Source organism: Coregonus lavaretus, assembly GCF_964263955.1.
Source record: "Coregonus lavaretus genome assembly, chromosome: 4".
NCBI lineage: Eukaryota > Metazoa > Chordata > Actinopteri > Salmoniformes > Salmonidae > Coregonus > Coregonus lavaretus.
In genome coordinates this window covers 41,623,783-41,753,920 of record NC_139991.1, presented here as the reverse complement: position 1 = coordinate 41,753,920, position 130,138 = coordinate 41,623,783, and the positions used below count along the sequence as shown (strand labels likewise).

Below are 130,138 nucleotides of genomic sequence, written 5' to 3'. Positions count from 1 at the left end.
AAAGGGAGAAGTTTGCGTTAAGTGCTGCTCAAGTCTCACCACAAGATGGCAGCAAACGTCCACGAACGATTCAGCCTGCTCTCCCCAGAACAGCTTCATAATGAGAATAAAGAGGGGGCTATCTCCTTTCTCTTTCAAACTCAACTTTATTTAGCCAGGAAAGTCACATTGATATAAATAATCTACTTTTTTTCTTACATCCATCAAAAATCTTCTTTGATCTTTTTACATACCTATGCTACTGTAGATTATTCAGTGTATGATCCTCATTACATTACTAGTACATTACTATTACATAACAATATATTACATTTGCCTTTTAAAGCCACAGTCTGTACATCTCCAGTCATTTCAACTAATTAAATATAGCCCTTGATTTAGAAGAATATGACTCGTAGCTTGTACCATAATGAGATTAGTAGTACCACTGTCTTTATTACCTCATCATAACCAATTAAAATCAAGACCTAGGCCTGTACTCCATTATTATGGTTGTGTTGTCATATGAGACAATAGATTGTGTGCTGTGTAAGATCATATCCACAGTATTATAATTGATATAACAAACGTTATGTAACTGTTTATTACTGTATGTGTGTCAAGGATCACTTGCACCTGTACACAGCCCATCTGAAATTAGCCCACCCAACTACCTCATCCCTATATTGTTATTTATTTTGCTCTTTTGCACCCCAGTATCTCTATTTGTACATAATCTCTTGCACATCTAGCATTCCAGTGTTAATACTATTGTAATTATTTTGCACTATAGCCTATTTATTGCCTTACCTCCATAACTTGCTACATTTGCACACACTGTATATATATTTTCTGTTGTATTTTTGACTTTATGTTTTTTACCCCATATGTAACTCTGTGTTGTTTTTATCGCACTGCTTTGCTTTATCTTGGCCAGGTCGCAGTTGTAAATGAGAACTTGTTCTCAACTGGCTTACCTGGTTAAATAAAGGTTAAATTAAAAATAAATTTAAAAAAGGAATACAAATAACCCAAATCAAACCCTGATTCCTTTAAAACATTTATTCAAAATTGTATTCACCAAAGACAAATCTGCCAGTCTATTTATTTCATTTTCACCACAAATGTTGCATTTACAGAAAGTGAACCACAATATCTGAAAACATAAAGGGAAAAAAAAGAAAAGAAAATCACAGTTTCTATTTGAGTTAGTTCACACATGCTGTTATTTATCACAAACGGTGTTCCTTGATTTAACTTTCCAAGGCATTGGAGTGGCATTTCAGCCATGAAAATGAATATCTTTCAACATTTAGATTAAAGAAAACATAGTCAAGTAAACAATTATCAAGTTAACTATATTCTATAGTTAATTTACACATATATTTTCATACAATCTCTCTACAAAGTCAAACAAATCTTATACAACTGCTATGTTAACAGAATTACATACTAAATAGTGAAGGATATTTCAAAGACTAATTTGTCTTAGGGCCGGTTACAAAATAGTGAATATACTGTATGGTGATAACAATGGGATTGTTGGATACATCTCATATACATTTTAACAATATTGTCAGCATCACAAATTGTATCAATCAAAATAAAGTAAAAAGAAAATTGGAGTTGGCATATTGACGGCATTAACAAAGGGGAAAACATTTATATCAATCCTCAAGTGTTGTGTATATTTTATTTAAATTACTCTTAATTTAACCCACAATAGGAAGTTGTTTGATTTTCCACAGAAGCCACTTACACTACATGGCCAAAAGTATGTGGACACTTGCTTGTCGAACACCTCATTCCAAAATCATGGCCATTAATATGGAGTTGGTCCCCCCTTTGCTGCTATGGGAAGGCTTTCCACTAGATGTTGGAACATTGCTGCGGGGACTTGCTTCCATTCAGCCACAAGAGTATTAGTGAGGTCGGGCACTGATGTTGGGCGATTAGGCCTGGCTCGCAGTCAGTGTTCCAATTCATCCCAAAGGTGTTCGATGGGGTTGAGGTCAGGGCTCTGTGCAAGCCAGTCAAGTTCTTCCACACTGATCTCAACAAACCATTTCTGTTTGGACATCGCTTTGTGCACGGGGGCATTTTCATGCTGAAACAGGAAAGGGCCTTCCCCAAACTGTTGCCACAAAGTTGGAAGGACAGAATCGTCTAGAATGTCATTGTATGCTGTACCGTTAAGATTTCCCTTCACTGGAACCATGAAAAACAGCCCCAGACCATTATTCCTCCTCCACCAAACTTTATAGTTGGCACTATGCATTCAGGCAGGTAGCGTTCTCCAGGCAGGTAGCGTTCTCCAAACCCAGATTCGTCTGTCGGACTGCCAGATGGTGACGCGTGATTCATCAATCTGGAGAACACATTTCCACTGCTCCAGAGGCCAATGACGGCGAGCTTTACACCACTCCAGCCGACGCTTGGCATTGCGCATGAAGCTCCCGACGAACAGTTCTTGTGCTGACAAACAGTTATTGTGCTGACGTTGCTTCCAGAGGCAGTTTGGAACTTGGTTTTGAGTGTTGCAACCGAGACGATTTTTACATGCTAAGCGCTTCAGCACTCGCTGGTCCCATTCTGTGAGCTTGTGTGGCCTACCACTTCGCGGCTGAGCCGTTGTTGCTCCTAGACATTTCCACTTCACAATAACAGAACTTACAGTTGACGGGGCAGCTCTAGCAGGACATAAATTTGATGAACTCACTTGTTGGAAAGGTGGCATCCTATGATGGTGCCACACTGAAAGTCACTGAGCTCTTCAGTAAGGCCATTCTACTGCCAAATTTTGTCTATGGAAATTGCATGGGTGTATGCTCGATTTTAAACACCTGTCAGCAACGGGTGTGGCTGAAATAACCGAATCCACTCATTTGAAGGGTTGACCACATACTTTTGGCCATGTAGTGTATATTAGGGCCTAATTTTATTAGAATCAAATGAAATATGTTCTCTGTTGCATTTTGTGAAGGATATCGCTTGCCCAGTCATTCAAACATATGTTGTCCTTCCATCTTTTTACGACATTCCTTTCTGACATCAACACCCTCATCAACTTCCTCCTTACTTATACCATTATACCATGTACTTATTCTAGGCCAAGATGACTTAACTCAACACAAAAATAGCCAGAAAAACCACAAAACAGGAAGCCTATCTATCTTGTAGAGCGGCAGCAGATGTAAGCAATTTGATTGGGCCACCTCAGGGAGAGAAATAAAAATAATAATAAGTAAAAGTGACTTTATGAATGACAAAAGAACAAAGGAAAGGAAATATGGCACAGTGGCAATAACCGGAAAAATATGACAAAGAATAAAAACAAAACTGAACCAAAACGTGTGTGTGTGTGTGAGCATTGAGCTACATCTTGGTTTCAGTGCCCGGACGTTTGGCGTTCTCGTAGTCGTTTTCCTGAGAGATGAGCTGGTATGGTTTCTTCCTCTCCTCTAGCACAGCGTTCCCCATCTCCACATCCTTGGCCTGCAGCTCGTGTCGAGATAGGAACTCCACAATGCCTGCCCCAATGGAGTCGCCCAAGACATTCGTCGTGGTACGCAGCCGGTCACTACAACCCAGGAATAAGGTAAGAAGAAAAAGGTTAACCAGGGGGAGGGAGTCATATACAGTGGAAGGAGAGGAGAGACAGAGGTAGAGTGGGTGACGGGACATTCATTTAGAAAATAAAACACAATTTCCTCTGGGACGTTTGGTAATGTTAAATGAAACAGTCAACAATGGGTGAACAACTCAAAACATTCACCTATTTTCTGCTTTTGATGAAAGATAAAATAAACTCTTTAGAGTTCTCATCAAAATAATGGAGATGGGAAATAGGCCACAGTGCTATCAGCAGGGATATTTCCCATCTACTGTTAAAGAGTAGTCAGAACACTCCCTATAGGCTATCTCATATTCTAATCACTGTGAGAAACATCCATGTTTTCATTAAATGAAGCTTTGACTCTGTCTGCACATTCCGTCCATCCTAGTTTAAGGAGAGTGGGATTTTTTATCACTACCCAATTAGCTGTGTAATTTCTGTGAAGGGGATTCTAATTGAAATGATTAATTTGGGCAACCTAATTACGTTTCTATGTTAAAACTCATTGCAAAAAAATATGTAATTCAAAAAAAAATGTGGATCACGACCCTAGGGATAGTAGTTAAAGGGATAGTTCACCCAAATTACTAAATTACATATTGGTTTCCTTACCCTGTAAGCAGTATACGGACAAGGTATGACAGGATTCCATGCTTTGGTTTAGTTTCCCTGGCACTGTTTCCAAATGCTAACGTTTTAGCATTTGTGGCACAAATCCCATTCAAGTCATTGGACCGATATTAGCATTTTTCACACATCATGTTCAAATAATCTATAAGTGACTTTGTTGAGCTTCACAATCAATTGTAGATACTTTTGGACTTTTGAAATGCTAATATCAGTTCCATGACTTGAATAGGATTTGTGCCACAATGCTAAAATATTAGCATTTGTAAACATTGACAGGGAAGCTAAACCAATGCATGGATTGCTGTCATACCTTGTCCATAAACTGCTTACAGGGTAAGGAAACCAATATGTCATTTTGTAATTTGGGTGAACTAGTGTCACTAGGGTTGTAGTTGATGAAAAGTTGTACCTTTTAAATTGAGAGATAAATGGTTTTTGTTTCAGTTCCAGCCACCAATTTTACTTCACAAAAAGTAGTATGTGGATTTGCACCATAATAGCCTAATCATTAAGAAAATATAGGTAATTTATTCTAATATCTCAATCTGAAAATGGGAAAAATTACTCACAGGAACCAATCAACAGCAATGATGAGGGTGATGTCATCAGTGGGAAGTCCGACAGAGGTCAGCACAATCACCATGGTGACCAGTCCAGCCTGTGGGATCCCAGCAGCTCCAATACTTGCCGCAGTGGCTGTGATGCTGTTTGATAACAGAAAATTATATGTTTTACACTCTTATCTTGATAAATCATGTAATTTAGTTGTAAACATATCAACACCCTTTGATTCTGTAAACATAAACCTTAGCTTATAAACCTTAGATTCTCATTCTCACCTGATTGTGATGATCTGACCTATGTTCATCTCCATGTTGTTAACCTGGGCTATGAAGATGGCTGCCAGAGCCTCGTATAATGCTGTTCCATCCATGTTGATGGTGGCGCCCACCGGTAACACAAACCGTGTGATGCGCTTATCCACCTTGTTGTTCTCCTCCAGACACTTGAAGGTGATGGGCAGGGTTGCTGAGCTGAGATAAAGATGGAGAGAAACAGATAGTGTTTGAGTTTGATTGGTTGTTGTTGTTGTTTTGTACAAGATCTATGAAATCTATTATACGTATTCGCCATATAAACTTTAAGTACAGTCCATTCGGAAAGTATTCAGACCCCTTGACTTTTTCCACATTTTGTTACTTTACAGCCTTATTCTTAAATGGATTAAATAGTTTTTTCCTCTCATCAATCTACACATAATATCCCATAATGACAAAGTAAAAACAGGCTTTTAGAAATTTTTGCTAATGTATAAACATTTTAAAACTTAAATATTACATTTACATAAGTATTCATACCCTTTACTCAGTACTTTGTTGAAGCACCTTTGGCAGCGATTACAGCCTTGACTCTTCTTGGGTATGACGCTACAAGCTTGGCACACCTGTATTCTTCTCTGCAGATCCTCTCAAGCTCTGTCAGGTTGGATGGGAAGCATCTCTGCACAGCTATTTTCAGGTCTCTCCAGAGATGTTCGATTTGGTTCAAGTTCGGGCTCTGGCTGGGCCACTCAAGGACATTCAGAGACTTGTCCCAAAGCCACTCCTGCGTTGTCTTGGCTGTGTGCTTAGGGTCGTTGTCCTGTTGGAACGTGAACCTTTGCCCCAGTCTGAGGTCCTGAGCGCTCTGGAGCAGGTTTTCATCAAGGATCTTTCTGTACTTTGTTCCATTCATCTTTCCCTCGATTCTGACTAGCCTCCCAGCCACTGCCGCTGAAAAACATCCCCACAGCATGAAGCTGCCACCACCATGCTTCACCGTAGGGATGGTGCCAGGTTTCCTCCAGACGTGACGCTTGGCATTCAGGCCAATGAGTTCAATCTTGGTTTCATCAGACCAGAGAATCTTGTTTCTCATGGTCTGAGAGTCCTTTAGGTGCCTTTTGGCAAACTCCAAGTGGGCTGTCATGTGCCTTTTAATGAGGAGTGGTTTCCGTCTGGCCACACTACCATCAAGGCCTGATTGGTGGAGTGCTGCAGAGATTGCTGTCCTTCTGGAAGGTTCTCCCATCTCTATAGAGGAACTCTGGAGCTCTGTCAGAGTGACCATGGGGTTCATAGTCACCTCCCTGACCAAGGCCCTTCTCCCCCGATTGCACAGTTTGGCCGGGCGGCCAGCTCTAGGAAGAGTCTTGGTGGTTCCAAACTTCTTCCATTTAAGAATGATGTAGGCCACTGTGTTCTTGGGGACCTTCAATGCTGCAGAAATGTTTTGGTACCCTTCCCCAGATCTGTGCCTCAACACAATCCTGTTTCGGAACTCTACGGACAATTCCTTCGACCTCATGGCTTGGTTTTTGCTCTGACATGCACTGTCAACTGTGGGACATTATATAGACAGGTGTGTGCCTTTCCAAATCATGTCCAATCAATTGAATTTACCACAGGTGGACTCAAGTTGTAGAAACATCTCAAGGATGATCAATGAAAACAGGATGCACCTGAGCTCAATTTCGAGTCTCATAGTAAAGGGTCTGAATACTTATGTAAATAAGGTATTTCTAAAAATCTGTTTTCGCTTTGTCATTATGGGGTATTGTGTGTAGATTGATGAGGAAAAACATTTATTTAATCAATTTTAGAATAAGGCTGTAATGTAACAAAATGTGGGAAAAGGGAAGGGGTCTGAATACTTTCCGAATGCACTGTAATTCTACTAATGGGGATGGTGATGCCTCATAGGCAGGGCCAGGAGTTTTTCTTAACCACATAATCTGAGCAGGAACCTCTCCTGGCCCTACTACTTTGATTTGATTTGAGTCAGGGCCAAGCGAGGCGAGGCTACAGTGTCGGTAGTCAGAGTAGGCCAGGGAGAATAGCAGCAGTGTTCGGGGAACCTACCTGGAGGAGGTTCCCAGGGCTGTGATGAGGGCCTCCACCAGCCCCATGATGAAGATGAAGGGGTTCAGCCGTGTGATGGCGAAGTACAGGCCTGGGAGGATGATGAAAGCGTGGATGGACAGGCCTATGATCACCGTGATGGTGTACATGGCCAGCTGACCACCCATCTCAGTGATGTCATCCATCTCCACGATCTTCCCCGAGATGAGGAACAGGATACCGATTGGGGCATACCTGTAGAGCAGAAGGAGGAGAAAGCGTTATGCCAGGGAAGGATATGATCACAGTTCAAATGGCCCTACATTCTCAGGATCTTACTTATTTTTCTGTGTAATAGGCCTGAATAGGAAAATGATTAGTGAAACCATCAGTGCCTTCTGAGACTGCAAGCACGGGCTATGAAATTGCCTTTATTCATAAGCAAAACTTGATTTATATCTGTCAAATATCTGACTGGGAATATTTAGATTTAATTGGCACAGTGAACATGTCACTGGTTTTGATTGCAAAGCCTTGTCATTCAGCTGTGGAACCACTTAGCATCAGGAAGTTATGTCCTGAGGCGGTTCTGTGTTGGCCAATTATTAGGTTGTGCTCATGCAATTATCTCAGTAGACCTAAATACCTATATCAGATCTCACCTGTATAGAGTTACCAGATAATTCATAGCAATGCCTCAAGCAAGAGGCTAAATGAAGCCATTTGATTGAATTGAGAAGGAGAGATAAACATAGTACTTCCCCAACTCTGCAGGGAATCCATAGACTTAGCTTTCCAAAGCATAGATGGAAAGAATTTTCTGTAACAGATGCATGGGGTTCACATACATACTCACCTAATGAAGATGGCGATTATTGGACCATCATCATCATCACACACACACAAACACACACATCATCTTTATAAACACCCACACACAAACACACACCAAATACTCACCACATGATAATGGCGACCAGCCTCATGATGGCCTCATTGAGACTGTCGAAGAACTCCCTGAGGGGCTGGCCCTGCTCCTTCATGTTGCCGATGATGAGGCCGAAGCACATGGAGAAGACCACCAGCCCTAGGGCGTTGACCCCGTTCACCATGCCCGGGATGGGGATCACCTCCTCCCTGGTTATCTGCTCGGTCAGGTTGGTCAGGTTGAAGACGGAGTCGTTCACTGTCATCGTCACATGAACGATTCGCTTCCCGTATTTGGTTTTGAACTGGAGGGAAAGAGCCGGTTACGTAAGTGATGGGTTAACATTGTCTTGTTAAAGTGATGATGGCATGACATCTCCTTTAGTGAAAATGGTACTGAAATATTTGTAATGTTTACTTTATAATCATTCAGCCATCTATTCAGTGGAGCTCATAAAAAGCCAAGCTGATAGATAAGGTATCGAGGGATTGTAGTCAGACGTGTGCCATTTCGATAGACTAGAGAACAAAAAGTCTAACGGCGCCTGCTCCACTCATATCAACCTCATGAATTAAACAATAGCCCTCTGTATGGCTGGAGTAGTATTCTGTAAGGTCCAGCTGGCTCACTGACGACCCTGTCTGGACCACAAAGCGTTTAGCCCCCCGTAGACATGGTCTTCCATTACTTATATCGTCCTGCCCCAGCGGCCTCTATATCTCAGTTTCCTGCCCCACCATGCTACTAAGAAGTAAAGAAGGAAGTTGGTCCTTTTTTCTCTTCCGATGGTGATAATGTTTTATTTACACATGGCAGCAGAAGTAATATTTTGTCATTTGTCCCTAGTGGTCAGGATATTTCTTCCAGTGTAAGTCAAAGTCCCACCTCAGTCCTGGGTTTCTACGTCTCTTAGGGTGATGATTTATCACTGCTCAGAAATGCCAAAACCAGCAAGTTTCCTCTGGAAATTTCAATAATTTATCCACGAGCACTACTTATCCTTCAATACCATCATTATTTCAATACAAGCATTTCCTTTGTCAGAATCTATACGTCAGACCATTTTTCCTATCTGCTTATTGAATGTTTAATTTAGTAATAAAGTCATTAGATGCTTTACCTGCTGTGTGCAGGCCTGGATCATGTTTGGTGGAAACATGTTTCTGAAATAAAAGAGCATGATCATCACAATCAATGAACACTCCAATATTGAGGCAGGAGTACAATGGCAGAAAACAATGCATCTTTCCACCACTAAACCCCTGACCCTCCTCCTACAGTAGCATGCAGCTACCTGATAAGATCCAGGAAGGCGTCGGCAGGGCTGATGTCCTCTATCTTCGACTGTTTCATGAACTCATCCCTCGATCCTTTCCCAGGGTGGATGATGAGCACCACGATGATGCCTATGATGACAGCGATAATGGTGGTGCTCATGTAATACACCAAAGCTCGCATACCCATCTTTCCTGAAGCCTTACTGTCCAGCGCTGCCATGCCTGGTTGGGAGAGACAGGGGAGATGTTGTTTAGAAGAACAGTATTATCCCATTGTGCAACATTTCTAACATTTCTTAAAAGAAGTGGCATGAAAACACTTGAAATAGCAATAGCTTGTAGCCATATTAGCCTGCGTTCTGGCTAGCTCCTGAAGCTATGCTGATGTGTTGGATGTTGTTGTAGCCTGAAGGCCAGAAGGGTGAGTCCTTGCTCTGGTCAAGGACAACCCAATGCCTGAAGGCAGAGACAGGAACATTGTGAGAACTGAGGGGCCACAGACGTGTAGAAAAGTGTCTAAGCTGTAACACAGACAAGTGTTGGCCATTATTGGAATAGCAGGGTTCTCAGATATCTCATCATCAGACAATGGGAGAAGATGAGGTTGGACTCAGTGAACTGGGACTATCAGGTGTAAAAGCAAGAGACTAGTAGATGACCTCAGTGTGAACCAGTCTACTGCCCTGGCAGGCAGTCACTCTCCTTCCCAGAGATTATGGAGCCCTATTATGGAGCCCTTTCAAGGAGCGGTACACTAATCCAGATGCTTATAAGAAATCCTGCTATGCCCTCAGACAAACCGTCAAACAGGCAAAGCGTCAATATAGGACTAAGATTGAATCCTACTACACCGGCTCTGACGCTCGTCGGATGTGGCAGGGCTTGCAAACTATTACAGACTACAAAGGGAAACCCAGCCGCGAGCTGCCCAGTAACGCGAGCCTACCAATTGGTAGAGTATGGCGCTTGTAACGCCAGGGTAGTGGGTTCGATCCCCGGGACCACCCATACGTAAAAATGTATGCACACATGACTGTAAGTCGCTTTGGATAAAAGCGTCTGCTAAATGGCATATTATTATTATATTATTATTATAAATGCCTTTTACGCTCGCTTTGAGGCAAGCAACACTGAAGCATGCATGAGAGCACCAGCTGTTCCGGACGACTGTGTGATCACGCTCGCCGTAGCCGATGTGAGCAAGACCTTTAAACAGGTCAACATTCACAAGGCCGCAGGGCCAGACGGATTACCAGCAAGTATCTTCACTGACATTTTCAACCTCTCCCTGACCGAGTCTGTAATACCTACATGTTTCAAGCAGACAACCATAGTTCCTGTGCCCAAGAAAGCGAAGGTAACCTGCCTAAATAACTACCATCCTGTAGCACTCACGTCGGTAGCCATGAAGTGCTTTGAAAGGCTGGTCATGGCTCACATTAACACCATCATCCCGGAAATCCTAGACCCACTCCAATTCGCATACCGCCCGACAGATCCACAGATGACGCTATCTCAATCGCACTCCACACTGCCCTTTCCCACCTGGACAAAAGGAACACCTATGTGAGAATGCTGTTCATTGACTACAGCTCAGCATTCAACATCATAGTGCCCACAAAGCTCATCACTAAGCTAAGGACCCTGGGACTAAACACCTCCCTCTGCAACTGGATCCTGGACTTTCTGACTGGCCGCCCCCAGGTGGTAAGGATAGGCAACAACACATCTGCCACGCTGATCCTCAACACGGGGGCCCCTCCTGTACTCCCTGTTCACCCACGACTGTGTGGCCAAGCACGACTCCAACACCATCATTAAGTTTGCTGACGACATAACAGTGGTAGGCCTGATCACCGACAACGATGAGACAGCATATAGGGAGGAGGTCAGAGACCTGGCAGTGTGGTGCCAGGACAACAACCTCCCTCAATGTGAACAAGACAAAGGAGCTGATTGTGGACTACAGGAAAAGGAGGGCCGAACACACCCCCATTCACATTGACGGGGCTGTAGTGGAGCGGGTCAAGTGTTTCAAGTTCCTTGGTGTCCACATCACCAACAAACTATCATGGTCCAAACACACCAAGAAAGTCATGAAGAGGGCATGACAACGCCTTTTGCCGCCTCAGGAGCATGAAAAGTGGTCCTCTGTAGCTCAGCTGGTAGAGCACGGCGCTTGTAACGCCAAGGTAGTGGGTTCGATCCCCGGGACCACCCATACACAAAAATGTATGCACGCATGACTGTAAGTCGCTTTGGATAAAAGCGTCTGCTAAATGGCATATTATATTATTATTATTATAAAAGATTTGGCATGGGTCCCCAGATCCTCAAAAAGTTATACAGTTGCACCATCGAGAGCATCCTGACCGGTTGCATCACCACCTGGTATGGCAACTGCTCGGCATCCGACCGTAAGGCGCTACAGAGGGTAGTGCGTACAGCCCAGTACATCACTGGGGCCAAACTTCCTGCCATCCTGGACCTATATACTAGGCAGTGTCAGAGAAAGGCCCAAAAAATTGTCAAAGACTCCAGTCACCCAAGTCATAGACTGTTTTCTCTGGAGCATCAAGTCTAGGTCCAAAAGGCTACTTAACAGCTTCTACCCCCAAGCCATAAGACTGCTGAACAATTAATCAAATGGCCACCTGGACTATTTGCATTGACACCCCACCCATCCCCCTCCATTTGTTTTTACACTGCTGCTACTCGCTGTTTATTATCTATGCATAGTCACTTTACCCATACCTAGATGTACAAATTACCTCGACTAACCTGTACCCCCGCACATTGACTCGGTACTGGTACCCCCTGTATATAGCCTCATTATTGTTATTTTATTGTGTTACATTTATTTTATTTTATTAAATGTTTTACTTTAGTTTATTTAGTAAATATTTTCTTTACTCTATTTTCTTAAAACTGCATTGTTGGTTAAGGGCTTGTAAGTAAGCATTTCACGGTAAGGTTGCATTTCACCTGTTGTATTCGGCGCATGTGAATTTTTTTGTTGTTGATTTGATTTCATATTTATAATCTCTCATGATTGTAGACCAGATATTAGCTGACCTGCTGGAGGATGCAGCCTAATACAAAGAGTCAACGGGTATGCAGATTAATGGGCTGCCTGACAGTCATCTGACAGAAGTCCTAGTGCGATTGCAAACCAGGCTAGTAGCAAAACATACAGGTGGGTGAAATATTGATGTTCTCCATCTGAAATTAGATAATGATTATGGTTAGCTTCTGCTAACTGACATCTCTCTCAATCTTACAAAAAGGTCAAGGGGAAGACAGACGGACAACGAGCCATTATAGAGAAAGACCTCAACCTAACAAAGTGTTGCAATAAAGTTACATTTGGATTTTCCAAGGTGTCAGGGGCCGTTCTGGTTTGATATCCCCATTCAGTGGGCTGATGGAGTAAGCATTTTGTTTGCGTAAGCGAGATGTATGTGCTCTTTTAATCCTGTTGGGGGCACTGCCATTAGACAAAACCCTTTCACCCTCTTTCAGCTTCCACCCTCCTTCATCACGCCTCCCTCTCCCACAATCACCCCTGCTCCACTGTGCCTCTGCCGCTCTCTCTGTCTGTCTCTCTCTCTCTCTCTCTCTCTCGCTCTCTCACTCACTCTCTCTTCCCTCCATCCTCTCTCTCAGAGTCTGGGAAACTTGTCCACTTGCCATGCGCCCATAACAACATTGCATCTCCACATCGCCATGGAAACTGCAAACAAGCCTGTGTGACCACTTTCACAGGACTAAAGAAATGACTCACGTGGGTTATTTTCAAGGGTTACTACAAAGAGGGAGTATTAAACAAAACTGTATCCCACACATACTTCTCATTTTCTGCCTTTCTCTCCATAGTTCTACTTCTCCAAGGCAAAAAAAAAAAAATGTGTTTTTAGGGTGTTTCAAGTGAGATCAAATAAAATTATGCTTAATAAACATTCACAAATTAGGTTAGTGTAACCTCTACGGGATCGGTGTCCCGTATACGGGACGGTTGAGCAAACGTGATTAGCATGACTGTTGTAACTAACAGCAAACCTTCCAGGACATAGACATGTCTTATATGGGCAGAAAGCTTAAATTATTGTTAATCTAACTGCACTGTCCAATTTACAGTAGCTATTACAGTGAAAAAATACCATGCTATTGTTTGAGGAGAGTGCACAACAACAAAAAACGTATTACGGAAACTGGTTTGATACATTCACCTCTGAAGGTAAATAATGTACTTACATTCAGTAATCTTGCTCTGATTTGTCATCCTAAGGGTCCCAGAGATAAAATGTGGCATAGTTTTGTTTGATTCAATCCATTTTTATATTCAAATGTAGGAACTGGGTTCTACAGTTTGAAGCCCTGCTGTCTCTGGCTCCACACCCACCTCACCCGGCCATCTAGATGTGTATAAGCTAATGATCCATCATGTATGACATTCCTGGGAGTGTGTGAACTTATATTTTGTATTACCATATCATTTTTGTATGTTCTCTATAGTTATGTACTTGAAAATGTATCAATTGACCAATTCGGCACATTTGGGCAGACTTGATACAAAATAGTCCAGTATTGCAACGCTTCACTGGATCAATCTGAAACTTTGCACACACACTGCTGCAATCTATTGGCCAAAATCTAAATTGCGCCTAAACTGCAATATTATATTGTGGCCTTTCTCTTGCATTTCAAAGATGATGGAACAAAAAACAAATAGAAAACGCATGTTTACCAGATCTAATGTGTTATATTCTCCTACATTAATTTCACATTTCCACAAACTTCAAAGTGTTTCCTTTCAAATGGTATCAAGAATATGCATATCCTTGCTTCAGATCCTGAGCTACAGGCAGTTAGATTTGGGTATGTCATTTTAGGCGAAAATTGAAAAAAAAAGGGTCAGATCCTTAAGAGTTTAAAAAGAGGTTAGTTTAAAAAGAAAATGAGATACAGTACAGATCAGCTCAGTCTTTGAGAAATGTCTAGAGCTTGCTGCTCCCGGTCTAGTTTCAAGATCAGAGTAAATCCCTCAGTGTGAGCATAGTGATGTCATGCATACTGCACATCATACCAAGCTGGGTGGGTCATATGGATCCTAACCTTGCAGAGGACTCAGGGAGATAATAGATGAAATAGTTACATGTCCGCTTGTGTACCTGGGCAGTGGGCCTCTTTTCTGGGCCATAACCCCTTACCCCACCACCCTCCAAACCACTTACGGTATTGTGGTGCTGGGTGGTCATGGAATTCCACGAAACAATACAGCTATAAAGGAAGAGGCAGAGGGGCACTTTGTGTGCTTTTATCCGTGTGAAGCGAAGCAGGAGGAAGAGGTGCAAGGGGGTACCATCCCAAAGCTACCCTCTCAGACCCACAGGGAGTGGGCTTTCTTCTGAAAGCTACCCCATCCCTCCGTCTCTCCTCCCTCATTTTAATAGCAAAGAAGCACAATGAAGTGACTGTCCCCATGCCAGAAACTAGAGACCAAAGGGAATCTGGAGAAAAATGGTGGCAAGAAAAAAGTATGAAAAAAAGACAAGAAAAACAAATGTATGCACTCACTAACTGTAAGTCACTCTGGATAAGAGCGTCTGCTAAATGACTAAAATGTAAAATGTAAATGTAAGACATTTCACATGGATCAAGCACAAGTTACAGTACCTGTAAAGTTGTGCCTCAAGCTCCTTTGGCATTCCCCCTTTGTCATTGGGTATTCACACCTGTCTTTCAAACACCACTAAATCTAACCTTCCTCTTTATCATATGTCTTTATTATATCTCAATTTGCTTCTGGCGGTGGGCATCAGTAAAGTGACTTGGTGTACCTGTGATGAGACTGGACACCAGCAGGGGAAGCACCAGCATCTGCAGCATCCTCATCAGCAGCTCTCCAGGGAAAGAGAAGTACTTCACCTCTCGGTAGGTCATTTTATAGGGACGCAGTGCAAAGCCAAGGATTATACCTGAAGAATAAGAAGGGATGATTAGTGTACTTGAAACATGAACATGCAACTGCATATAAAGCAAATGACAATGAGAGGGTCTGTGTCTCGCAGTCACATCTAGAATGAGGTTTGTAGGTGAGTCCTTCCTGTGGGATTGGGATTACAATAAGAGAGCATGGATTTCAAAGTGTGTGTGTGTTTGCGTGAGTATGTTGGCCCATTTCTGTGTACTGTGTATGTAGACCTATGTACACTCCCCTACGTATTTATTTGGACAGTGAAGCTAAAACTTTTAATTTGGCTCTATACTCCAGCATTTCTACATTAATGTTGATGCTACCGTGATTACGGATAATCATGAATGAACCGTGAATAATGATGAGTGAGAAAGTTATAGATGCACAAAGATCATGCGCCCAAAACATGGGGCATTTCTGGGGGGTATGAGCTTTGTTCCTTTGTAACTTTCTCACTCATCATAATTCACTATTCATTCATGATTATCCATAATCGTGGTAGTATCCACATTGATGTAGAAGTGTTTAGAAACATCTTCTATTCTTATTTAAAATAAAAAATGACTCCAAAATGACACAATACATTATTCATCATTCAGTTCCTATTGGGCAAACATATATAATCCGAAACACAAACAAAACAAACTGCAAATGCATCCAACAAGTGTGTAGAGCCACAAGCTTGTTGTAGTAATTACGTGCTACTTTAATACACTATAAGTGCATTTATCCAAATACTTATGGAAAAAAAACGAACAAAAGCTGACATTCAGTACGGTCGCCTCATATGAAACATTTGATCTCAAATCCAAAATGGTGGAGTATAGAGCCAAATGTAAAAATGTTAGCTTCACTGTCTAAATAAATAGGGAGGGGAGTGTGTGTGAGTGTACTGGGGTGAGGCATTGATGGGGTGTGTGTTCACTCACCTACAACGACGGCCGCTACAGTAAAGAGCACAAAGGCGTTCTTCTTGAGGAAGGCCTGGACATCTTCCTTAGAGATGTCCTCCACTTTCCTCTTGGCCTTCATGGTCCTTATGTGGATGCCCTCCCGGAGCCGCTGCATCCTAGTGTGGGAATCCGAAGCCGGGGGGGTGTCCCCATTACTTTTGGTCATGACTGCAGACAGGACTTGGGGTGATTCACACACCTTTTAGACACCCAGAGAACCTGAACCAATGGGTCTGACCAGCCCTTGCTCCAGTGATAGCTACTGGAGAAGAGATTAAATGACACAGGACAAGACACATGCAGTTGAAATGACACATGCAGATGTTCACATTGACATTGCAATGCAATTGATAAGATAAGAGAAAGAAGAATAGCTTATTTTTCTTATAGCAAATCCTTACCATATGGTGTTTAGTCAAAATAACAAACAATGTACATTAATGGATCTTTTCATGATAAAATAGTCACACAGTCTTGAGAAGAGAGCATACTATTTTAGTCTAAGACAAAAGCCAGCATTTTTCACCCATGATGAATCCATCCATGACAAGCATCAAAGCCCCTGAACACAGGAAGCATGGAACCCTGCAGGTGCAGATCTGCATCCCTAATACACCCTGGCAACTCATCAGTCTATCCTGGAGAATATTTATTCATAAAAACACTTGATTAGAAAAAACGTATAATGGAATAACAAAAACAATCAACTGCGCTTTCTTTAAAAAAACACATTACCCTTAGAGGTGATTTGTTCCAGCCCTCATGCATTAAAGAGATGCACTGCATACTCAACCAAAAGCACCTTACACAATACAACTATGTACCTGTCATTGGAAAGGCATACTTTTTCAATCAATTGTTTGGTTGAAAATGCCAGTTGGCAACACTCTGAACAAACTGCACATTTTGCTACAAAGATTTTGTTTGCATTTTAATGAATGTAAAAGATGTGGACATGAAAATCTGAACAAACGGATGAGACCTTTCATGCATGGCCACATCAACAGTATGGACCCCTGGCATACAGCTAAAACATCACAAGAGCCACACAGACCTGCTAATTCCCTTGGACAACAACACCAACAACTCTCTCCTCCTGATTCCTCAAAAGTAGCAAAGCAAAACACTGACCTTTCACCAGTGTAGATATTCCCTTATTAGACAAACTCCTCTTCCTGATGGGTTATCCTCAGCCTGATGACAGGTCAGGCAGGCAGAGAGCAACAGTGGTAGAGGGAGAGGAGAGATAGAGACTGGGAGATGGAGTAAGATAGACATGCACATAGAGAATGGGAGGTGTACATATGTTCTCTGAAGACAACTGTGGCAATCCCTCATACTCCCATTCTCTGAAGAGGGAGGAGACTTTCAAACTCAGAAAGAGAGAGAGATGGGAAGATAGAGGGAGGTAGAGGCAGTGGGAGGAGATTTTCTTTTTAAAATTACTTTTACACTGATTCAGTTGACACACAATATCTCTTTACAATTTGGGGGATGTTATTTCCCTCATTCATTCCAATGGAAGAGTGCCCTGGGTGATGCAGAAATGAGTACGAGTAGACAGTAGGATATGCTGTATGCAACATGAAACCCAATAGGGTTCTACCTGGAACCAAAAATAGTTATCCTATGGGGACAGCCAAATTACCCTTTTGGAACCCTTTTTTTCTCCTCTCCTCCCAGCTCTCTTCCTTTCTTCCCCCCTCCCCATCCTCTCCTCTATCCTCTTCCCCTCTCTGTCGGGCTATTCATCCCTCACTGGAAGGCTTCAGAAACAGATAAAGCCTGTGGACCCGTAGACAAGATCTGCTCGAGGTGTTAGGGCTCTCTTCCTCTGCTTCAGTGTAACCTCTCCCACAGTCCTGACAAATAGGAGCATTCATCACCAGCAGCAGTGGTTGCTGGCCAGGGAAGCCCTGGACTGGACTGTCAGTGCCTAGTGCCATAGGATCAGCATTCATTTCAAGATACTGTACTTTGAAGTATTGAAGTATCATTCGGAGTGTTTCCCAAAAAGAAGAGTGATGTGCGACAGCAGTGCACCATTTCAAATGTGCAGTAAATCTCTATGTGAAATATTGAGATCAATAGTAAAATCGCCTCTACAACACTCACCTGTGCAACTAGAGGCAGAAAAACTCTAGATCACCTTTACTCCACACACAGAGACGCATACAAAGCTCTCCCTCGCCCTCTATTTGGAAAATCTGACCATAACTCTATCCTCCTGATTCTGGGTTACAAGCAAAAACTCAAACAGGAAGTACCAGTGACACGCTCAGTACGGAGCTGGTCCGATGAAGAGGATGCTAAGCTACAGGACGGTTTTGCTAGCACAGACTGGAATATGTTCCGGGATTCATCCGATGGCGTTGCAGAGTTTACCACATCAGTCACTGGCTTCATTAATTTACTGCAGGAGGCTAAATCAGGGTCACAGAGTGTTTCTTGGTAGTCTTAAGCAAATTTACTTTGAAACAAAAGTATACACCTCACACACATGGTTATGGGCTTACAAAAAGAAGACACCTGTACCATGTCAGATATAGAGTTGAAATGTAACACTTTATATACATCACAGAAGACTGAAATATAACCAAACTTTTTCACATAAATACACCGGATTTTCTGCGTTTTTTAAATTTAAATTATGTTTATTAATTAAGAAATTATGAAAAATATTAATAACATTCCACCCATGAGGCCACTAGAGGGCCAGATGGATTACCAGGACGTGTACTCAGAGCATGTGCTGACCAGCTGGCAAGTGTCTTCACTGACATTTTCAACCTCTCCCTGACCCAGTCTGTAATACCTACATGTTTTAAGCAGACCACCATAGTCCCTGTGCCCAAAAACGCCAAGGTAACCTATCTAAATTACTATCGCCCCGTAGCACTCACATCTGTAACCATGAAATGCTTTGAAAGGCTGGTCAGGCTCACATCAACACCATCATCCCAGACACCCTGGAACCACAATTCACATACCGCCCCAACAGATCCACAGATGACACAATCTCTATTGCACTCCACACTGCCCTTTCCCACTTGGACAAAAGGAACACCTACATGAGAATGCTATTCATTGACTACAGCTCAGCATTCAACACCATAGTGCCATCGAAGCTCATCACTAAGCTAAGGTCCCTGGGACTAAACACCTCCCTCTGCTACTGGATCCTGGACTTCCTGACGGCCGCCCCCAGGTGGTGAGGGTAGGCAACAACACATCCGACACGCTGATTCTCAAAACGGGGGCCCCTCAGGGGTGCGTGATTAGTCCCTTCCTGTACTCCCTGTTCACCCACGACTGCATGGCCGTCAGAGTATGTGAACGGGGCGGAGCTGGAGTGGAGCGAGGAGTGGAGCGTGCCCAAAGTTTCCCAAAGGCCTTCTCCCCTGTGTCACACCCTGGCTCTGGGACTCTATATGTTGAGCCAGGGTGTGTTCATTCTATGTGTTCTATTTCTATGTTGGGGGTTCTCGGTTGTGTATTTCTATGTTGGCCTGAGTGACTCCCAATCAGAGGCAACGAGTGTCAGCTGTTGGCTGGTTGTCTCTGATTGGGAGCCATATTTATACTGTCTGTTTTCCTTTTGTGTTTGTGGGTTCTTGTTCCGTGTTCGGTCATTGTCACCGTGGACTTCACGAGTCGTTTATTGTTTTTGTTCGTGCTTTAATATAATAAAGTAACATGTTCATTCATCACGCTGCGCATTGGTCTACTTCTCTCCCTGACGATCGTGACAGAAGAACCCACCATAAAAGGACCAAGCAGCGTGTCCAGGAGCAGGCAGACTGGACATGGGAGGAAGCGCCGGGTAAGGAGATGGAGAGGTTGGCGATGGCCCAGGTGGGCAAATCGTGGTCCTGGGAGGACATGCTCGGGGGCAAGGGACCTTGGGCTAGGATTAAGGCCCTGGCGAGAGAGGAGCAGCGGCGTCAGCAGTGCCATCGTCGGACGGACGAGAGGCAACCCAAAAAAATTTTTAGGGGGGGGGCACACGGCATGGGCGGCTGGGCAGCAGGAGGCTAACCCGGTGGCCAGAAGGCAGGTTGGCGGAGCCTGGATGGAGAGCGGAACCAACTTCCCGTACTCAGGCATGGCAGCATGGGACGGGGCAGGTTCCGCGGTATGCGGAGCGGCGTACTGTGCCACGAGTGGTCCGGCATAGTCCTGTACGTCCTGTGCGAGCACCCCGCACGTGTCGTGCGAAGGGGGGTATGCAGCCAGGACGGAGTGTGCCGGCTCAACGCTCGTGGTCTCCAATGCCTCTCCGCGGTCCCGGATATCCTGCTCCAGTGTCACGTGCTGTTATGCCAGTACGGTTACACAGCCCTGTACGTCCTGTGCGGATGTCTCACACAGAGTGTGTGAGGGTAGGCATTCAGCCGGGACGGGTTGTGGCCGCTCTTCACTCCAGGTCTCCTATCCGTCTCCACAGCCCGGTTCGGCCTGTCCCTGCTCCACGCACCAAGCCTACGGTGTGCGTCGCCAGCCCAGTCCGGCCTTTCCCTGCTCCACGCACCAAGCCTACGGTGTGCGTCGCCAGCCCAGCCCGGCCTTTCCCTGCTCCACGCACCAAGCCTACGGGGTGCGTCGCTAGCCCAGCCCGGCCTGTCCCTGCTCCACGCACCAAGCCTACGGTGTGCGTCGCCAGCCCAGTCCGGCCTTTCCCTGCTCCACGCACCAAGCCTACGGTGTGCGTCGCCAGCCCAGCCCGGCCTTTCCCTGCTCCACGCACCAAGCCTACGGGGTGCGTCGCTAGCCCAGCCCGGCCTGTCCCTGCTCCACGCACCAAGTCTACGGTGCGCGTCACCAGCCCGGCCCGGCCTGTTCCTGCCACTCGCACCAAGCCAGGGGTGCGAGTCGTCAGCCTGGTCCAGCCCGTTCCTGCTCCACGCACCAAGCCAGGGGTGCGAGTCGTCAGTCCGGTGAGGCCCGTTCCGGCTCCACGCACCAAGCCAGGGGTGCGTATCGTCAGCCCGGTCCGGCCCGTTGCTGCTCCACGCACCAAGCCAGGGGTGCGCATCGTCAGCCAGGTCCGGTCCTTTCCTGCCTCACGCACCAAGCCAGGGGTGCGCGTCGTCGGTCCGGCACAACCCGTGCCTGGGTCACCGGTGCCTAACCAGGTACCGGTCAATGGCTCCACTACGGAGTTGAAGCTAACCGCTCCTGCTACGTCCAGTCCAGCTCCAGCCAGCGGGGCCAGACCGGACCAGGGGCGCTATGGGGGGTTTGTTGGAGGGTGGTGGGCAAGCCCGGAGCCAGAACCGCCGCCGAGGAGGTATGCCCACCCAGCCCTCCCCTGTTTTGCTCTTTTTGAGGCGCGGTCGCAGTCCGCGCCTTTAGGGGGGGGTACTGTCACACCCTGGCTATGGGACTCTAGTTGTTGAGCCAGGGTGTGTTTGTTCTATGTGGTGTATTTCTATGTTGGGGGTTCTAGTTCGTCTATTTCTATGTTTTGCCTGAGTGACTCCCAATCAGAGGCAACGAGTGTCAGCTGTTGGCTGGTTGTCTCTGATTGGGAGCCATATTTAAACTGTATGTTTTCCCTTTGTGTTTGTGGGTTTTTGTTCCGTGTTCGGTCATTGTCACCGTGGACTTCACGAGTCGTTTATTGTTTTTGTTCGTGCTTTAATATAATAAAGTAACATGTTCATTCATCACGCTGCGCATTGGTCTACTTCTCTCCCTGACGTTCGTGACACCCTGCTTCAATTTTGCTCCAGTACCACTCCAGTAGCGCTCACTTCATGAGCTCAGGGCATGCCCGGCCCAGCATGCATTTGTAGGCTACTTGTGTGCTGCTATAGCCCCTTGCTTTAGCTACTGTAATGGAGTTCGCAAAATATTTTCATAAAGAAACTGATAAAACACACAGGTGCAAAATCAAGGTGACTTACAAAGATGAGGAGGACCAAGATCAAGAGAGGGAGTGTGGTGATGTAGTGTCCACAACTAAAGAATCATTGTGGAATCTGAAAATACACATATCCCGAATTCATTATTGTGTACTTACTACGTGCACATGCTAACAGAAAGGAAGGAGGTAGGTAGCTAGCTAAGTGTGTCATCGTAGCAAAGTATTTCTAAACAAAACTGCGCTCAAATAGCAAACAACGAAACAGGCACAGGGGAAACTCTCATCCCTGGCAAATACACAGTAAAGGTAGAATCCAAAAATACATATGCACAGGGGAAAATCTACCCTGGCAACAATATGTACGAGTAGCTCCACCGAGCTACACTACTCTCACAAATAACAATCACCCACAAGGACAAGGGGGCAGAGGGAACACTTATACACGGACTAATGAGGGGATTAGAACCAGGTGTGTGTAATTGACAAGACAAGACAAATGTGATGCTGATTGGGGCGGCAGTGGTTAGTAAGCCGGTGACGACGAACGCCAAAGCCTGCCTGAACAAGGAGGGGAGGCAGCCTCGGCCGAAGTCGTGACAGTGCCAGGACAACAACCTCTCCCTTAACATCAGTAAGACCAAGGAGCTGATCATGGACTACAGGAAACGGAGGGCCGAGTACGCCCCCATTCACATCGAAGGGGCTGTAGTGGAGCGGGTAGAGAGCTTTAAGTTCCTCGGTGTACACATCACTAAGGATATAGCATGGTCCAAACACACCAACACAGTCGTGAAGAAGGCACAACAATGAAAATATTTGGCATGGGCCCTCAGATCCTCAAAAAGTTCTACAGCTGCACCATCGAGAGCATCTTGACTGGCTGCATCAACACTTGGTATGGCAACTGCTTGGCATCCGACCGCAAGGTGCTACAGAGGATAGTGCGTACTGCCCAGTACATCACTGGGGCCGAGCTCCCTGCCTTCCAGGACCTCTATACCAGGCAGTGTCAGAGGAAGACCCCAAAACTTGTCAAAGACTCCCGCCACCCAAGCCACAGACTGTTCTCTCTGCTACCGCACGGCAAGCGGTACCAATTAACCAAGTCTGGAACCAAAAGGACCCTGAACAGCTTCTAACCCCAAGCCATAAGACTTCTAAACAAAACTGCTAAATAGCTCATCAAATGGCTACCCGGACTACCTCCATTGACCCTTTTTTGCACATACGCTGCTGCTACTGTTTATTATCTATCCTGTTTATTGCCTAGTCACTTTATCCCTATCTATATTTTATGTACAGTACATAGCTACCTCAATTACCTTGTACCCCTGCACATCGACTCGGTACTGGTACTCACTGTATATAGCCATGTTATTTTCTAATCCCTATACATAGCCATGTTATTTTTACTTGTTATTTCTATTAATTATTCAGTGTGTTTTTAATCCTCGTGCCACTATTTCAAATGTTATCTTTAACTCTGCATTGTTGGAAAAGAACCCGAAGTAAGCATTTCACTGTTAGTCTACACCCGTTATTATTATAGTTCAAAGTCAATCCACAGTGTAACTGACACACAAGAAAGTCAATTATAGTTAGTTGAAAAAAGTGTAACTTGTGCAGTAGTGGGTGACCTCACTGTATGGAAAATGAATTCCCCAGTGAAGTGGAGTATAATTAGTGAAGAATACCCCTGAAATCAGGCCACATATCTACATACAAATAAAACAGGCAGATTAATGAATGAATAGGAATATACTCCAATGGGGAGTTATGTTTTTTAGGGATGCAAAAATTCACACATCATTCTGATGTCGGAATCTGCCTTAAACTGACACTGATTCTAATTCTAATTTACGTTTCATGACTTTGAGCCCTGCATGGTGAAAGTATGAGATTCAATGCCTGTAGCCAGTCCTGTAAACTTGGCTAAACTAGCAAAGTTTTTGAGGGGCAAATTTCAGGGGGCCCAACCCACATTCTGTGCATATTAATAGCCCAGCCCCATATCACCACCACCACCAATTACTAGTGAATTTGCAAGGGAACCTTGTTTTCATCCTTTATTCTTTAAAGTTCCAGTCCAGACAAACTCAAGTCCAGGTCTAAATGGCTTTGCGTTGCTCAAATTCAAAGTGGGGCTGCCAATAGCGGAAGAGTGGCAGTGCCTCCATTAGTATGCCAGTCGATGCCTTGGCAGAAGAATCCAGACTGGGCAGACCAGCACTGTACAGGAGAGCAAGACAGTCACTACGGCTTATCCTCTTTGTGACGCTCAATGTCCATGTTAGAAGATCTAACAGCCTTAAAAGCTATACCTCTGCAAACCAAAAAAAGCCAACTCCTGCTGGTATCTTAAGTGAGGGCCCAATATGTGACTGCAAGGCCATGAACACCACACAGCTGACCAATTTTCTTTGTAGTAATAAACAGGTTGTTATCTAAAAATCCATATTGGCCTCTAGCCATTTGTCATGTCTTGAAGTCGGGTCCTCTGTGTGTTTTTTTTTCCACCACGCTCAATACATCTCCCCATCCACTGCTGACAGACTTACATAATGGCACCGGCTAATGAAGTCAGAAATTACTCACACAGAGCTAATACGCAGGAGGCGGGAAGAAAGGTTTCAATACCATCACCCCCACACCCCCAGAATGAATGGCCAAGGTCCAGAGCTGGGACGGTGCTGTGCTGTAATTCACTCTCACATGCATAGAGCTCGCCTGTACAAGCCCTTCCGGAGCAGCGAGCACATCAATAACATGTCCTGTTGTTGACCTGTCAAAAGTCAAGACAGTCAAGCAGGGAGTTTTGCCACCACCTGTGCAAGTTCAGGTCCTTCTTAAATGGTTATTTTCTGTGAATTTGAGTATTTTCAAATAATGTGGCCAGAATCAACTACTTCTATTGCAAGTATTTCAAAGTATTTTCAAATAATTTCCTTGAAATAGCCTACTATTTGAAAATATTTTCAAATTCTTATTTAAAATACTATTTTGAAATACCTGGGTTAAATGAGTGTATCTCAGTCAGTGTATTTCAGTATTTTCAAATACATGCCAATACTTTCCAAGTGTATTTCCAAATACATTCCAATATTCAACTTCTTGTCTTAAAATATATATATATATATATATATATGAATACTTACTTTGAAATGTATGTGAAAGTAATTTAGATATTTGGAATCGTATTTGAACCAAGGTTTGCTGTGTTAACCACCTCCAATTTGAACACGAAGTCCATTGAAAGATACATGCAGAATCCCATAGACTGAGAGTTGTCTATGACCTGGTTTACTTTCGGTGATGTGAATGAGTCTGGCCTTATTCTCAGCACGTAACAAGTCATCTGTTGGCCCCACCTGTGGTCCAGGGGTGTGGCCTCTCACTGGGGTCTCACGCAGTCAAATTAAGAGGACATTGTGTAGATATCTGCGCCTCAATACCAACAGTGAAGTAATGACTATTATAGCTCTAAGGACTTCTGGCACTCTCTTGGGTGTGAGCGATTTGGAATGCACAAACAACAGATCTGTTAATTATATCCCTATGACTGTGTAATAAGAATTGTCTTTAGATGTACCAAGGCTTAACTTTTCTGTTCTTTAACTGTTTTCTGTTGTTGGGAGTGCCTGCTAAAAGAATAGTGAGCATGTATGGCCTTGATTATGCAGCAAGACATCGGTGTCACCAGGTGGTGAGAAGGGGGACTTGCACAACTACATAAAAGGTATGCAAAACTGGGTAAAGTTAGAAGTTTGAGTCACTCCATAGGATGTTGATATTTGAGTGTATTTCAGTTCATTGTCCTGCTAGAGAGACTATGTGAAACAAGTCAAGTTAGTCTTTAGCGTCCCAATTAATTGTAGACTACTTTAAGCTCCCTACTTCTCTCTGGCCAAAACTACTCTCTCTCTTTAGTTTCTCTACTCCTTATTCCAGGCTTCATTTTAGTCTTTCTCTTCAGTTTTGGCGATGGAAAGGTTGACTATGAGCTTTAAATGCCTCTGTGGGTTGTCAAGGTAACCTCTGTGTTCCTTGACAAAGTGTTCCACTTTTCTTTACAATGGTACATAAGCAGTCAACTGTAGGAATTCAATTAATATATGGTTGTTAGAGCATTGGAATATAATAATAATATAATAAGAGCAGTGAATCACTAAGGAATGGATAACTGTGTTACTGAACCACATACATTGATATATAAGCAATATAAAAGTAGCACAAGGTACACAACATAGTAAAAAGAACTGAGAACCTTTCACCAATAGATGGCAGTGTAGTAAACCAGATGTTTTCCTAGCAGCAGTATCAGTATGGTCTTAAAATATCCCATGGGAAAAATAGTCATAAGCACTCCCTTCCAATCCCAGGTGCACTAAATTATGAGGAACTCATCTTTTCTGCAAATGTAGTGTTTTCACTTATTTCTACCTCATTGCATACAGGTAAATGAACATAATTTATATAATGTATCAGACCTCAGGATAAGACCCAGATGCAGACAGTTCGAAGTAACAAAAGTGTATTACAACAACAGGGGCATGCAAGCAACAGGTCAAGGGCAGGCAGAGGTCAGTAATCCAGAGCAGTCTGAAAGGTACAGAACGGCAGGCAGTCTCAGTGTCAGGGTCAGGCAGAGGTCAGTAATCCAGGGCAGTGTCACAAGGTACAGAACGGCAGGCAGGCTCAGGGTCAGGGCAGGCAGAATGGTCAAAACCGGGAAAACTAGAAAACAGGGAGTAGAGAGAAAACAGGTGTATGGGTAAAACGCTGGTAGGCTTGATGAGACAAGACGAACTGGCAACAGACAAACAGAAAACACAGGTATACACTACCAGTCCAAAGTTTGGACACACTTACTCATTCAAGGGTATTTCTTTATTTTTACTATTTTTTTACATTGTAGAATAATAGTGAAGACATCAAAACTATGAAATAACACATATGGAATCATGTAGTAACCAAAAAAGGGTTAAACAAATCAAAATATATTTTATATTTGAGATTCTTCAAATAGCCACCCTTTGCATTGATGATAGCTTTGCACACTCTTGGCTTAGTGGCTATAGCTGGGCCACTCAATGACATTCAGAGACTTGTCCCGAAGCCACTCCTGTGTTGTCTTGGCTGTGTGCTTAGGGTCGTTGTCCTGTTGGTAGGTGAACCTTCGCCCCAGTCTGAGGTCCTGAGCGCTCTGGAGCAGGTTTTCATCAAGGATTTCTCTGTACTTTGCTCCGTTCATCTTTCCCTCGATTCTGACTAGTCTCCCAGTCCCTGCCGCTAAAAAACATCCCCACAGCATGATGCTGCCACCACCATGCTTCACCGTAGGGATGGTGCCAGGTTTCTTCCAGACGTGATGCTTGGCATTCAGGCTAAAGAGTTCAATCTTGGTTTCATCAGACCAGAGAATCTTGTTTCTCATGGTCTGAGAGTCCTTTAGCAGGCTGTCATGTGCCTTTTACTGAGGAGTGGCTTCCGTCTGGCCACTCTACCATAAAGGCCTGATTGGTGGAGTGCTGCAGAGATGGTTGTCCTTCTGGATGGTTCTCCCATCTCCACAGAGGAACTCTGGAGCTCTGTCAGAGTGACCATCGGGTTCTTGGTCACCTCCCTGACCAAGGCCCTTCTCCCCCAATTGTTCAGTTTGGCCAGGCGGCCAGCTCTAAGAAGAGTCTTGGTGATTCCAAACTTCTTCCATTTAAGAATGATGGAGGCCACTGTGTTCTTGGGGACCTTAAAAGCTGCAGAAATGTTTTGGTACCCTTCCCCAGATCTGTGCCTCAACACAATCCTGTCTCGGAGCTCTACGGACAATTCCTTCGACCTCATGGCTTGGTTTTTGCTCTGACATGCACTGTCAAATGTGGGACCTTATATAGACAAGTGTGTGCCTTTCCAAATCATGTCCAATCAATTGAATTTACCACAGGTGGACTCCAATGAAGTTGTAAAAACATCTCAAGGATGATCAATGAAAACAGGACGCACCTGAGCTCAATTTCGAGTCTCATAGCAAACGGTCTGAATACTTATGTAAACAAGGTATTTCTGAAAAAATTTCTAAAAACCTGTTTTTGCTTTGTCATTATGGGGTATTGTTAAGGAAAAACATGTATTTAATCAATTTTAGAATAAGGCTGTAACGTAACAAAATGTGGAAAAAGTCAAGGGGTCTGAATACTTTTCGAATGCACTGTATATAGAGAGAGACCTGCTGGTTGTTATCAGGTGAGATAGATGAAGGGCAGAGAGGGTTGTGTAATGTGTAATAGACCTAAAGAGGAGAGTGGAGGTGGAGCCTGGCACTGAGTGTTAAAAACAAACCATGATTGTGAAACGCTCACAGTCCGAGCAAACACATTCAGACCACACATAGACAAACACACAGACATGCAGTTGAAGTTGGAAGTTTATATACACTTAGGTTGGAGTCATTAAAACTAGTTTTTCAACCACTCCACAAATGTGTTAACTTGTTAACAAACTATAGTTTTGGCAAGTCGGTTAGGACATCTACTTTGTGCATGACACAAGTAATTTTTACAACAATTGCTTACAGACAGATTATTTCACTTATAATTCACAGTATCACAATTCCAGTGGGTCAGAAGTGTCCATTCACTAACTTGACTGTGCCTTTAAACAGCTTGGAAAATTCCAGACAATAATGTCATGGCTTTAGAAGCTTCTGATAGGCTAATTGACATCATTTTAGTCAATTGGAGGTGTACCTGTGGATGTATTTCAAGGCCTACCTTCAAACTCAGTGCCTCTTTGCTTGACATCATGGGAAAATCAAAAGAAATCAGGCAAGACCTCAGAAAAAAAAGTGTAGACCTCCACAAGTCTGGTTCATTCTTGGGAGCAATTTCCAAACGCCTGAAGGTACCACGTTCATCTGTACAAACAATAGTACGCAAGTATAAACACCATGGGACCACGCAGCCGTCATACCACTCAGGAAGGAGACGCGTTCTGTCTCCTAGAGATGAACGTACTTTGGTGCGAAAAGTGCAAATAAATCCCAGAACAACAGCAAAGGACCTTGTGAAGATGCTGGAGGAAACAGGGACAAAAGTATCTATATCCACAGTAAAACAAGTCCTATATCGACATAACCTGAAAGGACGCTCAGCAAGGAAGAAGCAACTGCTCCAAAACCGCCATAAAAAAGCCAGACTACGGTTTGCAACTGCACATAGCGACAAAGATAGTACTTTTTGGAGAAATGTCTTCTGGTCTGATGAAACAAAAATATAACTGTTTGGAGGAAAAAGGGGGTCCTTGCAAGCTGAAGAACACCATCCCAACCGTGAAGCACGGGGGTGGCAGCATCATGCTGTGGGGGTGCTTTGCTGCAGGAGGGACTGGTGCACTTCACAAAATAGATGGCATCATGAGGAAGGAAAATTATGTGGATATATTGAAGCAACATCTCAAGACATCAGTCAGGAAGTTAAAGCTTGGTCACAAATGGGTCTTCCAAATGGACAATGACCCCAAGCATACTTCCAAAATTGTGGCAAAATGGCTTAAGGACAACAAAGTCAAGATATTGGAGTGGCCATCACAAAGCCCTGACCTCAACCCTATAGAAGATTTGTGGGCAGAACAGAAAAAAGCGTGTGCGAGCAAGGAAGCCTACAAACCTGACTAAGTTACACCAGCTCTGTCAGGAGGAATGGTCCAAAATTCACCCAACTTATTGTGAGAAGCTTGTGGAAGGCTACCCGAAACGTTTGACCCAAGTTAAACAATTGAAAGCCAATGCTACCAAATACTAATTTAGTGTATGTAAACTTCTGGCCCACTGGGAATGTGATGAAAGAAATAAAAGCTGAAATAAATCATTCTCTCTACTATTATTCTGACATTTCACATTCTTAAAATAAAGTGGTGATCCTAAATGACCTAAGACAGGGAATTTTCACTAGGATTAAATGTCAGGAATTTTGAAAACTGAGTTTAAATATATTTGGCTAAGGTGTATGTAAACTTCCGACTTCATCTGTATATGCCCTCCAAGAAAGGTCGGTGGACCAAGATTCAAAGGTCAGATTAGGAAGGAAGAGTACATCCCCCAATTATATAAAAAACACCATGCAAAAAACAACAACATGAAAGAACAGAAGAGTGCATACATACACACATAAACACATACACACAGCCACAGTAGCTTTACCACTACACACATGAAGTCAACATGAATGCAGTCACACACAATAGCACACCACAACATAACTCATGCACACAGACAGCCCCTCTGAGCAGAAAGCCTTGGCCCCCTCCAAGGCTGCTGCCTGGTCACACACAGTGGAAAATTCCTCCCACTCCAACTGAGCATGCTTAGAAAACCAGTCTGTTCCAGTCCTGCACCCTTCACTCAGATTCTGTACTATCCCTCCTGTACACGCTTAGAAAGAAATGTTCCAAAAGGGTTCTTTGGCTGTCCCCATAGGAGAACCCTTTTTGGTTCCAGTTAGAACCCTTTTTGTTTCCAGGTAGAATAACTATTTTGGGTTCCATGTAGAACCATCTGTGGAACGGGTTTTACATGGAACCCAAAAGGGTTCTACCTGGAACCAAAAAGGGTTCTTCAAAGGGATACTCCTATGGGGACAGCCGAATAACCGTTTTAGGTTCTAGATAGCACCTTTTTCTCTAAGAGTGTATTGTCATGCATCACAATCACCAGCTGGGGGATCTCACGTGACTACCAGGCAGGCACCAGCATGGGACTGTGTGTTGTAATGCTGCTTGGCATTTTGAAACATCTCATGATATCACAGTAATCCATGCCTGGCCTGTGACACCTTGTTACAGAAGCCTAATAAACAAACTTTGTTGATGTATTTAGCAATTCATAAAACTATTCTGAAAGAGGTCATATTTTCAAAAACAAAGTACACTCAGGTATGTTGTCTCCGTGTTGGACAGGTGCCCATGCAGATGCATAGTTCATATTGTTTAATGAAATAGAGAGTAGTAGCCTATAGCCAGCAGGCATCCACTGCAGGTTATTAATAGCTATAGGCACTGGGCAGTGCTTGACATGGGCAGGAGCTCACTGGAGCTGAGTACCAGCACCTAAAATGTTCTACTGCTTGAGCTCCTGCAGCACTTATAGAATATTAGCTCAAAAGTATTGTGGAGCTCCTGCACCTAAATTTAAACAGTACCAGCACCCAAAATTAGTTCCGGCACCTATTTCAGTCCAAGTCAAGCACTGGGCCACATTTACGATTCCTATCACGGGGTAAACTACACACTGAACAGACAAGACCGAGTTAGGATCAAGGGGAAGAGAGAATGCTTTATTAAATGATGGGGAAAATTGTGTTAATAAGTGTTATGCATCTACTAATATGAATCAACGCTCTGTGTCACCATATATGCGGTAGTGTCAATAATAAATAACTAGTACAGCTACACAATTTTTGTGGGCCTCCTGTAGCTCAGTTGGTAGAGCATGGTGCTTGCAACGCCAGGGTTGTGGGTTCGATTCCCAAGGGGGGCCAGTATGAAAAATGTATGCACTCACTAACTGTAAGTCGCTCTGGATAAGAGCGTCTGCTAAATGACTCAAATGTAAATGTACTATGGGAACTTGGGAAGAGTGGGAATAAAATTGCAGCATGTGGTGAAATTGCCAGCAGCACTCTTTGCTCTCATAAAGCAAAGGCTACACAGAGCACATATTCATATCCCGTTTCTCCCTCATGATTTGGGGAAAGAATACAACAACAATTGAAAGCAAGCTCACTCTGGACATTTCCCAAAGTTCAGGCTAAGCATATTGCCCAAGCCAAAATAAGGCATTATATGAAAACATTTAGAGGTAGCTCAACTGTTTAGGGAGCTGCATATAACTCAATTACAGTAGGCATGGCTACTCAGTCCCTACAGTCTTTTTTTTATACCTATTTGGTCACTGAAAATATATATTCTGTGTGACCTACTTGGATTCAGGTGATCTTGGGCAAAGTTTCATATGAGTGGTGTGATAAGGCAATAACACAGAGCATCATGCCCATGTTCATCAATGTTTGTTATGGCACAAAACCAGGGATGTAGCACTGTTGGTAGAGCATGGCATTTGCAACGCCAGGGTGGTGGGTTCGATTCCCACGGGTGGCCAGTATGAAAAATCTAAAAATAATCTATGCACTCACTAACTGTAAATCGCTCTGGATAAGAGCGTCTGCTAAATTACTAAAATGTAAATGAATTTCCGCAATGACAAATTTACATTTCTTTGATCAAAGGGTAGTTTAGGTCTACTTCTAGAGCAATGGTAGATACATGCTATTTTCTGTATCTGGGCAGGTTACTTTCATATAGGACCCATCATGGCAGAATTTATGTTTCTTTATACCTACTTAATAATGTGACTTTATTTAATTACAATTATTTTGCCATTGGTTTTGACTATAGATCCTTTGCATATATGCTCTAGTTAGCCTGTTATAGTATTACTTGCCATGTGCTCTTTTGGAGTAACCGCCTATAGATATAATGTAATATGCCATTTAGCAGACGCTTTTATCCAAAGCGATTTACAGTCATGCGTGCATACATTTTTGTGTATGGGTGGTCCCGGGAATCGAACCCACTACCTTGGCATTACAAGCGCCATGCTCTACCAGCTGAGCTACAGAGGACCACCAGCTAGAGGATATATGGATTCCTTTCACTAGATGCTTTCCGTTTACCTTAGCTGGTTAATCTGTAGGATAGCTAAGAATTGCATTTCTGTTTTTTAATGCCATTTAGAGTGCATTCAGTGAAGTACGGGTACTACAGCACTATAAACTGATTGAGGGCGGTGCCCTGGCTAATGTCACTCACCACGCCCACATTTCCCAAGCAGCCAGGAGCCACAATGTGGCGCAAGCTCCGTAGTAAACACGGGATACGACTGTTCATTCATACACAGCGAATGCTAACTGACAGACAGCAGACTCGAGAGTGAGAAAATCAACAAATCCGGAGAATCAAGCTTTTGACACCAAGAGAGCAAACCCCCACTTTTATCTGGATTTTTTTTTCCCTTTTCTTGAGGTTGTGTTTATTTTACTAGTTTATCACAGCTTCAGATCCGAAGAATGAGAGGGAATCTTTCCCTGAAGGAAGAGATTTCAGGGTATTATTCAATGATGCCTGTCTCGGACTTCCATGAAAAGGTTCCCTGTACGGTTGAGCCCGCGGAGAGTGTGTGTGGAGCGGGAGGACCTGTCACCTTCAGACCGCCGATGGGGAATAACTCTCTGGCGCAGGATGGAGGATGTGCGCAGGATATAGCTGAAGAGTTAAAGGGTAAAGTTGTCAGTTCATCTCACTTTTTCAAAAGTGACTTTAACAGATCTTGACTGTTAGATAATAATCTAAATATAATTGTATACTTAAAACAAAAATAAATGTATTGCCATAATGCTACACATTATTGTTATTACATTTACATTTACATTTTAGTCATTTAGCAGACGCTCTTATCCAGAGCGACTTACAGGTAAGTGAGTGCATACATGAGTGCATACATTATGCAATATCTCAAGGGTTCTTGTTTAACTTCATAGAGCACACAAGCATGGACACAGTCTCTGTGGGCTCTGGTCAGGTTCTTATCTCAGGCCTGTAAAACATGGGAGGTGATCAGTAGATACACTATATATACAAAAGTATGTGGACACCCCTTCAAATTAGTGGATTTGGCTATTTCAGCCACTCCCGTTGCTGACAGGTGTATAAAATCAAGCACACAGCCGTGTAATCGCCATAGACAAACATTGGCAGTAGAACGGCCTTACTGAAGAGCTCAGTGACTTTCAACGTGGCACCGTCATAGGATGCCACATTTACAACAAGTCAGTTCGTCAAATTTCTGCCCTGCTAGAGTTGCACCGGTCAACTGTAAGTGCTGTTATTGTGAAGTGGAAACGTCTAGGAGCAACAATGGCTCAGCCGCGAAGTGGTAGGCCACAGAAGCTCACAGAACGGGACCACCGAGTGTTGAACCGCGTAGCGCGTATAAATAGTTCCAAACTGCCTCTGGAAGCAACATCAGCACAAGAACTGTTAGTTGGGAGCTTCACTAAATGGGTTTCCATGGCTGAGCAGATGAACACAAGCCTAAGATCACCATGCGCAATGCCAAGCGTCGGCTGGAGTGGTGTAAAGCTCACCGCCATTGGACTCTGGTACAGTGGAAACGCATTCTCTGGAGTGATGAATCACGCTGGCAGTCCAATGGACGAATCTGGGTTTGGCAGATGCCAGGAGAACACTACCTGCCTGAATGCATAGTGCCAACTGTAAAGTTTGGTGGAGGAGGAATAATGGTCTGGGACTGTTTTTCATGGTTCGGGCTAGGCCCTTTACTTCCAGTGAAGGGAAATCTTAACACTACAGCATACAATGACATTCTAGACGATTCTGTGATTCCAACTTTGTGGCAACAGTTTAGGGAAGGCCCGTTCCTGTTTCAGCATGACAATGCCCCTGTGCACAAAGTGAAGTCCATACAGAAATGGTTTGTCGAGATCGGTGTGGATGAACTTGACTGGTCTGCACCGAGCCCTGACCTCAACCCCATCGAACACCTTTGGGATTAATTGGAATGCAGACTGCAAGCCAGGCGTAATCGCCCAACATCAGTGCCCAACCTCACTAATGCTCTTGTGGCTGAATGGAAGCAAGTCCCCGTAGAAATGTTTCAACATCTAGTGAAAAGCCTTCCCAGAAGAGTGGAGGCTGTTATAGCAGCAAAGGGGGGACCAACTCCATATTAATGCCTATGATTTTGGAATGAGATGTTCGACGAGCAGGTGTCCACATACTTTTGGTCATGTAGTGTAGCTGATCAATCAGCATTGATGATCTCGCTGATGAGAGCTTCCACACAACTATGGAGCATGGAAGCTTTTTTAGAGCCGCCCAGTTACCTCTCCCTCTCTAGCTGTACCTCTCCCTCTCTGGTTGTAAAGAGAAACAATTGGCATGCTGATTTTCTGGAAAAAGATGCAGCAGGATGAATGTATGGTTCAGTAAATGAACTGATTTATAATACAGCTTGGATCTTAGTCAATCTTGTGTCTTGTTGAAGCTCTTGAACCAAGCCAGTAACCTTTGTCTAACCTATAGGGATGAGTTGACATTCTATGGCTGCAGGATATTCATCTTCAGCTCAGTGTCACTATGGTGTAGCACAGTGAGATGTGTCAGGATTCAGGAATGAAGTGAGTTCATTGGAGAGAAGAACTGTATGTGCAAGACGTGATCAGATCTCATCTCAGGAGGAGGGGTTTCACTTACCCCCCACTTACCCCCAACCAATCCACTTATTAAAACGAGAACCAGATCAGGCTAGCTAATTCTACACCAAGCTACCAAACTACCAGTCATGCCCAATGCCTAGCCACTTTCTCAAATTCGAGCGTGAACCCTGACATAGGTTGGGTACCCCCCCCCTCCCTTCTCCATAACCAAACTCCAGCCCTCTTTTAGATCTCCCATCAGACATCTGTTCATGTTTCAGACTGTAGAGATTAAACATACATACTAGATTATTCTATTGCAACAAGGAAGTGTTTTGCTAGGTGAAAAAAACATCTACAAGAGAAGCAGAGGAGTTAACCTGATTTTAAAGGTTTCACAGGGTTCTTAACAAGAGATATTTGGCTGTATAGCTCTCAATATGTTCAATAATGCTGGGTAATTTACGGTACTTTCAATGATAACCATTTCCCAGCTCTTTGCTGTTTGCTGTAGAGGAGACAATAAGCAGGCTGAGATAAGTGTTGAGGCTGAGGACAAGGCCATCAAGGTAACCAAATTATTAAAGATTAGCTCAATAAACCATCGTAAAATTATGATTCCTGATATTCCCAGGAAAATCACATGCTCAGATCTTGTTTTCCCCTACTTTCCCAGTAAAAGTCTGTTTTCATCTAGAGCTGCAGCTCTAACAGAGATATTACAAGTGATTCATGAGGCTGTGACTGAGATCTCAGTGAGTTAGATATGCCCGTGCCCATAGTTGGAGGTTGTAAGTAGCCTCACATTCCTATGGGGTGAAGCGCCCCGTAAAAGAGCCTGTTAGAGGCCCAGTCTGGCTTATCTCCCAGCAGTCAGAGACCATCCAGGGGGATCTCCAGGGGTGTGTGCGTGTGCGTGTGTGTGTGTGTGCTTAGATTTGTAGACCCTTTGCAGAGGGTCCTTGGCTGGAATCTGGGGCACCAGCAGAGTCACGGTTTTTCTTGCAGTATTTCCTGTTCTACATTAGAATGATACCTCAAACCTTTTCCTAAAACAGTATCTATGTCCCTATGCACATTAGGAAAGCCACCTGTCTTTTATCAGGAAGAGTAACAGAGAACATTTTACAAAAACACATTTACTTGAAGAACAGTGCAGATGCAAAGTTTGGTAACAGAATGACGGTTTGTGCTGTTTTGTGCCATCATTCTGTTACCAAACATTGCATCTGCACTGTTCTTCAAGTAAATGTGTTTTTGTAAAAATTCCTGTGGAAATTGTTAAAAGTAGTCCTTTTGCATAGAGTTGTGTGGTTTGTTTAACTTTGCAATCATTGGTTTTTGTATGACATACATTTTAAAATCTCAGCATCACTCTGTTAACGTGGACTTGCCCATAGTTCTTTATGAGTTCATGGTCATTCTGTAGAACAGAGCTGAATTTAACTGACATGCGTGGAGTGTTTGTGTGCAAAGCAATTAACGTGTATTGGAGGGTGACACTTATTAGTTGTGGCCAGTGGCTGAAATTCACACTGTAAACAAACAAGAAACAAGAAAATGCTCATCCAGAAGCGGCACTCCTAGTGGCCGGGGACTTTAGTGCAGGCAAACTTAAATCTGTTTTACCTCATTTCTACCAGCATGTCACATGTGCAACCAGAGGAGAAAAAACTCTAGACCACCTTTACTCCACACACAGAGACGCATACAAAGCTCTCCCTCGCCCTCCATTTGGCAAATCTGACCATAATTCCATCCTCCTGATTCCTGCTTACAAGCAAAACTAAAGCAGGAAGTACCAGTGACTCGCTCAATATGGAAGTGGTCAGATGACGCGGATGCTACGCTACAGGACTGTTTTGCTAGCACAGACTGGAATATGTTCCGTGATTCATCCAATGGCATTGAGGAGTATACCACCTCAGTCACCGGCTTCATAAATAAGTGCATTGACGACATCGTCCCCACAGTGACCATACGTACATATCCCAACCAGAAGCCATGGATTACAGGCAACATCCACACTGAGCTAAAGGCTAGAGCTGCCGCTTTCAAGGAGCGGGACGCTAATCCGGACGCTAATAAGAAATCCTGCTATGCCCTCAGACAAACCATCAAACGGGCAAAGCGTCAATACAGGACAAAGATTGAATCCTACTACACCGGCTCTGACGTTCGTCGGATGTGGCAGGGCTTGCAAACTATTACGGACTACAAAGGGAAACCCAGCAGCGAGCTGCCCAGTGACATAAACCTACCAGACGAGCTAAATGCCTTTTATGCTCGCTTCGAGGCAAGCAACACTGAAGCATGCATGAGAGCACCAGCTGTTCCGGACGACTGTGTGATTACGCTTTCCGTAGCCGATCTGAGTAAGGCCTTTAAACAGGTCAAGATTCACAAGGCCGCGGGGCCAGATGGATTACAAGGGCGTGTACTCAGAGCATGCGCGGACCAACTGGCAAGTGTCTTCACTGACATTTCCAACCTCTCCCTGACCGAGTCTGTAATACCTACATGTTTCAAGCAGACCACCATAGTCCCTGTGCCCAAGAATGCGAAGGTAACCTGCCTAAATGACTACCACCCCGTAGCACTCACATCGGGAGCCATGAAGTGCTTTGAAAGGCTAGTCATGTCTCACATCAACACCATCATCCCGGAAACCCAAGATCCACTCCAATTCACATACCGCCCCATCAGATCCACAGATGATGCAATCTCAATCGCACTCCACACTGCCCTTTCCTACCTGGACAAAAGGAACACCTACAGTTGAAGTCGGAAGTTTACATACACCTTAGCCAAATATATTTAAACTCAGTTTTCACAATTCCTGACATTTAATCCTAGTAAAAATTCCCTGTCTTAGGTCAGTTAGGATCACCACTTTATTTTAAGAATGTGAAATGTCAGAATAATAGTAGAGAGAATGATTTATTTAAGCTTTTATTACTTTCATCACATTCCCAGTGGGTCAGAAGTTTACATACACTCAATTAGTATTTGGTAACATTGCCTTTCAATTGTTTAACTTGGGTCAAATGTTTCAGGTAGCCTTCCACAAGCTTCCCACAATAAGTTGGGTGAATTTTGGCCCATTCTTCCTGACAGAGCTGGGGCCTCCTTGCTCGCACACACTTTTTCAGTTCTGCCCACAAATGTTCTATAGGATTGAGGTCAGGGCTTTGTGATGGCCACTCCAATACCTTGATTTTGTTGTCCTTAAGCCATTTGCCACAACTTTGGAAGTATGCTTGGGGTCATTGTCCATTTGGAAGACCGGTTTGCGACCAAGCTTTAACTTCCTGACTGATGTCTTGAGATGTTGCTTCAATATATCCACATAATTTTCCTTCCTCATGATGCCATCTATTTTGTGAAGTGCACCAGTCCCTCCTGCAGAAAAGCACCTCCACAGCATGATGCTGCCACCCCCGTGCTTCACGGTTGGGATGGTGTTCTTCGGCTTGCAAGCCTTACCCTTTTTCCTCCAAACATAACGATGGTCATTATGGCCAAACAGTTCTATTTTTGTTTAATCAGACCAGAGGACATTTCTCCAAAAAGTATGATCTTTGTCCCCATGTGCAGTTGCAAACCGTAGTCTGGCTTTTTTATGGCGGTTTTGGAGCAGTGGCTTCTTCCTTTCAGGTTATGTCGATATAGGACTCGTTTTACTGTGGATATAGATACTTTTGTACCTGTTTCCTCCAGCATCTTCACAAGGTCTTTGCTGTTGTTCTGGGATTGATTTGCACTTTACACACCAAAGTACGTTCATCTCTAGGAGACAGAACGGGTCTCCTTTCTGAGCGGTATGACGGCTGCGTGGTCCCATGGTGTTTATACTTGCGTACTATTGTTTGTACAGATGAACGTGGTACCTTCAGGTGTTTGGAAATTGCTCCCAAGGATGAACCAGACTTGTGGAGGTCTACAATTGTTTTTCTGAGGTCTTGTCTGATTTCTTTTGATTTTCCCATGATGTCAAGCAAAGAGGCACTGAGTTTGAAGGTAGGCCTTGAAATATATCCACAGGTACACGTCCAATTGACTCAAATGATGACAATTAGCCTTTCAGAAGCTTCTAAAGCCATGACATAATTTTCTGGAATTTTCCAAGCTGTTTAAAGTTACAGTCAACTTAGTGTATGTAAACTTCTGACCCACTGGAATTGTGATACAATGAATTATAAGTGAAATAATCTGTCTGTAAACAATTGTTGGAAAAATTACTTGTGTCATGCACAAAGTAGATGTCCTAACCGACTTGCCAAAACTATAGTTCGTTAACAATAAATTTGTGGAGTGGTTGAAAAACCTCCAACCTAAGTGTATGTAAACTTCAACTCTTTGTGAGAATGCTGTTCATTGACTACAGCTCAGTGTTCAACACCATAGTGCCCACAAAGCTCATCACTAAGCTAAGGACCCAGGGACTAAACAACTCCCTCTACAACTGGATCCTGGACTTCCTGACGGGCCACCCCCAGTTGGTAAGGGTAGGCAACAACACATCTGCCACGCTGATCCTCAACACCGGGGCCCCTCAGGCGTGCATGCTTAGTCCCCTCCTGCACTCCCTGTTCACCCACGACTGCGTGGCCAAGCACGACTCCAACACCATCATAAATTTGCTGACGACACAACAGTGGTAGGCCTGATCACCGACAACGATGAGACAGCCTAGAAAGTTGTGAAGAGGGCACAACAACGCCTTTTCCCCCTCAGGAGACTGAAAAGATTTGGCATGGGTCCCCAGATCCTCAAAACGTTATACAGCTGCACCATCGAGAGCATCCTGACCGGTTGCATCACCACCTGGTATGGCAACTGCTCGGGGCATCCGACCGTAAGGCGCTACAGAGGGTAGTGCGTACGGCCCAATATATCACTGGGGCCAAGATTCCTGCCATTTAGGACCTATATACTAGGCGGTGTCAGAGGAAAGCCCAAAAAATTGTCAAAGACTCCAGTCACCCAAGTCATAGACTGTTCTCTCTGCTACCGCATGGCAAGCGGTACCGGAGCGCCAAGTCTATGTCCAAAAGGCTCCTTAACAGCTTCTACCCCCAAGCCATAAGACTGCTGAACAATTAATAAAATGGCCACCCGGACTATTTACATTGACTCCCCAACCCTCCCACTGCTTCTACTCGCTGTTTATTATCTATGCATAGTCACTTTACCCCTACCTACATGTACAAATTACCTCGACTAACCTGTACCCCCGCACATTGACTCGGTTATGTAATCTTATTGTGTTACTTTTTATTTTATTATTTACTTTAGTTTATTTAGCAAATATTTTCTTAACTATTTCTTGAACTGCATTGTTGGTTAAGGGCTTGTAAATAAGCATTTCACGGTAAGGTCTACACCTGTTGTATTCGGCGCATGTGACAAATAAAAATTGAATTGATTTGATTTGAAATATGATTATGTTGAGTTCACGAATCCAGAACTCACATTCTTGTATTATTCTTGTATTGCTGTTTTTGTCTGACTAGTTTATATCCATGTCTGTAACCATCTGCCTGGTCATTAGGCTGTGATGCAGCTGAATGCTGGCCATGTGTTCTGTTTGTGGTCTTTCAAGTTGGTTTTTCTAAGCTCCCTAAATGAAGTCCAGATGTACTGCTAGACTGAGCTATTCTTGTGTTGTTCTTGTTTTGGCGATCTGAGAACAGTTACTGTAACCACTAACCACTGAAACCCCACTTGGGCCGGCAGCCAGCAAGTGTGTGAATAGAGGCTTTCTTTACATGGAACATGTGACAGTGTGTACGCTCTATCAGGGGAAGACAGGGGGAGGCAAGGCAGTTATGAGAGAGCTGGTGGCTTGGTGGTGGGGTGGGGGGCTTGGAGTAAAGCATTGGTCCCCAGTGTGAGTGATGTGTAGGCAGCTGCTGCTTGTGACACTGTGCGGAGTGATAGTTTTTTCTGGCCCTCTGCCCCTTTAAAGTAACTGTCCAGTGTTTCCAGATTTCTATGAAATATGACCTAAAATTACTTAGAATATGAGTGAAATCGTTTTCCTTCCAATTTAAAAAAAATAACTGTTAATAAGCAGCTTTTCTGTGTTGGAATGGTGTGGGCATAACCCAAGAAAAGAACGGTGTGGGCGTATACCGGCCAAAAAAATTATTCATGCGAGTAGACCGCTGATTGGCCAGCTCATCCTCCTCAGGAGTATGACATCATACTATATGAGGAAATAGCAAGCATTCTTTAAACAGTCTGTTTGAGATACAAGTTTGAGGTGGGATTTTCTCCAATGTATGCTTTGGCCACAAATATGAGTATAGGAAGAATCAACAACATTATTTGGATAGGAGTTAACAGAATATGAACTTTTAAAAGTTTTATTTTCACTGGACAGTTACTTTAACCCAGCCCCTGAGTGGCATTCTGGAGTCCAGAGTAGCCTAGTCTGAGGCAGCTTAGGGTGCGTGCCCCCTCCTCTCCTCATTCCTGCTCCTAACAGAGACAAGGACATTTCTGAAACTGTGCATGTGTACGTGTGTTCGTGTGTGTGTAATGGGCTCTCCTCCGGGTCGCTTTCTCAGGGCAGAGGTTTGTGGAGCCCTGCCAATGCTGGCAGTGATGTTTATGGCATGTTCTGCTACTGCTAGACGAGAAGCACACTGCCTCTCTATAGTCCCATTAAGTTAACCCTAGCAGAGGACAGAGAGAACAAAACATACTTTGACAAACAGTTCAATCTCTCACCTGTGTCTTCCAAAACCTGAAACTAGGGAACATCAAACAATAATATTTTATACATAATCTGGACGAAAAACTCTAACCAAATGAATGTATTGCCATGGAAAAACTACATGGACCACTTTTAGAGTAGGCTTACTGTTGTTTTTGCTCCTGCTCTGATAAAGCAGTGTGTTTCTGCCTGTGCTAATCTCCTAGCCCGGATTCCTGGTCATCACAGGGTTGGATGACCGGCCGACCCCAGGTGGTAAGGGTAGGCAACAACACGTCTGCCACGCTGATCCTCAACACATGGGGCCCCTCAGGGGTACGTGCTTAGTCCCCTCCTGTACTCCCTGTTCACCTACGACTGCATGGCCAAACACGATTCCAACACCATCATTTGCTGACGACATAACAGTGGTAGGCCTGATCACCGACAACGATGAGGCAGCCTATAGGGAGGAGGTCAGAGACCTGGCAGTGTGGTGCCAGGACAACAACCTCTCTCTCAATGTGAGCAAGACAAAGGAGCTGATCGTGGACTACAGGAAAAGGCAGGCCGAACAGGCCCCCATTAATATCGACGGGGCTGTAGTGGAGTGGGTCGAGAGTTTCAAGTTCCTTGGTGTCCACATCACCAACAAACTATCATGGTCCAAACACACCAAGACAGTCGTGAAAAGTGCACGACAACGCCTTTTCCCCCTCAGGAGACTGAAAATATTTGGCATGAGTCCCCAGATCCTCAATTCTATAGCTGCACCATCGAGAGCCTCCTGACCGGTTGTATCACCGCCTGGTATGGCAACTGCTCGGCATCTGACCGTGAGGCGCTACAGAGGGTAGTGCGTACGGCCCAGTACATCACTGGGGCCAAGCTTCCTGCCATCCAGGACCTATATACTAGGCGGTGTCAGAGGAAATCCCAAAAAATTGTCAAAGACTCCAGTCACCCAAGTCATAGACCGTTCTCTCTGCTACCGCACGGCAAGCGGTACCGGAGCGCCAAGTCTAGGACCAAAAGGCTCCTTAACAGCGTCTACCCCAAGCCATAAGACTGCTGAACATTTAATGAAATGGCAACCCGGACTATTTACATTGCTGTTTATTATCTATGCATAGTCACTTTACCCCTACCTACACTTTACCCCTACCTAAATTGCCTCAACTAACTTGTACCCCCGCACATTGTCTCGGTACCAGTACCCCCTGTATATAGCCTCATTATTGTTATTTTATTGTGTTACATTTAATTTATTTTATTTTATTTTTTACTTTAGTTTATTTGGTAAATATTTTCTTAACTCTTTCTTGAACTGCATTGTCAGTTAAGGGCTTGTAAGTAAGGATTTCACAGTAAGGTCTACACCTGTTGTATTCGGCGCATGTGACAAATAAAGTTTGATTTGACACACACACAGACACAAACACACACACACACAAACACACACATACGTCAGGCAGACATTACTGAAGGAGATCAAAACACAACGACACACACATACAGCTTGTCCTGTAGCAGGGCTGAAAACATCTACAGTAACAGCCATCTCTGTTATGAAGCTTAACGGCTTTATCAAAGGGCAGTTTTGTCTTGGTTGGATATCATCATGATGCGTTCATTCACTGTGAGAGGTCTCAGGAATGATTCACTTCTGCAATGAGCATGGACAGGGCATGTGCATCTCTATTGATGTCCCTCTTCATAGATCACCATTGTATGGTCCTCTTCCCTGAGTGATTGGAGCTTGCCATTGCCAGATTGCAGTGCTCCTCAGCTTTTTCTACCAGAGTCAAGCAAGTAAGGGGTTTTCTCTGAGGAACACTAAGTAAAAACTTGAACTTGAAAACAGATTAACTTATGTCAGCAATATTCAATAACAGACCTTGTCAGCAATATTCCAGGGAATTTTCAGAGTGCATGCTCTTTTAAACTCAAAGGAAGCTAGCTTCCTTTCTTTTTCATTTCCTAATTGGCAAGCATGTCTGTTCATGAAACGCTGACAGTTTTAATAGTGTTTATTTAATACTCTCCTCTCTCACTTATGTAATGAACCTTGTAATCTGTGATGTGGAAAATAATCGGCTGTCATAAAGAGTTGGCATGCCTGCTGCTCTATGGCGTCAGCCTGACAGTGCTTATTGGAATTTCTCATGACGTGCGATACGTATGGCCCTCGGCCGAGGTCAGGTGCTACAGTAACAGCAACATTATAGAGTGTTATGTGAACTGAGAGAGTGTCTGCCCATACAGAGGATAGGAGAAGGGGAGGAGGAGGGGTGTAGGTAGTGCGTACGGCCCAGTACATCACTGGGGCCAAGCTTCCTGCTATCCAGGACCTCTATACCAGGCGGTGTCAGGCCCTAAAAATTGTAAAAGACTCCAGCCACCCTAGTCATAGACTGTTCTCTCTGCTACCACACGGCAAGCGGTACCGGAGCGCCAAGTCTAGGTCCAAAAGGCTTCTTAACAGCTTCTACCCCCAAGCCATAAGAGTCCTGAACAGCTAATCATGGCTACCCAGACTATTTCCATTGCCCCCCCAACCCGCCCCCATTCCCTCTTTTACGCTGCTGCTACTCTGTTTATTATCTATGCATACTCACTTTAACTCTACCCACATGTATATATTACCTCAATTACCTCGACTAACCGGTGCCCCCGCACATTGACACTGTACCGGTACCCCCTGTATATAGCCTCCCTACTGTTATTTTATTTAACTGCTGCTCTTTAATTATTTGCTATTTTTATTTTTTACTTATCTATTTTTTACTTTTATTTTCTTAAAACTGCATTGTTGGTTAAGGGCTTGTAAGTAAGCATTTCACTGTAAGGTCTACACCTGTTGTATTCGCCGCATCTGGCAAATAACATTTTATTTGAACTCCAAGTGATCATCTGTCACTGACTGTGAAGTGTGAACGCCATCTCTCTCCATGCCCAGAGTGAGCAAGTCACTGACACAGCACTGGCAAAAATATCCCATCAAAATCTGTCTGTTAAAGGTAGAGATATCTGTTTTTTTGCATGGGATGGGTCTCAATCGACCGCATCCGCTTATATCACCCTTTTGCATCTGTAGTGAAAGGTTGCAGAGCTAGAGCAGTGTTTATCAAACCATGAGACACCCCGAAAATCGGTCTTCTCACCAAAACGTCTGTAGGTTCCTAACAGTTTGGCCTACAAAGTACTATGACCACTCGATTGAAAGCTGAGACTCTCGCGAACACTATGGTGTTTTGCTCTAGGACATCGACAAGCCTCACAAGTCCCCAGTACCAATAAAAAAGATTAATGGAAGTATATATGGAGATAAAGAATTGTTTCCTGATCTTTCTTATACAGTAAGTATCTCTCAGATATAAGACAGACACTTCAGAACAAACTATCTGTTGTTCCATGTAGTGAATCTGTTGTTCAATGCGTTTCTATTGGCTAAAAGCAGTAGTGCCAAATTCAATGTTTCATCCAATAAAAATAAATAAATAAAGATCGATGCCTTAAGGGGTCTTAAAATTCCAAATCACATAGCTAAATTATCCTTGGTATGAACATCTTTAAACAATTCCATATGTTAGCTTAGACATGGGCAGTCAGAGAGGAAGAGGCGAAGCGAGAGGGATAACTGGGCCCAGAAATCTGTCTTCTCCAGCAGGTAGCGTTTTTGATGTATTTTTTTTGCTCACCAAGCGAGGAGTTTTTCTATGGCGGTCAATGAGACAGTGTCAAGATTGGTCAACAAAAAATTTAATGGCTTATTTGGTCAAATAGAAGTTCTGTAATGCTTAGGTTATTACAAGTAGGACATGTGACATCCCAGCAAATTTGAAAAAAAACACTTTATATCAGAGTTGTGCCTGTTGTTTACACGTGTAGCTGCCCTCTCATTGGCTAGAATGGTCCACCTGATCTTGCCTCCTCCCTACTGCCTTCCATCTATGAAGATTTTTTTTTCATTGTAAGAGCGGACACTATCTGGTCAATATAATGGATAATCTGTGGCGCAGTTTGAGCTACTCCAGGAAGTGACGTTGCAGGTTAGCTCAGTGCTGCCCCCTCTCATTGAGTAACTCAAATTGAAGGCCGACCTGGGTACTGCAGGCTGCCATTAGCAACTAAATTATCCTTATACAGTTGGGAGAACAAGTATTTGATACACTGCTGATTTTGCAGGTTTTCCTACTTACAAAGCATGTAGAGGTCTGTCATTTTTTATCATAGGTACACTTCAACTGTGAGAGACGGAATCTAAAACAAAAATCCAGAAAATCACATTGTATGATTTTTAAGTAATTAATTTGCATTTTATTGCATGACATAAGTATTTGATACATCAGAAAAGCAGAACTTAATATTTGGTACAGAAACCTTTGTTTGCAATTACAGAGATCATACGTTTCCTGTAGGTCTTGACCAGGTTTGCACACACTGCAGCAGGGATTTTGGCCCACTCCTGCATACAAACCTTCTCCAGATCCTTCAGGTTTCGGGGCTGTCGCTGGGCAATACGGACTTTCAGCTCCCTCCAAAGATTGTCTATTGGGTTCAGGTCTGGAGACTGGCTAGGCCACTCCAGGACCTTGAGATGCTTCTTACGGAGCCACTCCTTAGTTGCTCTGGCTGTGTGTTTTGGGTCGTTGTCATGCTGGAAGACCCAGCCACGACCCATCTTCAATGCTCTTACTGAGGGAAGGAGGTTGTTGGCCAAGATCTCGCGATACATGGCCCCATCCATCCTCCCCTCAATACGGTGCAGTCGTCCTGTCCCCTTTGCAGAAAAGCTTCCCCAAAGAATGATGTTTCCACCTCCATGCTTCACGGTTGGGATGGTGTTCTTGGGGTTGTACTCATCCTTCTTCTTACTCCAAACACGGCGAGTGGAGTTTAGACCAAAAAGCTCTGTTTTTGTCTCATCAGACAACATGACCTTCTCTCATTCCTCCTCTGGATCATCCAGAGGGTCATTGGCAAACTTCAGACGGGCCTGAACATGCGCTGGCTTGAGCAGAGGGACCTTGCGTGTGCTGCAGGATTTTAATCCATGACGGCGTAGTGCGTTACTAATGGTTTTCTTTGAGACTGTGGTCCCAGCTCTCTTCAGGTCATTGACCAGGTCCTGCCGTGTAGTTCTGGGCTGATCCCTCACCTTCCTCATGATCATTGATACCCCACGAGGTGAGATCTTGCATGGAGCCCCAGACCGAGGGTGATTGACCGTCATCTTGAACTTCTTCCATTTTCTAATAATTGCGCCAACAGTTGTTGCCTTCTCACCAAGCGGCTTGCCTATTGTCCTGTAGCCCATCCCAGCCTTGTGCAGGTCTACAATTTTATCCCTGATGTCCTTACACAGCTCTCTGGTCTTGGCCATTGTGGAGAGGTTGGAGTCTGTTTGATTGAGTGTGTGGACAGGTATCTTTTATACAGGTAACAAGTTCAAACAGGTGCAGTTAATACAGGTAATGAGTGGAGAACAGGAGGGCTTCTTAAAGAAAAACTAACAGGTCTGTGAGAGCCGGAATTCTTACTGGTTCGTAGGTGATCAAATACTTATGTCATGCAATAAAATGCTAATTACTTACTTAAAAATCATACAATGTGATTTTCTGGAATTTTGTTTTAGATTCCGTCTCTCACAGTTGAAGTGTACCTATGATAAAAAATTACAGACCTCTACATGCTTTGTAAGTAGGAAAAGCTGCAAAATCGGCAGTGTATCAAATACTTGTTCTGCCCACTGTAACTTCTTCTGGGTGCAATTTTAAAATAATTGGTTTAGAATCAATTAATGGTACCATGGTTGTCTTCAGGAAAAAATAAATCTTTACACGAAGATTGCAATTTTTCTATTCACAATCATGGGGGATCCTGTTTTCTGCTAACAATGCCTGCCTTACCATGGTCGGCCTTGAACTTCCGTGGCTTCAATGAGAGGGGGGAGTCGTTTCCCCCTGGAATTAACACACCAAAAGACATTACTCACTGACTCCAAGTAGAGTTCATAGTACGAGGTCAGATCAGTGACCGAGTCCCTGTGTATTTATACAGTTGAAGTCGGAAGTTTACATACACTTAGGTTGGCGTCATTAAAACTCATTTTTTCAACCACTCCACAAATTTCTTGTTAACTAACTATAGTTTTGGCAAGTCGGTTAGGACATCTACTTTGTGCATGACACAAGTAATTTTTCCAACAATTGTTTACAGACAGATTCTTTCACTTATAATTCACTGTATCACAATTCCAGTGGGTCAGAAGTTTACATACACTTAGTTGACTGTGCATTTAAACAGCTTGGAAAATTCCAGAAAATGATGTCATGGCTTTAGAAGCTTCTGATAGGCTAATTGACATCATTTGAGTCAATTGGAGGTGTACCTGTGGATGTATATCAAGGCCTACCTTCAAACTCAGTGCCTCTTTGCTTGACATCATGGGAAAATCAAAAGAAATCAGCCAAGACCCCAGGAAAAAAATGAAGGTACCACGTTCATTTTGTACAAACAATAGCATGCAAGTATAAACACCATGGGAGCACGCAGCCGTCATACCGCTCAGGAAGGAGACGCGTTCTGTCTCCTAGAGATGAACGTACTTTGGTGCGAAAAGTGCAAATCAATCCCAGAACAACAGCAAAGGACCTTGTGAAGATGCTGGAGGAAACAGGTACAAAAGTATCTATATCCACAGTAAAACGAGTCCTATATCGACATAACCTGAAAGGAAGAAGCCACTGCTCCAAAACCGCCATAAAAAAGCCAGACTACGGTTTGCAACTGCACATGGGGACAAAGATCGTACTTTTTGGAGAAATGTCCTCTGGTCTGATGAAACAAAAATAGAACTGTTTGGCCATAATGACCATCGTTATGTTTGGAGGAAAAAGGAGGTGGCTTGCAAGCCGAAGAACACCATCCCAACCGTGAAGCACGGGGGTGGCAGCATCATGCTGTGGGGGTGCTTTTCTGCAGGAGGGACTGGTGCACTTCACAAAATAGATGGCATCATGAGGAAGGAAAATTATGTGGATATATTGAAGCAACATCTCAAGACATCAGTCAGGACGTTAAAACTTGGTCGCAAATGGTTCTTCCAAATGGACAATGACCCCAAGCATACTTCCAAAGTTGTGGCAAAATGGCTTAAGGACAACAAAGTCAAGGTATTGGAGTGGCCATCACAAAGCCCTGACCTCAATCCTATAGAAAATGTGTGGGCAGAACTGAAAAAGCGTGTGTGAGCAAGGAGGCCTACAAACCTGACTCAGTTACACCAGCTCTGTCAGGAGGAATGGACCAAAATTCACCCAATTTATTGTGGGAAGATTGTGGAAGGCTACCCGAAACATTTGACCCAAGTTAAACAATTTAAAGGCAATGCTACAAAATACTAATTGAGTGTATGTAAACTTCTGGCCCACTGGGAATGTGATGAAATAAATAAAAGCTGAAATAAATCATTCTCTCTACTATTATTCTGACATTTCACATTCTTAAAATAAAGTGGGGATCCTAACTGACCTCAGACAGGGAATTTTTACTAGGATTAAATGTCAGGAATTGTGAAAAACAGAGTTTAATTGTATTTGGCTAAGGTGTATGTAATCTTCTGACTTCAACTGTAGCCTCCAGACAGGTCAGTTTGACTAGCTGGCTCACTCCTCCACTGCTATCCCATCACTCACCCCTGCCATGGTGGGCCTGTCCCCAGCTCCCAGAGCCCCTTGTTAGGCTGTGTGGTTACATAAGAGGCCTTGGATGTCAAAGCCTCCATTCTTTAGGATAACACATTTGGGTGGGATGACGATTGACATCTCCAGAACTGTGGGCGAGCCTAGCGATCTCACTGCTCTTTGGGCCGTTGTGCAGATTTTCCAGCCATTGTGACATTTCAGCTTCCTGGCTGCACAATATGTCATCCTCTGCATTTTGAGTGGATCTTTGGTAATAGTTGTTTTGCTGGCTGTGTGTTTTGAGGGTTTATTGAGGAATAAAAGTGTGGTGTGTAAATTACTCTTAAATTCATAACAGTGCTACTGTTGATTTTCCTAGCATTGCATTTTAGGTTCTTGGCAGAACAGTGTGTACTGACAGCTCACAGCCTCAAACCCATTTCCATAGTTACATCTTTGTGGTTTCAGTGACAAAATAAAGAAAAGTGTTTTCCTATTTGAATTTGAGTAAATGCTTTTAAGCTCAGGTAGGGTAGCTAAGATTAACGCATTAATAATGTTAGAAGAAAAAAATCAACTTCATATTCATAATCTCCACCACTACCCCAACAACATCAACAAATGTGAAAATGGCACTTTTCAATGTTTTCTAGTCAAAAAGAAAGCGTAAGATACGGTTTTCCAATGGCATCACCTGGTGTACATCATGTGATTTTAACCAATTAGTAGGCAATGCTGACTCATTTGGTTGAAATCACATGATGCACACCAGATGATGCCATTGGAAAAACATATCTTACTCTATCTTTTTGACAAAAAAACATTAAAAAGTCCCTTTAAGTAATGATTCAGTCGTTGTATCCAACTGCAACAAGGATAATCCTCTCTAACTGTGCTATTATTCGTCTTTTTACAGAAAAAACTGTGCTTGCCCCAGCAATGTTCATCTTTCAAAAGAAAACCCCATCCATGAAGGTAACCTTTATATCCTAATAATGGGTAGGCCTACAATGTTGACATGATGCTAATGCATGGTGTGGGACAAATTATGTAATGAAAGAGTATGTATCATTTCGTTACATACAAAAATAATAATTTTGTTTACAGAGAAGCGCAGAGAGATGGGAGGATGGCTCAGGTAAGCATCAGAACTTGTCGCTGCTGCATGTCATAACAATCAAACATTTTGATAGATGATTACTTTGTTACTTTCTATGGACAGTCGTGTTTATGCATCTTTTTCTTGTTCTCCAAATAGTTGTGGGAATCAGTCCAAGAAAACGAGTCAGTTCACTCACCTACCCTAACCCTAACAACAGAACCAGGAAAGGTGAGTTTCCACTGTCCGGTACACATAAGTACCGGTGCATAACACCAGACTGTCAAGGTCGAGGTAAGGAGTAGACCAAGGCGCAGCGTGATGAACAAACATGACTTTAATTAGTTAAAGCGTCAAAATACAAAACAAAACACGACTCGTGACGTCCACGGTATCAATGACCGAACACGGAACAAAAACCCACAACCACAAAGGGAAAACATACAGTTTAAATATGGCTCCCAATCAGAGACAACCAGCCAACAGCTGACACTCGTTGCCTCTGATTGGGAGTCACTCAGGCAAACATAGAATACAACAAACTAGAATGAACACCAACATAGAAATACAACCATAGAAATGAACACACCCTGGCTCAACATAATGAGTCCCAGAGCCAGGGTGTGACACAGACATAAACATTTGAGGATAATCATGAATCATAATGCCTTTTCCTCCGTTTTTCTTTTGCTCCTTTGGTAAAGGAGATGTATCTGTAAGATCTCTATTAAAATTGCACCTTTAAACTGTGTACAAATATTATGAATCATACAGTGGGGAAAAAAAGTATTTAGTCAGCCACCAATTGTGCAAGTTCTCCCACTTAAAAAGATGAGAGAGGCCTGTAATTTTCATCATAGGTACACGTCAACTATGACAGACAAAATGAGGAAAAACAATCCAGAAAATCACATTGTAGGATTTTTAATGAATTTATTTGCAAATTATGGTGGAAAATAAGTATTTGGTCAATAACAAAAGTTTCTCAATACTTTGTTATATACCCTTTGTTGGCAATGACACAGGTCAAACGTTTTCTGTAAGTCTTCACAAGGTTTTCACACACTGTTGCTGGTATTTTGGCCCATTCCTCCATGCAGATCTCCTCTAGAGCAGTGATGTTTTGGGGCTGTCGCTGGGCAACACGGACTTTCAACTCCCTCCAAAGATTTTCTATGGGGTTGAGATCTGGAGACTGGCTAGGCCACTCCAGGACCTTGAAATGCTTCTTACGAAGCCACTCCTTCGTTGCCCGGGCGGTGTGTTTGGGATCATTGTCATGCTGAAAGACCCAGCCACGTTTCATCTTCACTGCCCTTGCTGATGGAAGGAGGTTTTCACTCAAAATCTCACGATACATGGCCCCATTCATTCTTTCCTTTACATGGATCAGTCGTCCTGGTCCCTTTGTAGAAAAACAGCCCCAAAGCATGATGTTTCCACCCCCATGCTTCACAGTAGGTATGGTGTTCTTTGGATGCAACTCAGCATTCTTTGTCCTCCAAACACGACGAGTTGAGTTTTTAGTCAGCCACCAATTGTGCAAGTTCTCCCACTTAAAAAGACGAGAGAGGCCTGTAATTTTCATCATAGGTACACATCAACTATGACAGATAAATTGAGAATTTTTTTTCCAGAAAATCACATTGTAGGATTTTTTATGAATTTATTTGCAAATTATGGTAGAAAATAAGTATTTGGTCACCTACAAACAAGCAAGATTTCTGGCTCTCACAGACCTGTAACTTCTTCTTTAAGAGGCTCCTCTGTCATCCACTCGTTACCTGTATTAATGGCACCTGTTTGAACTTGTTATCAGTATAAAAGACACCTGTCCACAACCTCAAACAGTCACACTCCAAACTCCACTATGGCCAAGACCAAAGAGCTGTCAAAGGACACCAGAAACAAAATTGTAGACCTGCACCAGGCTGGGAAGACTGAATCTGCAATAGGTAAGCAGCTTGGTTTGAAGAAATCAACTGTGGGAGCAATTATTAGGAAATGGAAGACATACAAGACCACTGATAATCTCCCTCAATCTGGGGCTCCACGCAAGATCTCACCCTGTGGGGTCAAAATGATCACAAGAACGGTGAGCAAAAATCCCAGAACCACACGGGGGGACCTAGTGAATGACCTGCAGAGAGCTGGGACCAAAGTAACAAAGCCTACCATCAGTAACACACTACGCCGCCAGGGACTCAAATCCTGCAGTGCAAGACGTGTCCCCCTGCTTAAGCCAGTACATGTCCAGGCCCGTCTGAAGTTTGCTAGAGTGCATTTGGATGATCCAGAAGAGGATTGGGAGAATGTCATATGGTCAGATGAAACCAAAATAGAACTTTTTGGTAAAAACTCAACTCGTCGTGTTTGGAGGACAAAGAATGCTGAGTTGCATCCAAAGAACACCATACCTACTGTGAAGCATGGGGGTGGAAACATCATGCTTTGGGGCTGTTTTTCTGCAAAGGGACCAGGACGACTGATCCATGTAAAGGAAAGAATGAATGGGGCCATGTATCGTGAGATTTTGAGTGAAAACCTCCTTCCATCAGCAAGGGCATTGAAGATGAAACGTGGCTGGGTCTTTCAGCATGACAATGATCCCAAACACACCGCCCGGGCAACGAAGGAGTGGCTTCGTAAGAAGAATTCAAGGTCCTGGTGTGGCCTAGCCAGTCTCCAGATCTCAACCCCATAGAAAATCTTTGGAGGGAGTTGAAAGTCCGTGTTGCCCAGCGACAGCCCCAAAACATCACTGCTCTAGAGGAGATCTGCATGGAGGAATGGGCCAAAATACCAGCAACAGTGTGTGAAAACCTTGTGAAGACCTTCAGAAAACGTTTGACCTGTGTCATTGCCAACAAAGGGTATATAACAAAGTATTGAGAAACTTTTGTTATTGACCAAATACTTATTTTCCACCATAATTTGCTAATAAATTCATAAAAAATCCTACAATGTGATTTTCTGGATTTTTTTTCCTCATTTTGTCTGTCATAGTTGACGTGTACCTATGATGAAAATTACAGGCCTCTCTCATCTTTTTAAGTGGGAGAACATGCACAATTGGTGGCTGACTAAATACTTTTTTTCCCCACTGTACATGCATTATTTCATACATTGTTTCTCTCTGTGTCTCGGACAGGATCCTGTGACGGCAGTAGACGAGTGCGATCAAGTTCCCTCTCTTTTCCCCCGCCTCCTCCAGGTAAACAAAACTCCCCCCCTACACAAGATTTGTGATCTCTCTTCTCTATCCTTTTGTTTATCGTCTCTCTAAAGGGCCCTACACACTTCACGCAAACTATGAAAGTGCAGCGACAGAGCTTTGTGTGGCTTACATTTGTGGCTTACACCGTGTACAACGCTCTGTTTGCGTGATGTGTGAAGTGGCTGTCCCCTAGGGCAGGGTTCCCAAACATTTTCACACAGGGTCCCACTTCCAGCATTGGGGAACACCCCCCCCCCCCCCCTCTATGGGCACAAGCACTGTTCATGACACGAACTGAATTTAGCAGGTTTAAAGCTTATTTCCTGCAAATATATACATTTTGCCATGTCTAATATGTTTACAAGTGATATTTGAGTGACTAAAAATTACAATAATATCTATAGGCAAAAAAAACGAAATACAAAAACGTTAGCTGACATGGGCTAGTTGATCTGGACATTTCTGACAAGTTATAAATAGCTCTCTAAGGTATGCAGTGACTAACATGACAAGAGGAACTGAGGCACTACCCAATTTCAGTTTGGGAACCACTGCCATAGGGCATACATTTCCCACGCAAATAAGTGGCAACTGAGTCACGTTGCATAATTCCTTGACTCACCTGCAGATGATTGTAGCCTTAATAAAATTGGGATCTTACTGGGATAAAACATCTTCCCATCTATTAAACGAACCGAAGCAGTGCATCATGGTCAAACTCTCTTAAAGGGTTTTCTATCTATGTTCAGTGCCAGTATTCCCTGTAGGTCCATACATTCCAGTCACACCATCCCTGTCAGGGCCTCAGATTCCCAGCAGCCACTTCACAGAAGTCCCTAGTATCTCTTTCCCTTGATCCGTTTCAGTTTCACTCTGTCACTGCAGCCCTCACCTGCTCATCACAAATCACCACCATGACCCCTTATTGCCCATGTGGAAACCTCACTGCTCAGTGTTGGCTATGCATGTTGTATGTTATGTGCCAAGTCTGGCAGTCACATTGACATAAATGTGGCTCACGTTTTAACTTTAACCATATATGATATACTGTATGTCTGTGTGTGTGTGTGTGTAAACACTTCTGATGGATCTCCTCTCCTAGTCTCAAGGTCAAATGTCTTCATGCCCTCAAATCTCTGCAACCGGACCAACATTTCCCCAAACACAGGTTAATTTGTATTCTCTGGTCTTCTGTTTATCTTTTGGTGTGCTGAACTAAAGGACCAATCATATCTGATCGTAAGACTGACTTTAAATGACATCTTTCCCTCTCACACACTCCATCTCTTTCTCTTCCTTTGTGTAGTGTCACCTCTGAACAGTGTCAGAAGGTCATTACTTCAGCCTGCACATCTCCTCACCCCTCAGCCCTGTAACATCTCCTCACAGCCACACCTATCTGAGGTATTCCACAACTCTTTTCGCCCCCCTCACACACCCTCACGTGTCAGTAACGTCCCGTGCTTCTCTCTCTTGACACGAGTCTCACACCCTGGTGTTAGGCTCATGGCTCTGTCCTCCTGAGCTGGTACCTCTGAACACTGGCATACTGGACACCCACGCAGCCCTGCAATCTGCAATGTTTGAATTTAATAATAAAATAATATGCCATTTAGCAGACGCTTTTATCCAAAGCGACTTACAGTCATGCGTGCATACATTTTTGTGTATGGGTGGTCCCGGGGATCGAACCCACTACCTTGGCGTTACAAGCGCCGTGCTCTACCAGCTGAGCTACAGAGGACCACCCAATTTCCAACTTTAATTACTGAACAAGTAATTACTTTATTGCCAGCAGTCTAAAAATGGGAGCATTGCAACACCATGTATAGTTTCGTGAAATGTTAGGCTTAACATGAGTGGTAGGATGCCAGTTTATAAACCCAAACCCCAAAACCGGTTAGAATCTGTCTCAGAATGCTGTAAGACTGAATAGCTTTCTCTCTACTCCCTAACTTGCCACATTAACACAATTATATAATACGTTTTGGCTGCAATTTATTTTATTTTCTATTTACACAAGGGTTGTGTTGAGTTCTTTGACTCAAGCGGCCATTACTGTAATTTATCAGAAATTCAATAGGACTGTAAAATAATAAAGGTTTGCATTGTATTTTGTCCCACAGGTCAGCCATGACCTTTCAGATGATTGCTGCAGCGTCCCAACTGACCGCTCCTCCACTGCGAGTGTATTACATCCGAAGACATCCCCTCAAGTTCAGAGGTATGCAGGGCACCTGGTTTAATATATAATACAGTGGGGGAAAAAAGTATTTAGTCAGCCACCAATTGTGCAAGTTCTCTCACTTAAAAAGATGAGAGAGGCCTGTAATTTTAATCATAGGTACACGTCAACTATGACAGACAAAATTAGAAAAAAAAATCCAGAAAATCACATTGTAGGATTTTTAATGAATTTATTTGCAAATTATGGTGGAAAATAAGTATTTGGTCAATAACAAAAGTTTCTCAATACTTTGTTATATACCCTTTCTTGGCAATGGCACAGGTCAAACGTTTTCTGTAAGTCTTCACAAGGTTTTCACACACTGTTGCTGGTATTTTGGCCCATTTCTCCATGCAGATCTCCTCTAGAGCAGTGATGTTTTGGGGCTGTCGCTGGGCAACACGGACTTTCAACTCCCTCCAAAGATTTTCTATGGGGTTGAGATCTGGAGACTGGCTAGGCCACTCCAGGACCTTGAAATGCTTCTTACGAAGCCACTCCTTCGTTGCCCGGGCGGTGTGTTTGGGATCATTGTCATGCTGAAAGACCCAGCCACGTTTCATCTTCAATGCCCTTGCTGATGGACGGAGGTTTTCACTCAAAATCTCACGATACATGGCCCCATTCATTCTTTCCTTTACACGGATCAGTCGTCCTGGTCCCTTTGCAGAGAAACAGCCCCAAAGCATGATGTGTCCACCCCCATGCTTCACAGTAGGTATGGTGTTCTTTGGATGCAACTCAGCATTCTTTGTCCTCCAAACACGACGAGTTGAGTTTTTACCAAAAAGTCATATTTTGGTTTCATCTGACCATATGACATTCTCCCAATCCTCTTCTGGATCATCCAAATGCACTCTAGCAAACTTCAGACGGGCCTGGACATGTACTGGCTTAAGCAGGGGGCACTGCAGGATTTGAGTCCCTGGCGGCGTAGTGTGTTACTGATGGTAGGCTTTGTTACTTTGGTCCCAGCTCTCTGCAGGTCATTCACTAGGTCCCCCCGGTGTGGTTCTGGGATTTTTGCTCACCATTCTTGTGATCATTTTGACCCCACGGTGTGAGATCTTGCGTGGAGCACCAGATCGAGGGAGATTATCAGTGGTCTTGTATGTCTTCCATTTCCTAACAATTGCTCCCACAGTTGATTTCTTCAAACCAAGCTGCTTACCTATTGCAGATTCAGTCTTCCCAGCCTGGTGCAGGTCTACAATTTTGTTTCTGGTGTCCTTTGAAAGCTCTTTCGTCTTGGCCATAGTGGAGTTCGGAGTGTGACTGTTTGAGGTTGTGGACAGGTGTATTTTATACTGATAACAAGTTTAAACAGGTGCCATTAATACAGGTAACGAGTGGAGGACAGAGGATCCTCTTAAAGAAGAAGTTACAGGTCTGTGAGAGCCAGAAATCTTGCTTGTTTGTAGGTGACCAAATACTTATTTTCCACCATAATTTGCAAATAAATTCATAAAAAATCCTACAATGTGATTTTCTGGATATTTTTTCCTCAATTTGTCTGTCATAGTTGACGTGTACCTATGATGAAAATTACAGGCCTCTCTCATCTTTTTAAGTGGGAGAACTTGCACAATTGGTGGCTGACTAAATACTTTTTTTCCCCACTGTATTAGGGATGTTTCACTGAAGTGATTTTATAGATGTATTTATGGCAGGGTTTAGTTAGTTAAATCAGGGTGGTTAGGGTTACAAGTTTAGTTAGTTAAATCAGGGTGGTTAGGGTTACGAGTTAACTTCCAGTCCAGACCCAGGACTGGACAGCCTTGCTTTAATCTAGAGACCCTGACAGGGTGGTGTTGGGTTTTGTTTCCTCTGCCAGAGCTATGTGGGGTCAGAGACATGGTTTAGTTCCCAGCAGTGATTCTGCTGACCTCTCTGTTGACCTCTGGTTCCCCCTCCACAGATCGAAGGCAGACAGTATTACCTCAGACCGGCTCCAGTTTGTATTTGGGGAAAACATGAGCGCAAGAGTTTTGGTGAGTTCAGGAAACTTTTACTTAAGAACCAATGACATACTTATAAAGTAGCAAGTTTGCATATGATGACTATAACAAATATATTATGTATCACACATGAGTTTAACTGTGTTACAAAATACATAGCATTTACAGAAATACTCGAATTTTCTCGCCCTCATATAGAGACCCCATAAATTGCCCAGCAGTGAACATTCTGATTGCAGCTCTTCTAATTCTGAGTCCTCCACCTTTGAGTCAAGTCATAAAGGTAAATCATTAGGGGCCTCATTGTGTATTTGCATGGGTACACATCTCCAATCCTCAAGGGCTACGGTGTCTACTGGTTTATTGGTCCACCAGACTACGGCCCTAGAGGACTAGAGTTGTGCACCTCGGTTTTAATAGCAATTGACTGCCTCTTAGTGTATGCCTTTCAGAACTGCAGCTGAAGTGCTGTCTGTGTTTGCTGACAGGTGCTGTGTGGAGCAGTCTGAGGGAGTCTGCTGCAGCTTACACAGCGTCCTGTGGGAGGCAGCGTGTGCTCAGGCGGGTTCAGGTGTTCACTGGGGAGGAGAAGGAGAGCAATGTGGTCCAGGTGAGGACATGTTATGTTGAAATAGGAAATGTTCAATATGCCTTCTCATATTGCTAGAGCGGTGATAGTGATGTACCTTTTTAAATACCTTTTTTCTTTTAGCTGACCTGCAGACTGTTTGTCCTGGAAAAGGGAACTCAGGCATGGACTGAGCGAGGGAGAGGAGTCCTGCGACTCAATGATCTAACATCAGGGACCAAAGGAGGGCTGCAGTCCAGGATAGGTTAGTTTACCATGAAGGAGACTACTATTCCCCTCACTCTGACCAACATCCACACGTCTTTCTGTGATTCTTTCTCATCCTCAGTATATCTCATATTTCTGTCACACCTGCCTCCCTCTGATCAAAACAGTGATGAGGCACCAGGGCAGTCTCAAGGTCATTCTCAACACTAAGCTCTGGCCACACACACACCTGCGTCGCCCCGCCCGTCGGAACCTCCAGGTGACGGCCACCGACGTGGAGACTCAGGCAGTCCGGGTGTTCCTCGTCCAGGCCAGCGCCAGGGACGTGGCTCGCCTCTACGTAGCCATACACCATCGGCTGGTAGCACTACGGGCCAGTGTTGCTGAGAGGGAGGCAGGGGCTGCAGTGGGCAGGACCAGGGAGGGACACCGCAACAGTGAGAATGAGGAAGAGGAGGAGCAGGAAGAGCAGAGACAACGGCAAGAAAGAGAAGGGCTGCTAGTGACACGATTGCGACCTGGTAAGAGTGAGTAGAAACAGGGATAAAGATGTACTCTAACATACAGTTATCTGAGATTATCCCTTGCTCTTTCATCCACTCACTTGTATAGCTATGACTAAATCCAATGTTTAGCTCATTGTGTTAAAAAAACATGGGTTTGGAAATTGTTTGCATAGTTTGAGTAAGGAAAAACTCGTCCTCCAGTGCATGTCACTAATCCCCAGTCCATGTTCCAGAGGGAGGGAGCTGTTAGCAGGTGGTAGTCTCTCACAGACCCCACATAAAACAGAGTAACAGATGGATCCCCCATCATGGTGGATTACATTCCTTAAAGTCCCAGGCCTACAAAATATTAGCTATTTTTTTTAAACCATTATGAAAAAGAGAAGAGAACACTAGAGAAGAGAACTACGTCTTGCTGTTTATTCAAAACAATAGTCCACTTGTTATTCCTTGCAACAACTTCTCCTTCAGCCTCTTTGAACTTGCATGTCAACAAGACGCCTAAAGATTAAGCTAAAATTAGCCCCATATAACCTACCCCTGCATTCCAGTGGTGGGCAATTTATGTCCTCTGGAGCAACAACATATGTGCTGTCCCTGTAAAAACTCAGTAGAGACCTACATGACATGAAAATGCATCCTGAACCCCTAACATTTCCTCATTGTGCATTTACCTGAGAAAACATAGAGCTACTGTGTTAAAATTACAGTTTATTTCACTTACACACCTGTTATAATCTGTCTGTCTCTCTCCTTTGCAGTGGTTTGTGATTGGATACACAGTAAACCCAGTTCGGATTCTTGGTGACATTACATTATATCCTGACCTGGACCATGCAACAGTTTGTGGAGTCATCACATCTGAACAGAACTTTTAGCCATCATGGAACAGTGGGACAAAACATCAAGAGACAGCTTTCAAAAATGCCTTTTGCCAAAGGAAGATACAGTACATGACCAAAGGTATGTGGACACCTGCTCGTCGAACATCTCATTCCAAAATCATGGGCATTGATATGGAGTTGGTCCCCCTTTGCTGCTATAACAGCCTCCACACTTCTGGGAAGACTTTCCACTAGATGTTGGAACATTGCTGCGGGGACTTGCTTCCATTCAGCCACAAGAGCATTAGTGAGGTCGGGCACTAATGTTGGGCGATTACGCCTGGCTCGCAATCAGTGTTCCAATTCTTCCCAAAGGTGATGGGTGGGGTTGAGGTCAGGGCTTTTTGCAGGCCAGTCAAGTTTTTCCACACCGAACTCGGCGAACCATTCTGTATGGACCTTGCTTTGTGCACGGGGGCATTATCATGCTGAAACAGGAAAGGACCTTCCCCAAACTGTTGCCACTAAGTTGGAAGCACAGAATGGTCTAGAATGTCATTGTATGCTGTAGCGTTAAGATTTTCCTTCACTGGAACTAAGGGGCCTAGCCCGTATCATGAAAAACAGCCCCAGAACAATATTCCTCCTCCACCAAACTTTACAGTTGGCACTATGCATTCCGGCAAGTAGCGTTCTCCTGGCATCCGCCAAAGCCAGATTCGTCCGTCGGACTGCCAGATGGTGAAGCGTGATTCATCACTCCAGAGAATGCGTTTCCACTGCTCCAGAATCCAATGGCAGCGAGCTTTACACCACTCCAACCAACGCTTGGCATTGCGCATGGTGATCTTAGGCTTGTGTGTGGCAGCTCGGCCATGGAAACCCATTTCATGAAGCTCCCGATGAACAGTTCTTGTGCTGACGTTGCTTCCAGAGGCAGTTTGGAACTCGGTAGTGAGTGTTGCAACCGAGGACGATGCCGTTCAGCGGTCCCGTTCTGTGAGCTTGTGTGGCCTACCACTTCACGGCTGAGCCGTTGTTACTCCTAGACCAGGGTTCCCCAACTGGCGGGTGGTTTTATTTGGCCCTCCAAGTTTTCTGAGCCCAAAGAAAAAACATTTAAAAAATATACAGACATTTTAAAATTAATTTAAAATTCATTGTTGGAAATAAAAGACTGTAAAAACACCAGGAAATCAGCTCCAATTGATTTCAATTTTGGAAATCTGTTCCCAAGTATTCCTACGCGTAATATAGAGACAAATGTAAGCAAGGCTTGAAATTATTGTTTTAGTCAAATATTATATATGTTTGGGATTCTTGCGATCAATTTGCAGTCTACAATTGATCTGTAATCATGACCTGGCCCCCCGACCATCTGCTCCAGAAAACATTGGCCCGCGGCTGAATCTAGTTGATGTTCCCTGTCCTATACGTTTCCACTTCACAATAACAGCACTTACAGTTGACAGGGCAGCTCTAGAAGGGAAGAAATGTGATGAACTGACTTGCTGGAAAGGTGGCATCCTATGACGGTGCCATGTTGAAAGTCTCTGAAATCTTCAGTAAGGCCATTCTACTGCCAATGTTTGTCTATGGAGATTGCATGGCTGTGTGCTTGATTGTATACACCTGTCAGCAATGGGTGTGGCTGAAATAACCGAATCCACATATGTGAAGGGGTGTCCTCATACTTTTGTATATATAGTGTACCTTTGTGTTTTCATGTGTTGACAGATAATTATATTGCTGTACTTAGTTTTATACTTTATCTAATTGTGGCAGTGTGCAAGGGGAGGGTATATTGCCACATTATGACAGAGGGAACCTAGATGTAATGACTGATTTAAAAACGTTTTTTTATGTGGTTATTTTATTATGCATTTACAATGAATCCACATGTTCATGCAAGTGCTATTTGTGGCTGAGGCACCCACATTAAACTTACTGGAAACCTATTTGGAATATTTCAAAAATATTTTGTCCTTCTATATCTATTTTTGAAAAACTGTTAAACTATTTTTAGGTCTTTCACTACAAATAAAATAGAATATGTCTCTACTTATTTCAGCTGTGAAACAAACAAAATAGCTGTTTTGTTAGCTATTTCATTTATACAGTACCTTATTGGCATAAACAACAATCACAAGGCTGTGTGATACACTTACCTTTCTGCACAGTACTAAATGCATTTTTCTGCGTACCTCTATTTGCTGCAAATTTGAGTTAACATTTCAATGTTTTTAATGGATTTTAAGTTCTGATACCCAGTGTATTGTCATCAGAAATTTACTTAAGGGTCATGTGAATAAAAGCAAACATGACAAGCATCTAGTTCATATATTTTGATTTGTATACAGTGCATTTGGAAAGTATTCAGACCCTTTCGCGTTTTCCACAATATGTTATGTTACCGCCTTATTCTAAAATGGATTAAATTGTTTTTTCCCCCTCATTAATCTACACACAATACCCCATTATGAAAAAGCAAAAACAGATTTTAGAATTTTTTGCACATTTATTAAGAATAAAAAACAGATATCATATTTACATAAGTATTCAGACCAATTACTCAGTACTTTGTTGAAGCACCTTTGGCAGCTATTACAGCCTCGAGTCTTCTTGGGTATGACGCTACAAGCTTGGCACACATGTATTTGGGGAGTTTCTCCCATTCTTCTCTGCAGATCCTCTCAAGCTCGGTCAGGTTGGATGGGGAGCGTCGCTGCACAGCTATTTTCAGGTCTCTACAGAGATGTTCGATCGGGTTCAAGTCCGGGCTCTGGCTGGGCCACTCAAGGATATTCAGAGACCCGAAGCCACTCCTGCGTTGTCTTGGCTGTGTGCTTAGGGTCATTGTCCTGTTGGAAGGTGAACCTTCGCCCCAGTCTGAGGTCCTGACCACTGGAGGAGGTTTTCATCAAGGATCTCTCTTTACTTTGCTCCGTTCATCTTTCCCTTGATCCTGGATGGTCTCCCAGTCCCTGCCACTGATGATGCTGCCACCAACATGCTTCACCGTAGGGATGGTGCCAGGTTTCCTCCAGACGTGATGCTTGGCATTCAGGCCAAAGAGTACAATCTTGGTTTCATCAGACCAGAGAATCTTGTTTCTCATGGTCTGAGAGTCCTTTAGGTGCCTTTTGGCAAACTCCAAGCGGGAGGTCATGTGCCTTTTACTGAGGAGTAGCTTCCGTCTGGCCACTCTACCATAAAGGCCTTATTGGTGGAGTGCTGCAGAGATGGTTGTCTTTCTGGAAGGTTCTCCCATCTCCACAGAGGAACTCTGTCAGAGTGACCATCAGGTTCTTTGTCACCTCCCTGACCAAGGCCTTTCTCCCCGGATTGCTCAGTTTGGCCGGGCAGCCAGCTCTAGGAAGAGTCTTGGTGGTTCCAAACTTCTTCCATTTAATAATGATGGAGGCCACTGTGTTCTTGGGGACCTTCAGTGCCGCATAAATGTTTTGGGGACCTTCAGTGCTGCAGAAATGTTTTGGTACCCTTCCCCAGATCTGTGCCTCGACACAATCCTGTATCGGAGCTCTACGGACAATTCCTTCGACCTCATGGCTTGGTGTTTGCTCTGACATGCACTGTCTTATATAGACAGGTGTGTGCCTTTCCAAATCATAATAATAATATGCCATTTAGCAGACGCTTTTATCCAAAGCGACTTACAGTCATGTGTGCATAAATTTTTTTTAACGTATGGGTGGTCCCAGGGATCGAACCCACTACCCTGGCATTACAAGCGCCATGCTCTACCAATTGAGCTACAGAGGACCACAATCATGTCCAATCAATTGAATTTACCACAAGTGGACTCCAATCAAGTTGTAGAAACATCTCAAGGATGATCAATGGAAACAGGATGCACCTGAGCTCAATTTTGAGTCTCATAGCAAAGGGTATGAATACTTATGTAAATAAGGTATTTCTGTTTTAGATTTTTTATAAATTAGCAAACATTTCTAAAAGCCTGTTTTCACTTTGTCATTATGGGGTATTGTGTGTAGATAGACGAAAAACATTGATTTAATACATTTTAGAATAAGGCTGTAACGTAACAAAATGTGGAAAATGGGAAGGGGTCTGAATACTTTCCAAATGCGCTGTACATATAGTCATTGAACACTGGTCACTTTAATAATGTTTATAACACCAACAACAGCTTGGAAAATTCCAGAAAATGATGTCATGGCTTTAGAAGCTTCTGATAGGCTAATTGACATCATTTGAGTCAATTGGAGGTGTACCTGTGGATGTATTTCAAGGCCTACCTTCAAATTCAGTGCCTCTTTGCTTGACATCATGGGAAAATCAAAAGAAATCAGCCAAGACCTCAGAAAAAACATTGTAGACCTCCACAAGTCTGGTTCATTCTTGGGAGCAATTTCCAAACACCTGAAGGTACCACGTTCATCTGTACAAACAATAGTACGCAAGTATAAACACCATAGGACCACGCAGCCATCGTACCGCTCAGGAAGGAGACTCATTCTGTCTCCTAGAGATGAACGTACTTTGGTGCTAAAAGTGCAAATCAATCCCAGAACAACAGTAAAGGACCTTGTGAAGATGCTGGAGGAAACAGGTACAAAAGTATCTATATTCACAGTAAAACGAGTCCTATATCGACATAACCTGAAAGGCCGCTCAGCAAGGAAGAAGCCACTGCTCCAAAACCGCCATAGAAAAGCCCGACTACGCTTTGCAACTGCACATGGGGACAAATATTGTACTTTTTGGAGAAATGTCCTCTGGTCTGATTAATCAAAAATAGAACTGTTTGGCCATAATGACCATCGTTATGTTTGGAGGAAAAAGGGTAATGCTTGCAAGCTGAAGAACACCATCCCAACCGTGAAGCACGGGGGTGGCAGCATCATGCTGTGAGGGTGCTTTAGTGCAGGAGGGACTGGTGCACTTCACAAAATAGATGGCATCATGAGGAAGGAAAATTATGTGGATATATTGAAGCAACATCTCAAGACATCAGTCAGGAAGTTAAAGCTTGGTCGCAAATGGTTCTTCCAAATGGACAATGACCCCAAGCATACTTCCAAAGTTGTGGCAAAATGGCTTAAGGACAACAAAGTTAAGGTATTGGAGTGGCCATCATAAAGCCCTGACCTCAATCCTATAGAACATTTGTGGGCAGAACTGAAAAAGCGTGTGCGAGCAAGGAAGCCTACAAACCTGACTCAGTTACACCAGCTCTGTCAGGAGGAATGGGCCAAAATGTACCCAACTTATTGTGGGAAGCTTGTGGAACAATTTAAAGTCAATGCTACCAAATACTAATTGAGTGTATGTAAACTTCTGACCCACTGGGAATGTGATGAACGAAATAAAAGCTGAAATAAATCATTCTCTACTATTATTCTATTATTCTGACATTTCACATTCTTAAAATAAAGTGGTGATCCTAACTGACCTAAGACAGGGAATTTTTACTAGGGTTAAATGTCAGGAATTGTGAAAAACTGAGTTTAAATGTATTTGGCTAAGGTGTATGTAAACTTCCGACTTCAACTTTATATATTCATATTCCGGACTTTATATTTGTTCTGATATTTCTTAATTTCTTAATTTTTTGGGTGTATTTTTACGTATGGGTGGTCCCGGGGATCGAACCCACTACCCTGGCATTACAAGCGCCATGCTCTACCAATTGAGCTACAGAGGATATTACTGCACTGCTGGGTATTACTGCACTTTTGAATCTAGAGAAACAAGCATTTCACTGCACCTGCGATAACATATGCAAATGTGTGTACGCAACCAATCAACTTTGATTTGATTTAGCCAGCTAGTTTAGGCAGGATAAATTGGTACAACGAGCTCGGGCCTAGTCCTAGTCTCTTTCGGACACTAGTAGACTCCTCTTCAAAACAACTAAGGTATAATCTTCTTCTATGGTATTATGGCGGTCCGCAAACCTATGTTCGAGGTGCATGCCACCACCTACTGTGTGGGCTGTGTCAGCTTACTGTTCTGGAGTGTGAAGTAATTACACTTTGTGACACAAAAAGGAAAGGGAAAAAAGGACGAAAACAAATAAAATAATAATATTGCCCTACCAACTAACCCGACACCCATTAAAATCTCACCACTATTCCACTAATTTGGCCCTATCTGATCCTACACCAGGCCGGCAGCCTGGGAGGACTGGACACTATCGTTCAACTTACCATGTAACTGCAGTAAAATCTCGTACACCCAAGTATTTCTCTACAGCTGCCACCACAACATCTATTTTCTGTGATTTACGTTCCATTTCTGCGGTACAGTTGATAACAATTGCTATGAACGCTAAGAAACCAACCTTGCTGAAGCACGTTATTCCTACCACTCTCTATTGGCCTTGGCCTACTCACAGGGATCCTCTAGGATCCCTCGCCCTGGACCCATCTTCCTCTACTACACAGTGGTTTAATTCTTCTTCGTGAGGTTTAATGGCGGTTGGCATCGAATATGTTGCATTACCACCCACAACTGAACTATAGTATGAATCCATTACACTTTATGATGCAAAATGGGGAACTGGGAAGAAGAAAAAAAAAAAAGAAAAAAAAAAGTATATATATAATAATAATATATTTTTTATTACCCTACCAACTAACCCTATACTCATTAAAACCCATCACCTTATTCCACTACTTTAACCCTATCTGATCCTACCCCAGGCCAACGGCCTGAGAGGATGGGACACTACCACTCAACAAACGCTGTAACTCTTCTGAAGTCAAATCTCGTACCACCAAGTACTTCTCTGCAGCTGCAACCACAACATCTATTTTCTGTGATTTACATTCCATTTCTGCAGTATGGTTGATAACCACTTCTATGATCGCTAAGAAGCAACCTTACTGAAACAGATATCACTCATTGGCCTATCCCTCTGTTCTGGCACAGATCTACTATTCACAGGAGTCCTCTCAGAATCGCTCACCCTTGATCCACCCTCTTCTACTTTCTTCACTGCCTCAGCATACGACACATGCACTACTCTGACCCTGGCAAATGAGGTATAAATCTTCTTCTTCTTCTATGATATAATGGCGGTCCGCAAACAAACGTTAAAGGTGCATGCCGCCACCTACTGTGCTGGAGTGTGTGGTCAACCATGGTTTACAAAATTTCTAAATCCTCCTACCTCACTCAGTACTTCTGAGAAAATTAAAAAGAGCCCTACTAACTTCTAATAGACCCTCCCCCATCCCCAAAATCCCCTCCAACCCCCCCCCCCCCCCCCAACCCCGTCCAACCTCAACGACCCTACACTTCAATCTTTCTCTCTCTTCAACATACAGTGGGGGAAAAAAGTATTTAGTCAGCCACCAATTGTGCAAGTTCTCCCACTTGAAAAGATGAGAGAGGCCTGTAATTTTCATCATAGGTACACGTCAACTATGACAGACAAATGAGGGAAAAAAAATCCAGAAAATCACATTGTAGTATTTTTTATGAATTTATTTGCAAATTATGGTGGAAAATAAGTATTTGGTCAATAACAAAAGTTTCTCAATACTTTGTTATATACCCTTTGTTGGCAATGACACAGGTCAAATGTTTTCTGTAAGTCTTCACAAGGTTTTGACACACTGTTGCTGGTATTTTGGCCCATTCCTCCATGCAGATCTCCTCTAGAGCAGTGATGTTTTGGGGCTGTCGCTAGGCAACACAGACTTTCAACTCCCTCCAAAGATTTTCTATGGGGTTGAGATCTGGAGACTGGCTAGGCCACTCCAGGACCTTGAAATGCTTCTTACGAAGCCACTCCTTCGTTGCCCGGGCGGTGTGTTATGGGATCATTGTCATGCTGAAAGACCCAGCCACGTTTCATCTTCAATGCCCTTGCTGATGGAAGGAGGTTTTCACTCAAAATCCCACGATACATGGCCCCATTCATTCTTTCCTTTACACGGATCAGTCGTCCTGGTCCCTTTGCAGAGAACAAGCCCCAAAGCATGATGTTTCCACCCCCATGCTTCACAGTAGGTATGGTGTTCTTTGGATGCAACTCAGCATTCTTTGTCCTCCAAACATGACGAGTTGAGTTTTTACCAAAAAGTTATATTTTGGTTTCATCTGACCATATGACATTCTCCCAATCCTCTTCTGGATCATCCAAATGCACTCTAGCAAACTTCAGACGGGCCTGGACATGTACTGGCTTAAGCAGGGGGACACGTCTGGCACTGCAGGATTTGAGTCCCTGGCGGCGTAGTGTGTTACTGATGGTAGGCTTTGTTACTTTGGTCCCAGCTCTCTGCAGGTCATTCACTAGGTCCCCCCGTGTGGTTCTGGGATTTTTGCTCACCGTTCTTGTGATCATTTTGACCCCACGGGGTGAGATCTTGCGTGGAGCCCCAGATCGAGGGAGATTATCAGTGGTCTTGTATGTCTTCCATTTCCTAATAATTGCTCCCACAGTTGATTTCTTCAAACCAAGCTGCTTACCTATTGCAGATTCAGTCTTCCCAGCCTGGTGCGGGTCTCCAATTTTGTTTCTGGTGTTCTTTGACAGCTCTTTGGTCTTGGCCATAGTGGAGTTTGGAGTGTGACTGTTTGAGGTTGTGGACAGGTGTCTTTTATACTGATAACAAGTTCAAACAGGTGCCATTAATACAGGTAACGAGTGGAGGACAGAGGAGCCTCTTAAAGAAGAAGTTACAGGTCTGTGAGAGCCAGAAATCTTGCTTGTTTGTAGATGACCAAATACTTATTTTCCACCATAATTTGCAAAAAAATTCATTAAAAATCCTACAATGTGATTTTCTGGATTTTTTTCCCTCAATTTGTCTGTCATAGTTGACGTGTACCTATGATGAAAATTACAGGCCTCTTTCATCTTTTTAAGTGGGAGAACTTGCAAAATTGGTGGCTGACTAAATACTTTTTTCCCCCACTGTACTTACAACACTATATTAACACATGCTCCACCGTTTCATCAACCATACAATCCAGACACAAACCATTCACATGCTTGCCAACCAGATGTAATGATGAGTTCAATGTACAATGTCCTAAGTGCAATCGAGCAAACACCACCTCTTCCTTCCTAATCTGACCTTTGAATCTTGGTCCACCGACCTTTCTTGGAGGGCATATACAGATGAAGTCGGAAGTTTACATACACCTTAGCCAAATATATTTAAACTCAGTTTTCAAAATTCCTGACATTTAATCCTAGTGAAAATTCCCTGTCTTAGGTCATTTAGGATCACCACTTTATTTTAAGAATGTGAAATGTCAGAATAATAGTAGAGAGAATGATTTATTTCAGCTTTTATTTCTTTCATCACATTCCCAGCGGGTCAGAAGTTTACATACACTCAATTAGTATTTGGTAGTATTGCCTTTAAATTGTTTAACTTGGGTCAAACGTTTCAGGTAGCCTTCCACAAGCTTCCCACAATAAGTTGGGTGAATTTTGGCCCGCTCGTCCTGACAGAGCTGGTGTAACTGAGTCAGGTTTGTAGGCCTCCTTGCTCGCACACGCTTTTTCAGTTCTGTCCACACATTTTCTATTGGATTGAGATCAGGGCTTTGTGATGGCCACTCCAGTACCTTGACTGTTGTCCTTAAGCAATTTTGCTACAACTTTGGAAGTATGCATGGGGTCATTGTCCATTTGGAAGACCCATTTGCGACCAAGCTTTAACTTCTTGACTCATGTCTTGATATGTTGCTTCAATATATCCACATAATTTTCCTTCCTCATGAAGCCATCTATTTTGTGAAGTGCACCAGTCCCTCCTGCAGCAAAGCACCCCCACAGCATGATACTGCCACCCCCGTGTTTCACGGTTGGGATGGTGTCCTTCGGCTTGCAAGCAACCCCCTTTTTCCTTCAAACATAATGATGGTCATTATGGCCAAACAGTTGTATTTTTGATTAATCAGACCAGAGGACATTTCTCCAAAAAGTATGATCTTTGTCCCCATGTGCAGATGCAAACCGTAGTCTGCATTTTTTATGGCGGTTTTGGAGAAGTGGCTTCTTCCTTGCTGAGCGGCCTTTCAGGTTATGTCGATATAGGACTCGTTTTACTGTGGATATAGATACTTTTGTACCGGTTTCCTCCAGCATCTTCACAAGGTCCTTTGCTGTTGTTCTGGGATTGATTTGCACTTTTCGCACCAAATTACATTCATCTCTAGGAGACAACGCGTCTCCTTCCTGAGCGGTATGACGGCTGCGTGGTCCCATGGTGTTTATACTTGCGTACTATTGTTTATACAGATGAATGTGGTACCTTCAGGCGTTTGGAAATTGCTCCCAATGACGAACCAGAGTTGTGGAGGTCTACAATTATTTTTCTGAGGTCTTGGCTGATTTCTTTTGATTTTCCCATGATGTCAAGCAAAGAGGCACTGAGTTTGAAGGTAGGCCTTGAAATACATCCACAGGTACACCTCCAATTGACTCAAATGATGTCAATTAGCCTATCAGAAGCTTCTAAAGCCATGACATCATTTTTTGGAATTTTCCTTTGCTGTTTAAAGGCACAGTCAACTTAGTGTATGTAAACTTCTGACCCACTGGAATTGTGATACAGTGAATTATAAGTGAAATAATCTGTCTGTAAACAATTGTTGGAAAAATTACTTGTGTCATGCGCAAAGTAGATCTCCTAACCGACTTGCCAAAACCATAGTTTGTTAACAAGAAATTTGTGGAGTGGTTGAAAAACGAGTTTAAATGACTCCAACCTAAGTGTATGTAAACTTCCTACTGCCACACATCTATCAAAATGGCTCTGATCTTACATTTGGCCTCACCTCTACCCAGTGGAATATTAAATTCAATTATATATCGTTTCAAAGCCCTTTTGGCTAACTGGTCTACAATTGTATTCCCTTCCACACCCGAATGTGCTGAGACCCAGCAGAATCTCACTACTACACCCAGTCTCTCAATTCTCCATAATAACATTAGTACCTCCAATAGTAAGTCACTCCTATTAGATTTACCAGATGATAAGCTATTCAATATAGACAAAGATTCTGAGCATACCATAAATTGAGAGTGGCCCAGGAAGAGACACACACTCAGGAGAGGAGAAACACTGAGCAAAACAACACCCTGTCTGAACTCAGACACAAGGTGGAACAACAGGGATGTTGGGTGGAGACTTTTCAAGAGAAGAATTTGCTTCTGGTGGAGGAGCACAAAAATCTGCAGCAGAAGATGGAGAGTATAGAGAGGAAACTGGAGGAGGCAAACTTGCAGAACAGAGATATGGTCCATGTAATTGGCAAGCGTAAGAGACTATCCACAGCACCCAGAAACAGCTGGAGGAGCGGGCCCGGGAGTGCAGCATCCTCTCCAAGCAGCTGGAGCAGGCCTTCGAAGATGGACAGAGACAGGCGGATCAGAGCCTGGAGCGGGCTTTATTCAAAGAGAGGTCCATCCAGGCCAAGGCTCTGGACCTGGAGAGCCAACTGGGCCTCAGAAGGACAGAGCTCAGTCAGTTACGCAGAAGCAAAGAGGATATGGAGCGACGATTCCAGAATCAGTTGAAGAACATGAAGGAGAGACTGGAACAATCTGACTCTACCAACCGCAGCCTGCAGAATTATGTTCAGTTTCTCAAAGCTTCATATAGTAATGTGTTTGGTGACTCTGTGCTATCAAGTGGTCCTCTGTAGCTCAATTGGTAGAGCATGGCGCTTGTAACGCCAGGGTAGTGGGTTCGATCCCCGGGACCACCCATACGTAAAAATGTATGCACATATGACTGTAAGTCGCTTTGGATAAAAGCGTCTGCTAAATGGCATATTATTATTAATTCTAACAGGTTGTACGTCCCCCACCCACTGGAGGGCAACTACTATCGCCAACAGTTCAACTGAGTATACTGACAGTTCATCTGTTAGTCTTCTACATATCTGCACATTAAATTCAGGAACGTAAACGCCTGCTCCTGTGCGCCCACTATCTGGGTCTGTGAAAAGCGGTAAAAAAGCATAAAAACGTATACTAATGTAATTGTCAACCAGTTTCCCTATATCACTGACTTCTGACAAATCTTTCCTTTTCTCTACCAAGGTTAGATCAACAACAGGATCTGGGAGTAACCATAGAGGAACATCCCCTATCACCACAGAAGGGCCAACATCCAACTCCCTCAAAGCACTCTCATCAGCAAGCTTTCCAACTGTCCAATCAAAATCACTGCCTTGTCTACTAGTACAGTGCATTCGGAAAGTACTCAGACCTCTTGACTTTTTCCACATTTTGTTACGTTACAGCCTTATTCTAAAATTGATGAGGACATTTTTTTATTTAATCAGTCTACACACAATACCCCATATTTCAAACCAGTTTTTGCTTTGTCATTATGGGGTATTGTGTGTAGATTGACGCGGGGGGGGACGACGACAATTTAATTCATTTTAAAATAAGGCTGTAACGTAAGAAAATGTGGAAAAAGTGAAGGGGTCTGAATACTTTCTGAACGCACTGTATAGTCCCAACAGTAATCTAGAACAGTAACAGTGGGATACTCAACCTCACAGCCTTTCAACCTAACCCAATAAGCTAATGTCATTTTTTTATACTGCATATCCAAAGGCATCTCACCTGCCTCCACTAGTAAGGCACATTCAGATGTTCATTTAAATGCACCAATACATATCCTTACAGCTATATACTGGATTATGTCCAGCCTCTGAAGCCAAGTCTTCGCTGATGTTCCATAAACTATACACCCGTAATCAATTGTTGTCCTGATCAGAGCTCTATAAATATCCATCAACGATTGTCTGTCAGCACCCCATTCATAACCAGAGACCGAGCGCATAAGATTCACCACCTTCTTACACTTTGTTTCAACCCTCCCCATGTGCTGTCCATACAGAAACAACTGTATATTATCAGCAACTTTTTTCTTCCAGAAGAACATACAAGACTGTGCCACTGACAACTTTTAAAACCCCAGTCAATCGACTGTCTTTCAACAACCACTATAGCTTGTTGAATAGATTTGATCACATGAGAGACATTCCTTCCCCTCTTCCAAATAGTTCCATCATCAGCATATAGGGAAGCCCCAATGCCCCTACCTACATTCGAAAACACATCGTTAATCATAATGTTGAACAAAATAGGACAGATAGCACTGCCAATGAGGTATAATAAGAAACACCACTCTATTTAGAGAACAATGCTCCGGCTCCACCCATGAAATGCACGTTTTTTTACGTCATAAAATAAGCGAGCACTTTCAGCAAACGTGCGTGCGCTACGTGCATCAAAGATGGTGTCGTAGGAGCTGGGTACTGTTGTTCAATAAGTCCTCTGAGTCTCAAATAGCTAACATTCATGCATGTATTTAGTTTCTTGGAGCTGCTTAGAGTAAATAAGTATGATCAAACGAATATTTGCAGGATAAAAAGAAAAGTGAAAGCTACATGTAGAGAGGGTCGCTAGCAAAGAACTTAGTTTGAGGCAAGTTAGCTAGCTAACTATGTGTGTAACGTTATGTTGCTGTATTTTGAACTGACCTGTGTGGTGTGTTGGGCTTGCTAGCGACGGGTTTACATGGAGATTTGGACAGATTTGAAGCTAGCTATCGTCAGCTAGACCGCGCTATCTAGCTGGATCAGAGTGCGCGTGACCTTCTTTTCACCCATTACGTAGTTATCTGGCAAATGTTAGTATAAACAGAAGTTGTTCATAAACTGTATTTGCTAGCTACATTGCTTGCTCGTGAAAGTGAAACAGAGCGCTGGCTAGAGCTAAGGTGAATTGTTTTTAAGCTGCTATAGTAGCTAAACTTGCTAGGTCGTGCTTTGTCAATTCAGAACTACGCTAGGTGAGAGTGGTCTCGGACCATCTGGATTCAACGAGTTTAGTGTGCATGAATGAATGGACCCAAGTCAAACAGCTGGGAGGAAGCTCAAGCTAACATTACCGACATTGGGTTACCACCGAATTGACCAACGACCACATTAAAGGGGACCAACAACGAATAACTTTTGATTGATTGTCTTTTTTTACCATTTACAAGAATGACTTACCGAGCCTTTATAAACGTTCTGTGCCTTGGGAATCGAGCTGTCACTATTTTAAATAGGAGCTCAGGTCGCCTCCTTCACATCCAGATGGGGATACGAAATATTGCATCACAGGCTGAAAGTGGTTTCAACCCCGCAAAGGTTGCTGTGGTGACAAAGATGACAAGATATGAATTCGAGCAGCAAAGATATCGCTTTTCAGAGCTATCAGAAGAGGACCTAAAACAGCTGGTAAGGGAATGGAAAACAATGTGATATTATGGTACTTGCCAGTGGTGTAAAAATACTTTAAAGTACTACTTAAGTAGTTTTGGGGGGTATTTGTACTCTACTATTTAACTTTTACTTCACTACATTCCTAAAGAAAATAATCTACTTTTTAGTTTGCTTAATATAAGGAATTTGGGAACTTAAGGATATTTTAGAAATTACATTTACTTTTGATACTTAAGTATATTTTTTAGAACCAAATACTTTTAGACTTTTACTCAAGTAGTATTTAACTGGGTGACTTTTACTTGAGTAATTTTCTATTAAGGTATCTTTACTTTTACTCAAGTATGACAATTGGGTACTTTTTCCACCACTGGTACTTGCTCTCAAACTCGCTCATCTGTTAAATGTGTTCATCCTTGACAGTAAAACACCCCCTGAACAACTAGGCATCAGCACACACTAGTTTAATTTTCAGTTCAGACATAGAGATTTGGTGATCCCATAGATCGATGCTGGTGATAGACAAATATTTATCTTGAAGGATGTCAGATTCCTTTCTCAATGTTGCGAGTTGTATGATAATCCTCACCAGAGCCTGGTTGAAATGTCGTTGCTGTGATTATAATTGTGATAATCTGAGTTTTGTGCTTGTTACAGCTTGCATTGAAGGGCTCCAGCTACCTTGGGCTTCTGGAGAGACACAACATCCATACCCGCAATGTGGAACACATTGTGGAGAGTCTACAGTAAGATGATGAGATTCTATTCAAGGATATTGTTGTGGTGTACTGTATACAAGCGGTCATTAAGTTGTAAAGTGGCACATAACCCTAACCTTTGTGTGTCTCTCTGTTCCCTCTAGGAAAGAGGGGATGGAAGTGCGTGTGGTGAAGAGAGGGCAATATGATGAAGAAACAGTGCGATGGGCAGACGCTATTATCTCTGCAGGGGGTACGTCTTCTCCCTTTTTAAGAGTTTGAGAATAGTAGCTGATAATTTACATGGTCACTTTCCCACAGAGTGGTACAAGACAATCCGAATTCAAATGTAATCATACTGTTGAAAGTCAGTGCTCAGAGAATACGAAGGGTCAGCTCAACCATGAATAGGCCCATTTCACCCAGAAACCTTGTTGTCATTAGCTCTGACCCCCTCCTGTTCCTTTTGTTAGGGGATGGGACTATGCTACTTGTCGCCAGTAAGGTTTTCAATAAAGACCAACCCGTTCTTGGGGTTAACACAGACCCTGAAAGGTAAGAACTCACAACAAAAGGGGTTAACGAAAATAAAGTGGTGGGTTGGGGAATTCCTTGTGGTGAATTTCAACATTTTGTTATAGAATTAGAGGGGGGAAAATTGTTTTATCTAGTTTGAGGAAAAAAGTGCTCCTATTACAGCTGTCTTTTTTGCTTTGAATGAAGGTCAGAGGGACATCTGTGTCTGCCTGTGCGTTACACACATGCCTTCCCTGAGGCACTACAAAAACTCCGCCGTGGTCAGTTCAGGTGGGTGTTTCCCTTTCACTTCCCTGGCCAGAATACTGCTGTTAAGAAAGCTATGTTTACTCGTAAAGAATACTCTGATCTCTTTGCCACACTTCCCCAGTTCTGTTCAGCATGCCTGGTCTTACTACTATGCACTCTGGTGTTACTGTTGCTGAACTGTAAGACATGAGTTTCTGATTCCAGGAACAGTAATGCCTATTAATATCATGACATGTTTCACCACCCCCTCTTCTTTCTCCAAATGTTCCTTGACCTGCCTACCACACACTCTACTACTTAACTCCTTTGATTCATTTACTTCCCATTCCCTCTCAACCCTTCCCCCCTCTATGTCCTGCAGGTGGCAGTGGCGGCAGAGGATCCGTCTACACCTGGAGGGCACAGGGATCAACCCCACCCCAGTGGACCTACATGAACAGCAGCTCAGTCTGGAGCAACACAACCAGGCCCACCGCATCACCCTCATGGAGGCCCAGCGCAGTACGGCCCCTCGGCCTCCTATGTGTACCTGTCTCAGTCTCTTTGTCTGTCTGTCTGGGCCCTTGGGAACAATCAAATACTTTTTGAATGGAGGGGGCACTGTCTTGAATGATTAACATGTCTTCTGGACTGGTCACATTTTTTTGTTCTGGTATTAATTCACATAATTAATTTCATGTGATTTGTTAAAAAGCCCTTTTCTACCAGTTCCTCTATTCATTGTTGTTTCTTCGATACAGGTGAGTTTGGCAGCTTATCCAAGCCCTATCTACTCCCTGTCAGAGGACTGAATGAGATCTTCATCGGGGAATCTCTCTCCTCCAGGTACCCTTGTCATCAAAACAAGCCATGGCATCATGAACCCCCCCCCCCCCCCCCCCCCCCCAAACATGAATGCCTGTTTTGCTGCTTGTCTCTGCATGTTTCCCCCTTCATTAACATGCCTCCTGCACTACTACTACACCCACCCATTTCTCCAAGCACTCATTGGTGGATCTCTGTCCGTCACTCACAGGGTGAAGTATAAATCCTTCAAACCTCATCTCACCCTCTCGCTCCATAGGGCTTCCTACTATGAGATCTCTGTGGACGACGGACCATGGGAGAAGCAGAAAAGCTCTGGCCTTAGCGTCTGCACTGGGACCGGATCTAAAGCCTGGTACACATAAGCCATTTTCTTTTTATAATTTTTTTTACCTATGTTGGTGTTTGCCAATTAGTGGTACTGGAAGTCCACTGTGAATGCTACTTCTTGTTCATGCTAGTTAAAAAAAATTAAAAATCTAAATTAGGAAAAACGCTGATTTGATTTACAGCACAGCTTTTAGTGGAATGTTTGTTTCATGAGACTCGTTCTGGTGTGTTTTTACAGGTCTTACAATATTAACAAACTGGTTGAACAGGCTGTGGAAGAAGTCCTAATGATAGGTATGTGGACTCCAACCTTTACAATAATCATGTGGATTTGTGTTTTCTTAAATCTCTGTGTAAATGGAATTACATCTGGAAATTGAGACAATCAATCAATGATTTGGAGAACCTGTATACTACACTGATAATGTCATGAGTGATTGAGTTCTCTGTATCTTTCCAGGAAAGGCACAAATGGGTCTTGATATTCCACTGAGTCAGGAATTGATTGAGAAGGGTGAGTTCCAAAATATGTACAGCTGAATGTGTGAATGGATAGATGGATGAATGCTCAAGGAAAATGTGTATAAATTAATCGCACAATGTCTTTCTTTTATCAGTGACTGATGAATACAACAAGTCTCTGGTGTTTGGTCCGGAGGAAGGCAGAATGTTCTTCAGCATCAGAGAGCCAATCGTCAACAGAGTATTCTCCAGCAGTCGCCAAAGAGGCTTTGCCAACAGGTCAGTTCTATCTACAGTGCCTTCAGAAAGTATTCACACCCCTTGACTTTTTCCACATTTTGCTGTGTTACAGCCTACATTTTAAATTGAGATTTTGGGTCACTGGCCTACACACTATGTTTTTATTAATTAAAAATGAAAAGCTGAAACGGTTTGAGTCAATAAGTATTGAACCCCTTTTGTAGTGGCCCGTGTAGCTCAGTTGGTAGAGCATGACGCTTGCAACGGCAGGGTTGTGGGTTCGATTCCCACGGGGGGCCAGGGGGGCCAGTATGAAAATGTACGCACTCACTAACTGTAAGTCGCTCTGGATAAGAGCGTCTGCTAAATGACTAAAATGTAAATGTTATGGCAAAAAGTTTCTTAACAAGTCACATAATTAGTTGCATGGACTCCGTGTTTAACATGATTTTTAAATGACCACCTCATCTCTGTACCCCACACATACAATTATCTATAAGTTATTATTTACACTTTGCTGTATCAATACACCCAGTCACTACAAAGATACAGGCGTTTTTCCTAACTCAGTTGCCGGAGAGGAAGGAAACCGATCAGGGATTTCAACATAAGGCTAATGGTGACTTTAAAACAGTTACAGAGTTTAATGGCTGTGATAGGACAAAACTGAGGATGGATCAACAACATTGTTGTTACTCCACAATATTAACTTAAATGACAGAGTGAAAAGAAGGAAGCTTGTACAGAATAAAAATATTCCAAAACATGCATCCTGTTTGCAACAAGGCACTAAAGTAAAACTGCAAAAAATGTGGCAAAGAAATGAACTTGTGTTGGATTTGGATTAAATGTAATCCATTTTGAATTCAGGCTGTAACACAACAAAATGTGGAGTAAGTCAAGGGGTATGCATATTTTCTGAAGGCACATTGCCCATTCTTCTTGTCTTGAAGAATTCTTCTTGATCCCATTTTGAAATCTTTTGGGTGTTGCTCTTCAGGGTGTGTGTGCGCTCACGGTGCTGGGACGCGTGCATGGTGGTGGACGGCGGGACTTCTTTTGAGTTCAATGACGGTGCCATAGCAACAATCACCATGAACGAGGAGGATCAGCTCCGGACTGTTCTCCTTGAAAACTGACCCGCCAACCATTCTTACTGAGCTCACAGTAGACTCTCAACAGCAGTGATCTATGAAGGAAGTAGGGAGAAGAGGCTAGTCTCATGCATTATTAGGACCTGTGAACTTGATGAGACTATCACATCCTCCCCTTGTAGCTTTTTGGAGTTTGGCAGAATGATATTTAGGCTATATTCACAATTGTGTTCTTTACTTTTGCATTGGTGTTGGCTGTATTAGTTACATTTGGGTTTTATTTAGCTATTTGTCTCAATTTGATTTACCCAATATCGTCACAAGCTTACCGTGCAAGCGGAAATGAGTGCAATTATGCAGTATTTGCTACTTTTTTCACAATTCATTTACTTACAGAAGCCGGACAGTATTCAATGAATCGTCTTGCTCTATTATGGATGGTTAGTTTCACATGTTTTGAGTTTGCTTAAGTATAAAGACTTGCCATTTTTTAAAACATGAGACCGAATAGGCATTCTGTCAGGCAGCTGTGAGTTTCCGACTTTGCCTTGGGCATTTATCGTTGCCAAACACTACCCAAATCAATCCTCTCCACCAATTGCTATATAAGGCAAAACTGAGGGACAGAGCGAGCCCGCATAACAATGGCTCACTTGAAATACAATTTCTTACGGAATGTCATGTTACAATAACGGAATTAAGAGGATTTTAAGCATGTGCTGCAATCATTAGTTTATTTAAATATACATTTATATTTTTGGAGTTTTTCAGACATAGTGCTAATTCCTATTGGAAAAAATGTTGTGAGCACAAAGTTGATATTTTTGGTATTGGTGGACAAATTCTGATGTTTTGGTATTCCATTTGGCTGCATTTAAATATTTTTCTAGCTCTTTTGAGCTGCTTGGCTTCAAACACCAATTGTGTTGGAGAGTGGTAGTACAAGATGAAAAATGTAATGCACTAAGATCAAAACCGAAAGCATTGTATTGCTCAACAGGTCAGGGTCTCGAGGGTCTTCACCTCAACTTTGACAAAACAAAAACAGTATGTGCCTGGGCCTGAAACTGCAAAATACTAAAATATTTGGTTCCAGCGTTCATCAAGGGGTCATTTAGAAAACGCCTGGAAGTTAAGAGGAATGGTTTTAGTTATGAATCACACATTATGTAAGATTAATATGCAGAAGGGAGCCATGTCTAAATAAATCCATATTGTGTTGTGGATTCTGCCATGTGAACTGTATGTGGACTACTTTCTGTGGCTCTAGTTCTACAGCTGAAATTACAAATGACTGTCAATGCTCCTTATGGTGCCAGGTCATGAAACTACACTGAGCAAAAAAATAAACGCAATATGTAAAGTGCTGGTCCCATGTTTCATGAGCTCAAATAAAAGACCGCAGAAATGTTCTATTTTGTGGGGGAAAACTGGCTGGGCCTGGCTCCCAAGTGGGTGGGCCTCTGCCCTTCCATAGCTGCGCCCCTGCCCAGTCATGTGAAATCCATAGATTAGGGCCTAATACATGTATTTAAATTGACTGATTTCCTTATATGAACTGTAACTCAGCAAAATCTTTGAAATTGTTGCGTTTATATTTTTGTTCAGTTAACACTGGAGGCATTTGTCTGATTATTAAATGGTGTGAAATCAAAACATGATCACAGAACTCTTTAAATAAAACATTTAGACATTTGTGACAGTGCATCTTATTTGTCAATGCATTAATTTAAACAAATTCAAGTTTTTCTCAAACATCTCAACCAAATGTGAGCACAAACAGGAACCAGACCAAACATGGCTCAGATACATAGCCTCTGCCACAGGGGGGCACTAGCTAACATGTTCTTCTACATTATAGGCCTGTAGTACTGCACATTCTCATATTTAGTACCTAATTTAGGGACAAGATTACATTTGTATTTCCACAAAATTGCCAACGGATCTAGATTTTTGTATATACGTTATAACCACCTCAGCTTTTATTCCGTCAAATGGATGTAGAGGTTGATTTAAAATGTAACTTCATTGATTTTCCCCTTTTAAAATAAACAGATCAAGTAAACGGCATCATTATTGAAAACGGGGCCTTCAAATGCAGATTAAATTTGTATTTTATAAACACTTTAAAAAGAGAATTCTAACCAATGCATCATGAGGTAGAGATTTCACCAGCTACAATGGTGGTGCACCTATGCAATAATCCAACTTGGACCAAAATCTTCCGTTTCTTTCTGGCAAACACTGCTTACAGTTGATAGACAGTAACTGGAACTAATGTTCCCATATCCAGTTTGTAAAACATTACAGAATGAACAAACATTATCACTCTATAACGTTGAGTTTTGCACGCTTTACTATAGACCTTTTTTCAAACAGATCGGTCTTTGGAATGTTCGGAAGTAAATATAATGGCCAGATCATGGGATACAGTATCAGCATCCTATAATCAAAATGTATGATTATCTCAAGCAAAAAATACAATAAAAAGTTATTTCCCTGAAAGCAACAAGCTCCGTCTTCAACATTATCAGGGTTAAAATATTTCTAAAACAGGTACGCTTTTAAAATCTTATGAATTCAGTTGCATGGTATTCAAGTAGCATTACTGTGGAGAAATTTAATTTACCAGCATTTAAAATGTTCACTACTGTGTATCCGAAGGCTATGTCCTATTACTGAGCTTATTACAATAATAACTTAGAACCAATGCCCACCATTATAAAACCAAAATAAGTGCTGACAAAAGCACAACAAAACAGGCATTTACATCACCAGTCAGAACAATTGGTGTCAGTGTACAACAAATTGCAAAAGGCTCTGTGCAATATGCATACACACAATGGCTGACACAGACACACTAAAAATAGATAATATTCCTCCTATATCATGACCACATCAGACAGAAATGAGTTATGACATGTTAGTGACAGCGTTAGGAAGGTGTTATGGCTAGGGCCTGAACACCAAGCGACAGGTCATGCCCCACATGGTGCGGTCCCTCCGGGTGGCCTCGGTGGGACGGGCCACGCCTGAAAATGGCCGGGTGTTGATTTGGAGACGGGGCAAACCTTTACTCAGGATTGGCAGGTAGGTGTCCTGGACCAGCCCGTACACCTCCAACGTCTGCAGCTCTGGGAACTTCTCAAAGTCACTGAAATAAACAATAGGCTTAAAACAACAAAAAAATGAGAGGAATTGGCAGCTAAGGAAAGCAACAAGACTACTAAAGCATTCATATTATCACTTGAGAGTTTGTCTGTCACTTACGCTAAGGCAGCAGGGTGAATCTGGTAGCAGCGGCTCAATGCTAAGTGTCTAAGAGACTGCAGCTGCTGGAGGATGGGGAAACTGGAGGTCGTCATCAGAACACTGTCACTGTAACACAAATACACAGACAAGTTATCATAATGAGATTATGGTATGAAGAAACAGTAGTTGTACAGTATCCATGTCAAATAATGTCATAGTCAAAGCAATCATGTGGATCCACATTTCAGCCCAGCTCAGGAGATACAGTATGAACTCACCTTAAATCCAGATTTACGAGGTTAGGACATCTCTCCACCAAGTCTTTCACATCTGAAAAGAGGCCATTGGTAAATTTAACTCATCATCAGTATAGAGATATTCAAACAGTCAATACAAATATGGGCTGAGGGAAAATGTTCAATGCCATAGGTTTTCCTCACCTTCCATAGTAAGGTTCTGTCTGTAGCCACTGAGGTTGAGCTGGGTGATATTGGAGGGGATGTTACTTACAACAGCCTTCACATGATCAGTGCTGAAGTCACAACACGACAAGTTCAGCTCTTCAAGCCTTGGTATAGGAATGGAAAAAGGGAAAGCAACAAAGTTCTGCATTAGTTTACCAATGCACAGATCATGGTTTAAACAGCGAGTTAATTACATAGATTATGCTATCATTCAGAAATACTTAGAACTTCAAACACATTCAAAATCATCAAATAAAACAGAATTAGAAATTGAGAGACTAAGCTTACCGTGAGCAGGATTTGAGAATCTCACTAAGCGAGTCAGGGGAGAAGCCAGAGCAGCCACACAGGTTGAGCCGTACCAGCTCAGTATTCTGAGATAGGGACCTGATGGGTAGAGTAAGACTGTTAAGAATCATTCTGAATGCTGTCTAAAATGGCTGGTAACATTTACATGACATCATTGTAAACAGAGCATTTGTCTTCTTTACTCACTGAACGATGTTGTCAGAGAGCTCCAGTCCCTCCAAGCTTAGATTCTCTAGCAGCCTGCAACGTGAGATGATGTCATCTAGAACCGGGGTTGTTACAGTGCAGCTGGACAGATCCATGTGATGGACATGCAGGTGTCTGAAATAACAGACAAAATTACATGATAAGACATACTGCACCACAACAAATAGGATTGTCTATGTTCACCTACAACAGAAACCTCTGTACCCCCATTATATGTATGAGTATGAGGACTCACTGTGTGTGGGTGAAACGTGGTTCTCCAATGCAGGTATGGGGGCAGCGCAGTCCCAGTACTCCAACCGTAAGCATCTGCCCAAGAGCTTGATCTAGCTGGGCTTTCCCTACCAGATCCACACTATGCCACAGAGACTCGTCAAACCTGCCAGGCACAAAAACATGCAGACTTAAATGACAGACTCAGATACGTTTTGCTGATCTATTTGCCAGTGTTAGGAAAAGTGAGTGTGATATCTAAGATTTTCAAGCAGAAATTCTGCAGTGTAGTATGTAAGTTGTTTACAAGTACAGTTGAATGGTCCCAGACTTACGCCAAGCGATGCCAGCGCTTGCAGACCCGGGACATCCTGAGGAGGTCCTGCAGGGGGAGGCAGGACAGGATTCCCAACAGCAACTCATCTGGGAGACTGTCCCAGGCCAAGCCTGTCATTGAAACAACATCAAACAATCAATAATTTGATCAAATAGTGACTTCCCTAAAACAGAATAATTCTTAAGAATTCCAGATAATTAGCTGTGTTTTTCTAAGCTTATTGTATTCCTCCCAACACATGGCTATACACACCTGAAAACTCCCTCCTTTTCCTTGGTCGCCTGGCAAGCACGAACTGGTTATCCTCGTTCTCTTTGCCCTTGCAGACCACCCGCTGCTTGTGAGGTGGTGACCACTGCTGAATGAGCTCGTGAGGGGTGTTCTCCGTGTCCAGACATTCTCCAAAGTATTGTCTCTTTTTCCGTTTGCTCTTCTCAGTGAGGGACAGCATGGATCCCTCCAAATTCTCATTCAGGCAGGGCAACTCCTGCAAAGCCCTGATACAAAAATAATGGGACAATGAGACAAACGGACAATCTTTTTGTGCATGTTGTATTACCCGAGATGTAACACCTGATGTAGCTTGCTAAAACATCGTTACACAATGTAGCTAGTTCACAATTAGCAAAGTTTAGTTAGCCAACGTTAGATAGTTCGCTCGCTAGAATGAATGCCCGCCATGTTTGCGGGCGTTCCATTTTAGTAGTTAATCTCCCCAAAAATTGCGCCATATCACACCAAAAATACACGTTTAAATAGACATGTAGCTATGCAATAAAACATTTCATTAGTGTTCCTAGCTATAAAGTTGTTTTAGCATGTAAATTATCACATTCTGATGTGCTAGCCGCCTCCTTGTGTTGAGAGCGCGCGGTTTCGATTTCTGGGTCTGCCAATGCATTTTTGGTATAATCGGTATTATTTTGCTCGAACTGTACTTGTGCCCTTCTCATGAACAATAATTACTATTTTAATTTGAGCCTTGCATTGCACGACGAATCGACAATATATGCCTAGGATCTGTTGGGCAAGCTGGAACGATTCGCACTGCATTCTAGAATGCGCCCACCCATACCACGCAATCAATATCTCCTAAATGTAGATATGGTTGTGAATTCTAGAACATACCTTTCGTGTGACATCTCCCCGAGTATTTGCTGAAATAGGCAACCCAAAAATCTGTGGTATAAATCAATAGAAAAAGTAAACAGCCAACTTTACTTCTCTGAACCCAAGAAGGGACTGTTTAAACCTCCAGCGTAATAGACCTGAGTGACTGCCCGCCCTCAGCTCTGCAGCGTTCTGTGATTGGCTCAAAACCAAAATTACTACTATTACATTTCCATAGCGCTTTTCATAGAATCTCAAAGCACTTCAACAGCAAAAACAAACATGACAGGTCAAACAATAGAGGCCAAGTCTTTGAAAGCTGCATCCTCTGAACAGAGCATGTGAGCGGAGTGGAGCGGGAGCGAGCGGGCGGATTTTGGACAGAGCGCAGAGCGGCATTTTTAAAAGGACGGAGCGTCGCCCTATGTCCCGCTCCAATTTCTCTCGCTCACACCACGAGTCTGAAGCATGCTCAAGCCTGACCTAGAATCCATCTGTTTAATTTAATTTGTGTCGTCCATGAATTTGTATTTTATAGAGCGAGAGGAGCAGCAGCAGCAGCAACAAGAGAAAATGGTTGAGGAATTCAAACGTTTCTTCACTGCACGCAAAGGCCCAACCATAACAAGGGAGAGAAAAAGAGAGCTGGATGTAGCATTTAAAAAAATGATTTACATGGACTATGAACCGCTGATTAAAGGAGAACGCTAAGGGATGCAACACTTCGCCAGCGCAGCTCAACCGGGCTACACCCCCTCATGCTACAACACCGTACGGGACACGCTCATGTCACATGCCCTGGAAGAGATGGAAGCCAAACTGCAAGACCTACTGCAAAATGGTGATGGGCTCGTTCTGTCAGCGGACATTTGGACCAGTAGAAGAGGGCACAGCTTCCTTGGCATCGTGGCCAGTTTCATTGATGGGACGTTCCGGAGGCACACGGTTTTGTTGGGCTGTGAGCACATACAGGGGCACCATACCGCAGATCGTATTTACCAAAAGTATGAAAGTGTACTGAAATATTGGAACGTGCAACGACGTGTGATTCGGGTTGTCACTGACAGTGCCAGCAACATGATCAAGGCGTTTAACCTCCTCCCTGGCACTGAAGAGGAGGCGGAGGGTGAAGTGACCGCGGATGCCAGCAGCAGCGCAGAACATGAAGAGGAGGATGAGGGACCACCTGCGCCCTCGCAAGTCCATGTGGAAGTGATAACCACTAATGTAGAAACTATGATAAATCAGTACTTTACTGTGTCAAATTTACATCAGATGCCCCATTCACATGCTTCAGCTGGCGATCAAAGACGCCGTTAACGAGCACGACAACATGAATAGGCTGTTAGTGAAAGTCGGGCACATGGTGAAAAGTGTACGCAAGAGCACCGTGAACACAGAGGAAACCGACCATTTAGGTGTCTGCCCCACAAATGCCTGCGCCACTCGATGGAGCAGCCAGCTGGGGATGATTCAATCGTTCATCCGGTTGTTCCAAAAATACCCGTTATGGCAAAACAAACTCAAGTCTAATGTTGCTAACATCACCCTGAATCAAGTACGGCAGCTGACGCACCTTGTCAGTGTGCTGACACCACTGGCAGACCTCACAGACAAAATGCAGAAGGAGCTGGGGAACCTGGGGATGATCCTCCCTGCTGTCACAGAAATCAAATCCCTGCTCACCGATGACACTCACGCAGGACTTCCAATGGGCATCGCTGCTTTTGCAGAAACATTGGCAAACAACATGTCAATTCGCTATGGAATATACTATACTGATGTATCTCTAGGAAGAGTCTTGGTGCTTCCAAACTTCTTTCATTTAAGAATGATGGAGGCCACTGTGGTCTTGGGGACCTTCAATGCTGCAGAAATGTTTTGGTACCCTTCCCCAGATCTCTGCCTCGACACAATCCTGTCTCGGAGCTCTACGGACAGTTCCTTCGACCTCATGGCTTGGTTTTTGCTCTGACATGCACTGTCAACTGTGGGACCTTATATAGACAGGTGTGGCTTTCCAAATCATGTCCAATCAATTGAATTTACCACAGGTGGACTCTAATCCAGTTGTAGAAACATCTCAAGGATGATCAATTGAAACAGGATGCCCTGAGCTCAATTTCGAGTCTCATAGCAAAAGGTCTGAATACTTATGTAAACAAGGTATTTCAGTTTTAAACTGTGTATACATTTGCAAGAATTTCTAAAAACCTGTTTTCGCTTTGTCATTATGGGGTATTGTGTGTAGATTAATAAAAATAATAATATTTAATCAATTTTAGAATAAGGCTGTAACGTAACAACATGTGGAAAAAGTCAAGGGGTCTGAATACTTTCCGAATACACTGTATACCGTGACATTCGGGGGTCTCTATTTTTTTCAAGGAATCTCCTTTGTGTGCACGCGCTTGCAGTAAAACAAATTATGTGCGGGCCTACTAGTAAAGACGTAATTTAACGGTAACAACAAAACATATTACATTTTAATTTGTATGAACACAACCAGTCATGATGTTTTCATCTTATTGTCAAACAAATCACCAAAAAGTAGGCTGGCCGCACATGTTCGTCCACTCCATCCAGTCATTTGATGAATGGAAAGAGACATCTGTTACAACACACCAAAAGGTGTAATGACATTCGGCGATTGTCATTGGGTCTACACTCTTGTAGCCTAAAATAATTGATGCGTCTTGCTGACAAAATTACATTTTTTGTAGAAAGAAAAATTGGGACAACTGAAAAGAGGCTGAGATACAGGACTGTCCCGGGATGACAAGTGCAGCCAAATGGATTAAAAAAAACAACAACCATGGCAAAGAGGTGGGGGTGTTCGTTTAATTTGGAATAAACTTAATTAACGTCTACATTTTTGTGAAAAAAACCGAACAATTACTTCGATCAGAAGAAAACTGAATCATTCTGAACACTCTCCCAAGTCCCAACTTTGGCAGGTTTCAAACTCTCGCGGGAGTTTAACATCTGACATAAAGCTGGATCCCTTCTAGTCGTGACCCCTCACACTGTGGAAGCAGGGATATACTCTTAACATTCTCCAAATGTATACCTGCTTCTTTAGCTTTAGGTGGGAGACACATTTCCAGCTACCAAAATCATACAAGAGATCTGAGAGAATTATGGGCCTGACAGAAACTAAAGCAAATATTGCCGAATGGTGGTTGTCATAAATGGCACTGTCCTCAAATCATGAACATCATTTACAATGATTTGCAAGGTGCAGTACATAGACTGTATATATGAGACAACTGTGGTTGTGGAGATAAGAGGCAGTGAATGCGGAATTTCTCGCGATAATCCCTGTTGATTCCGGCCCGGTCGGTGTTGAATGATTCTGTAAAGATGGCGGTCAGTATCCGAGGCCGTCCGAGCCGAAGCATTCGGATGCGAGGTGAGACAAGAGATATTTCAGTCTGGATCAGAGATTAGCAACCCTCCGAAACACAAAGCGGAACTTTCTTTGTACCTGTTAGTTGCTGTCTCCTTGCTAACCGTTAATACTTGGTGTGTATGGTTTGCTTTGACAGGTCGGAATGACAGTGGGGAGGAAAATGTACCACTCGATCTCTCCAGAGGTGGGTGAATCAGATTGGAGCTTGGAGAGTCACCATCCCCATTGAATCGAAGCTAGCTATCTTATTAGTAGGATGCTGCTAGCTAGCTACTAAATGGTCGAACATGGTAACTCCCTTTATTTACATTTAAGTTAGTTAGCTACAATGCTAACTGTGTTGACAACCTGGCTAAGTAGCATAGCTAGCAGCAATTCATAACATGATCATCACGACATTGTTGTTTTGATGCATGATATTGTTTGGATATTAGCTAGTGTCATTCATTGTTTCTAGCTCACTGCCTATGGCTTGTATGCAATTCAATGCCATTGATTTTCAACTAGAGAAATGTGTCCCAGTCCCTCCCTTGATTTTTGCAGAATAGGCCCATGCCTTATTGAAGCTAAACGCCAACACACTCCTACTTTATCATAATACAAATGTTAAGGCCCTGTATTGCATTGCTTATGTTTTTGCATCATGGGAGAGTTTGTAAACAAATGATTTAGTTATAGTTTGAAATAATGTAGCTACTGCATAAAAAGTAGGCAGACTGACCTCAAGTCTAGGATAGTAGCTCCCCTGTTAAGCTGATGGATGTAACAGTAAGCCCCTGGAGGCATTTTCAAAAGTTGGTTGAATCATATTGCACCTTCAAAATGCCACAACCTTGATCAACTGTATGATGTTATGGTAATAGGGAGTGCTTTTTTGGTCGCTGAAGTGCAATGGGTGTATTTTCACAGCAGAGCAGTACCACCAAACTTAAGCAAAATATACATTTTGGGATCTTAACTGGCCTCGTTACAGGAACACTCTGTCCAAGTGATATCCCAGATTTCCTCAGGGACACTTCACACTATTTTACTTCATGCTCCGAAGCCGAAGTCACTTGACTGAAGCATACAATAGCACATTCTGACCATTGCAGAATAGTAATGTTTTACTGATTTATCGCTTAAGATTTTCTATTGCTCACTCAGGTGAAGAAATCCCAAATGCCCTGATCCCAAATGTATTTCTGTTTCCAGTTTAGTGTTCCAGTCCCACTCATTAATGAGGCCTAGTCATGCTGGTCTCACCTGAACACAGTGTGTTCTGTTACTGGAACGTATTGGAACAGAGTTTTAACCCGGTGAGAGAACTTTTCACTTATTGACCTTGATGTTTCATTTCAGATCCTTCAGACAACCTTCGGGAAATCCTTCAGAATGTTGCCAAGCAACAAGGAGTCTCCAACATGCGCAAACTCGGTCACCTGAACAACTTTATAAAGGTTTGTGGGGCAATATCTCAGCAGATATTAATTGTATGTAACGTTTGATTCTTTGTTTGAATGTGTTCTTACAAGTATATTTGTCTCCATCTGTCACAGCTTCTCTGCAATGCAGGCCACTCAGAGGAGAAGCTTGGGTTTACACATGAAGAGATCATCATTTGGTGAGTCTTTCGAGAAATGAATCTCCAGTAGGGCTACATGTACAGGACTAGCTGTTTTTCTATCGGTTGATTTTGTGATGTTTCCAGTTCCACTATAGAATGATTTTGCCATGATAATGAAGTCTAGTGCAGATTTGTTGTTCCTTACTTTATCGATCTTTCTCTCACTCTCTCTTTCTCTCTCTCTCTATCTCTCACTCACGTCCCGTCCTGCCCCTTTTCTAGTCTCCGGTTAGCGCTGTTAAATGAGGCTAAGGAGGTGCGAGCTGCAGGCCTTAGGGCTCTACGCTACCTGATCAGAGACAGCGCTATTCTCCAGAAGGTCCTCCGTCTTCAGGTGGACTACCTGATCGCCAGGTGAGTGCTACATCTGAACGGTGTGTGTTTGTGACTTATCCCAATGTTGAGCCAACTTAACCTTTCAACCACTGAGTGACTGAGTATCTCCTTCTCCAGGTGCATAGACATCCAGCAAAGCAATGAGGTGGAGAGAACACAGGCTCTCAGGCTGGTGCGAAAGGTGAGACACCCCAACCTCTCTTTAACTAAATTAATTTCATGCATAGTGTACCATTCAGTAAGATGTTGAGGTATGACCAGTTATTTAAGTGATAATGCCCTAGAAGCCAGTGTTTGGAGGATATATTGGCACGAGTGTTGTTAGGCCCGAGACGAAATCGAGTGCCGGCAAATCACTTTTATACAACGGGTTACCAACATATTCAAATAATGATTTACATATTTTCATAAATGTTATTTTGATTAATTTATTCATACTATTTCGTCCTTCCACAAGATATAGTCTCAACACAAATCTAGGGTTTCTACCCAAGCCGGCTGGTCGTTCGTTCTATCGGTTCGGTTGCCAGAGACGCGACCCAGTCATTCAGTCTTTTTGTTCTAAATGTTCTATTGCCATACTGGCTGGCAATGTTCTTATCCCTTGCTTGCTAGCTAGCCAACTATGGCTAACTTACAGTCACGTCAAACAGTGCAGCCAGAATAACAACAAAGTAGCTGCATTTGCAGTTGTTTAAGCTGTTTTCTCGTGACATTTATTTGGATACATCCAAAACAATGAACTAATGATGCATGATTTCACCTGGCATAGAAAATGTGCTCTCGTCAGGACACTGTTTTGTTGTTCAGAGGAGCTAGCCAACAGCACAGCTAACACAATCACTTCAAACTGAAGCTGGAAAGACTGCAAACTAGCTGCACTTCGTTTCATTTTACCTGTTTTCTATTGACATTTCTTTGTATATATCCATAAAAATGATGCAGATTCATGATTTCGACTGGCTGAGAAAAGCTGCCTGCCTGTCTCATCCAGACTCCCGACCCCTACACGTTCATTACTATGGGACAACTGGAGATGGAATTTCAATACTGAAACAATGTTGCAAATGTCAGAGACAGCAAGGTTTATACAAATCTCCGCTGTTGAAAACGAAATGTTAGTCTAAAAGAAATGTGAGATAATGTCTAGATGCTTTTTACAGTGCAGATCAGGTTTATAAATTGTCTGGCTGGGCTGGTGAGACAGTGGATTGCACAGTGAGATGGAACAGAGTAAATAGGCATTTCAACGACATAGCTTTAGCCGGTGGTAACTTGTGGAATAGACACCGGCTGGAATGTGGTAAACATCTTTATACCATAGCATTGTTGAATTTGAATACTAATTTCTGATTGGCTTGAAGGGCATTCTAGAGCATGCATTATTTCCCTATAACACACGGTATATTTGCACGGTAGAATTAAATGCTATAGTTAATTTTTACATGTTTTGTTTGAGCTCCTTTTGAAAGTAAAAGTCTAATTGAAAACAGTATTGGTATTGTTGAATTTGATTTTCATAATAGCAAGCTAGGACTGATAGTTTGGTTAGCTAAACTAGCAAGTCTGTTTGTTTGGTTGCCACGGCAACTACTGTAGCTATCTAGTAAACTTGCTAGCTACTTTAGTGGATGTTGAACACATTTATACCGGCAAATAAACACATTTCTAGTGGCATGTGTTAAATTATAGCCATGGTATTAAAGGGATAATCAACTCGGGGCTCTATGCGTTCTCTCGAAAAGAATGCAACTCCGTGGAAGGTCAATTCCACTCCGCTAGTGCGTAGTGGAACACACCTTCCACGTCGTTCATTATTTTCCATAGAACGCATAGCCCCTCGTTGATTATCCCTTACTTATTTAGTAAACATCTTTCTATCACGTGAGTACTACTATGTGAGACTCTGATCTGTCCCCTCTCTGCTGGCCCCTACAGATGATCACTGTGAATGCACTGCTCTTCCCCTCGTCTGTAACAAACTCCCTCATTGCCGTGGGCAAAGATGGGCTACAGGAGCGAGACCGCATGGTGCGCGCCTGTATCGCCATCATCTGTGAACTTGGTGAGTGAGACACCACACACGCACACACTTATCTATTTGTGATCTTATGGTTAAACCCTGTGTGATTCCTTTATTCTGCAGCTCTGAAGAACCCTGTGGTGGTGGCCCAGAGGGGTGGTCTCAGCACCATTCTGAAGAACGTGATCGACTGTCAGCTGAGCCGCATCAACGAGGCACTCATCACTACCATCCTACACCTCCTCAACCACCCACACACACGACAGTATGTGCGCTCGGATGTGGAGCTCGAGGTACTGACAATACACACTCGCATACAAAGAGCAGCATTCATTAACAGGAATTTGATTAATTTGATTATTTTCCTCATTGAATGTGATTTTGTTTTTCACGTTCTGTTTTTCTTCCAGCAAATCCTGGCCCCTTACACGGACTTCCACTACAGACACAATGCAGACACATCAGAGGGGCAACTCAAGTAAGTGTGGATTATACATACACTACCAGTCAAGTTTGGACACACCTACTCATTCAAGGGTTTTTCTTTATTTTTACAATTTTTTACATTGTAAAATAATAGTGAAGACATCAAAACTATGAAATAACACATGGAATAATGTAGTAACCAAAAAAAGTGTTAAACAAATCAAAATATATGTAATATTTGAGATTCTTCAAATAGCCACCCTTTTCCTTGATGACAGCTTTGCACACTCTTGGCATTCTCTCAACCAGCTTCATGAGGTAGTCACCTGGGATGCATTTCAATTAACAGGTGTGCCTTCTTCAAAGTTAATTTGTGGAATTTCTTTCCTTCTTAATGCATTTGAGCCAATCAGTTGTGTTGTGACAAGGTAGATAGCCCTAGAAATTGCACCCTCAGAAATTGCAGCCCAAATAAATGCTTCACAGAGTTCAAGTCACAGACACATCTCAACATCAACTGTTCAGAGGGGACTGTGTGAATCAGGCCTTCATGGTCGAATTGCTGCAAAGAAACCACTACTAAAGGACACCAATAATAAGAAGAGACCTGCTTGGGCCAAGAAACACGAGCAATGGACATTAGACCGGTGGAAATGTGTCCTTTGGTCTGGAGTCCAAATTTGAGATTTTTGGTTCCAACCGCCGTGTCTTTGTGAGACGCGGTGTGGGTGAACGGATGATCTCCGCATGTGTAGTTCCCACTGTAACGCATGGAGGAGGAGGTGTTATGGTGTGGGTGTGCTTTGCTGGTGACGGTCTGTGATTTATTTAGAATTCAAGGCACACTTAACCAGCATTGCTACCACAGCATTCTGCAGCGATACGCCATCCCATCTGGTTTGGGCTTAGTGGGACTATCATTTGTTTTTCAACAGGACAATGACCCAACACACCTCCAGGCTGTGTAAGGGCTATTTTACCAAGAAGGAGAGTGATGGAGTGCTGAATCAGATGACCTGGCCTCCACAATCCCCCGACCTCAACCCAATTGAGATGGTTTGGGATGAGTCGGACGGCAGAGTGAAGGAAAAGCAGCCAACAAGTTTGTTTAATACTTTTTTGGTTACTACAGGATTCCATGTGTTATTTCATAGTTTGTCTTCACTATTATTCTACAATGTAGAAAATAGTAAAAATAAAGAAAAACGTTGGAATGAGTAGGTGTGTCCAAACTTTTGACTGGTACTATATATATATATTTTTTTTTTTGTGGCAGACCAGGGGGTTTGATCTAAACGTTCACACAGATCAGGCACAATGGGATACCTCAGTTTCAAGGGTGTTTATTTAAAACAATAAAGAAAAACAAAACAAAACAGGTCTCCTCCAGGAGACCTCTTCTGGGCTCCGGGAAATGCTGTCTCCTCTGGGGTAGAACACAGAGCCCCTCGGTTCTAGCAGACCGTGAGGACGTCTATCCGGTAGACGTCTGCCCTCCTGGCAGCTTTATGGGCCCTGTACACCAGCCCTCAATCAGCCCCAATTAGTCCTGGCCAGAGGACCTGTCGAGACCTGGCACGTCCAGCAGAGGGAGCCATCGCCGTGTGATGTAGACTGTCACCAGGCCTCGACGAGTCTCCTCCTGGTGGCTTGTCCGCGGTACGCCACACCCCCCTCTCCCCTTAGCCCTGTCGGGGACGGGGCGGTCGTCAGTGCGATATACGTCTCCCTTCTCGATAGGGCATCCGCGTTCCCATGCTTCGCCCCTGACCTCTGCACAACAGAAAAAGAGAAGCGTTGAAGGGACAAGAACCACCTGGTGACTCAATCGTTCGTGTCCTTTCCCCTGGCCATCCAGACCAGGAGAGCCATGGTCTGTGACCAGGGTGAAGTGGGTGCCCAACATGTAATTCTTAAGTGTCTAGCGCCCACTTCACCGCTAGACACTCTTTGTTGACAATCGAGTACTTCTTTTCTCTGGGTATCAACTTCCGGCTTATGTACATGATGGGGTGTTCCTCCCCATCGTGTACCTGGGACAGGACAGTCCCTAGTCCCGTGTCGCAGGCATCCGTCTGCACCAGCATCGGTACCTGGAAATCGGGCGTCACGAGATTCGGATGGGAGCACAGTGCTTCCTTCAGGCGCCTGAATGCCGCTTCGGCCTCATCCGACCACTTCACTGTTTTCAGGGAGGTAGGCCCTGGTCAGATTGGTAAGGGGGGAGGCTATAGCCGCAAAGTTGGGGAGGACCCGGTATTGGTATAAGCCATCCGGTGTCGAGAATGCCGTCTTCTCCCGGGAGGAGGCTGCCAAGGGTACCTGCCAATATCCCTTGGTCAGGTCCAAGGTGCTCATGTACCGGGCCTTTCCCAACCGGTCAATGAGCTCGTCCACCCTCGGCATGGGGTAGGCATCGAACAAGCCCCCCGGAAGTAATTGCAGAAACGCAGACTACTGTCCGGTTTGGGCACCAACACGATGGGGCTGCACCATGCGCTGTGGGACTCCTTGACGACTCCCATCCTCAGCATAGCCTCAACCTCCTGCTTCACGGCCTTCCTTCGTACCGTTTCTCCGGGCCGGGTGCGGACATGGTCTTCAATGAGGGTCGTTTGGCCTGGTTTCTTGGCAAACACGGCAGTGTTCCGATAGATGAGCTCCCAGAGCGCTTGCTTCTGGGCCGGTCCGAGGTCCTCATTGCTCGGGACCACCACTGGTCCCGTCAACATCCCAGGTTTTGACCACAGCACGGCCAAGGCTGTCCTCACGTGCCACCTCTTCAATAGGTTCACGTGGTAAATCTGTTGTGGTTTCCATCTCCCCGGCTGCCGTACGCGGTAATTTACGGGTCCCAGCTTCTCTGTCACTTCGTACGGCCCGTGCCAAGTGCCGCGAACAGCGGACAATCTCGTCCCACGAGGAGGGGTATCGGCAACTCAGGTACAGCACCCACCACCATCTGGCAGCTCCCTTGTGGCATCACGATGTTGGCCTGCCCGGTCGAATACCGCTTGGTGTCGCCGTGGACACAGGAGTGGGACATCTCCTCCCCACGGTCGGTCGGCTGGGCCAGCAGGTGCGCTTGTACCAGCGTTGCCACACTCCCGGAATCCAACAGAGTGTGGGTGTCGTGACCGTCGATTTTCACTGGGACCATGGGTGCTGGTGGCTTGCTGTGGGCCCAACAGGAGGTGACATAGTTTACTGCGTGGCCCGGCTCGTCTCCGGGGCCCACTGATGTCATTGACTCCTCTCGGCCCGGGCAATTCCATGCGAGGTGTCCCGGGCGCCACACACAAAACACCTCCTTTGGTCTTCATCCACCTGGGGTTGTTGGTGGCGGGTCGACTCTCTGCGGGTCTGCAGTCCTTTAACCCGGCTGACTGTCGGATTGGGGAGTACGATGGTGGGGTTGTCGTTCCGTCCCCTCTGACGGCTCCCGGACTCGGCCCGCGTCCTCTTCAGCAGGGCCTCTGTATTCTGGTGCGTCTTCACGGCTCCCAAGAGGTCCTCCAAGGTCTGAGGAGCGCGTAGGCTCGCCTCCCTCTTCATGTTGTGAGGTAGTGCCCGTAAGAAGAGATCCATGACCACTTTGTCGATAACGGGGAGGGTGGCTACGTCAGGTTAGGAGCCATGCCCTGGTGATGCGCAGTAGGTCGATAATCTGGGCTTGGAGGGGAAGCGTCGGCCACAAACCTCCCAGTCGTGGACCAGCTGGGCCCGACGGGCATGGCTGTACCCGTAGCAAATGAGTACCTCTTGAGACAGTAGTAGTTAGCCGCCTGTTTGGTGTTGAGGTCATAATACGCCTTTTGGGCGTCTCCGGACAGGAACGGGGCCAGCAGAGCCGCCCACTTCGCCTTGGGCCATCCTTCCCGGAGTGCTGTCCATTCGAACATGCAGAGGTAGGTCTCGATGTCGTCGTCCTCCGTTAGCTTGATTAAAAACTGATTGGGATGTGATTCGGTCCATGTTTCTCCTCGCAGCCTCCTGACTTCCTCAAGTAGGCGGACATTCTGTAGAAGCTGTTCTTCCAGCGTTTGTTCCTGAATGTCCTGTTGCGCTTGTTGGGCCCGAACAAACTGAGCTATCAACTCGTCCATGCTGATACTGCGTAAACGTCAACACTGGTCTGACCACGTTGTCAGATTGCCTGCAGTTTCCACCACTTGTGGCAGACCAGGGAGTTTGATCTAAATGTTTACACAGATCAGACACGGACACAAGTGGTGGAGACAGTTTCAAGGATGCTTGTTTAAAACAATAAAGAAAAATATAAAAAACAGGTCTCCTCCAGGAGACCTCTTCTGGGTTACCGTCTTCTGGCCTCCGGGGAATGCTGTCTCCTCTGTGGTAGAACACAGAGCCCCTCGGTTCTAGCAGACCATGAGGACGTCTATCCGGTAGCTACCTCGAACCTCTCCCCTGTGCTGCCCTCCTGGCAGCTTTATGGGTCCCGTACAGCTGGTGAGCAATCAGCCCTTGATTACTCATCAGCCCCAATTAGTTCTGGCGGGGAGGACATGTCAAGACCTGGCACGTCCAGCAGAGGGAGCCACCGCCGTGTGATGTGGACTCCGTCTGTCACCAGGCCTCGACGATATATATACAGCTGCGGAAAAAATTAAGAGACCACTGCAAAATTATCAGTTTCTCTGGTTTTACTATTTATAGGTATGTGTTTGGGTAAAAATAACATTTTTGTTTTATTCTATAATCTACTGACAACATTTCTCCCAAATTCCAAATATTGGAATTTAGAGCATTTATTTGCAGAAAATGACAACTGGTCAAAATAACAGAAAAGATGCAGTGTTGTCAGACCTGCAAAGAAAATAAGTTCATATTCATTTTTAAACAACACAATAGTAATGTTTTAACTTAGAGTTCAGAAATCAATATTTGGTGGAATAACCCAGATTTTCAATCACAGCTTTCATGCGTCTTGGCATGCTCTCCACCAGTCTTTCACATTGATGTTGGGTGACTTTATGCCACTCCTGGTGAAGAAATTCAAGCAGCTCGGCTTTGTTTGATGGCTTGTGACCATCCATCTTCCTCTTAATCACATTCCAGAAGATTTCAATGTGGTTCAGGTCTGGAGATTGGGCTGGCCATTACAGGGTCTTGATCTGGTGGTCCTCCATCCACACCTTGATTGACCTGGCTGTGTGGCATGGCGCATTGTCCTGCTGGAAAAAACAATCATCAGAGTTGGGGAACAATGTCAGAGCAAAAGGAAACAAGTTTTCTTCCAGGACAACCTTGTACGTGGCTTGATTCATGCGTCCTTCACAAAGACACATCTGCCCGATTCCAGCCTTGCTGAAGCACCCCCAGATCATCACTGATCCTCCACCAAATGTCACAGTGGGTGCGAGGTACTGTAGCTTGTAGGCCTCTCCAGGTCTCCGTCGAACCATTAGACGACCAGGTGTTGGGCAAAGCTGAAAATCCGACTCATCAGAGAAGATGACCTTACTCCAGTCCTCTATGGTCCAATCCTTATGGTCTTTTGCAAACCTCAGCCTGGCTTTTCTTTGCTTCTCATTGATGAAGGGCTTTTTTCTAGCTTTGCACGACTTCAGCCCTGCCCCTAGGAGCCTGTTTTGAACCGTCCTCGCCATGCACTTCACTCCAGCTGCCGTTTGCCATTCTTTTTGCAGGTCACTTGATGTTATCCTACGGTTGTTGAGTGACATGCGAATGAGTTGGCGGTCATCCCGGTCAGTAGAGAGTCGTTTTCGCCCTCTGCCGGTCTGTAGCTTTGTTGTCCCCAATGTCTGCTGCTTGACCGTGTTCTTATGAACCGCCGTCTTTGAAATGTTAAGGATGGAAGCAACCTGACGCTCACTGTATCTCTCTGCCAGTAAAGACAGAATTGACCCCTTCTTTTCCTCACTCAAAACGTTCCTTTTCAACTCTTTTGGCATGGTCAATAGTTATTTTTTTATTAATATTACTTTTGAGGTACTATTAGCACTGTTTTTGCCATTCAGCTGGTCCTATTGCAAGAGGATAGTGATCACCACAGCAGTGGTTTTTATACTTTTCCTCGTTAAATAAGATTTGGTTCATGTGATCACCTAATGAGTACCTAATTCAGTAGAATGAGGTGTGCCTGTGTTGAAATTGAACATACACTGGAATGTAATGGCTGTCATACATGTAGAGATGCTGATTTAAGAAAAATTTGCAGTGGTCTCAATTTTTTCCACAGCTGTGTGTGTATATATATATATATATATATATATATATATATATATATATATATATATATATATATATATATATATATATATATATATATATATATATATATATATATATATATATATATATATATATCTCAAATAAAATGGAGTGTTGTATTTACTGTATCAATTATTTTGGGGATGTTAATCGTGCATTTTGATGTCAACCCCAGGGAAGACAGGGAAGCTCGATTCCTGGCCAGTAAGATGTCCATAGTTGCTTCCTTTCGCTCCTGGTCAGGTAAACATTACTCCTTCATATTCAATAATATTTGAGTTTGAGTGTCTATATACCCTGATAGCTTTGATATGCTATTAGTGATGTGGTCTGAACATGTCCTTACCTGACCCTACTCTCTGTATTTCCGTCTCAATCTCACTCCAGGCATCATTAACCTGTGCAAGTCAGGCAACTCTGGAATCCAGTCTCTTATTGGCCTGCTCTGTATACCAAATGTGGAAGTAAGGGTAAGCATAGCATCGAATGGACACTATCAGCACGCGACAACTGAGGTCAAAAGGAATGCAGTGTCCTCAAGTTTACATCGAGATTGCTCTATGGTTGTGCTCAATAACACAGATAACAATGTCACTCAGTTTAATGTAAGAATAATGTAGAGCACACCCCGAAAAATATAATTATTTTCCCACTTCTCATCAAAATGTTATACATTTTTCATTAGGGAATAATGGAGTCTCTATTAGACTGTGTGTGTAAGTAAAACTGGTTACGCTCAATCTCCCACAGAAAGGCTTGTTAGAGGTGATGTATGATATCTTCCGGCTCCCCATGCCTGTTGCGACTGCAGACTTTATTGAAGCACTTATCAGTGTGGGTGGGTACAATGTCACTTTTTGTGTGTCTATTCAAGTTAATAACCTCTAACCACCTTATCATATATCTCATGTACCATATATTATTATGTCACATTGTATACTTGTCTCTATATTCCCCCTATAGACCCCAGTAGGTTCCAAGACAGTTGGAGGTTATCAGATGGCTTTGTGGCTTCTGAAGCTAAATGTATCCTTCCACATCGAGCTCGGTCAAGGTAAGAACAATCACTGAATTTCAACTCTCCTTTACTCATGATTGAGTAAAACATTCTCTGCATAAACTCAGTGTTCTCTGTCTGCCCCCTCAGGCCTGACCTAATGGATAACTACCTGGCTTTGGTACTGTCTGCCTTCATCAAGAGTGGACTTCTTGAGGTATGGTCATCAATATCAGAGGATCAATGCGTTTGTGTATATTCAACCAAATAGTGCTGTTAGATATCTGTCAATGTTACTACCTAAACACACACAAACCACTATTGCCTTTCATGTAAAGCTTGAGTACCTCTCAACAGGGTCTGATTGAGGTTATCACAAGCACTGATGACAACAATTCTGTGCGAGCCACCCTTCTACTGGGAGAACTGCTTCACATGGTAACTCAAGTCAATGCTCTCTCTGCTGTTAACATTATGTGAGGTCAATGAACTGGACCAGAGGATATGCTCTAGGAGTTTTTCACACAAATTATTTGTAATGAGTTGTTTTGGTAAAGTTTGTAATTAGTTTTTCATGGTTGTTGTTGTAACTGTTTATTTTTGTTCCCACCCCAGGCCAACACCATCCTGCCACACTCCCACAGCCACCACCTGCACTGTCTGCCCACACTCATCAACAAGGCAGCCTCCTTCGACATCGCTCAGGAGAAGAGACTGTGAGTGACAACTACTTACCATAGAGCGCTGAGGAAGTTACTTGGGTTCACTATAGACAGGGACCATTGTGAGGAATTTACTCTGTAGCAGACAGGAGAAAAGACTGTATGACTATGACTATAGTTACATGAAACTCTCTACCCTAATCGTCATTAAACAATGTATGTGCTACAAGAGAGTTTGGATTTTGTATTATTAACACTGACACGACAGCTATTGTCATCATTTTTCAGACGGGCGAGTGCAGCGGTCAACTACCTGAAGCGCTTCCACGAGAAGAAGAAAAGAGCGCCCAAACCCAACAGCCTGTACCTGGACCACATCATCCGCAAATCAAAGGCTTCACACTACTGTAGAGACCAGCACTTTAGACCACAGAGAGATATCTTTGTCATTAAGGTACATTTCAAACCATGTCCCTGTGCAACAAAAGCTTCTCGGATTTGTTGTAGTTCTATTTGAAATGCTGTCCTTGTTTGCATTGCAGGACACTGAGGATGCTCTCATGATGAACCTGAGAGACAGCCACATCCTGAACCACAAAGAGAACCTGGACTGGAACTGGGTTCTCATCGCAACAATACTGAAGGTGAGTGGAGCAGGACTGCAGTAAATACAAACTTATTACAGTCAGTCTCTTTTTCAGTACTGTCTCTTGTTCAATTTAAGTTTTTTTTAATGTTTCCTTTTTCCCCATCTGTAGTGGCCCAACGTTAACCTGCGGAGCAATAAAGATGAACAAATTCACAAGTTAGTAACATTACAACCACTTCTATCACCAAACCAAAGGTAACATGAAGCGAATATGCTAGTGGTATTTGATCCTCTTTTGTTGCCTTTCCTCTCTGTCCCTGGGTTCTCTGTCTGTCTGACCCTGGGTTTTCTGTCTGTCTGACCCTGGGTTTTCTGTCTGTCTGGCCCTGGGTTCTCTGTCTGTCTGACCCTGGGTTTTCTGTCTGTCTGACCCTGGGTTCTCTGTCTGTCTGACCCTGGGTTCTCTGTCTGTCTGACCCTGGGTTCTCTGTCTGTCTGACCCTGGGTTTTCTGTCTGTCTGACCCTGGGTTTTCTGTCTGTCTGGCCCTGGGTTTTCTGTCTGTCTGACCCTGGGTTTTCTGTCTGTCTGACCCTGGGTTCTCTGTCTGTCTGACCCTGGGTTCTCTGTCTGTCTGACCCTGGGTTCTCTCTCTCTGTCTGACCCTGGGTTCTCTCTCTCTGTCTGACCCTGGGTTCTCTCTCTCTGTCTGACCCTGGGTTCTCTCTCTCTGTCTGACCCTGGGTTCTCTCTCTCTGTCTGACCCTGGGTTCTCTCTCTCTGTCTGACCCTGGGTTCTCTCTCTCTGTCTGACCCTGGGTTCTCTCTCTCTGTCTGACCCTGGGTTCTCTCTCTCTGTCTGACCCTGGGTTCTCTCTCTCTGTCTGTCTGACCCTGGGTTCTCTCTCTCTGTCTGTCTGACCCTGGGTTCTCTCTCTCTGTCTGTCTGACCCTGGGTTCTCTCTCTCTGTCTGTCTGACCCTGGGTTCTCTCTCTCTGTCTGTCTGACCCTGGGTTCTCTCTCTCTGTCTGTCTGACCCTGGGTTCTCTCTCTCTGTCTGACCCTGGGTTCTCTCTCTCTGTCTGACCCTGGGTTCTCCCTCTCTGTCTGACCCTGGGTTCTCTCTCTCTGTCTGACTCTGGGTTCTCTCTCTCTGTCTGACCCTGGGTTCTCTCTCTCTGTCTGGCCCTGGGTTCTCTCTCTCTGTCTGACCCTGGGTTCTCTCTCTCTGTCTGACCCTGGGTTCTCTCTCTCTGTCTGACCCTGGGTTCTCTCTCTCTGTCTGACCCTGGGTTCTCTCTCTCTGTCTGACCCTGGGTTCTCTCTCTCTGTCTGACCCTGGGTTCTCTCTCTCTGTCTGACCCTGGGTTCTCTCTCTCTGTCTGACCCTGGGTTCTCCCTCTCTGTCTGACCCTGGGTTCTCCCTCTCTGTCTGACCCTGGGTTCTCCCTCTCTGTCTGACCCTGGGTTCTATTTTTGCAGGTTTGTGCGCAGACTGCTGTTCTTTTATAAGCCCAGCAGTAAGCTGTATGCCAGCCTGGAGCTGGACCACAGCAAAGCCAGGCAGCTCACTGTGGTGGGATGCCAGTTCATTGAGTTCCTCCTGGAGTCTGACGAGGTGAGAGGGTTTACGATGAGGCAAAACTCTAATAGACTACTGATATTTACACACAGCAGTAGAGAATTTCACTATGCAGGCCTATTAATGAACAATCCATAACGTTAAACAACTTCTAATTGTAAACTCTTTTGATAATCAAATATTGAATTACATGACCTTACATTGACCTCTCTCACCATGTCCAACATTACCTCAACATTACCTCTCTGTGTGTCAGGATGGGCAGGTGTACCTGGAGGACCTGGTGAAGGACATAGTCCAGTGGCTCTCCTCTTCTTCAGGGCTCAAGCCCGACCGCAGTCTCCAGAGCAACGGGCTGCTCACCACCCTCAGCCAGCACTACTTCCTGTTCCTAGGCACTCTTTCCTCACACCCACACGGCGTCAAGATGCTGGAGAAGTGCAGTGTCTTCCAGTGGTCAGTCTCTCAACGTCCATTAATCTGTTTTTTCAAACAAGTTTCTTCCTTTTTTGTTCTTGGGAGATACCTAATACCTTGAACTGGCCCATTTAGAGGTGCCTAATGCATTTTTAAGCTACTGCAGAGAGAATTTCCTTTTTCCCTTTGTCCTCTGACAAATCATTGTGTTGGAGTGTATATGGTACTTGAGCAGTACATTGACTTTCTTTATCCTGTGCTCTCCTACTAGCCTATTGAACATATGTACGCTGAAGAATCAGGACCACCTGCTGAAGCTCACTGTGTCCACACTGGACTACAGCCGTGACGGGCTGTCCAGGGTCATCCTGTCCAAGATTCTGACCGCTGCCACTGATGTAAGAACACCACCATTTACACTGAAAGAACGTACAGATGTAATTCACACAGGAATTGATCAATCGTGGTTTCATAGAGGCGGAGGAAGAGGAGCTTGCACAAGTGTTTGGAAAGCAACTACCTGTATTTTTATGTTATGTGCAATTTGGTTTGTTGTGCTTTAAATGGAGCATGTGTTAGGGTTTTAGAATGACAGTAACTCTATACCAACATCACAAGACTTTCGGGAACACTTGTGAAACAGACCAAACAGACCAGGCCGGGGTTTATGGGTTTGAGAAGTCAATGAGAGAAGTGAAACATGGTTAAACCTCAATCTAAAGACACAAACTAGATTCGAGCCAATGTCTTAAGTAGTTTAACTTGTTATTACTCCAACCTCGTGAAAGTGACAAACTGACACGTTTTAATTTTCGTCAAAAACTATTTTATATCGAAGGAGTGCCTGCACATGCACAGTTCGGTGCGAGACGACCGTTGGAGCCAAATGACGTGTTTCTACGCATGAGCTTAGCTAGCCAACGTCGCCATGACATCGCCTACAAGTGTGATCCGGGATTTCGATAGAAGCAGTTTTAGCCTATCTTCATACTGTACTGTCTTTTGTCTATAGCCTGTCCTCTTCTGCCCTCTGTTTGTGTACCACAGAACTGCAGGTTGTATGCCACTAAACACCTGCGGGTGCTGCTGCGTGCCAATGTGGAGTTCTTCAGTAATTGGGGCATCGAGCTCCTGGTCACCCAGCTCCACGACCGCAACAAGACTATCTCCATGGAGGCGCTGGACATACTGGATGAGGCCTGCGAGGACAAGGCGAGGAATGAGGGGCCTGAGATTCTGTTGTGGTGTCTTGCTATGTGTTCCCTGGTCACTGCTGTACCTTACCGTCTGTCATTTAGTTTAATCAAGCAGTTTTTGACTCCAGTAGTGTATTAGCTGACTTGTCTCTGTGGTGTTTTTTTCATACAGGCAAATCTCCATGCTCTGATCCAGATGAAGCCAGCTCTCACTCACCTGGGGGACAAGGGGGTCCTGCTGCTGCTACGGTAAGCTGCTGGGAGAAAACTCAGCTATTGTTTGCGGTCTGTATTAGGTCCCTTTGTCTCTAACCTCTGTGATTCTTATCTCCAGGTTCTTGTCCATTCCAAAGGGCTTCTCCTACCTCAATGAGAGGGGCTACGTCACCAAGCAGCTAGAGAAATGGCAGAAGGTACATTCATACTCAACCAAACAATGTCATAAATTATGGTTTGCATCTTTTGGCTGACACATGAGACATCGAAAACTGGTAGCGTTTTTATATCATTGTATGTTTTGTAGGAGTATAACCTGAAGTATGTGGACATGATAGAGGAGCAGCTGAACGAAGCTCTCACCACATACCGTAAACCTGTCGATGGAGACAACTATGTACGTCGAAGCAACCAAAGGTTACAGAGGCCAAATGTTTATCTTCCTGTGCATCTGTATGGCCAGCTTGTCCATGACAAGACAGGCTGCCATCTACTGGAAGTCCAGGTAACTGCAGCTTCTTGAACCACCCACTATTACACTGATCAAGTAGCAATTAGGCCTACAGGCATAATGTGTTTTATACTCTTTTTGTTTCTTATTTTCTCTATCTCTTTAGAATGTGGTTCCTGACCTAAGCTACACTGTTCGCTCCCCAATGCTGGACAAGTGGGATGGCATTAAACAGCTTAAGGCAGCACTTTGGGCCTTGGTCAGTATAATTGAGAATGACTAACTGCCACATCTATTCTAATCAGAAGAGTTCCACAATTATGTGCCGATTATTGACATGATTCACCCATTAAATCATTTTCATAATAACATGAATATTAATGTTTTTTAAACTGTTTGTTTCCAGGGTAACATAGGGTCGTCAAACTGGGGGTTAAACCTCCTACAGGAGGAGGGGGTGATCCCTGACATAGTGGTTCTGGCCCTGCACTGTGAGGTCCTCTCCATCAGGGGGTAAGACACATTCATATTTGAAACGCTCATATTGAAGGTGCTTCTAGTGAAGCAACATGCTTGTGCTGTCCCATAAGAATACTAGATCTCTGTCCAGGACCTCTCTGTAATGTCTGTCTCTGTGTAGGACGTGTCTGTACGTGTTGGGGCTGATCGCGAAGACGCGTCAGGGCTGTGACATGCTGAAGCAGCACGGCTGGGATGCTGTGAGACACAGCCACCGGACGCTGTGGCCCGTTGTCCCTGATGACATGGAGCCCCACCCCAACCCCCCCAGCCTACTGTCCTCTGTCCCCTCCAGCCTCAGCCTGGCCTCTGACTCCACCAGCTCCATGCACAACAGCGAGAGTGACTCCACGCAGCCCAGTAAGTCTCAGCCCAGTTTCAGTCTCTTGTCATCATTGTACAACTGGTTGGAATTGATTTTTACCGGTACAGTATCTCCAAATGTTTACCCCATACTACCAAGTATTAACCGTGAATGGTCACTTCCAGGTATGTACATTATGGACGATGAGAGACTGGAGAACTGTGACCTGTCGGACGATCCTCCCATGTACATGAGACCCAAGTACAAAGACCGCAGCCCCTTCACCCTCCTGGCCTCCAGCCGCTTCCGTAACCGCCTCCTCCATTCCCTGTCGCTCTCCGGGAAGAAGCTCCGCAGCAACAGCGACCCCAAGGGCCGCGGAGGAGGGGTGGAGGAGGAACAGGGGCGCAAACGCACCGTCACCGAGCCCAGCTACACCTTTGGATCTTCAGATGTCTTCCCAATCTATAATGATGTCCATCTGCCCAAAAGTCCCTCTGTCAACCTAGAAACTTCCTTTGTGGGCAGCAAGGCCTCTGAGAACCGGGGCAGCACCCCCAGCATTGGGGAGGGGGAGGGGGAGGGGAGGCTGCCAGGCCGGTCAGTGGGGGTAGGAGGGTCAGGGGTTGGTGAGAACCAGAGAGAGCAGGCTAGCCGGGAGCGCCTGGCCGGGGATGGCCCGTCTGGAGGGGGCGGGGGGGCTCCGTTTAAATCGCGCAGTCAGAGCTTCAACACGGACACGACCACCAGCGGCATCAGCTCTATGAGCTCCAGCCCCTCCAGGGAGACCCTGCCCTCCACCATCGACACAGACGGTGTCAGCCTTAACAGTGTGGTCAGCGCCCAGACCATCCAGACCCTGACCTCCCTCACCCCCCAGCCCCACACCGCCCACCTCTCCTCCCTGTCCAAGTCCAGCTCTGCCTCCCTGGTGCCCCCCGGCACCTCCCACACCCTCCCCCGCCGTGCCCAGTCCCTCAAGTCGCCCTCGTTGACCACCCTGAGCGGCCTGACAGACTGCAGCCTCATGTACTCCAACTCCCGGGACGCGCTGGGCTACGCCACGCTGAAGTACGCAAGTTCTCGTGACACGTACGCCAGTCAGCGTGATGCGCTGGGCTATGCTACGCTGAAGAGGCTGCAGCAGCAGAGGATCCACTCGTCCCTGTCCCACAGCGAGGCGCTGGCCTCCCCAGCCAAAGACGTGCTCTTCACTGATACAATCACCATGAAGACTGGCAGCCTGGACTCCAGACTCACCCCACGGAGGTAACACAGACACGCACATACACATAAATACACACACACATTCTAGCATATGCTTCCATTCACTCAGTCCCCTTCGACTTGTCCACACACACACACACACACACACTCTCTAGAATTTCCCATGACTAATACTACTTCTCGGTGTACTCCCGCCTCCCTCTTGACAAGATAAACAGAGTTTGACCTGCTCTGGCTTGAATTAAAGTTGCAATGAGGGTTTACTTCAGGAATCTGCTGAAATATTATGTGTTAAAAGTACCAGGAACTTTGTTGAAACCAAAAGGAGGAGTCATTCCACTGTAAACATTGCAACACGCCCACGGTCTCAGTAGACTGATCCAATTCCTGGAATCATGTTCTTAAACAACAGTATCTGATGGCAGCTCTTCAGGGAAGTAGTGTCTCTTCAGCCCTCAGCAGCCCTCCCCCTCCCCCAATGGGAGTAATACGCTGTATGTGTGCTGTTTCTGATGGTCCCTTTTTCAGTAGGTGTTCAGTAAAAAGGTTTGGCTGTTTGGGTGACGGTGGGCCAGCTGGGTCCAGTCGCAGGCCTGTTGGAGCCCTCCTCCCACGGTTGGTGGACAGACATCTTAACAGGCCCCCCTCCCCCCCTCCTTTATTGGATGGTCCTGATTTGACACCATAGAGGCGCTAAGTTGCAACACCCTGTCCCCCACGTCCACCCTTGGCACCAACTATATTGTGCCCCTTCTAGGGTAGCAAAATTCCAGTAACTTTCCCAAAATTCACAGGTTTTCCAGTAATCCCGAGAATCCTCCAACCGGGATTTCTGGAAAACCTGTGAATTTTGGGAAAGTTACAGAAATGTTGTAACCCTAGCCCCTTCTGAGCCCTGCTTTGGTCATTTGAGTAGACGTGACTCCACTGTACCTCCATCCTAAATGTTAATCTATGTTGCGGTGTGGGAAGTCTAGCCCTCCTTTTTTCCTGACCCATGTCCCTGACTGAGGCAACCAACTGCTGATTGTGTGTAGAAAGTCAAGTCAAACGTACCTAATGTTTGCATTGTTCTAGAAGTACACTCTTCCTTGTCTCTCTTTTACTCAGTCTTGATCTCTCTTTCTCCCCACCCCATCATACTACCTGTCCTGCCTCGTAACTCACTGCATATCTCTCTCTCTCTCTCTCAATCTCTAGGTTCCTGAAGGCTCTGAGTTTTGCCTCTCTGGATAAGGAGGATCTGCTGAGCCCCATCAGCCAGAGCACTCTGCAGCGGTCCTCCTCAGTGAGATCCATGGTGTCCAGCGCCACCTACGGCAGCTCTGATGACTTCATCGGCCTGGCGCTGCCCGTGGACATCAACAACATGTTCCAGGTAGTGACCATCGTGTGACCCCTCTCTCTGAACCCAGATGCACTGAACCCTCTGTCCCACTCCACTCCCCATCTCATCCCACTCTGCCCCATCATCTATCAATTGAACTTCTATTCTAGATATTTGACCAAAGAAATGGAGGTTGTTTTATCTATTTAAGTCCTAACTCCACCATAATATTTGGATAAAGAGTTACTTACTGTAATGTTATCATTTGTTTCTTAGATAAAAGAAACACCATATTTCCAGAAGAGGACCAGCCCGCCCTCTGAGGACAGATCTGCCAAATTCTTCTCTGGAGACTCAGATGGTAAGAAACAGCCCAGGGTCAACACAATCTATTTTCTTCAGTAAGGAGTTGTATAGCACTGAGTTTAGCACAGAGGGAATCATGGCTCTGCTTGAGATAAAGGAGGCCCACTCAGGACCAACAGGCTTGAATAAAAAGGGAGAAATGTATATCATGTGTGGATATGTGCTCCTTCCCCCAGGCCCCAGCCCTCACTCCCGGCATGCTGTGCTTCGCTCCCAGCTGAGTATAACAGAGCTGATGGGGGTGAGCCGGGCGGAGCAGCAGCAGCTGCTGGTCTCAGAGGAGACTGGTCTACAGGAACACAACGATGATAACTGCCTTTACTGCACTGGGCTGACTGTGCTCGGCTTCAGCGCTTCCAACAGCCACCCAGGTCAGTGGCAGATGCATTATATTTCAAAAAAAGATTTATATTGAACAAAAATATAAACGTGTAAAGTCTTGGTCACATGTTTCATGAGCTGAAATAAAAGATCCCAGAAATTTTCTGTACGCCAAAAAGCTTAATTCTCTCAAATGTGTTTACATCCCTGTTAATGAGCATTTCTCCTTTGCCAAGATAATCCATCCACCTCACAGGTGTGGCATATCAAGAAGCTGATTAAACAGCATGATCATTACACAGGTGCCCTTTGTGCTGAGGACTATACAAGGCCACTCTAAAACGTGCAGTTTTGTCACACAACACAATGCCACAGATGCACTTGGCATGCTTACTGCAGGAATGTCCACCAGAGCTGTTGCCAGAGAATGTAATGTTCATTTCTCTACCATAAGCCGCCTCCAACGTCGTTTTAGAGAATTTGACAGTACGTCCAACCAGGCCTCACAACCGCAGACCACGTGTATGGTGACATGTGGGTGAGCAGTTCGCTGATGTCAACATTGTGAACAGAGTGCCCCATGGTGGCGGTGGGGTTATGGTATGGGCAGGTATAAGCTACTGACAACGAACACAATTGCATTTTATCGATGGCAATTTGAATGCACAGCGATACCGTGACGAGATCCTGAGGCCCATTGTGAGGCTCATTTTTTTGGGGGGTATCTGTGACCAACAGATGTATATCTGTGTTCCCAGTCATGTGAAATCCATAGATGAGGGCCTAATAAACTTATTTCAATTGACTGATTTCCTTATATGAACTGTAACTCAGTAAAATCTTTGAAATTATTGCATGTTGCATTTATATTTTTGTTCAGTGTATATATATATATATATATATATATATATATATATATAAAACATTTACAAAATAGAACATTGTGCTGTTTATCAATTCATGTTCTTGCTTCCTTGTATTCTTTTTCCATATTATATTAGCAGTCTGCGACCAATAAACAACTTAATTTAATTCACCTTTCTCCCTCAGACTTGACGGAGGACCAACCTTTCTCAGAGTGGTGCAGTCCACCTGTGCAGAACCACCTGGAGGTCATGGCCCAAAACAAACTGTCAGGGGTGTCTGGGTGCAGTGATGCTGTGTCCCATGGCTCCCCAGGAAGCACCCGCAGCACTGAACTGGTTTTGGGTAAATGTTTAAAAATATATATTTTCTCTCATACAATGCTTTTCTCCAAGCGAAGGGTTATTTTGTTGTTGAGGCGGAATGGCCTAACCCTCCTGGATACCTGTGGTTTCTCTCCCCCCTCAGGAGTGAAGTCCATCCGAGAGGATGCTCCGGCCGGCAGGGTTCTCCTCAGGAAGGAGGTCCTGCGTCTGGTGGTCAACCTCAGCTCCTCTGTGGGGACCAAAGGCCACGAGACTAACCTGCTAACGTAAGACACACACACACACACATTCCTTTCACTATACACACCCACACACTCAAACCGAGGTTGATATCCCTGTGTGTGTTGTCTTGACAGGATCAAGGAGAAGTTCCCCTATGCATTCGACGACATTTGTCTCTACTCTGAGGTATCTTACCTGCTGGCCCACTGCATGTTCCGTCTGTCCGCACGGCGCTTCATCCAGGAGCTCTTCCAGGACGTGCCATTTATCCCGGTAAACAAACACACACATGCCCACATTCATAACAATAAATGCTGGCTGGCTTCTATTGACCTCTGTGTCTCTTCCTCAGATGTACGAAGAGGCAGAGAGCATCCTCTCTATGCCGCCAAAGAATGGACCGGCCGACCCTCCCACTGAGCCTTGAGTTCTCCTCTGTCTTCCCTTCCCTCTCGTAGCCAGTCAAACCCTGAGTCACCACTACTGATCTTCCAGTCAACCCTTTTCCCGAATCGCAACCCCTGAACATCAGACAACACCTACCCCTGACTTGTGAGTCAACCCTAACCACTGAACCACTGACCCTTGAGTCACCTTCCACCCCCACATCCTCCCTTATTTCTCCATACCAGAGTGCACTGTATGTCCTCCTAGCATTTGGACACAAATTAGAGAAGATATGGCGGAGTGAAGAAATATGTTCTTCCTATTGACTTTAAGATATGACGGATGGATAACACAGGATGAACAGATATACATGTTTAATCTGATAAAATGATAACAGCCAGCTGTGAGCGTTTTTTAACCGAGCTCATATTGGGAAATTCATCACCAACTGAACATGGACCACAATCAAATCCAAATGGCATAATACAATAATGTAAAACGGTCCATCATTTCTGAGGGTTTCCTCATTTTTTCTAAGTATATGACTGCATCCCAACCACTTATATGAAATAACTTAGCATGTTGTTTTTAGCTCAGCTTCTCCCAAAGTGGATCCACTGACTTTGACTAAAACACTGAAGAGGAGGGTTCCTCTGCATAACACTAAAACCTCTCTGTGTCTGGAGAGAGGACCATGACATTGTGAATATCCATATGTCTATTCATTGCACCTGAACAAAGAACAGTGAAGGAGAATAGTGATGAAAAGGCTTTTGGTATTGCTCTATTCAGTAACGGTAGATACAGGTAGACCAGACGATCATCAGTCACTGATGCAGTTTGGTTGTTGCCTGTTTGTTGACATGTGCTAAAGAGGAAATGTTCCTCCTTGCGCCTTGCTGGATTTTGTTTTGTTGTTATGTTTTATTTTGTCTGTGTTTTTAAGCATTTATGCCAAGAACCGAACAACTACATGTAGGAGTGAAATCTACCAAATGATTGCCATTGAACATCGGTCTGTGTGTTTCAGTACAGAGGAGTTATTAACGGTCAGTTATTGAACTGATGTTTGAAACTACGGCTGCATGTATTATTGTTTTGTTTATTACCTAGCTATTTAAACCCTAAAGTAAAAGCACAGGGTTAGAACAATAGATTTGGTGCTCGTCAAGGTGAAAGAATACACATACTGTATGTGACTGTATGGTAGTGTTTATGTATTCATGTTAGGACATGCTTCTCTGCTCCTTTTTCTGCCATGGAATTCCCCAGAACATGGTCCATGAAAACAGTCACTACTTGATGGCCAAGGAGAATTGCTGCTTCAGTATTGGGCAGAAGTCAGTTGCCATTCCTCTGTCAGTTGCCATTCCTTAGACAGCATCCTTTGGATACGCTGTCTGCCTGTCCTCATTCTGGTAAAACTGGCGAATAATTAAACTGGAGCAAACATTTTAAAGTGGAGAGCAGTGGCTGCCTGAACATGTGCAATAAGAACACTCATTTCATTTGAAAACTCTTCCAATGACAGCCACTTCCGGTCGTTATCCAGAAATCTAGCTACATGTTTGTAAAATGATGGCTTAAAAGTCTTAAAACATTTCAATATGGGATTGTACTGATGTTTTTTGCTATGCAAGATGATGAGTAATGGGGTTTAATGTTGTACTTTTTCAGCTTTTGTTAACATTTTGTTTAGGCAGCTGAAATAACATTGCCTTATTTTTTGGTATGCTCTGACATGCAATGAGAAATTATTTTATAACTTCTAATTTATATTAGAAGTAAATAATTCTGGCCCTAATTATAGCTGAATTAATTGATAAATAGGTTGTGAAAATAATAAGCAACCAATGTTAAGGCCACTATCTACCTATGTCTATCTATTGTAGAGAGAAGAGCCTGCCAAAAGCACCTGCCTGGTTTTAGAGTGCTGATGTGTAGCTTGGCTGGTTTGGGGAATTAGCTGTTGATGTGTTCTTTAGTAACTGTTTTAAGGAAGTGGTGGTTACCATTGTGTTCATTTCCAACCTGCCGTGAGAACATTATTCACTTTGACTGACAATGATACTTCTATTGCTGCACTGTTTATGCTGAATCATTCAACAACAACATGCACTTATGATTGTTATGACACAATGGAAATGTTTAGTCCTACTGTTGATAATGGCCTTGGTTAGTTAAGTTATGAAGTGGTTAGAGAAATGGACTGGTGACAAGAGGATTGGGGTGCACTTTAATTGCACTCAGCAATCAACATTCCTCTGTATAAATGCATCATGTTGAAAACATAAGTCCTCTGCAAGCGGAGAATTCTATAGTTGCAGTCCACAATGTGCATGTTTGATCACTAATCTAAATGAAAAAGAAATGGGGATATTTTAATATTGCAGATTCCACTATTCCTTCATAGAACTTTCTTTTTTACATTTGCATTCTAAGCTCACCTTTTCAACTAACTGCACATTCTAAACAGTGGTAAAACGTTACATTTCATAGCAGGTTTTAACATTATACTTATGTTTCAGATAGATATGGAATAAGGTAAATTATTTGGGAACATAATTGTACTACTTTCTGTTGGGGACCAAAAAGCCAAACTGACATAACTAGTGGGAATTGTTCTCAAGCAATTGGAACAACAGGAAGTAATACCTTACGTATTTAACTTCTGTGTGCATTTTAAGTCATTTGAAAAAATGTGCCCCTTCTTATTCTTAGTGTTGTAAGTGGACTTATTCTGAGCTTCTCTAAAGCACTGTATGGGGATCTGTAAACAAATCCTTTATTATGTACCTGGACCGTTTAGGAACAGAGAGACAAAGATAAATGTTATTTATATCTTTCCTCAAGAGAAAACATTTTCAAGAAGCTGTATATAAGACTGTTTTTTTGCCCAATTTGTGGTTTCCCTTATACAGAACACTGTATGTTTTTGGCATTATATGGGCCATTAGAATAAATCTTATTAAAGGGATGCATTGATAATAAAAACATACATCAACTGCTCACCTATATGTCACTGTATTTTTTGTGTATATATGTCTTCATGATGGATTGTCCGAAACCAGTATTCAATCCAAAACCATAAACTCGTTTTCCATCCAATTGGTGACAGATTTTCATGCAAATATTCTAAGATCTGAAGGACAGTCTTATAGGCTTTTCCAATGAAGGAAGGATATCCTGTTTACATTAGGGACCCCCTGTACTTAGGTTAGGCAGGGCTCTGGTTCTTGTAGCACTGTTGTCCTGTTCATTTTTGGCACCAAGCAGAACTATAGTAGGTTGAATTCATTTCCGTCTTCTGTAACCTCTTTCGACATCTATCCAACATAGCACAACACTTGATACATTTCTGAAATCCTCAAGATCTTTCATAATCACACAAAATGTAATTGTCATTGGGTACAATTAGAACTACAGTATGTTCAGAAAGTATTCAAACCCCTTGACTTTTACCACATTTTGTTGTGTTACAGCCTGAATTTAACATTTATTACGTTGAGATTTTTTGTCACTGGCCTACACACAATAATACCCCATAATGTCAAAGTGGAATTATGTTTTTATACATTTTTACAAATTAATAAAAAATGAAAAGCTGACATTTTTATAATTACAATAAGTATTAAACCCCTTTGTTATGGCAAACCTAAATAAGTTCAGGTGTAAAATGTGCTTAACAAGTCACATAATAAGTTGCATGGATAATAGTGTTTAACATTATATTTTAATGACTCATCTCTGTACCCCACACATACAATTATTTGTAAGGTCCCTCAGTCGAGCAACCACAAAGACCAGGGAGGTGAATTTCAAACAGATTTAACCACAAAGACCAGGGAGGTTTTCCAAGGGCACCTATTGGTAGATAAAAAATACATTGAATATCCCTTTGAGCATGGTGAAGTTATTAATTACACTTTGGATGGTGTATCAAAACACCCAATCACTACAAAGATACAGGCGTCCTTCCTAACTCAGTTGCCGAAGAGGAAGGAAACCGCTCAGGGATTTCACCATGAGGCCAATGGTGACTTTAAAACAGTTACAGAGTTTAATGGCTGTGATAGGAGAAAACTAAGGATGGCTCCACAATACTAGTAGTTACTCCACAATACTAACCTAATTGACAGATTGAAAAGAAGGAAGCCTGTACAGAATAAAAATATTACAAAACATGCATCCTGTTTGCAACAGGGCACTATAGTAGACTGTTTTGTTAGACTTCAATGCGGCTTTTGACATTATCTATCATAGTCTGCTGATGGAAAAACATATGTGTTATGGCTTTACACCCCCTGCTATATTGTGGATAAAGAGTTACAGTAAGGGAAAAAAAGTATTTGATCCCCTGCTGATTTTGTACGTTTGCCCACTGACAAAGACATGATCAGTCTATAATTGTAATGGTAGGTTTAGTTGAACAGTGAGAGACAGAATAACAACAAAAAAATCCAGAAAACGCATCTCAAAAATGTTATAAATTGATTAGCATTTTAATGAGGGAATTAAGTATTTGACCCCCTCTCAATCAGAAAGATTTCCATCTCCCGAGTGTTGACCGTTCTTTTTCAAGACCTCTGCAATCCGCCCTGGCATGCTGTCAATTAACTTCTGGGCCACATCCTGACTGATGGCAGCCCATTCTTGCATAATCAATGCTTGGAGTTTGTCAGAATTTGTGGGTTTTTGTTTGTCCACCCGCCTCTTGAGGATCGACCACAAGTTCTCAATGGGATTAAGGTCTGGGGAGTTTCCTGGCCATGGACCCAAAATGTCGATGTTTTGTTCCCCAAGCCAGGCTCCATCATGCTGGAAAGGGCATTGGTCATCACCAAACTGTTCTTGGATGGTTGGGAGAAGTTGCTCTCGGAGGATGTGTTGGTACCATTCTTTATTCATGGCTGTGTTCTTAAGCAAAATTGTGAGTGAGCCCACTCCCTTGGCTGAGAAGCAACCCCACACATGAATGGTCTCAGGATGCTTTACTGTTGGCATGACACAGGACTGATGGTAGCGCTCACCTTGTCTTCTCCGGACAAGGTGTTTTCCGGATGCCCCAAACAATCGGAAAGGGGATTCATCAGAGAAAATGACTTTACCCCAGTCCTCAGCAGTCCAATTCCTGTACCTTTTGCAGAATATCAGTCTGTCCCTGATGTTTTTCCTGGAGAAAAGTGGCTTCTTTGCTGCCCTTCTTGACACCAGGCCATCCTCCAAAAGTATTCGCCTCACTATGCGTGCAGATGCACTCACACCTGCCTGCTGCCATTCCTGAGCAAGCTCTGCACTGGTGGTGCCCCGATCCCGCAGCTGAATCAACTTTAGGAGACGATCCTGGCGCTTGCTGGACTTTCTTGGGCGCCCTGACGCCTTCTTCACAACAATTGAACCTCTCTCCTTGAAGTTCTTGATGATCCGATAAATGGTTGATTTAGGTGCAATCTTACTAGCAGCAATATCCTTGCCTGTGAAGCCCTTTTTGTGCAAAGCAATGATGACGGCACATGTTTCCTTGCAGGTAACTATGGTTAACAGAGAAAGAACAATGATTTCAAGCACCACCCTCCTTTTAAAGCGTCCAGTCTGTTATTCTAACTCAATCAACATGACAGAGTGATCTCCAGCCTTGTCCTCGTCAACACTCTCACCTGTGTTAACGAGAGAATCACTGACATGATGGCAGCTGGTCCTTTTGTGGCAGGGTTGAAATGCAGTGGAAATGTTTTTTGGGGATTAAGTTCATTTTCATGGCAAATAGGGACTTTGCAATTAATTGCAATTCTTCTGATCACTCTTCATGACATTCTGGAGTATATGCAAATTGCCATCATCAAAACTGAGGCAGCAGACTTTGTGAAAATTAGTATTAGTGTCATTCTCAAAACGTTTGACCACAACTGTATTTATGTTTTCAATAAACATTGGAGATTAAATATAGATTACATGTTGTCAACAATCTATGCAGTGGCGTGTATTTATGGATGCCAAGGGAAGCCAGGCTTCCCCAAATATTTGACCATAAAAATTATAAAATAATTGATCTTTCATCTCTGTGTTTTCATAATTTTCCATCAATTCGCAAGTGGCTGAATCTCACCAGAGAAATCATCAGCGCGAGGGAAACAGTGCCCCTCTGTCTCAGTATGTGTAGCCCATGTATCTGATGCTGTTTGGACCAAAAGAGTATAACATTTTGCCGCCATAGTGTTTGATTGATTGATGCCAGCAAGAATTTGGCCTCCCTTGATAATTTTTTTTTTTTAATAATTAGCCAATCAGCGTTGAGCTGAGCTCAACTGTGGGTTGTCCTGGTGCAGCAAAATCCCCCCAAGGGAGGCCAGTTTGGATTTGGCTTCAGACCAATCAAATCACTTCCTAAGCAAAATTTCATTTTTAGAAAAAAAGTGTCTGTTTCTGGTCAGCTTGTGTTGATGCCCTTTCCTAAGCCATGGATGGAGATGGGGATTTGGACTTGTGGTTTTGACTTAATTCTCTGTACAGGCCAATGATTATGACATCGATTCTGATCTAACCATAAATTAATATGTTGTGCCACTGGCCTGAGACGATTGAAGTTCAATATGTAGCCTAGTAGGCGCACGTTAACTAGCTAACTAGCTAACTTAGCTGGTTCATTGTTGCCCATGTGAGGAACTTAGGCTAGTAGCAAGCATTTTAGCTAGGTAGCCTATGACAACAAAAACTAAAAGTGTACTGTATGACAGAGCCATAGACCGTTTTGCAAACATGATAGAGAGAAGGATGGCATTGGCTTTCAACTAGTCTACAAGTAGGAGAGTAAAAAAAAAGTGTTTTACACACACACACACACACACACACACACACACACACACACACACACACACACACACACACACACACACACAACACACACACACACACACACACACACACACACACACACAACACACACACACACACACACACACACACACACACACACACACAGACAGACAGACAGACAGACAGACAGACAGACAGACAGACAGACAGACAGACAGACAGACAGACAGACAGACAGACAGACAGACAGACAGACAGACAGACAGACAGACAGACAGACAGACAGACAGACAGACAGACAGACAGACAGACAGACAGACAGACAGACAGACAGACAGACAGACAGACAGACAGACAGACAGACAGACAGACAGACAGACAGACAGACAGACAGACAGACAGACAGACAGACAGACAGACAGACAGACAGACAGACAGACAGACAGACAGACAGACAGACAGACAGACAGACAGACAGACAGACAGACAGACAGACAGACAGACAGACGACAAGACAGACAGACAGACAGACAGACAGACAGACAGACATACATACATACATACATACATACATACATACATACATACATACATACATACATACATACATACATACATACATACATACATACATACATCACTACCATGGACAGCCACATGATATTTAGCAACATTGATTGAACTAAATCGTTTTTGGTATCTTTAAGTTTGTTTTCAATGTATTGTTGATTTGATGATGTTTAAAATGTTGTTTAAGTTGAAATGGTGCTGGAATAGCGGAGGCAGTACTCCTGTTTCTTTGTGCTGACTTGTGGTATATTAGCTTGCTTGACCTGCTGCAGGTGATATAACTGTTTGATACATGCAATATTTACTTTGTGGACTTCACCGGACAGATGTTTCTCTATGGTTTGTATGTGTAGTTGAATTTATTCCGCCACTGTGTGACTGTTATCTTTTTGTTGTCACGGCCTTATTGTATATCACGGTGGCGTATGAACTACTTGGTTATAGAGCAAACAACGCAATTATCACAACATAGGTTGTAATATGGCTTTTTACTGGTTTGGCTTGGCTTCCTCAGTGATTTTACTCACGCACCACTACTGAATCTAAGCCAACCTCATCTGTTTTGCCCCATGGTTGCGCGTGTCGTTTTTGTTGCTGAACAACCAACCCCTCTATAGCTCCTTATTGACATGATTGGTTGATGGTACATGGGGGTGGGAGGTCCTGTATAAACACAAACTCACTTCCTTGACAACTTCCTATACAACAGCTCTGCTCCGCAAAGCGCAAGAAGTATGAATGCCCTGACTTCTACAGAGGCCATATCGCAGTAAATGCTGTATGGCCACTGCAGACGTTGAATTTACCATGCAGAGCCTTTTATATCCCGAAAAAGTCTGATCCACAGCCACTCCATTGAAAAATGGTCAACGTTCCTGTCTGTGTAAGTGGGCGTTTCCGCTCTCACATGAGCATGTGTTCCCCCGCTCGAGTTCACAATTCCTACATAATGGGCGCGCTCCTCTGCCCAGACGTTGCTGACGCATGCCAGATCAGCAACATGGCGTCTACAGATATGGCAGCTCTGCTTCTAGCTCCTAAGCAACTTTGCAGTATTTTGTTTTTTTGTGTGTTATTTCTTACATTATTAGCCCAGGAAATGTTTTGTGTTATTACATACAGCCGGAAATAACTTTTGGATATCAGAGCGGCGGTAACTCACCAGCATTATTTACATTTACATAATTTAGTAGACGCTCTTATCCAGAGCGACTTACAAATGGGTGCATTCAACTTATGATAGCCAGTGGGACAACCACTTTTTTTGTGGGGGAAGGGGTAGAAGGATTACTTTATACTATTCCAGGTATTCCTTAAAGAGGTAGGGTTTCAAGTGTCTCCGGAAGGTGGTCAGTGACTCCGCTGTCCTGGCGTCGTGGGGGAGCTTGTTCCACCATTGGGGTGCCAGAGCAGCGAATACCTTTGACTGGGCTGAGCGGGAACTGTGCTTCCGTAGAGGTAGGGGAGCTAGCAGGCCAGAGGTGGATGAACGTAGTGCCCTCGTTTGGGTGTAGGGTCTGATCAGAGCCTGAAGGTAAGGAGGTGCCGTTCCCCTCACAGCTCCGTAGGCAAGCACCATGGTCTTGTAGTAGATGCGAGCCTCAACTGGAAGCCAGTGGAGTGTGCAGAGGAGCGGGGTGACATGAGAGAACTTGGGAAGGTTGAACACCAGACGGGCTGCATCGTTCTGGATATGTTGTAGGGGTTTAATGGCACAGGCCAACAGCGAGTTGCAGTAATCCAGACGGGAGATGACAAGTGGCTGGATTAGGACCTGTGCCGCTTTCTGTGTAAGGTAGGGTCGTACTCTGCGAATGTTGTAGAGCATAAACCTGCAGGATCGGGTCACCGCTTTGATGTTAGCGGAGAACGACAAGGTGTTGTCCAGGGTCACGCCAAGGTTCTTTGCACTCTGGGAGGAGGACACAATGGAGTTGTCAACCGTGATGGCGAGATCATGGAGCGGGCAGTCCTTCCCCGGGAGGAAGAGCAGCTCTGTCTTGCCGAGGTTCATCTTGAGGTGGTGATCCGACATCCACACTGATATGTCTGCCAGACATGCAGAGATGCGATTCGCCACCTGGTTATCAGAAGGGGGAAAGGAGAAAATTAATTGTGTGTCGTCTGCGTAGCAATGATAGGAGAGACCATGTGAGGATATGACAGAGCCAAGTGACTTGGTGTATAGAGAGAATAGGAGAAGGCCTAAAACTGAGCCCTGGGGGACACCAGTGGTGAGAGCACGTGGTGCGGAGACAGATTCTCACCACGCCACCTGGTAGGAATTATGACCAGGAATACGATTTTCCCGAATTGGATCCTTTGTTCGCACCCCCCAGGGTAATTGAACTTATTCCAGAGGCTGCTCCAAAACACCGCAGGCGGAGAAGAGGTATTCGGAGTGGACTTCTAGTCCAACTCAGGAGGCGTGCACACCATCCACCGCTTCCGAATATATTACTTGCTAATGTTCAGTCTCTGGATAATAAAGTAGACGAGCTCAGGGCAAGGATCTCCTTCCAGAGAGACATCAGGGATTGTAACATACTCTGTTTCACAGGAACATGGCTCTCTCTGGATATACTGTCCCCGTCCATACAGCCAGCTGGGTTCTCAGTACATCGCGCAGACAGGAATAAAGAACTCTCCGGGAAGAAGAAAGGCGGGGGTGTATGTTTCATGATTAACTGCTCAGAAACTCAAGTCCTTTTGTTCACCCAACCTAGAATCCCTCCCAAGAGAAGTCTTTCAGTTATAGTCACAGCCGTGTATATTCCCTCTCAAGCCAATACCACGACGGCCCTCAAAGAACTACACTGGACTTTATGCAAACTGGAAAACACATACCCTGAGGCCGTATTTATTGTAGCTGGGGATTTTAACAAAGCAAATTTGAGGAAAATGCTACCCAAGTTCTACCAACACATTGACTGTAGTACTCGCTCTGGGAAAACATTGGACCACTGCTACTCAACTTTTCGAAATGCCAACAAGGCCCTCCCCACCCTCCCAATATGCAGAAACTCAAACAGGAAGTACCCGTGCTAAGGTCTATTCAACGCTGGTCTGACCAATCGGAATCCATGCTTCAAGATTGTTTTGATCACGCGGATTGGGATATGTTCCGGGTAGCCTCTGAGAATAACATCGACGAATACACGGATACGGTGACTGAGTTCATCAGGAAGTGTTTAGGAGATGTTGTACTCACTGTGACTATTAAAACCTACCCAAACCAGAAACCGTGGATAGATGGCAGCATTCGCGCAAAACTGAAAGCGCAAACCACCGCATTTAGCCATTGCAAGGTGACTGGGAATATGTCCGAATACAAACAGTGTAGTTATTCCCTCCGTAAGGCAATCAAACAGGCAAAACGTCAGTACAGAGACAAAGTGGATTCGCATTCAACAGCTAAGACACGAGACGTACAGTTGAAGTCGGAAGTTTACATACACCTTAGACAAATACATTTAAACTCAGTTTTTCACAATTCCTGACATTTAATCCTAATAAAAATTCCCTGTCTTAGGTCAGTTAGGATCACCACTTTATTTTAAGAATGTGAAATGTCAGAATAATAGTAGAGAGAATGATTTATTTTCTGCTTTTATTTCTTTCATCACATTCCCAGTGGGTCAGAAGTTTACATACACTCAATTAGTATTTGCTAGCATTGCCTTTAAATTGTTTAACTTGGGTCAAATGTTTCGGGTAGCCTTCCACAAGCTTCCCACAATAAGTTGGGTGAATTTTGGCCCATTCCTCCTGACAGAACTGGTGTAACTGAGTCAGGTTTGTAGGCCTCCTTGCTCGCACACACTTTTTCAGTTCTGCCCACAAATGTTCTATAGGATTGAGGCCAGGGCTTTGTGATGGCCACTCCAATACCTTGACATTGTTGCCCTTAAGCCATTTTGCCACAACTTTGGAAGTATGCTTGGGGTCATTGTCCATTTAGAAGAACCATTTGCGACCAAGCTTTAACTTCCTGACTGATGTCTTGAGATGTTGCTTCAATATATCCAGATAATTTTCCTTCCTCATGTGGGGATCTATTTCTACCTCTGTAGCTCAGCTGGTAGAGCACGGCGCTTGTAACGCCAAGATAGTGGGTTCGATCACCGGGACCACCCATACACAAAAATATGTATGCACGCATGACTGTAAGTCGCTTTGGATAAAAGCGTCTGATAAATGGCATATATTATTAACTAGATGTGATGCCTAGCTTAGAAAGAATACATTAATGATTAAACATAATAGGTTTGTGCTGTACTGATATAGATTGTTTAACATAACAAGCTGTGATTAATGTGAGGAACCGTTAGGGGGTAGGCTGAGACAGACTTGTGATTCACACACACACTGCCTCTTTGTTAAACCGCTCAAGGACATGTGTTCTGCTACAAAGAAGAACAAACTATGTCTGAGGTTGCTGACTCGAGACAAGTTGTAAAGATAACAACTAATGCCCGGCAACAGTGAAGCGCCAAGGGCCTGGGACCAGCCTGTGCGCCATCGATAGGTTGGGTTAGTTTAAACCACACCCAGCCTCTACTCTGACAGGCCCAGCAGGGAGCGGGAACTATCTCTGTCAGAGTATTTAAAGAAGAACTTATAACAAAAGCTCAGTTCTCTGTCTGCCCTGCGTGGTTTTTCAGTGGGCCCGTATTTACAAACATCATATTTACCATTCAAGTGTTTGTATTAATTAAAATACTAGTCTATCTTAGAAGACGTGCATTGACCTCTTTTTGTTCCTATACCAGATTTGAATTGACGCAACTTAACAATTGGTGACCGCCGACGTGATCTGGTAGAGGGACTTCGCTGGGTATTGTCCGGCCGATTGGACATCGCTGTCGTTGGACGGTGTGTTTCACAAAGAGTCCAGACAACTAAAAACAGGTAAGCAGACACCTATTGTTATATAACTAAAGTTCTGCACATTGGCTTTATCCAAATTAATGTTGTGAAACACCTGTTTGATGTAAGTGAACTAAATTATGAATTATTATACAAATTATTATGAGTAGATAAGCACCATATTGTGACATGCAAACCTGTGGTAAATGTGAGTGTTAAACCATGGTACCATAGAGTATTGTTCCACCGGCAAGGTCCGTAACTACGAGGGTACGGCTAGGATCGGGGAAAATACTGAAACCCTCAGGCTAGGACCACCAGGGGTGGGAACTGGGGGTATAGGGAATTATTGGATTAAAAGTGTTGCGCTACTGGCAAGGATCGTAACTACGAGGGTACGGCTAGGATCAGAGGGACACTTAAAATTTTAGATAGTGTTGCGCTATCGGCAAGGTCCGTAACTAGTACGGCTAGGATCGTAGGAGCACTTTAAAGTACACTATAGTGTTGCGCTTTGGCAGGGAGTTGTACTTGGGGGTACAGCCCAGATCGGAGGAGCACTTTAAAGTATAGGGTGTTGTATGAATGAAAGTTCGAATGATCCCAGTGTAATAAAAGAGTGATTGCAAATTAAATAAAAGAGTGAATGCGGGTTATTAAAATTAATAAACCTGTATACCTTGATATAAAACTAATTAGGAGTTAAAGAAGACTGTGGTTGCTTAAACCGTATAACCTGTTAATAACAATTAGGAATAGATATACTAGGGTAGAGAAATTAAAATACAATTTATATTAAAAGTGAGACATAGAATCATAGCCTAAAAATTTAAAATTTCTAAAATAAAGGTAAAAATAATGAATACAGTGGGGGAAAAAAGTATTTAGTCAGCCACCAATTGTGCAAGTTCTCCCACTTAAAAAGATGAGAGAGGCCTGTAATTTTCATCATAGGTACACGTCAACTATGACAGACAAAATTAGAAAAAAAAATCCAGAAAATCACATTGTAGGATTTTTTATGAATTTATTTGCAAATGATGGTGGAAAATAAGTATTTGGTCAATAACAAAAGTTTCTCAATACTTTGTTATATACCCTTTGTTGGCAATGACACAGGTCAAACGTTTTCTGTAAGTCTTCACAAGGTTTTCACACACTGTTGCTGGTTTTTTGGCCCATTCCTCCATGCAGATCTCCTCTAGAGCAGTGATGTTTTGGGGCTGTCGCTGGGCAACACGGACTTTCAACTCCCTCCAAAGATTTTCTATGGGGTTGAGATCTGGAGACTGGCTAGGCCACTCCAGGACCTTGAAATGCTTCTTACGAAGCCACTCCTTCGTTGCCCGGCGGTGTGTTTGGGATCATTGTCATGCTGAAAGACCCAGCCACCTTTCATCTTCAATGCCCTTGCTGATGGAAGGAGGTTTTCACTCAAAATCTCACGATACATGGCCCCATTCATTATTTCCTTTACATGGATCAGTCGTCCTGGTCCCTTTGCAGAAAAACAGCCCCAAAGCATGATGTTTCCACCCCCATGCTTCACAGTAGGTATGGTGTTCTTTGGATGCAACTCAGCATTCTTTGAGTTTTGACCAAAAAGTTCTATTTTGGTTTCATCTGACCATATGACATTCTCCCAATCCTCTTCTGGATCATCCAAATGCACTCTAGCAAACTTCAGACGGGCCTGGACATGTACTGGCTTAAGCAGGGGGACACGTCTGGCACTGCAGGATTTGAGTCCCTGGCGGCGTAGTGTGCTACTGATGGTAGGCTTTGTTACTTTGGTCCCAGCTCTCTGTAGGTCATTCACTAGGTCCCCACGTGTGGTTCTGGGATTTTTGCTCACCGTTCTTGTGATCATTTTGACCCCACGGGGTAAGATGTTGCGTGGAGCCCCAGATCGAGGGAGATTATCAGTGGTCTTGTATGTCTTCCATTTCCTAATAATTGCTCCCACAGTTGATTTCTTAAAACCAAGCTGCTTACCTATTGCAGATTCAGTCTTCCCAGCCTGGTGCAGGTCTACAATTTTGTTTCTGGTGTCCTTTGACAGCTCTTTGGTCTTGGCCATAGTGGAGTTTGGAGTGTGACTGTTTGAGGTTGTGGACAGGTGTCTTTTATACTGATAACAAGTTCAAACAGGTGCCATTAATACAGGTAACGAGTGGAGGACAGATGAGCCTCTTAAATAAGAAGTTACAGGTCTGTGAGAGCCAGAAATCTTGCTTGTTTGTAGGTGACCAAATACTTATTTTCCACCATAATTTGCAAATAAATTCATTAAAAATCCTACAATGTGATTTTCTGGATTTTCTTTTCTCAATTTGTCTGTCATAGTTGACGTGTACCTATGATGAAAATTACAGGCCTCTCTCATCTTTTTAAGTGGGAGAACTTGCACAATTGGTGGCTGACTAAATACTTTTTTTCCCCACTGTAACTAGTATGACTAAACTGAAACGTTTGAACTGATATAATTGAACTGTAACGTTTGATGTTTGCCATAGCATAATACTGGTTTTAAATAATTATGTTGAAGCAATTTGGTTTATTATTTGATTTAACGTTTGATGTTTGACATAGCATAATACTGGTTTTAAATAATTATGTTGAAGCAATCTGGTTTATTATTTGATTTAACGTTTGATGTTTGACATAGCATAATACTGGTTTTAAATAATTAAGTTGAAGCAATTTGGTTTATTATTTAATTTAACGTTTGATGTTTGACCCTGCAAAATACTGGTTAAATAATTAGAATGAAATAATTTGGTTTATCGTTGAAATATAAATATGCACTGACTTTAACTAATTAGGTGGGAATAATTTGATTTAAATAAATAGACTAACGTACTTTAAATAACGGACGAATATTACGTTAAAACGAAAAACAGACAAAACCTGTTCGGAGTGGAAACAGGAGGGATGAACCGCGTAGGGGTAAATTTAAAGAAGCAGTGAGAGAGAGAGAGAGAGAGAGAGAGAGAGAGAGAGAGTATAGGAGGGGGCCAGTACCCACTGATAGCCTTACCTAATCGTGGTCCTCTGTAGCTCAGCTGGTAGAGCATGGCGCTTGTAACGCCAAGGTAGTGGGTTCGATCCCCGGGACCACCCATACGTAAAAATGTATGCACGCATGACTGTAAGTCGCTTTGGATAAAAGCGTCTGCTAAATGGCATATTATTATTATTATTACTAATTCTATTGGCGGGGAATGAAAGGGGCCCCAGCAACCTTAGATGTATACAGTAATAATAATAATAATAATATGCCATTTAGCAGACAGGCCATGAACACAAAGGACGTGGCCAGAGCGGTAGAAGGAATGACCCACCCCAAAACAGGAATATTAAGGTTTGGGCTGCCGTTAGAGGGCAATGGGTTTCAGGGGATGCCCAGAGGACACTTTTGCCATGGGCCGATCACGGAGAGTATGTTGGGAAAATAACTGAATTGTGTAATAGCCTCAGAGAGAACAGTTAAAGAAATTGAATAGCGAACTAAAAAACCTGGCGATAGAGCTGTGAAAATTGAGTTGAGGACAAAGGAGAATAATTTATGGCTCTGGTTAGGAAAAAATAAATAAAAATAAAAGAGACAGTCCAGCGAGTTAGATTGAGCTGTAAGATTTCAAGTAGAGGTCTAAATACTTGACTGGAAGGCAGTGCTTTGATAAATTCTAATTGTTATTACTTTATTCGATAGGTTGCTTAACACCAGTGGTGTATGCAAATAGTTGGTGAATTCTAGAACGATAATTTATTTTCGTTACGGGGACCAGGGGATGCAAGTAGCTTTAGCAATTATGCTGAGGGAATAGCACCAACCTATAGTGGGTTCTAGATTTGTTAAATAAACAAACGTATATTTTAAACTAAAGTAATGCAATAGGCTACAATTATAACATTATCAGAAAAAGGCACAATTTAATGTGAAATAGTTATTACAATTATTATTAATAGTTATTACAGTTATTATCATTGATCCAGTAATGATAGAAGGATAGTAGAGGAAAGGCAAGGGATTAAATCTAATTTAGGGAAAGAAGAAGAGTATGAAGATATATTAGGGAGAAAATACCATTAACTGAGGGATATAAAATGTTTAGCTGAAAAAGACAACAGGAATAATTTACCGTACACCCTAATATAGACATTAGACCACACCAGAAGTAGAGATGGCAGGATCACCAGTAGCAATCATGAAGAGAAGGTTCCCAGAAAATAGTGAATATATTGGTAATATCTCTAACAAATGAGAAAAAGGACCAGAAAGATAGTAACTAAATGGCCAAAGGAGGGAACATTTGATGTAACCGTGATTGTATTGGCTAAAAAATGAAATATGACATTTACAGGGGGGACAGGAACAATAGAAGAGGAGACCGATTTTCCTAGGGGGTTGATCAAATAATTGATAATGGATCATTTGAGATGAGATCACATGTAGCAGATTTAGGGTAATCAATAAAATAATAATTGTATACTCGAGGAATTTTGAGTGGTTTTATGGATTGGTGTTTCGATTGTTTAGGTAGGTGGTAATATTGACACATGAGCAGAATCATGTGTCAAAAGGGGGATGATAGTAGATGGTATGATTAAATAATAAATATATGTAGATGGTAGGATTAAATAATAAAATATACGAAGGAGAGGACAAAATACTTAAAAAAAAAAAAGATCTTTGTCCCCATGTGCAGTTGCATACCGTTGTCTTGCTTTTTTATGGCGGTTTTTGAGCAGTGGCTTCTTCCTTGCTGAGCGGCCTTTCAAGTTACAGTGGGGGAAAAAAGTATTTAGTCAGCCACCAATTGTGCAAGTTCTCCCACTTAAAAAGATGAGAGAGGCCTTTAATTTTCATCATAGGTACACGTCAACTATGACAGACAAAATGAGATTTTTTTTCTCCAGAAAATCACATTGTAGGATTTTTTATGAATTTATTTGCAAATTATGGTGGAAAATAAGTATTTGGTCAATAACAAAAGTTTCTCAATACTTTGTTATATACCCTTTGTTGGCAATGACACAGGTCAAACGTTTTCTGTAAGTCTTCACAAGGTTTTCACACACTGTTGCTGGTATTTTGGCCCATTCCTCCATGCAGATCTCCTCTAGAGCAGTGATGTTTTGGGGCTGTCGCTGGGCAACACAGACTTTCAACTCCCTCCAAAGATTTTCTATGGGGTTGAGATCTGGAGACTGGCTAGGCCACTCCAGGACCTTGAAATACTTCTTACGAAGCCACTCCTTCGTTGCCCAGCCGTGTGTTTGTGATCATTGTCATGCTGAAAGACCCAGCCACGTTTCATCTTCAATGCCCTTGCTGATGGAAGGAGGTTTTCACTCAAAATCTCACGATACATGGCCCCATTCATTCTTTCCTTTACACGGATCAGTCGTCCTGGTCCCTTTGCAGAAAAACAGCCCCAAAGCATGATGTTCCCACCCCCATGCTTCACAGTAGGTATGGTGTTTTTTGGATGCAACTCAGCATTCTTTGTCCTCCAAACACGACGAGTTGAGTTTTTACCAAAAAGTTCTATTTTGGTTTCATCTGACCATATGATATTCTCCCAATCCTCTTCTGGATCATCCAAATGCACTCTAGCAAACTTCAGACGGGCCTGGACATGTACTGGCTTATGCAGGGGGACACGTCTGGCACTGCAGGATTTGAGTCCCTGGCGGCGTAGTGTGTTACTGATGGTAGGCTTTGTTACTTTGGTCCCAGCTCTCTGCAGGTCATTCACTAGGTCCCCCCGTGTGGTTCTGGGATTTTTGCTCACCGTTCTTGTGATCATTTTGACCCCACGGGGTGAGATCTTGCGTGGAGCCCCAGATCGAGGGAGATTATCAGTGGTCTTGTATGTCTTCCATTTCCTAATAATTGCTCCCACAGTTGATTTCTTCAAACCAAGCTGCTTACCTATTGCAGATTCAGTCTTCCCAGCCTGGTGCAGGTCTACAATTTTGTTTCTGGTGTCCTTTGACAGCTCTTTGGTCTTGGCCATAGTGGAGTTTGGAGTATGACTGTTTGAGGTTGTGGACAGGTGTCTTTTATACTGATAACAAGTTCAAACAGGTGCCATTAATACAGGTAACGAGTGGAGGACAGAGGAGCCTCGTAAAGAAGAAGTTACAGGTCTGTGAGAGCCAGAAATCTTGCTTGTTTGTAGGTGACCAAATACTTATTTTCCACCATAATTCGCAAATAAATTCATTACAAATCCTACAATGTGATTTTCTGGAATTTATTTTCTCAATTTGTCTGTCATAGTTGACGTGTACCTATGATGAAAATTACAGGCCTCTCTCATCTTTTTAAGTGGGAGAACTTGCACAATTGGTGGCTGACTAAATACTTGTTTTCCCCACTGTATATCGATATAGGACTCGTCTTACTGTGGATATAGATACTTTTGTACCTGTTTCCTCCAGCATCTTCACAAGGTCCTTTGCTGTTGCTCTGGGATTGATTTGCACTTTTTGCACCAAAGTACGTTAATCTCTAGGAGACAGAACGCGTCTCCTTCCTGAGCGGTATGATGGCTGCGTGGTCCCATGGTGTTTATACTTGAATACTATTGTTTGTACAGATGAACGTGGTACCTTCAGGCGTTTGGAAATTGCTCCCAAGGAGCAATTTTTCTGAGGTCTTGGCTGATTTCTTTTGATTTTCCCATGATGTCAAGCAAAGAGGCACTGAGTTTGGAGGTAGGCCTTTAAAATACATCCACAGGTACACCTCCAATTGACTCAAATGATGCCATGACATCGTTTTCTGGAATTTTTGGAAGCTGTTTAAAGGCACAGTCAATTTAGTGTATTTAGACGTCTGACCCACTGGAATTGTGATACAGTGAATTATAAGTGAAATAATCTGTCTGTAAACAATT

At 43.6% G+C, this 130,138-nt stretch overlaps 5 protein-coding genes and 1 pseudogene across 12 annotated transcripts; 4 read left to right on the top strand and 2 right to left on the bottom strand.

Moving 5' to 3' along the window:
- Positions 1 to 3,354: 3,354 nt before the first annotated feature.
- Positions 3,355 to 16,354, bottom strand: LOC311128502 (excitatory amino acid transporter 1-like; the record flags this gene model as incomplete). Its single annotated transcript, XM_084160687.1, has 9 exons — positions 3,355 to 3,559; positions 4,795 to 4,929; positions 5,065 to 5,259; positions 7,126 to 7,359; positions 8,065 to 8,336; positions 9,153 to 9,195; positions 9,327 to 9,531; positions 15,150 to 15,287; positions 16,216 to 16,354. 9 exons carry the CDS (start codon positions 16,352 to 16,354, stop codon positions 3,355 to 3,357), a joined length of 1,566 nt encoding a protein of 521 aa, XP_084016813.1.
- Positions 16,355 to 33,046: 16,692 nt separating this feature from the next.
- LOC311128656 (ran-binding protein 3-like) lies at positions 33,047 to 72,781 on the top strand. Of its 4 annotated transcripts, none has more exons than XR_014613219.1 (15): positions 33,047 to 33,436; positions 50,681 to 50,739; positions 50,872 to 50,902; positions 51,023 to 51,094; positions 54,015 to 54,077; positions 55,183 to 55,248; positions 55,387 to 55,484; positions 56,207 to 56,304; positions 58,226 to 58,298; positions 58,464 to 58,548; positions 58,754 to 58,875; positions 58,978 to 59,098; positions 59,229 to 59,582; positions 60,329 to 60,530; positions 72,453 to 72,781. XR_014613219.1 is itself a non-coding variant. In XM_084160851.1 (14 exons), exons 1-14 carry the CDS (start codon positions 33,226 to 33,228, stop codon positions 60,373 to 60,375), a joined length of 1,506 nt encoding a protein of 501 aa, XP_084016977.1. In that variant the 5' UTR covers positions 33,047 to 33,225; the 3' UTR covers positions 60,376 to 62,882. The 4 variants fall into 4 exon arrangements, 1 of the variants encoding a protein (XP_084016977.1); XR_014613220.1 differs by having other exon boundaries at positions 59,229 to 59,588; XR_014613218.1 differs by lacking the exon at positions 55,183 to 55,248 and having other exon boundaries at positions 59,229 to 59,588.
- Positions 66,318 to 72,446, top strand: LOC311127427 (outer dense fiber protein 2-like; annotated as a pseudogene). The gene is made up of 2 exons: positions 66,318 to 66,393; positions 71,413 to 72,446. The product of its transcript is annotated as an outer dense fiber protein 2-like (transcript).
- Positions 72,782 to 74,332: 1,551 nt separating the features above from the next.
- LOC311127653 (NAD kinase 2, mitochondrial-like) lies at positions 74,333 to 80,748 on the top strand. Of its 4 annotated transcripts, none has more exons than XM_084159492.1 (12): positions 74,333 to 74,653; positions 75,296 to 75,384; positions 75,501 to 75,589; positions 75,810 to 75,891; positions 76,060 to 76,143; positions 76,484 to 76,623; positions 76,863 to 76,947; positions 77,186 to 77,281; positions 77,495 to 77,550; positions 77,717 to 77,770; positions 77,874 to 77,997; positions 78,959 to 80,748. In XM_084159492.1, the coding sequence occupies exons 1-12, from the start codon at positions 74,417 to 74,419 to the stop codon at positions 79,095 to 79,097; spliced, it is 1,275 nt and encodes a 424-aa protein (XP_084015618.1). In that variant the 5' UTR covers positions 74,333 to 74,416; the 3' UTR covers positions 79,098 to 80,748. The 4 variants fall into 4 exon arrangements, with proteins under 4 accessions (XP_084015618.1, XP_084015616.1, XP_084015617.1 ...); XM_084159490.1 differs by having other exon boundaries at positions 77,138 to 77,281; XM_084159491.1 differs by having other exon boundaries at positions 76,484 to 76,647.
- Positions 80,749 to 85,078, bottom strand: LOC311127654 (S-phase kinase-associated protein 2-like). Its single transcript, XM_084159493.1, has 10 exons — positions 84,963 to 85,078; positions 84,087 to 84,331; positions 83,833 to 83,944; positions 83,520 to 83,663; positions 83,264 to 83,398; positions 83,057 to 83,155; positions 82,745 to 82,872; positions 82,583 to 82,634; positions 82,323 to 82,430; positions 80,749 to 82,206 (listed from the first exon to the last, which is right to left on the bottom strand). The coding sequence occupies exons 1-10, from the start codon at positions 84,974 to 84,976 to the stop codon at positions 82,005 to 82,007; spliced, it is 1,239 nt and encodes a 412-aa protein (XP_084015619.1). The 5' UTR covers positions 84,977 to 85,078; the 3' UTR covers positions 80,749 to 82,004.
- Positions 85,079 to 88,294: 3,216 nt separating this feature from the next.
- Positions 88,295 to 113,979, top strand: LOC311128655 (rapamycin-insensitive companion of mTOR-like). Its single transcript, XM_084160850.1, has 37 exons — positions 88,295 to 88,356; positions 88,493 to 88,540; positions 89,698 to 89,795; positions 89,895 to 89,959; positions 90,185 to 90,316; positions 90,416 to 90,479; positions 92,237 to 92,363; positions 92,445 to 92,614; positions 92,732 to 92,799; positions 99,178 to 99,245; positions 99,390 to 99,472; positions 99,753 to 99,840; positions 99,966 to 100,056; positions 100,150 to 100,216; positions 100,357 to 100,437; positions 100,615 to 100,715; positions 100,950 to 101,115; positions 101,204 to 101,305; positions 101,420 to 101,466; positions 102,733 to 102,868; positions 103,089 to 103,288; positions 103,521 to 103,647; positions 104,297 to 104,461; positions 104,618 to 104,694; positions 104,780 to 104,858; positions 104,969 to 105,166; positions 105,279 to 105,371; positions 105,519 to 105,625; positions 105,753 to 105,991; positions 106,121 to 107,204; positions 108,363 to 108,540; positions 108,766 to 108,850; positions 109,032 to 109,226; positions 110,227 to 110,385; positions 110,509 to 110,632; positions 110,723 to 110,861; positions 110,941 to 113,979. The coding sequence occupies exons 1-37, from the start codon at positions 88,308 to 88,310 to the stop codon at positions 111,013 to 111,015; spliced, it is 5,175 nt and encodes a 1,724-aa protein (XP_084016976.1). The 5' UTR covers positions 88,295 to 88,307; the 3' UTR covers positions 111,016 to 113,979.
- The last annotated feature ends 16,159 nt before the right edge of the window (positions 113,980 to 130,138 follow it).

Coding starts and splice junctions, on each gene's coding strand:
- LOC311128656 (XM_084160851.1), top strand. CDS start 33,226: ATGAGAGGGAATCTTTCCCTGAAGGAAGAGATTTCAGGGTATTATTCA. Junction 56,305..58,225: donor ACATCCCCTCAAGTTCAGAG/GTATGCAGGGCA, acceptor CCCCCTCCACAG/ATCGAAGGCAGACAGTATTA. Junction 58,299..58,463: donor ACATGAGCGCAAGAGTTTTG/GTGAGTTCAGGA, acceptor GCCCTCATATAG/AGACCCCATAAATTGCCCAG.
- LOC311127653 (XM_084159489.1), top strand. CDS start 74,417: ATGACTTACCGAGCCTTTATAAACGTTCTGTGCCTTGGGAATCGAGCT. Junction 77,282..77,494: donor GGGACCGGATCTAAAGCCTG/GTACACATAAGC, acceptor GTGTTTTTACAG/GTCTTACAATATTAACAAAC. Junction 77,551..77,716: donor GGAAGAAGTCCTAATGATAG/GTATGTGGACTC, acceptor GTATCTTTCCAG/GAAAGGCACAAATGGGTCTT.
- LOC311127654 (XM_084159493.1), bottom strand. Junction 82,873..83,056: donor ATTCTCAAATCCTGCTCACG/GTAAGCTTAGTC, acceptor TCCTATACCAAG/GCTTGAAGAGCTGAACTTGT. Junction 82,635..82,744: donor ACAGAACCTTACTATGGAAG/GTGAGGAAAACC, acceptor GCCTCTTTTCAG/ATGTGAAAGACTTGGTGGAG.
- LOC311128655 (XM_084160850.1), top strand. CDS start 88,308: ATGGCGGTCAGTATCCGAGGCCGTCCGAGCCGAAGCATTCGGATGCGA. Junction 100,057..100,149: donor CCACATCGAGCTCGGTCAAG/GTAAGAACAATC, acceptor CTGCCCCCTCAG/GCCTGACCTAATGGATAACT. Junction 105,167..105,278: donor GCCATCTACTGGAAGTCCAG/GTAACTGCAGCT, acceptor CTATCTCTTTAG/AATGTGGTTCCTGACCTAAG.